The following is a 139,907-nucleotide window of genomic DNA, read 5'->3' on the forward strand; positions in this document are numbered from 1 at the left end:
ATTTTGTTCAGCACACGGATACTTGCAAAGTATCTCTCTGTAAAGTTAGCCAAGGAACATAAATACAGATTAAAATTTGAGCTTAATGGGAATACAAAGAGAGGATGTAATTCTGTGTAACTTGGGAATATTTATCAAGCATTGTAGTTTCCAGGTAAATGATCTGTGGATGACCCGATTTTGTTTATGGGTAAACTTGTGGCTATAGGGTCCCATACTGCCGAGCAAAACAAAGAATGCATTACAAACGCTGCTCTTTCTTATCTGCACGCAGTTCCAAGATGCACTATGATTTATTTCACTTTCTATCATGATGTGAACAGTATAGGAGTGCTTCACGACTGACTATTGTGATGTGGAATATGTGGACAAAGACGTTATTTTGGTTTTGTTTCCTCGCCATCTTCCCTCCTAAATTTGTGGAGTTTCTATGGCCTATTGGTTCCCAAGTTTCCTCTTCAGTGCTGTTTCTTACCAGGGAGTACACAGGATGCTTGCAGGACTTACAACATATACTGTTTTCTGCCTTCTTTCTCTGTATCCCCTCATTCAATTTTCCACTCAGCAGTCAGAATTCTTTGTTTCATTTCTTAAAAACAAACTTCAGAAAGGATGATTAAAAGTCCACCTTTACAAACACGATGTGGCTGAAGGCTTATTTGGAACCTTCTGACTTCCCATTTGCTTCTTGCTTTGGGCAAATAATTTGATCGGAAATCTGAACGTTTTAGTGAAGTGTATTATGCTGAGAGAACATTAACTCTTCATTTTAAATATTTTCTAAATACGGGTAGAATGTGGGAGTTGTTTAACGTAATATTCCAGCTTAGTTACTGTGTGATGGAATAAGAAATCCCAGAGGAGTTTTGTTAGCAAGGTAAGATAGAATCGCACACGTCCCTTATTATTGCAGAAGTTTCTTTAATCATATTGTTCAAACTTTTCAATACACTGGAATGCTGATTAGTGGTTTTTCATTCTCAGCTGTCAGGTAATTCCTTTTGCTAACTCTGGATAAAAAGGACTCCCAACACTTTTGGTTTTAGTTACGGGTGATGTAGATATGACCAGACAGATGATATAATAAAGAAGTATTGTGTTTTCCACTGCGTTGAACTTAGGGGTTCAAATGTGTTAATGCAATTGATTTGATTGTAATATTTTATAAAAGTTTCTTGCACTAAAATGCTGTTAGTGATTCTTGTTGTCACTGGTTATGAAAGGAAATGGAATGTACTTTGTGCCACAATGACAACAGATGCTCACGATATCAAACAGAGAGAATAGAAATGGTCTTGTGGTTTCTTTTTCTTCCCATTTTCCAATAAAGGCAGTATGTTCACAAAAATCCTTATAATGAGAGGCACCGAAATACATTTTCTTCAAAAATCGCACGTGTAAGATCTGAGGAAATAAATAAAAATTTTCCAAGATCTGAAGTATCAGTTTGTTATGCAGTTTCCAGCAGCTGCTTCCCCTTGGGGCAATGTTTTCCTCCTATTTCTTTTGTTTGTCAGTTTGAAATTTGATTTGGTTCTGAGTCAGAAGTATTCTAAGAGAGAAGTGACTAAGGACCTTGAACAGGCTTCGGCAAAATTGCTACAATTTTATTTTATTTCTTTAAATCTTATTAGCTCTTTTTTGGTGAGAGGGAAGTATTGAGCTTGATCTCTGTCCTTTGGTATCAAAAAGTCTCATGGCATTCATAGGGGAAGATAATAAAGGAAGAGTGTGCTGTTCAAACCTGTAAGTGCATAACGACGTATTTCATCAGGAATCTTCAAGTGCAGCATGAGTTCTTAAGATTTGAACTGTATTGATTACTTTTTTTTCTTGGAAATGAAGCAAAGGAGATGGAAGGCATTAGCTGGCTATTGAGGTGTCGTGGTCAGGCTGAGTGGTATTGGATACAGGTTAATAGAATTTAAGGTCAGAACAGAGCCTACTAAAAACTTAAGTTCTAATAACACATTAGGAGACTTAAAAATGGAGAATAATGGCAATGGACATCTTAGTACTGTATTACAACTGTTAATTCTTTCTTGAATCCATTAGTGTTTCTAAAAGCACAATGCACTTGGCTTTGTTTCTCTGGAGACACAAACCATTGAAGGTGTCATGAGACCATGGGCAACCCTGTTGGAACAGGATCATCTCTGCTGTGAAAAAGTGCTGTTCCAGAATGTTGGGCTGCTTTTTTTCAAATAATATTTGACTTTTTCTCTTCATGAAGATCCATATACCTGTGGACAACCCCTCTGTGATCTTCTGTTGCTGTGCCTTGAGTCCCCTTTCCACATCCACTTTTTTTTTCCATCTGGTTGTATTAGAGTAGAATAGGATCTGTTAGAATGCAATAGGAAGAATTAAAAATCCACAGCACCTTCTATGCCTGAGCAAATCCCATTGTTAATAAGCTTACCAGTCAGAAGAAAGGACAGAGAGAGGATTGAAGCTCACTTGGGGTTGTTTGTGTCTAAATAGGTCTGTGCATAAGACTTTTCCAAAAGCAGAAGCTCCTGATGAAAAACTGAAAATGTCTGATTTTATATTAAGTGTTTGGAGCCTCTTGGCTCTACCCAATTGAAAGTACTGAAGGCATTGTGGCTGTTTTAATTAAATATTACGGGCGATATAATAAATGCTCTTCATCAGTCTGGGGATGCTGCTCTGGGTTTGGCCATGCAGGATTCCATAGGGGCAGAGAACAGATCTGGTTTTGCTGCAGCAGTACGCTTTGTTAATTGATTCTTCTCATTAGCAAGCATGGCCAATGGTGTTGCATGGAATTACGAGTACCTGTATGAAAATTCCAAGTTAGAAAACCCAGGCAAGCAGAAATCAGAAATCACGGCTGGTAATTTTCTGGCTTATGCAAAAGGGCATTGCGATCCCTTGTGTTGGTTCTGCTGCCTTAACCTCACTACATGTCCTAAAAAGGACATTTTACTAAAAGAAACCGCCTCTCTTCAGAATTAGTTTTACGAGATAATTAACGTAGCGAACGTACGAGGGGCAGCCGGACACGCGCCGGTTACTTTGCACGCATTCGGAGTCCATCATTGCTCCTCGGTGGAAGTTCAGCAGCCGTACCTCCACGCTCCTCTGCCTGCACAGTGGGCACGGTGAGCAGAGCGTGCCCTTCTCAGCATCCTCCATGCGCACGGAGCTCCCGGCACGGCACACTGACCTGCCGGAGCTCCGCGTGCCGCGAGATGGAAGGTTTGGTCTGCCCGTCTCTGAGGTGGCGGCGCGGATCAAATCGCAGAGGATCAGGCAGTGAGATGTTGCCTTGCTCTGAGTGACAGAAGTTAATAATTAGTGACAATGATTGACAGATACACTCCATCTGCCGCTCTGACGCCTAGGAGCGCTTCTCTCGCCGCTGTCTGCCGGCACAATGAACTCCTTGGGGAGTGCTGTGCCATGACTGACAGCTGCCGTGCAGAGAGACGGGCGCTGACAGGAGAGGCCCTGTCAGCAGAGTGCTGACGTCCCCCCGCTCCCTGGAAGCCTCACTAGCTGTATACATTTATTCTCTTTCATTTCTCGTGTCAGGTGCGGTTTTAAATACATTACTTCCCAGCCATATTCTTAACTACGGGTTTTTTCCCCCCCCCCCCGCTGGTGGAGATGTGCGGTGAGATGCTCCACCCGCTCAGACCAAGCGAAGCTCTGTCTCATTAGTCCGTCTGTCTGTCAGCGCAGAGCTTTGCTTTCTCTCTGTACGGGTGTTTTGAGTGCTACCCTAGTAAATTTAAAAAATTTGCGAGCGTGGAACAAATATTGGGAATGGATTTGTAATTTAGCATAAGTCGTGTGGTGTCATCCCTTCATATCTGCAATGTTAGAGCAGAAATAAAGGTGTTTTCTTAACTGGGATGGTAAGCTGTAGCTCCTGGGTCTCAGTAATGCTGGATAACTGTGATTTGTAATGTAAAATTGTGCTTAAACGATAGACAAGCCGAAGTAATTCTGAATTCCATAAGACAGAAACACATAAGAAAAAGTATCAGAGGATGTTTAGCTGATGGCTCATTGCTTTACCTCATTATAGGTCACTTTCCTATGGAAATAAGTGCTAACGGCTCAACACATCAGTGGGTCTCATCCCCAAGCACTGAACTACTTGCAGTCCACAACTGAAGAGATCTGGGAATGTGATTTTGCAGAGTGACAGAGATATATTCAGTTACATCAGCAGAAAAGGTTTTTACCAACCCGTGGATAGAATGGCAGTTGCTGAGCATTAGTATCCAACCATTATTGTTCTGTAGGAAGCGTTGCTCTGCCTCCTATTTAGAAAGAAATCCCCTGATCCATTCACAATTGCCTGCATTTGCCTCCTAGTTGCTGAGACCTCAGAGAAGAACAGTTTCTTCTACAGATTCCCAAAGTCCTCCAAAGATGTTCTGTTCTTTACTCTCTCTATTTCTCGTGTCACTCAACCCTGCTCCCAGTGGCACTTTCTTAGATAAGCTGTGCTGGCTTTCCTACCGTAAACCTGAAGAAAGGGTTAAATCTGCAGCCTACACTTGTAGGCAACTTCCATGATTGCATTTGCTTTGGTACGTGCTGTTTGGTTTAAATAGTGGTAGGTAGAAGCATGCAGTCACCGTTATCCTCCCAGATCTGAGAAGAAGTCCTTTACTGTTTCTTGCCTTCCAGGTCATCAATTAGATAGATTAACTAGGAAGCTTCTTGTTCCTACAAATGAAACAAGTTTGACACACACTTTCACTTACGCATTTATTCCAATTTCATTTATTCCAGTGTCCACATGACAAAGCTTTTGCACGATATAACAGTAGGATGTTGGAAATCCGCAGCAAATCGGTTGTCCTCATCATAAGGGGGACTCAAATTAGCTTTCTGCTAAGCAGGGAACTATGCTGGTTTTCCAGAATGTTATGTTTTTGACTGTCAACATTCAAGTCTTGTCTTTTTCTATTTAGAGTCTTTTCTTAATTCACAATTTGAATTAAAGATCTGGAAAGAACAAGGCCAACTGAGAGAGCTGCTTCGATCAAGCTAAGAGGCAGAGACTGCAACTTGGAGTCTGAAGCTCTGGGCTTTTTGGACACATTCTTTCAGTCTGAGGCTTCATTTGCAAAGTTCAATGTCCATGCCTGTTAGCAGTGAAAGTCAAGTCTTGTTGAGTGTCTGTTTGCTAGCACAGCAGGAGGTACATCATCTGTCTTTGAATAGGGCTGCTGTCGTTTCAGCTGACATGTACAAGAAGCAGCATGCCTTGCAGAAATGAGTGTGTGATAACTATACAGTGAACAAAATATTCTTAAGGCATTAGGAAACCGAACAGATCTCACTGTGTTGTACTTCATCTCTGCAATTCAAAATGACACATTTTTTATAGGTTCAGCAGTCGTAACTGAACGCATGTTTCTGGCCCTGTGAACATGACCCTTTTAAAAAGCCTTAAGTTTTGTGGACTGCTTTGGAACACAGATCTCTGTAGAGACAGTCTTTAAGGGAGGAAAAAAGCCCTCATCTGTTGAAGTGTGATTAGAAAGGAGTAATCCCTGCGTATGGTCAGCTCACGGAACTTAAAATAATTAGAAGAATGAACAAGAATTGAACGAGAGCACGTGTTTTGTTTATTAATTTATTAACCCATCCTCTTCATTTTCTTCTCCTTCTTGGTACACATCATCCGTTCTAACGTGCTCTACCTCAGCACTATTATTGCTGAGCTGATGGGCTTGCCAGCAAGACATGCCTAGCTGTAATCTTTGTCTCATCATTAGCAGCCTGCTGTGAATCTGTTCTTCAGTTGCTGGCCATTGATTCAGTAATATACGTTTCCTCAGTGACATTTTCCCCTTCGGTGTTCTTTTCTTTTTTTTCCTACTTACCACTGTAGAATAATTAACCCTTTTGACCAGTATACCGAGATCACTTCAAGTGCTACATGTAAGCCCCGCAGGGATGTGAGGAAACAGATGCTACCAGCACTTTATGGTTTAATTACGATTACGGATATTTCTGTACTCAGGAGACCTGCCAGTCTTGGTGGTGCCATGCATTTCTGGGTTACTTTTCAAGTATAATACCTCCTTACCTCCCAGCAGAAAAAGTAAGGTGAAAGAAGAAGAAATTCTATTGGTATTTGCAACGCCAAAATGTATTGCACAAATTTTTGGAATGGATATGCATTTTTAACGTGATGAATAAAGCTTGCCAATAGTACTGCATGGAGAATCCAACTGCAGAATTTATTACGTGGGAACGCTGTGCCTACTTGTAGTTCTGCAGGCACTTGGGTTGCTAGTAGGGAATTTGGGTACGTGGAGAATTCCTAAACATGCAACAAATTCCTAGGAAATTCTGAATATTTAGGAGAGCTAAATCACATCCAGATGGTTTTAAAGCACATTCAGTGACTGTGACTCAACCACCTCCCCGAGGAGCCTATCCTAGTGCTTCGCAGCCCTTTCTGTAAAGAAGTTTTTCCTGATATCCAACCTAAACCTCTCCTGGTGCAACTTGAGAGGTGACAGGACGAGGGGAAACAGCCTCAACTATTTAAGCAAGGGAAATAAAGAACGCTTTCAGAATGACATATTTTATTTGATCAGTGTATGGGAACTGCTGAATCAGGGCCTGAGTCTCTGATTGACCACCTGAGGTGAGCAATGAGTCAGCCCTGGGAGCACAGGTGAAGGCAATTCTCCTGTGCTATCAGAAGGGGTGGAGCCTGGCTGCACCTCTCCTAGACCCCATTTAAGAGCTGACTAGGAGTGGGGAAGGGTCTCTTCCTGGGGATTTCTCCTTTGGAGTTTTCCGGTGAGCTTAGGATGAGGGTAAGCACTCTATCTATTCTTTTTTTTGGTGTGATAACTTGCTTGGCTAAACTCTTTTGTATGTTTCATGATTATAACGTCTGTATGTTCATTGGTTATACAATCAGGGTGACTAAAAGCAGAGCCTTTGTTTATTGACTTTGTTTATTGAAGTTGATGAATAAGTAATGCAAAGTGAAGCCCCACCTTTGCAGGTACATGAGCTGGATGTCCTCACGGATGGAAGCAGTAGGGCCTGGATTTAGGCTGCTCCAGCTGAAAATAGTGTTTCCTATGAATGATATCAAAGACACTTCTATTGATAGCTGCTTCTGTGCGGGGGAAAACTATCTCATTAAAGGCAAGAAGAGTGCCCTGTTGCCTGAGCTGGGGCTGATTTACAGTGTGTGCTGCTGCCATGTTTCTACCACTGTGAGCTCATCCATCCTTGGGCTCTTGCCATGTGTCCTTTGAGTTCCTTGGAAAAGAATGCCTGCATTTCCCTTGCTCAGGTCCTGCTGTTTTCTTTGCTAATTAGGTTGTTGCACGTAGAGCAGTATCTACTAAGTTGAGATGTAAAACAACACAACTGTCTGCAAAATTAGCTTTGCAATGATGCTGATTGAGCTGTTCCGTGCTAGGAGCGTTGTCATGCCATGCTATGAAATCCTTGTTCTTGCAGGACCTTGGTACTCTCGTGCTCATGTTTGCCAAACCACTAGGAATATCTTTACTGAAACCATGTCAGAAGGACTAAGGTACAATTATTACAGAGCACAGTCATTACTGTGAGGCTTCCTGAGATGGCAGGATGTTAATATGTGACAAATATTCCTGGTCTGGGAAATACAAATCTAAATTATGTCTCATGTCGTGTGGTTTGTTGTCTTTTTCCTGAAGACTGTTGTTGTGTTTCTGGTTGGTTGGTTTTGTCCCTTAAACTCTTCTGGGTGCAGCTGTCAAAGGGAAGTGCACAGCTCTGTTGTTCTTCATTAGTGTGTCAGTGCTGGCTGGAAACTTGGAGCTCGACAGCCAAACTGCTTCTGCATGTTTCTCATGAGAAGTGATCAGAACTGAAAGCTCAAGTACTGCAGCCATAGTTATGAGTACTTGCTGCTATGTAAGTACAGCAGCACAATGGTTGTGTATTGAATACATTGAGTACGTGAGAAATAACTGAGCTGAGATGGATTGCTTCCCGGACAGAGCTGATCCCCAGTTCTGCTGCTGCTGTTCACGTACTTCTGTGCAGCCGTTCTGGTGTGCTTCACAAGGGGATGAAATCTGACTTAGCTGGAATTAAATTCTGCTGTGCTGATGAGTCGTACCATCAACAGCAATGTTCCCAACTAGAATTGTTTAGCTATGGGAATTAACCAGTTAACGAGCTCACAACCCTCCTGAAGACACAGCTGTCACCACTCTGATATTTGCAATACATGTGTCCCGTGGTCTTTGGCAGAAAAGATTTCAAGTTCAAGATAGGCTTTCGCATTGGGTTTAGGAAATAAACCTATCAACCTTTTCTCTCTTGGGGGATTTTCTAAAGATGCTGGTCCTTCATAGATGTTGTGGCTGTGTAAGTTTAATGAACTTGATGTTTTCAAACAGTCCAGGCTGCAGTTCTCTCTTACCAATTTTCTTTCTTGTTTCTTGTGGTCCTCCTCCTTAATGTGTGTGCTATGGCTGTGTTTATTGGTGCAGCACAAACCCAACCCACATCTCTGGCTGGTGAGGGGCTTCCAGCCAGCCAGATAATGGATCCCACTGCCAGCCTCTTATTTTTGAGGCATTTGTCTCTATTTCAAACTTCTTAAAGAATTAAAATACTTGAAATGTTCTGTGCCTATACTTTAGTGTTCCTCCTCTTACTTCAGGAAGTTTTAGTTCTATTTAAACAATTTAAACCCATAAAAGTAGGCTTTACAACTTAAAAGATTATTTTTCCCCCTAGCCTTTCTAATAATGAAGAGCCATCAGAATTGGTGAGTGATGGATTCTGTTTAACTTGCAGATTGTTGGTCCGGCTTCAGTCAGTATAAACTATAATGCAAAGGTCATGGAGATTAAATAACGTATTTAAAAATGATAATGATGCAGATAAATGGGTAGGGTTATTTCACATTCTTACAATCTAAAAATTTTGACTAATGCAATGAATCAAGAGCTGTTTGTTGGATGATAGAGGTCTCTGACCTTCCTTTGACTTGATTAGCTGTAAGCGGGATGGTAATATTAAAAATGATGGGACTGGTATTTAATTTTTTCTTCTAATATTTTATTTATAATCAAACAGTAACATTTTTAATGGCCGCTTAGTCAGCCCAATCAAAAATCTTACTGTACTTTTTTCAACTCTCAATTTTAGCATTTCAAATCTTGCAAGAAAATGGACAGTTTGCCTTATGGCCTCTGGTAATGTTTTATGTTGATTCAACTCGGGTTTTGTCTAAGACCAGCGCTCCAGAAAGTGGAGATGTAAGGGAAGAAGGTTTGAAGCTTGCTTAGAAGGGCTTCATTTTGGCAGGATATTCAAAGGCAGCATTTGCTGAAGCGTTGTCTGCAGGGCTGGCTGCTTTGTAATTGCAGCCAACTTTTTAGAATCCTGCATTGCATTACTGCAGTTAGTTGGAATGCATCTATATCATGCAAGTTGTATTTATAGCTCCAGTGCTCAAAGCACACAGACACCAAGGGCTGCGTTCAGTGTCCTAACAACAGCCTCCAGCAGCCCCATGAGGACCAGTTCTCTGCATTGTATTTGGGAATGATGGACAGCTATCTGGGGAGTATGAAGAGCTCAGAGCTTAGGCTGTGTGGCATGAAAAGCCCATTACTTCTGAACAGCCATCTTATATTTTATGCTGTTGACTGCCAAATCTGATGTACCATGGTGTTGTGTCTTGATGAAGGCACAAATTTTTCTGGAGGTGCCTAAGGGACCTGCTGCACTTTGTGCTTGGAATGGAGCACTGTGACAGCCTCATGTTGAGGACAGCCCTGTGTTGCACTGGGTGCTGCTGCTTTTGATGTGGTCCCATCACCTTGGCTGCAGCTCTCACAGACTGAAGGCCTGCTTTAGTGGCTTGGGTATGTGATGCTGCATGACTGTAACTTGGGGAAGGGTCTCTGTGTACAGCCAGGCGGGCTCCTTCCACTCCAGGTCTCGCTGCTTTGCTCATAAGCATGCAGCACTGAGGGCAGCCTGCTCTGTGCTCCTGAGCATCGGCCTCACCTCTGCCCTTGCCTGCTCATCCCCCTGGCTGGGGGGAAAGTCTGGGTAAAAAGAACACTTCTCCCTCTGCTCTAGCAATCAGCTGAGTGACACAAGAAATGTCACTCAGGATGATTAACATTTTAAAGCAGTAAATCTTGAAGGTCAGCGTGAAGCAGAGGACGGGGAACGCTCGTGGCTCTCTTTCCCCTCTGCTCTCCCACGAGGGAACACGATGCATGTGAGCTGGGTTGGCAGAGCAGCAACAGCCCGCTGCTTTCCAGTAATGCAAAGGAGAGAAATTATTTTATAAAGGTAAAAAAACATAAGCAGTTACAATCATGCTTTAGAAACTGCACCGCTTTGTCTCACTCCTGTGTTCTTCCAGCTGCTGCTTAACCCAACGCACCTCACCTTAACGCAGTGCCACGCTGCTGTGTGGGGCTCCAAGATTGCACGAGGCACACAAAAACCTTCCAAAAAGAGCAGCAAGGTCAACAGCAACAACAAAAAGCAAAGGCCCCACCAAACTCAGTGCTGTTGGGATTTCCATTATAGTGAGGCCCCCTCTAAACCCAGGAGCCCCTTCCTCAAACACGCTGCTCCCCCCCTCCCCTTTTCTTGTTAAGTGCATCGTGATGCCACACTGAAACATAAAATAGGTAGAATCAAGCAGCTACCGCCGGCTATTTATATGCTAATATCCATCCCCAAGCTGAAGTAGGCACCTGAAGCCTATTGCAGCTACTAATGATGGCTATGCTTTAACCTCTATGGAAGAAAGAAAAGTATTTTTCCTTAAGAAAACAACTCGGTTTCTTTAAGATGAAATGTAATTATCTATTATCAGATGTCCTTTAAAAATGCAAGGCCTATTTAAGCTGCTAAAAATATTGAAGCCCTAATTCCACCATAATAGCATTTTAATTTCAGCAAATCACAGTTCCATTGTTATAGGACATTTCGCTGTAGGAATGTGGTAAGAGGTCCATCTTAGCTTTTTAAAGAAACATTTCCCTTTCTTTTAGACATTCAATTAAATCTTGGCAATCATCTAACCTTCCATGACACAATTTTACTTACCAAGTGAGAAAACAATGGCCATTAGCATTTAAAAGAATTTGTTTTAAAAGTAGTTAAAGTTTAATTGCTTTACATATTCTCACTGGAATATTTTCAGCTGTTGGCTTACCGTTTGCCTTAGCTAGCTTGTGTTTAATTCATTACTGCATGCCATTTAAAAGACTTATTTTAATACTGGGACAAAGTTGGTGTAAAAACTGCTGTATCTGGGTCTGTGAATCGATGCTGAAGATTATTTGAAGAACAATGCAAGTGGCAGCTGAATGCAGAGGTCATCCTTTTCTGTTGTCATTAAATAAATTTACTTTTTGACTTGAAATTGCTTATTTATCAACATTTCTACTGTTACAGCACACGTATGTAGGTGATACAATTACAGAAATCCCATTTGTGTTGGTGATTTGTGCTGTTGTAGCAATAGGTGGAACGCCCTGCCAACAGATAATTCAGGCATCTTAAGAAGTTCCTAGAAAATATCTAATTTTGGACGTGGATGAGGTAATTTGCTGGTTGTTTGTTGGTTTTCCTTCTTACCTTTACATGCTCAGAGTCAGCTATAGGACTACAGCATTCTGAGTTAGAACTTCTGATTGATGATGCGAATGCCATTCCATCATGGCTGTATCTGGCCTGGCAGAGTAATGCTATATAAGTAATGCTGCCTGCAGTTCTCTGCATTATGCAGGAAAACCCAAACTGCAAGCTGCCGACCCATCAAAAAACCCAATGCCAAAACCAGGAGAGGAATAAAGTGAAAAATCAGTGTTAGATTTAGGAAACAAACCTGTGGTGGGGAAACAGCACTGAGGACTGGCCTGACTTTCAACCTGTGGCTGTTGCTGGAGTGTTTCAACCTTATGAATGTTAGGAACATAATGTTAAAATGGGCCTGACTGGTTGGTTCCATTTTCAGGGGGGAATTTTTTCTTCTGAGCACCAATTATTTTTAACCTTCCATTCACTCTTTGCTAAATTTTGTAATCTCAGTTGCAGTATGAAACACTTTCTGTGCATTAAACTTGATGCTTTCAGAAAGTGAACAGCCTTGCTTGCATTTGGGCTTCAACGCCTGCCGTACTGATGCAAACTGAACTAAGATGGTGTAAGATATGCTCTCAATTAATGTGCTTACAAAAACCCAGCAGTGGGAAAGACAAGGGCCGAGCCCTACGAGGGTTTCAGTCTGCTCTGCCAAATTCATACCTGCCCTCCTATATCCAGGCAGTGCTGTGCAGCAGTTGGGCACTGCACTTCGCATGCCTTGGGGTACCTGGGTGAAGGATGTGTGCTTTTCTTGCAGAAGCAGCAGATTGGTGCCACTTGCAAATCGTCCTCTATAGAGTCGTCTCTTGAGAGAGATGATCTTTTTAATCACTTGAAAATTGAAGGATTAAAAAAAAAAAGTATCTAAACAGAATAAAAAGATTCTTGCTCTGCAACGTGTGGAATTAATCAGCACTGTCATATTTTACAAGATATAATGAAGAGGATACAGTGTAATACATGCACAAAACAGTTATAATTCAATTAAATCCTAGTTATTCCAGAGCTGAAACGAATAGCAGTGGCAGGCCCCTATAGCTGGGGCATATAGCTATATGAAACAACCTATTTAAGCTAAATCAACTCCTACTTAAATGACTGTAATAAGCATTCGTAGAGCAGCTCTACCCCTGGGAGTGTCATTTATCACAGCATAATAGAAAATTGTAATGAATAATAACACCTAGCTATTCAGCAGGAGCTTGCATGTATTAAGGGAAATGCAAATAATGCCACCAAGTGAAAAGATGAGAGTTGTAATGTTGGTTTTTTTCCCTCTCCCCGCCCCTCTCAAGACTATCTATAGCTGCTGTGTGCAGAATGAGTTCTCCTTGCCTGGAAGGTTTACATTTGAGAGGCGAAGAGTGCCACTCTATCATTCTAATCTATGCCTGTGTTCTCTGCACTGTGCTGTATAATTCTGCCTTGTGTCGTATTTGCTAAACAGGAAAGTGAAGCGGAGAGAAGGCTGTTATTCTGTAGGAGGTGTGGGCTTTGGCCTGGATCTTAGTAAATGTGTGGGAATGCAAAATTACACCACGCTTGTTGGAGCTCTAGCCAAGATTGCGCAGTTGCTGTTTTGCCTTTGAGTTGATGGCTGATTTCCAGCTTTCCTGACCAGAAATCTTTCCTGTCCCAGCACTGCTGGGGCATGATCCTCTCTTCCTCTGGTTTGTGTGCCAGCTTCCCTGAATTAGCATTTAACTCATCTCTCAGTGAGTTTATCCATGTACTTCTATGACCACCACTTATATAGAACCGTAAATGTGGGAAAAATCCAGCAGCTACAAACTCTCAGCAGGTGCAGTGACATTCATTTGCATGGACTTTTCTTGTGGCAGGTCTGTAAAGACCTGTCTTAGGCTTCACTCGTGCAGCAACATAGCAAAGTATGGGGCATGTATCTCAGAATATCTTAAGCATGGCATAGACAATCTTTCAAAAGCTCTGAACCATAGCAGAACGTTTTTTTTCCCCCACTTTTTCTGTGCTATTTGTAGTGCAGGAATCCATTCTGGACTTGTTTGTGTTTTCTCTTAGTTTTTCCCCATTACTTCAGTGCTGGGGGAGGATGAGCAAAGGAGAGGGAGGGTGGTGCTGGTTGTGCTAGTTGAGTTGGGTCTCCTGGATGCAGCAATGAAACAACGTGTAATAATGGTCTTACATTAGGATGTAATCCTGGGCAGTGCCAGTGTACGAGTTGTTGGGAGTTTGTGAGCAGAGCCCTGTCTCTGTGTGATTAAAAACATGGAAACTCTCCTGCTAGAACATCCCAAGTGGTTCTTCTAGATTCTGTTTTGGTGCATTCAGGCTGAAATAAGGTACCTGCCTTGTAGGTTTTTAAGAATCCACATCCACGTGATGGAACATCCAGTAGTATGTTGGATGACCTTCCAGCTTTGTGGTGAGTGTAATGGACAAGTCATCATCTAAGCAGTGCTCGTAATGTTCACACAGTTATTATTCCATTAATAGGACCATTACAACCACCGAATAGCAGGAATTTATTGTAAGGAGCAAATATCACTCGCAAGTGAGCTCTTACAGCTGAACAAGCATATTTCTTAAGTTCATAAAACACATTTATTAGTAATACTTTAATTTTGATGATGACTGAAAAGAGTAAGCCATTAACAAACCATTTAAAAGCTACTGAGTACAGTAATACCTTCTGTAAATGGGAACAGCACTTTTTAATCAAGTATTTAAGGTTATATACTCACTAGTAAGTGCTGCTTTGTCCATTAATAGTGAATCTAACTCTGTGCTATAACAAAAGATAAAAGCAAGAAGATAATTTCAAGTGGCAAATTAAGCTGTTTGGCAGGCCAAGTTATTAAATTTAAATCAATGTGAAGCTACAGGGTTTTTTTTTTAATTGATTTTGATCAAAAATGGGGGTCACTGTAATTAAAGGCTCGCTAATGCGATGTTATGAGGAGGAAGAGTGGGGAATAAAATGGTGAGGAAATCTTTTGCTGTCTTGCTCAGAGGAGCTGGGAGAAGTTTTGGGGGTGGGAAGGACAGGGCTGCTGAGTTGGGTAGTGAAAGTGACTGTGTGGGTGCTGGAAAGTTGCTCCTGTTCTGATATGCCTAATGCTAATTGATATAAAATCACCTAATAAAACAGACTTGGGATTATGTATGCAGAATTATGCAGTCAAATGGTTTTTGTAGAGTTTAAGGTTGAGAGGATGGGGGAAAACTCTGGCAAACTGCAGTCTGTTAGAGCAAATGGCAAATCCATCAGCACTCACCCACCCTGAAACCTGCACTGGAAGGGCTGCTGTTGTGTTTGCTATTTTTATTTTATTTAAATTGTTGCTTTGAGTTTATTTTTAACATTATTATTTAAACAGGTCTCTGAGCAGTGTTTCTATTTCAGTATTAAAATCCAAAAGCTTTGCATACATGGGGGTATTGGGTTTTGAGTGCTGCTCTTTGTGCGAGTAGTATCTAGTAGAACGTAGTAGACTTCTATGGTAGACCATAGAAGACTTTTCTTCTTCATACATGAGCATCATCTACAGCCAACTGAAGCCAGAGAAGCTCAGGTTAATGACTGGAGGTTTAAATCTTGCTGTTAAGAGATGAGGTTGGTCGCTGTGCGATGCTGCAGCATTCAAGCAGCAAACAGTTTGGTGTAAGAGGCGTGGTGTAGAGCCACGTAAGGAGTGAAACAAGAAGATGCTCTGTTAAGAGGTGACATCTGGCACTCATGGTGCACTGAGACACACACAGCAGAAAGTTAGCTCTGAAAAGATGCCCTCCCTGGTGTTCATATCAACCAGAGCCTTTCTGTGGTGATCTGTTCCTTACCCTGCATTTACTGAAAGAAGTGTATGGATGTAAGCACTTTGGGAAGCTTTCTTATATTCCTGTCACTCGTATTCAACTTTTTCCCTATTTTTTTTTTCTGAAAAGGAGAGAATGCTATTTCAGCTTGTAGCAACTGCAGCCATAGAAGAATGAAAGAGTTAAAAGCATGAAATTAATGACACAAACTTCCAGCCCTACTGAACCTGTAGGGTTGCGAGCGGAGGGAAAGGCTTGAAGGCAGGCAGAATAAATATTTAGGCGTAAATGAGTTAAATACAACAGGAGATTGGAGCAGACAGAGTTAGAAGTGCCAAAATGATATGTCATTATCACAGCGTGGTGATAATGACAATTCAGAAGTCGTATTATCTTCGTGATCGGGGCCATTTGTTCCCAGAAGTTCAGAAAAGAAACGGCCTTGTTTGATGCTGTTGCTGATAATAAATAATTGATTTTTGAGAGTTAGACTAATTTGGCAGGGAGGCAGGTGACTTAAAGCTGTAGTCCTCTGTATCCCTCAGATTTAGTGGGAACGTGACAGTTTATTACAGAGATGTTTTAAGAAAGAAAACAATATTTTCCAGCATTTCCAGGAAGCCAAAATCTGCCTATAGAACTGATTTTCTCCAGTTCTGGTTCCTAACCTGTACTCTGTGATGGAGGTCAGTTTGTAATGGTGGCAGAGGAGCATTTGTCCTGTTTAAAAGAGTTGGAAAGGGAAAAGTAAATGAACCCATGACCTCTGACAAGATGCTACCAGGAGATGAGAAAAGCTGACTGTAATTTGTCTGGAAGCTCAACTGAGCATCATGTGGTACCCAGTGATGTGAAGGTTTGCTTGGCACATGAGGTTGGCTTGATATTCTGATGCAACAATTCTGAAAACTAGAATGTTTATCAATTTCTCCAAATAAAATTGTCAATTACGCAGTTATGGATTTCTTCAATGTAATGGTGCTTAATCTGATAATTCAGCATACGGTTCACCTGTATGAGAACATGTAAATGTGTAATCCAAAAACCTGTCTGTAGTTTTAATAGAAAATAAGCATTATATTAAAGTAATAATAAATAATGAAGTAGTTTTTTATATGTAACATTCTGTTCTAAAATAAATGTTATCATAAAATGCCTGTAATAATGGGAACTGTGGCTCGAACGATGCAAACCAGTTTCAATTTGACATCTTAATTGCAGAACAAATGAGATTGAAAGCAAACAGGCTCAGGGGAGGTATGATGATACCAGCGGTTAAATTTAACAAATTTGGACAAATGGTGAGTGGTGTTCTCTGTGAAATTAATCAAAACTCTGTTTTCATAGGAAGCAGTTTTCAAATGGCAGAAGTACATTTGAGCCACGATGATGTTATCAAATAATCCAAGAGAGATGAGAGTTCCTTGGGTGTTTTCCCTTTCTTACACAAGATGATAGGCAAACTTTTTCTCACGTATTTCTTTTGATAGAGGTTAGTGTGAAACGTGGTGGCCAGGAGCTTTCCAGCAGAAGAGGTTGCAATCCTTGACCTGGCCCAATGCTTGGTCATCGTTTGTTGATGTAAATGGAAGGGTGGAAGATGGAGCTTGTCCTGCCAGTGCAGACAAATGTCCTGTCTTTGTGTTAGCAGACCTTTAAGATTTGTTATCAGACCAGTAAGTCTAATGAACGGTTATCTCGTAACTTTATTTCTAAACAATAAAGTGCAGGTTTGATAAATTATTGCCTACATTCAAGTGCCCCTCCTAACTTAAACCTTTTCCTTTCTTTCTCCCTACCAGATGCACGAGCTCTTGGGCCCATATATTATTCATTACAATCAAATAAGACACAGTGGTGGCTCAGTAAACTTGCTTTTCATATCAGAATTGCTTTTATTGAGTAACACACACTGCAGACCCTAGCTTCCAGCAGCCAGGGCTGAAATGAGCAATTCTCTCATTGTAATAATGTGCCTCTGTCATCTCCTTATTATCAGCATGATAAAAGATGAAATATTCACAGATGCTGCCCTCCTAACCTGATCACAGCTTGATATTTGAGCTTTGGAAATGAGTTTTATAAGCTTTAATATACTCCTTGGCGGAGTGACCCCTGAAATTAAACATTATTACAGAGCGGATATTTAAAAAGCTGGGGCCGTAAATTACATCAAAATGAAAATATTAAGGAGTATTACGACTACACCAAGTGGGAACTCGCTGCTTTTGAAACTGTGAATGCCATAAAATTCAGCACGTTGGTGTCAAAAACATCAGAAAAAATAATAACAGCGTAGGCACCTTGACTTCAGTTATTTTATACTTAGGGATAAACTGAATTACTGGAATGTTGTTTTTTTTTTTCCTATGGGTTGGTTCTCTGGGAAGCAGAGGCGCATTATTCTCAACTCTGTCTATAGCGGCCTTTGCGGCTCTTTTAAAATGCACATGGCTTCCTTTCTGTGCAAACACCAATAGAAAATACTTCAGGATAATAAAGCCAAAGATTGCACTTAGAAAAAATAATAAGGCGACATCTCCAGATGAAACATCTTGGTTCAATTTCCATTGCTCTGGCTGCTGTGATAGACAGGTCTGCACAAAAGCCTGGGATGTGAAGAGGGGATTGAAGCAAGGGGATGTTCCTAGTTGTGTAAGAAGGGGAATGTACAGCACACACTGCACATCTTCCAGCCCGAATGGTTTTCTTCAAGTTGTAAATAGCAAATGCTCCAATTTAACACTCTGTAGTGTGCGTGGAAATGTAAACTTTCTGCGGAGGTCAGAGTTGACTTTCCCTCGTGTAGGATATATACCAGTGATTTACAAACAAGTTTCTCTTTTTCTGTAGTTTATTATTTCAAAATTCCTTTACGTTGGTTTATGGAATGCAGCTGTCTTTTTTTTTCAGGAAGATGACATAATGCATTTTAAGAGGGGGGGGAAAAAGTACCTTTTGATGCCTCCAGCGCTAACTTTGCTAATGAACAAATTCCTACACTAGCTATTGCTCAGGTTTAAATCTATGCTATTTCACAGCACCTTCCTTGTACTGAATTTCCCTTTTCTCCCGCTTTCTGCCCTCACTGTTTCTCTGTAGATATTGACAGAACTATCTTCAGTTCTGTCACACCCATTTTAACCATTAGTTCACGCAAAGACATTTCAGAGAGATCTTTCATTCACCATCCTCAGTCCTGCAGTTCTGCCCTGTGCTCCCCTGGGTTCAGGCACTCTCCACATTGCTAACACTGCATGAAAATAAGCTGTAGTGGTTAATGCTTGTCAGGGGAGTATTCCAGCCACAGAGCTGCCCTGTGCAGTTTATTTGGAGCGCAGCCTCTATCCTTAGGATACGTCATAGAAATAGTTTGGATTGCTGGGCTCTCAAGAAGGAGCTTGGACCATGTTTTACAGATTGCTGCTCTTCTAAGGATGCAGTACCTTGGTGCATGCTTTGGGTGTGTATTCCATTTCTCAAAACTGTACAAGATAACAAATTAGTTGTCAGTACGGAGACTGGCTCTGTGCTAAAGCAAGGGATTGGATCCAATCCGGATTCTTATGTGGGATTTTATTGTAATTATTTTATGCTGTATGAAACTGAAGGACGAGATGTGCTTTCATGACTTCCTGTGCCTTGCAGCTGAGCTGTCACTGCCCCACGTAACACAAAGCTGGTCAGCTGGGAGAGCTGCAAGCGTGCTGCAAACAGCATGAAATAGAAGACTGATGGGAGAGAGGAAGCATTCCTCCTCTAATCGTTCTGGGAGTCAAATGTGCTGTGGGAAGCTGCCTTGTTTTCCAAGGAGCCAGGCAGGTAGATAAATACATTTTGCTGCAGACTGCAAGTCACAGTGCAAAGTGAGATTCTGTTTCAGGAGTTTCTTTCCTTTTGAGGCTCTGTTTCTGCACGATGATTCAAAATTCCTAAAGCTATTTGGGTGCTGTGGTTTACACTCATCAATGAGAGAGCAACAAGTAGGAAGAGCAGTGGCAAGCTGCTCAGAGATTGCTGAATCACCACCTGTAGAGGTTTCTCAAAGGTACCAGGCAGAGCCCTGTCTCTATGCATGGAAGCTTCACTCTCTGTATGTTATCCTGTGTGTTCTAACATTTTCTTTCGGATCTTTTGGACTTATATTTATATTATTGTCTTCGCAGTAAAAATTGTGGAGTGCAATTTCAATTTTATTAGTATTTGGACTATTATCTTACTGCTGTCAAGGAGCTGTGAAAACAAAAAGTAGAATGCTGATGTTTATCAATTACGAGTTATGCATGAAGTTTAAGATAGCTGAAATGTTTTTATGTACTACATCCCTTTTCTAGTTTTGATAGTCTCCAAAATAGTGCGTGCAAGTGTGATTGCTGTGGACTTCCCTGAAGTCCATTTGCAAATCTGAACTTTGTGCTGGTTGAGAAGCGTGTTCTTAATCTTAGATTACACTGTAGATTTCTTCTAATATTATAGAACAAGATCCAGTGCTGTAATGCATCTGAAATCAACTTTCCTTGTTGGCATGGCTGCTCTTGTTAGCTCCTTATGCCTACCTTAGTGCAAGAGAGAGATCCTCTTTATCCTTGGCTTGGAATTAATGATGGCTTTAAGCCTATAATTAATTTTGTATGGTGCTGCTCCATACAAAATCTTGTTTCAAACCAAGAACATCCACACTTACGTCTTAGGTTATAAAACCTGACTGTCTGCTGATTTGCCTCTAGCATTCAGCCTATGGATGTTTTTGAGTTCCGTATCTGTGGCAGTTTGGCCATCACCAAGTCAATGTGATTGTAATATTCTCTGCACTGATCTAGCCAAAGCTCTTGCTAAATTGAGCTCAGCAGGAGCAAGTCCAGTGACCTCATAAATAGTGGAAATGATTGCAAATCGGAATTCATGTATGTTCCTGTCTCAGTGGGTAACCGTATCCCCCACAAAGGAAGCAATCATCTCTTTCAAATTTCTGTTTGCCCTTTCACTCAGATGTGTTTGAAGATAATATGGAGAGGGAGATCTTGCAGCCTCTGCCTGACGGGGCTGTTTCCTGAAATCTAAAATAAATGTCTCGTATCTGACGCTCCTACTTAGTGATGTGTGTTTCAAATATTATCCCTCGTGCCAAGAATCTGGGGCACGGCGTGTTGCAGTTCTGCACCTGGTCTGGCAGATTTGCCCACTGTATTTAACTTCTGATATGACCTTTTTATTTTTTTCCTCTTGCTGTTCTGTGATCTGAACTCCTGTTAGCGTTTATACTTCGGTATCAAACCAATGGAGATTCACCTGCAGTCTTTTTCCTGTGATATTCTGTAGTTATCACTCAAATGGGTGCTAAATCTTAGTTCGTTCATATTTCAAAATTAATTTTTTTCTTTGCAGTCATGGCCACGAATGGCTGATTTTCTGCTTTGCTTTTCTTTTGTTGTTGGTACAATGTGCTTCAGATTCCCATTGGGGTGGAGATGGAAGATGTGTAACTCATTACGTGATGCCCCAAAATGTTTAGCAGTAGGGAACTTTCTTGCTTTACGTTCCTTTAGAAATGAAAGAAGTTTGTGTCCATCATCCCTATGCTGCATTTTCATGCAGTGAAGTGGGATCTTTTTAGACAAGAAGAGTAAGGATGGATTGATTTAGAGATTCCCAGCTCTCAAATTTTAATTGGGAATGTTTGTGGTCGTTTAACCTAAATCTATGCATAAGGAGTACTTAAGCTTTTGTACTGGTTGTTTTCAAGGCATAATGTGGGAGGATGGGAATTTTGTGTGCTCGGCAGTGGTTTTAAAATTTCTATGAGTCATTTTCCCAAAGCCTAAATGCTCAGAAGCCAACATTGACTACTGCAACCAGCCTGTGCTTGGGTATACAGCAGCTCCTGTTGCTTGAACTACTGCTTATCTATTGGCCAGAACTCTGGGGAATACCAGATGCTGTAATAAAATGATTTGTTTGGGGCTGAGGTGTGTGTTGGACCTTTCTCTTCTCTTGCTCCAGAAGATGGTGACCTCCAGTGGCAGTGGTTCCTTGACATACAACTTTCTGATATCAAACTCTGTACAAGAAGACATCCTACGGATGTTTTTCTTTTGCTCAAGCACAGCTTTGCACTACAATAGAAGAATTGGGAATGAATGAAATATGGCTGTAAATAAGTGTAAGTTACAGTGCGAACCTGCAGTATTGTTTGAAGCACATGATCAGATTTGCAGTTCATTCCTTCATAGAAATAAACCTGCCCCTGCTTCACAGTGCTCTACTGTCTCTCCTCTGTCTTTTCTCCTCTATTTAGTTATGCTCAGACGTGTTTGGCCAACAACATTTATTTTATGGTTCTTTTTTTTTGTATTTCAGGTAAGTGGTCTGCCTCCACGTTTGCAAAGTGACTTGTAAATGGCATGTTTAATTGGGATTTATTTTACATTGCCTTTAAATTTATTTAATTGCGTCTGTACAAAGGTTGAAAAAAAAAAATTTACAACCGTGTAATGGAAATAGTAAGAAAGATTTAATTAGGTTCTGAATTTGTTTGCATTTCTAATCGCGAGGTAGTCAATTAATGGCTTATTTCCAAGGTGTCCTTATCTGTCAGTTCTTCTCTTTTGCTCATCCAAGCCTGCTTTTCTTCTTTCTTTCCTGCTACCAAAGAAGTTAGAGCGTGGCTGAATCCATTTGTACCTTGGGGCTCTGAGGTTTATGCTGCAGACCCTATGACATCCAGCACAACGTGGCACTCCTGACATGTTTTATGATAGTCTGCAAAGTGCAGTGATGGCTCTTAATGAGAGAGAGAGAGATCCATAATCTGGTGGGGATGACTGATACATCGGGCAGTACATTTATTGAAATATACATACTGTTCTGTACTGTTAGGGCAGGACAGAGAAGTCTTATGCTTAAATCATTTTGTTTGCTCTCTGGTTATAAATAATGATGCAGTAGAACCAAGAAACTGTGTTTGAGGTCGTGGGATGAAATCTCACTCTCTCCTCTTCTGTGTTGGTTTATAGTACTTCACTTCTGAGGAAGTCTTGCAGCATTGGATCTCTTTAGGACTTGAAGGATTCGGGTGACCTCCCCTGGCCTGGGTCCATAGCTCTGACCACCAAAAAAATCCCTGCCCTCAGCTCTCCCTTTCTTATTTCAGAACCCAGGTGCACCCAGGGGAGACATCAGCAATTCAAAGATCTGCTGGTTCCTCACCTCTTGGCTTTGTTTCCAAGAGATTCACATTTATTTCACTCAGAGGTCAATGCTTTCCTCAAACTCTTCAGTGATGGGGACTCACCTCAGCCTCCTTCCTCTGCTCTTGAGCAAAGCCACAGCTTAGGGATGCTGAGCAGTTCCTCCCAGCAGAGCAGCAGCACTGCTACAATGAGGGGTTTGAAACTGGCTGATGACACAGGGACCTCTGATATGGGAGTGAGTTCCAGCCACTCAGATGAACACATTAAGATCTCCCATCCTGCAATAGCATGCAGTTATATCACCTACGTCCTGCACCTGTTGCTCCCTAGATGCTTTCAGAAATCTTATTGGATTTTTATTTTGAAAACAGCGCTGTTTTTTAACATAGATCAATTTATCCTGGAAGGTATTAGCTTTCTTCCCCTTTTTGCCCACGTATTTACAAGGAGAGGCCCCTTCCCTCCCAGTCTTTGTGCAGGTTGCAAGGCCAGCTTCCTTCCATCCCTTTCTCATGGCAGAGCGTTGGTTTATTTCTTTCCCTTGGGAGCACCTTCTGTATCCATCTGTAGTTCAAACACAGCTAAACTTCAGCTATCTTTCATGGTGAAATGAAGTTAGCCTGACAACACGCATCTACTTGCAGGTAGTTTTTAAATGTTCACGTAAATCGCTTTCAAAAGAGCAAAGATAGGCAGATAGAATGAGGATTTTAATATGACTGATAGAAGCGGGCTACTTATTTTCTACCTGCCTGTCTTCATCTCTTCTGTTGGACCTGACAAGTAACCAGTGACTCCGAAATGACCGACTTCTACACAAAGCAGCCTCTGATCAAACTGAGTTTAAATAGTTGCACAGAGCAATCTCTCTGGCTCTTGTTTGAAATCCAGGCCTTTCTTTAATGTTGCTCACAGAAAGCGTGGTTTAAATTCATTGTGTTAAATTCATTAATTGCATTGTGTTCCTGAAATAGTTCCTAAAGTAAAAGAAACACAAATGTGCTTTTACCCAACAGGTTTTAGTCATCTAATTGGCTTAGAGCAGTGTGCTGACAAGTGATGCTGACAAAGCCAGGCTTAAATAAGAAAGCTCAGTGGAACTTAATTTCTCCCCTGTGGCAATGGGGAACATTCTCTCATTTTTTCTTAATTTCTTTCTGAGGCTGTTTTTCAAGGTACTTCATTGGATGTTTACTCACTGCCTCCGTATGGATAACTCCCACTAGCAGTTTCTGTTGTTATTACTAATAGTTATAACAGGTGCTTATTGGGGGTTATATTATCAGACTGGGTTGTGGTTTTATCTCGGTGTTCCTCGATATTTTCATTCTCTGGTGCTTGTAAGCTGTTGTATGAAGCAGGAGTAGGCAAAATTCCAGCTCTGGAATGTCACAGCGATGCCTTGTTTGCAGTGTTACCTGCAGGCTGTGGCTGTGTGCAGGTGTATCCCTATCACACTACTCTGCTCCTTCCAGTTGGAAGTGAAACTTCAAACTCAAATCCCTACTGAGAAGCAGAAATGGTTTAATTGAAAGCAATGCACATGCATTAATCACTAAAGCAGCTCGGGGATGTTTTACTCAGAGACAGCTTACCAGCTCCTGAAATATCACACAAGTAGCTGAGGATGCTTTGTTCAAAAAAACTTACTGAAGCGTGGTGTTTCAAATGATGGAATCAGATTATTGACAGCTCACACTAGAGGGAGCCAGGCTGCAGATCACCGTGCAGTAATGAAATGTGGGTACATGGGAGCTGAAAGAGGCATCCAGGTGCATAGGATGTTTCTTTCTGGCTCACTGCCTTCCTGCAAGCAGTTGTGGAGCAAGCAGTGTGTGATGCCCTGGCAGCAGAATGACTCCTACTGCGGCTGCAAGCATCTGTCAGCATGGGGAACCAGCTGTTCTGCATCCACCTGGAAGTGTTTGTGGGTAGCACCATGCAAGGGGTGGTCACAGCAACGTGGTCTGGTCCTGCAGCTCATATTACAGAGAAACATAGGGCAGGATAGAGAGCAAAACATTGGAATAGTGTGCTTCTGAGCAGACCAAAAGCAAGAAAACTGACTGTGGAGGAATCTCTCAACTTAAGAAACGGAGAGCACTCAGAAACCTGCTTTGTATTGAAGTCATATTTTTTGAGTTCTAAGGTGAAAGGTTAATGTGTTTGCATAAAGCACGTCCATTCTTACAGTGCTGCGAGCTGGTTCACCGCAGTTCGGGATTGTAATTGGCATATTTGGTCCTTTGGCTGGTGGGGACTTAATGCAGAAGTGACAGTGACAGCTCTCAGGGAGGATGGAGCCACGGGATGCACACAGCTGTCAGCGCTGGGTCGGGCAGGAGCTTTGCTCTGGAGGCAGTCCTTGCACATCTTTGCAGCTAACGGGGAAATAACCAAGGGCAGGAGCAAGCCTCCGTGCTGCAGGAGAGCTATTACTAATTCAGGCCTTCTAGTGATGCAGAATCATCAGAGGAAAAGAGAAGAATGCAAAATGTTTGCAACTTTTTTTTGGTGTACGTATGCGTGCAGAGATGCATGGGAAGTGGTTTTTATCCATAGGCTGAATTAATTACCTGGAAAATTTTGATTGTGTATCCCCCTATTGTTGCATGTGGCTGTACAGCAGAGTGCACCAAATAAACATGCACAGATGTGGGGTTGGATTCTAAACCTTTGCAGCTGTGAAGCAGGGGACGTGGCAGTCAGCTTGTGTGAGGAGCAGACCTGGTGGGAGGGAAGGTCACTTGATCATCTGTATTGGTGATAAGGTTAATGGGCTTACTAAGACAGCTTGTGAAAATAGGGAAATACTGTCATGGGTGTCCCAGAAAAAGAAATTGGAACAGGGGGAGAAGTGGCAGGATGAAGGATGTCCAGTGAAATGGGATTGGGTGTGAAGCTGGTGCTGGTGCACTGCCTGGAATGTCTGCATTGGGGGAGCAAGGGAAAAGAAAAAGGAATAAAATTGCAGTTTGTACACCAGTAATGGTTTTAAAGCCTGTAATACAATGAGCATGTCAGAAGTGTGCTGGAAATATTTTGTTTTGGTCAAAATAATGTTGTTAAAATGAAAAATCACATACTCACGCATAATGGTATTTCAGTGAAAATGAAAAAGCTTTTCTGTCCTTTTCTTTCTGGCTTTGAGCCTTGCCTCTTAGCGTTCACCAAGGCAGGTGGAAAAGGGGAAAAGAAAACTCTAGCATGGCTTCAGTCTTCTGAGTGAAAAACAAACAGACAAAGACTTGCAAGGACATGTGAATGAATAAAAGAATGATTTGTAAATGCACAGAGAGTCAGTGCTATAATTAAAGCAGAGGTCCTGCTGACCTGGTCTCCTCTGACATTCACTGCAGTGCCGCCGTGAGTTTTGGCTGAGCTTTGTATAGAAAGGGACGTTTCTTCAGCAGCATCCTGCAATAGGAACTTGGAGGAGAATGGAGGGTTAACAGCCGTTTGGGTGCTGTTTCATTACAGATGCACTGTGTGTCCTTGTGGGGTCTGCCTGGAGCAGCTCGAGCCCTGCCAGCCATCGTTCGCATCCCGCGTCAGGCTCCTGATTTATAGGTCTGCTTAAGCGAAGGCCGTGCTTTCTCCCAGCACAGCCATTTGTTTTCTCATTTTTTAACCACTTTGGAAGGATGTGGCTCTGGAGGAGCAGAAAGCTTGCTGCTGCTGAGAGTTGTGTGTTTCCCTTTGTAAATGAGCACTGCTTTCTCACTCATCAGATCCGGAGAAGTATTTGGTGCACCAATCAGCGGTATAGATTCAAACGGTGATCATGTCTTCATTTCCCTAATCATTTCTCTTCCTGCTGCATTCCCTTCTTGTTGAGCAAAAAATATTGAACACCTCTGACTTTCTTTGAGAAGCTGGCCACGAGTACCTTGGTTACACCTTGAAGCAAAACGGGAGAGCTAATAGTGATGCTATGGGTGGCTGTGTATGCGTGCTTGCAGCTGCTGTGCTGGCATCTTGATCTGACTTTGCCTTTTAGCTATAGTCCAGGTTTCTGTGTGGGCTTTGTCAGATCTAATACTGCCCACACGGAGAACTGAATTTATTATGCTACTTGTCCCCTGTTCTCATTCCTACCTGTGGGGACCTCTCTATCCTCCACGTCAGGTGGGTGAATTCTTTAAGGTCTTTTATCTCTATCTGTGGACTTCAAGATATTTGGAGGTTTCTGTACTTCCTTGCTATTGAAAAGCAGAAAATGCTCATCTGGCTGCAGGAGGAACTGGAAAGTGTACAGGTCTAACATAGTTTTGATGTTGCCAGTCAGGATGGCCTAGAGGTGTGCCTCTGCACCACTTTGTTTCAGCATCCTGGGAGATATTGGCAGTAATAAAACAGGCTCTTACATAAATGATGTATGATCAGTACTCTGATCAGTGCTTTCAAAGGCTGTAAGTCAAAAAAAGTTGTATGACTGCAGTGTCTGTTCTTTGGATTTCTGCCTTCAATTAAATGCCATGGAAGACAAACTGTTGCAAAGGGTGCTGCTAATTCACATCAGCTCTGAGCACCAGGCACCAGGCTTTTGAGTACTGAGTCACAGAATGACTGAAATTTTGCTGCAATCTAACTGCAAAACGTTTATTGAACATTTTATTGAACATATCAAAGATATTTTGGGGGCTCGAGTTTGAACAGCAGATGTTTGACAGAGGCTGAGATGAGAACTAAAAATCTGCAGAGACAGCAGGGCTGTGGGTTATGGAAGCAGGGCTGCTGTGTGTGCAACTGCACTGTGTACAGTTCTTGCTGTTGTTATTGCTTTCACACTATCAAGACCGGAGACGTTCAGAACACTGTGCCCTTTTCTTGGGATTGGTTGCTTGTAAAATAGTAGAGATCCATGCCCTGTTGGTAATTTCAAGTAGATAACGACACTTTTCAAGAGATTGTTATGAAGATGAGGGATAGAGGTAGAGAGAACTTGGTGATTAAATGAGTGACATCTGGTCATTTCTGCTCTTAGATGTTTAGTACTCTTCAGTACAGTTTGCCAAACGTGGCACTGCTAGCAGGACTATGCTGGGAAACAGGCTTAGAAGATGCTTTCTCTGTAAATAAATAGCGTTGAACACTTCTATTGGAAATAAAGTAGCTTCTCTCCATTTCAGAAAGATCCATTCCCACAAGCAGAGCGATGCACAATACAGTCTGAATTAAGCTTGGGGCAAATGTCTGGCACTTCTGCAGCTCACAAGAACACTTGGAAAATGAAGAATGTCAAGTGCTGAAGAATGCAAGAGAGGGGCTGCGTTAACATCTCAGAGCATTATGAAAGAATAAATAAGCAAACTAATTAGGCATTTGGAGGTTTTATCTACAATTATCTTATGTCACTGTTTGTCATTTCAATGCAATCTGTTGAAGATTGCAGTGGAATATATTAATCAGGCATTAAGGTCTACGTTTAAAACATCACGAAGTAAACTCTCTTGTGTTCTAACAATGGTAGTGTTCTTTTTCCAAGTTCAGGCTGCCAGAGCTGTTGCCTGCCTGTCTGCTGCCATCTTCACCATCCTCTGTCATCTGCCAAGTCCGTTGTTTCATGGTCTCTACGCCTGCATAATGTGACCCTCAGAATTATATACCTTCTGTCTGTTTCTGTGCATGGACTGAATCCTTTCTGACATCATTAAAAGAGAAAGTTCCAGTTGGTGAAGCTAAAATTGGGAAGTTAGGAAAGCAGGCACATACTGATTGGACTTCTCATGTGATAGAAAATTATTGACAGTGATAGAAAATTATTGACAGTGATAGAAAATTATTACTTTCTATCACAAAGTTAGAGTAAAATATTCCAGTTGTTGTCACCACTGTAAAGAGTCTTGTGCTGGTCTGTTATCCCAGAAGTTCAATTACACAAGAACTTGCTTCATAGCAAGCAGGACAGCAGTTTTGAGCTTTCATCAGGGTGCTCAGGACTCCAAACGTACCACCCATATCCAGCTGGGTATTCATGGCCACAGCTTTAATTTCTTCCAGAAGTCCATCTTTGCTTTTGATGCCTTGTCTAAGGATGAGGCAGTCAATTGCTTGGCCATGTGCACAGCTGTCAGTGCTTGGTCTGGTCTTCTCCCATATGCTGCTTCTTTCTGCCCTTGGTTTGTATTCAGCATTGAATTCCCTCATTTCTCTGCGCTGTATTTACTGACCTTGTGCCCTCGCTTTTTCTGCTGTGAAGTATTATAAGCCATCTCGAAGTCCAAATACATTATGTCTGTTAGTCTGTTCCATCAGTTCTTATTGCGACTTTTTTCATGGAACTTAATCAGATTTGTTCAGCATGACCTACTATCTCGTGATTTCCCAATGTACCTCTCCCTCTGTATGTGTCCCTTTATCATTTATGTCACTTATTTCCCTGTTGTAATGACTGCATTCAGTGTACAAACCCATTTTTTGTTTCCCTTCTGTTTTCTGTAGCACTGCCAGTGCTCTTCCCTCTCTTTCACTAATTTCTGTATTCACCAATGCTCCATTTGCATTCCATATTCCAGTCCAAGCCCAGCGTATGCAAAATGAATTGGACAAGAATTGGCCCTGAACGTCTTAGCGCCCCATTTCTTTCTAAGGGAGGAGGAATTCAATCTTGAAAGATTGAATCAGGTGAATGTTGCAGAAGTATATAACACGCATCTGATCTATCTGGATATTTCACCCATCTAGCAGTCAGTGACTCTACAGAAACCCAAATCCTGCTATTAATTCAAACACAGAAGATTTCCTAAGGAGCTTTTATGGATCCATTTCTTCTGTGTTGTCATCTGGCAGCATATCAGTTCTTTCCTCTTCCCATTGGGAGCTCAGTTCTCATCACTGGGCCATAGATGTTGCTGCTGAGGTTGGCAGTGGAAGGAATGGATTCCTTCCAGCAGTTCATTGCTGGTTTGAACTTGTAATGGTTATACTGGCACAAGTCACACTGCCACTGCACAAACATTTAAATAGGTGGCTGTATGTAACTCATCGGATGTCCATAAGCAGACAGTTTCTCCTGAGGTTTATCGGTCTTATTTCCTCAATTTAATCAGTCTAATTGCCTCAGTTTTAAGTCTGAAGTTTAAATGTGAGCTTGTGTTACTTAACTGTCATAAAAGGGCATCACTTGGAATTGTCTGCTCCCCCTGTATAAATGCAAACTGCTCAATTTATCGATATTAGCCTGCTTAACTAAATTTAATTTTGTCTAATCGTTAATTATCACTTGTTGTCATACTAATGGTACAATGAAGAGTTGAACACAGCTCAAGCAACCATGCTTCTCTTGATTCGAATGAGTATTTGTGGTATTGCTTTTCCATTGTCCTTATCCTGCTGTGCTTGACTACTTAGGAAATACTTTGGTGAATCGTTAGATATGAAGGAGCAGGTTTGTTTAGGAGTTCTTCAGGAAATAAAAAAAAAAAACTCCAGACAACTGGGTAGGAAACTTATTTCTCTGCAGTCATTTTACCCCCAAATTTGCTGCTTATCTTATGCTCATGCAGTTTTCTGTACGCTCCCTTCCTGGCATACCGCAAATAAGAAATAAGCCAAAAGGTGCAGCTGTGGTAGTGACCATTACAAAGAAAGTCTTCATCATTTCTTCCACTACCTGCACCAGTGCTTGCTAGTCAACGTAATTGGGAATTGAAGAGTTGCTATTTTTGGCTACTGAGTGCAAAATGCAGATATGACTTGACAGCAATTGCCTATTCCTTTCTGCCATCGCTTGTGATGCTCTGCTGCTCATTTATAATGATTTGGCTTGTAAGAAGATGCATTTAACAAAATATTCATCCCTCTGCTCTTGGAGCTTATTTGTAGTATGTTTGTCAACAATTGCTGTTGAGGGGAGAGATTACAGAGAGATGAGAAACACAGTACAAATCAAAGATTCTTATCTTTTTCAGTCAAAGCATCTGGTACAATTCCTACACGTGTAGCAGTGTTGTCCCTTCTGGTCTAGAATGGTAAACAGACAATGAGCATTGGGAATCCTGTTATCTCACCTGGGCGTGACAGCATCTTGCTGAAATCTGTAATCAGCCCACCTTCCTACATAGGCTTTAGTGCACCATTTGCTCTGGGTTATTGGCAAATATTAACAAGTTATTCTGAGAGCTCAAGTTGTCTTTTGAGTATTCTTATTTTTGGTCTACTTATACATGCAATTATCTCCATTTAGAAATTCTTCTGGCAAGATCTTTGCATACAGCTCATACAGCCTCACATGGTCTCATAGGCTTCCTATTTATTTTTTTTTCATGCTTTACATGTTAAGCTAGCAAGACACTTCTCTAGCTTTCTCAGTCAATCTGATTTGGAATACATTTTTCCTCCTAAAGAAGCCCCAGGAGGAATGGAGTTATAGGACAATTCCATTCAGAAGAATTCATTTAGTTCTTCCAAAAATAAATGATGACCCTAATGACTCTTCTTATTAAAACTGACCATCCTTTGATTGGTCAGTGAAGTCTGCTAATAGAGAGATCTGCATATTCATTTCTTCCTCCTCTGTTTGTTAGAGGGGGCATCCTCAGAGTGAAGAAAATACTCTCCCTATGTTTCTGTACCACAGCTGCTGGTGGAGCAGAGACAAATGGTGGAAATACTTGAAGCACAGCAATCTAGAATGTGCTGTAGTGCATCCCATGGTTGGAATAGTTCGGACTTTCAAGCCAGCAGAATAAATACAGTTTGTAGACTGAGATTATAAATGTAGAAGGATAAGTTGAGTTGTTTGTTTGTTATCCTCTCAATACAGGACGAGCAATGCTACAGGACAAGTCCAATTGAAGTTGACAGATCAGAGGAGGTGATGGGAAATGGTTTAGAGGAGGTTCCTTTGGCCACGGATTCTATAGGAATACGTGCAGAACTGGGGAGATAACTGCAAAAGATTTTGCCTCAAAAAAACATGTCTAATTTCATTTTTAAAACCCTTCTAGTGGAGGTGAAACTGTCTTGTATCTGTGTATTATTTAACCCCAGGAGGGTTTCATAACGGACATCAAAATAGATGAGTTGTGACAGACACTTCCTGAAGTCTGCAGCAGCGGTCGGCGCTCAGCGATCCAGTGCTGACTGCGGAGGGCTCTGCCACGGCTCCAGGTGTCCACTGGGGAGATGCCCTGTGCTGGTGCTAAGGATGCATCACGATGCAAACTTCTTGCTTTTAAAATAACCTGTTTATAAGCTAATGTCAAGTCATCTTTCTCCTTAAATTTCCCTTAAACTGGAATCTATTTCAAGTAAGGGCGATGTTTTTGCGGGATGCCAGGGGCGGTCTGTCCCTGCGTCACTCGGAGCTCTTTCTCCTGCAGTAACAGCACATATCCTGCCGTGTTGGCAGTGGTTTCTTTACTTCTTGCATATTCTTTTCCCTGATTTTCTGCTCTTCCTTTTTCTCCCACCTTTCAGTGCCTGCTTTCAGACTCTTGAGTGCTGGCTCTTCTAAGAATCACAGAATGGCCAGGGTTGGAAGGGACCCCAAGGATCACGAAGCTCCAACCCCCTGCCACATGCAGGGCCATCAACCTCCACATTTAACAGCAGCCCAGGCTGCTCAGGCCCCATCCAACCTGTCCTTGAACACCTCCAGGGATGGACAGGGCATCCACAGCCTCTCCGGGCAGCTGTTCCAGCACCTCACCACTCTCATAGCAAAGAACTTCCCCCTGATGTCCAACCTCAATCTTCCCTCCCTCAACTTCAAACCATTTCCCCTTGTCCTGCTATTATCAACCCTTTCCAAGAGTTGATTCCCTTCCCGTTTGTAGGCTCCCTTTAGGTACTGAAAGGCTGCAGTCAGTGGGTAGTGTAGGTACAAAGGAGTTGTGCCTGTGATGTTCTCCGGATCTTTTTCAGTTTATGTCAACAAGGCACTTTGCCAATCAGCTACATTTCAGTGTGTTTTTAGGGTCAGGCTTCACAGAAGACTTCCCAGTGTGCCAGCATTGGCACACAGTACTCAGATTGCACAGTGGTTGGTGGGAGGCTGATAAATTGATCAATTATTTTGTTTCCTTCTCCTTTTAGTGAGAACTATTGGTGATTGGTGGATGGTTGAACGGAATGATCTTGTAGGTCTTTTCCAACCTTGGTGATTCTATGATTCCAGAACTTGAAGAAAAATGGGTAATGTGGCCTAAATTATCCCACTAAACAGGGCCTTGGTTCTATGGGGGGATCCTTCTGGATTAGTGACAAGTCTTTCCCCTCTTGCAGAGTTAACACAGCATTAGTTTCATGTGATGAGGTCCACTTAATATGCAGAGGAGAAACAACTACAAAGAGGATGAGATAAGGTGGGAATGTTGAATATTCATTTTTCATGGTTGGAGGGTATTTTTCCCGTGATTCAGTTATTCAGATTAGCTTTGAATGGTAGCTCCTATTTAGGCAACAAAGACTTAAAGGAACACAACAAATTGTGCCAGTCCTGTGAACTTTCCAAGGGGAAAAATGACTTTTTAGGTGTCTTAGAACTGTGTTTAGCAGAGATGCTTAAGAATATTCATTTACGGGTTGTTCTTTTGTTATTGAATGATACACAATGATGTACTGTAGACTTTTTTTTTAATTATGCAGAGGGGAAGTTTGATTAAATTAGCAAGCCCCCTATTTTCAGAAGATCAGCACATAACTTTGCATTTCCTCCAGGCTTTCATTTGTCACAGCTCTCCAATGCATTCAAACTCTGACAGGGTGCACATCAATGCATCTTCGCTTTAAATTTTGGGTTGGATTAAAATCTTCCTTTTTCACAGTTCCAATTATCTCCTTAAACATCTCCAGGCCCAAGCTGTATTTTCCTGAGGATTTCTATGCTGAATTCACCACCTGTCGAGAGACGCCTGTCACAGTGAGACCTCCTCAGACTTAATTCCCACTTCCCAAATTATCCATCCCCCCATTGATTATTTCTCTGTGTGGTAATGTGCTGCCTGATATGAGCGATACTGCTCAGTGTATCCAAATCCTAAAGGCTTTGCAGGTAGGTTTGCTTGGTTCTTTTAATATGTAGCTATATAGTCTTACCACTTGTACCCACAGGACTCAAAAACCAAGTAGTATTTACAAAACACCATCCTTGAGGTCAAACTGTGCTTTTGGTTTTGTAATGTTTCCAGAGGATGTTTTGCATCTCTTTTCAACAAGCATTCATTTTTCCTCTTTTGTTTCATGTTCTCATTTCTGCTGTGTAGGAACGTGGTGGCTCAGACTGGTGGATTCTTTGTGCTGATGGTGATGGAAGTTTGATTTGTGCAACTTCTAACTCCCCCTTCTTTTACTAAAATGAGAAATTCCCTGAAAACCATAGTAAGAAACAGCTCCTTGTGCATTTGGTAACCAAAGGGCTCGCTGTCTCGTAGAGAAAGGCTTTTTCATGACTGTTTTCACATCCATGTATGCTCTTCCACCCCGGATTACTCGCTGCCTGCTCTGCTCCCAGTGCTCAGTATGCTGTGACAGAACCCTTTTCACTGGTTCAGCGTGAGATTGATGACTCTGCATGTTCCTGGGACTGCTTGTGTCTCCAGGCATCCATCCTGCCCTGCGTTTCCTTGTGCTGTGGCTCTGGCACTGCAGTGCAGCATTAGTAGTGCAGGGCAGGACTCGGCATGTCACGCGTGCCACCATATGTCACAACAAATGGCTTTACAGAAACCACTGAAATGATCCACAAGGCAGAATTTTTGCTCTGTGGGCTATCTTCCTTGGATAGGAAGGAAGTCTGACCCTCGTGTCTGGGCTGGGAAGTAAAGCTACTGGCTGTCATATCTCCTATGGAGTCAGTGGAAAGGGAAGTCGAGCTTCAGTCTCTCTTTAACAATAGACACCTATTATTTTGTTCTGATCTCACTGTTGTGATGATATAACTGTAAGGAAGCAAGATACAGTAATCAGGGCAAAAAACAGAGGAAAAGCTTTAAAAATGTTGTTATCATTGGGTTTGCAAAAGCTTATGAGGGAGTTGCTTTATGTAAGTTTGGGCATTGCAGTTTTTTTTTTCTTATCTGGGGCTCATCAGTACATCTTTGTCTCTGAAAGAGGCTCCAGATTGGATTTGGTGTATGGAAAGTGTATGCTTCCCCAGAAAACTTGTGCAGCACAGAGAGCTTGGTGCAATGGCATGGAAAGGGATGAGTTCCAGCATCTGGGACCTTTGACTTTTCTCTCAAGAGTTGCAGTTGGGATGACAGTCCCACGTAGTTCTGGCATGAGGTGCACTCTTTCCTGATCACATCCCGGTTTCAAATGTCTTCCTTAATTCTGCCCTGGGAAGAGTTGTTCTGCTGAAAGGTGCTACTGATATTTCAGACTCTTAAGACACGTTTTCAACTTGTTTTGCTGCCAGCCTGATGGCTCTAAGGCTTCTTTCCATTAAAAGAGTGCCTGCTTGCTTTGCCTGTTTGCAGCAGAAGTCTGAGGTGGTCAGACAAGAAAGTCAGGGAGCTGTGATCTCTTTGGTGCCTGTGTGTTCATTTTAATGTGCTTAAGTGTAGAAGGAAACCTGCTGTTGGCAGGGAACTGAGCTGGGACACCAGGCTGTTATGAAAACAACGTGCGTGACAGCATGTGATGTGATTGCCAAGTCTGCTTCTTTGTCCATGCTGAAATGTCTTCTGAATCCATGCTGAAATGCATCAAGTGAAAGAGAGAAAATAAAAGAAATCTCTTTCTGTTGTTTTTTCTTTTTTCCTATCTTTTCCTTTTGGTCTGCTTATAGGCTCAGTTGGACTCCACTAAAGTAAGGGTGCATTTCAGAATCAAAAGCTGCTGTTTTCTTTCAGAAACCTTCCCAATCACATTTATTTCTTTCTCATCAAAGGGGTTTTTTCACCGTCTGATTGGGTTTGAAGTTTCTGTGAAGATTGCTTGGGAAGAGACAGAACACTATAAATTGTTGCTAAAAATACAATTTTTCTGCAACTGTCATAACAACATTTGGGCTAATTGATTCTCAGTAGAATAATGACATCCAGTATGTAGTGAGAAATATTCATGAAGGAATCTGTGAAAACCTAGATCTGCCTTACTCCCCCAATATCTCAGGAAAATTCATTAGAGTCCTCTATTTAAGAAGAATTAAAAATAAGCCGTCATTAGAGATTCTTTTCAGTCTGATTTGAGGAGTTCCTTTAAGTGTCAGGGAATTTAGGTTTGACAGAGCTCCCGTTCCAACAGGTTTTTTGCTGCATATGCTCTGGGAAAAGGCCAGGGAAGCTTAGGGAATGGAGATGAAAGGGAGATGTGCAGTAGGAGGGGAAGGAGGAAGAGGGAAGCCTGTGGGATGTGTGGGTATAATCACTGCCCGAGTTGTTATCCACGTAGGAGATGGGATGAGTGAGATAATGGTAGGTCAGCTTCCAGAATGTGGACTTAAGACATGACACACAGTGATGTGTATGGAGATGTCAGTGTGGCTGTAGACTCAGCAAATGGATGGTGGTTTGGCAGCTGTGATGAGCTGGGAAAAAAAGTCATCCACCACGTGAAGGTGAAACACAAGGAGTTTGCTGGGGGGTTTCAGCTTCAGACAGCATTGAAGTGTTTTGTCTGAACCACAGCAGGCAGAGATGTCCCTTCCTGCAGAAAGAGAGCTTCTGTGTTAGGCAGTAGGGAAGCTTTCTAGCATCACAGATAGTCAAGAGCTGGAAAAGATCTGTGAAGTTTGAGCCCTTGTAGTTCTTTATAGCGTGAGAGGCAAACTTGCATTATGAATGGCATAACAATAGCTTATTCTGCCTTGAGCCACAAAAAAGGACTTTGCATTCTTTACAGTGGTGTTTCAACCCTGTTTAGTCAGGAGATAGGCAACATCTGCATTGTCTGTGTTCATTCCAGCAGTTCTGTGAGCTCCACTGTTTGGCAAGATGCTGTGAAGCTGCTCACTGTCCAGAGCTCAGTGTTCCTGCCCACTGTCTCCTAATGCTCACCAGAATGCTGTGGCACACTAGGAATACTTTACAGATGGGAAGAGGGGAGGTGTTATGAATATACATCACAAATCCAATCTCGTTTTGTTGCCTTGCTTGCCAAGCTGGTGCCATCATCTCCCTCTGTGCATCCCAAACCCAGCTGGGATTGAAGCAGTGCCGCCTCGGAGCTGACCCTTCCTGCCAACCAGTGGCTCTGTATGGCATTTACATCATTCTGAAATGAAATAGCTGAGTTTATTGATGCTGTGTCCATCAAAATCTGTGTGGACACCAAGCCCTGCTGCTGCTTTGTAATTATGAGGGACATGAATCCGAATCAGAGGTGAACACACAGGCAGCAAGCGCACCCACAAACCAAGGGGCTGGGCTCAGTGGCTGTCCCACTGCTGCCCATCTGTGCACCCGCTGTTTGTATTCTGTCTGTGTGCTGAGAGCAGGTATTAGGAAGGCAAAGGCTGTTCCTGAAGACTGATTTGCTGCTATTGAGACTCATTTATCACTGTTTTTCCCCAAGAAAATCTCACGCAGGCGCTTGTGGGTCGTTGTGGGAGGGATGGTGAGCGTGTAGCCAGTCATCAGAGCAAAGGAAAACATGGCCATAAGTCTTCCTGGTGGCAGGAATCTGCATGTCCCTGCTGTGGCTGGCATTATTCAGGAGTATAACATTAAAGCTGAGCTTAGCTGAGCATCACGTCTCCAGCAGAGTCCAACTGTGGAAGCCTTCACTCTTTTGCAGACTATCAGAATCTTGAACAATACAAACACCAATTCAAATCCTTTAGAACTCAGTAGTGACCGTTCTGTGAGGCTGGTTAGTTTGTGTGAGAGGTTCCAATTTGAGAGCTTGCTGAAACGTGTTTTGAAGTTTGTCTGTTGGATTTCTCTTCTCTGTATGCTTTTTGGCTTCCCGAAAAACCGTCTACGTTTTTCTATTAGAATGTATTCTATTGTATTCTATATATCTCTTCCTTGGTCTGTGCAGGAAGGACTCTGGCAGAGTTGTGAAGAGCAGAAAGCAAAGTGATTTTCTTGTATCACACGGGAGCGTTGAGCTATTGAATTTGGTGAGGTCTGTCAGATCCTCCTTTGGTTTACTGAGAACTTTCTTTGGATCCCAGTTCCATTCAACTTGATTTCCAAGCATGGGAAATGCATTGCAGTAACCTCCTCATTACCATGTTTTGCTTTCATCTTAGTGCTCGAGAAGGAAAACTTGAATTACCACTTGGTCATGAATGTAGAGCAGTGTGTCATAAATGATCCTCTCCCAGCAAAGCTAGATCTCTTAAAACAAAAAAAAAAGCCAAAACTTTTCTAGGTGGAAGAAGCAGATAATACTGAAGTTGGATTGCTGTTGAGTCTTTAATTAACGTTTGTGGAAAAACTTTGAACTTACACAAGGCCTTTTATGTAAAGTTGTTTTATCATTACTTATTGTCTCTGCTCGCACAGGTGAAATAAACTCTTGATTGTAATACCCATCTAATTTGAAGGCATAATAAACTACTGTACCTCAGTATTTTAGCATCCTTAGCCCAGGGAAAGCAGATCAAGGATAAAGGTCTTCATAAGATTCCAATTAATCCATTCATTGTGGATAGCTATGAAGGGTCAGAGCTATTATGTTTTCAAAGTGCGTGCCCTGCTCCTACCAGGCAGGTCCTGGGTTGCTTGTGAGTGATCAAACCATCCCTCAGCTGTGATATTTAAGCAGTTCTACCCAACAGGACAGACAAAACGAAGGCACAGCTCTTTGTAGACTATTTAGCATCAATTTGTCCGAATGCCTGTGATCTTTCCTCACTTTGATGCCTGTGATAGCAGTGAGACAATTAGCTTTGAGCAGAAATAATGTCACGCTTGCAGCTTTTGTCTTTGCTATCCCACTCTGTTGTAAGCAGGTAAAGACACGATCATCAACAATTTGGAGAATGCACAGGGCATGGTTTTGTCTTTCATGCCTCTGATACCAAATTAAGTCTTCTGAAACTTATCAGATCGCCTGATTGTGGCTGGGTCTTTAGAATTCATGTATTAATTACCATTCTAACAGAACTCTAGAAGGGCTACCAGCATTTTCTTCATTCGCAGTGTGTTCTGTCTTCATTTTAAAGCACGGTTGGGATGTCTGTAAATTAGACCTGACTCTGGTTTGAGATATATGTTAGATATAGCTATGCAGGATTCTACCTCTGTAAGGGAACTGGTGTCTCAATTAGAGTGGAATGTTAGCTGTTAAGTGGGAACATTGGTTGGAAAGTTAGGCCATGCATGGTGCTGAATAATGTGCTACAGCCACGCACCTTGCTTAAAGCAGCGTGGAGGTGTTAATTGCATTCAAGAGTTCCCACCCCACCCACCAAAATGAAAGAATTAGATATACTGTCAAAGAAAAACGCAAAATGAATGATGAGTTGTTTGTGCCAGAGCTTTTAATTATGTATTACAGTGTTTTTTATATGGTCAAAATTACTCTCAGAGGTAGTTTCTCAGTTTACTAAGGGGCAAAGGCAATGTCACAATAGCTCCTCCATGAAGGGACTCACGTGGCTCACCATGCTCTGGGTTTAATTTCGTGATCCCATTGCTTTCAGGTGATGGCACTTTGATCCATCTATTGAGTTAAAGATGGCAGATGAATTGAGCACCATTATTCTGAATCACATAGAGCAAACCTTGGGGCAGGTTTATCACCTCGGGGCGGCTGCCCCAGTACAGAATATCAAAACAAAAGTGGTGAACTTGCCTTCACAAAGCAACCTCCTTTATGTGAAGTGCAGTCAGCCCTTGGTCTGGAGAGCTGCTCCGTTGGGCTGTGGGTGCCACTGCTCCCAAAGGGCTTCGTTAAAGCCTAGGGAAAAGGCTGGCAGCAGCATCAGCAAATGTTTTACTCTTGATCATTGGGTTATATTAATAACAGTTCTGAGAGGAGGAACTTAGGATGGCTTGAGCATCATCAGCCCTCTTGAGTGAGAGAACGGTGGCAGCTCATGTGCTGAGCTGATGTGAGAGGCGTGGGGTTCATCCACCTGCAGCCAGTTCTAAATGGATGAACCACTGCAAATATTTTGCTTCATCCTTGCATTTGAGTGAAAGTGCATGAAAAGATCTCAAAGAAAGAGGTAAATAAACTGATTAGAGGTGACAAGCTCCCACATTAGTCTTTGATATGTAACACAAACTTCTGCAGTCTGCCTGGAGGTGGACTTTTGCTGGAGTGCTCCTATAGCAGGTTGCTTGTGGATTCCAGAATGCAAGCTGAACTCCTTTCCAGAGCACTATACATCCCAGTTTAGCAGACTTCCTAAGTTGCTAAAAATTATTGAAGAATAAAGTAAGCCTGTCTTCAAAATGGAAGCCACAGCCTGATATTTAATGTGAAGTCTAGGCAGGTTTGCAGTAGAGTATTTTCTCTTTAACCATGCAGTGATCTGGGCACTGAGAAGCTGCCACTCTGATTCAAGGCTGAAACAGAATTTATGTCTTTTATTAAAATTCTTGATCTTCTGGAAGGGAACTTTACTGCGACTCCAGTACATATGTCTGTGGGGATTTATGGTTTTATTTAATACACATAAAGAGAAAAGAGGGAGGGAGAATTCATAATGGGCTTCCTGCAGATTAGAAGTAGTTGCAGCCCTGGCGAAAGGATGGTCTATGCCTGCATCCCACATCCATTCCAGGATCTCAGGTGGGTGACTGTTGTGACCACGATTAAAGAATCAAGCCAATGGACATTCTCAGCTTGTGTTGACCAGATGACTGTGATTTGGAATAGAAATCTCATTGAATGCAGTGCTAGTGGGCAGTGCTCCACCTGAACTCCTCCAATGTGGACCAAAGGTGCCCTGGAGCTGCCAGCATCACCATGCCGTGGTACCGCCTGCTGTCAGTGCTGAGGCTCACAGCTTCCACATCACTGCCTCTGGTCCCCATGTATGCTCAGCTCAAGGGGCAGCGAAGGCTTCGTGCATTGAGCAGAACTCTGAAACACACCATAAGGATGTGTCCTTGTTGCATTAGTGGGAATGCAATGTGTTTGGCACCACGGCATGCGGGAGGGCAGCCTGCATGGTTCAGCCCTGCTGCTCTTGGCAAGGTGCACAGAGCTGGGAGTTGTCCTTGCTGTGGTTGAGTTGCTGTCCCTGGGGGTGTTCAAGAAACGTGTAGATGTTGTACTAAAGGGGAAAATTTAGTAGGGAAATAGTGGTGGCAGGTGGGCAGTTGGACTGGATGATCTCGGAGGTCTTTTCCAACATCGGTGATTCTGTGTCAACACTGGTGAGCTAGCAGTCATTTTAATTATGTTGCATCAAGGTGCTTATTATGAGTAAACAGCAAACGTCTCCAGTAACTATAATTAGCTTTTGCACTATTATGAGTAAAGAAGGCCTTTAATTTCCAAAGCATGCAATAATTTTATTTTATGCATGCAAATCACGCTTTCTGGAGCCAACTCAATTTGCTTGATTTGCCTTGTGACTGCTTCCTTCACCCGCTGTGGACATGGCTACACACCCAGTGCTGTACCTGCTCTCTTTGGAGGGCAGTGCTGCAGGCTTCAGTTCATGTTGCATTCCCATTGGCAAGTGGAAGCACCGTGGGAACACAGAGTTCTTCTGCTCTGGGAGGTGTAAATGCAGCACCAAATCCAGATTTGGTCTGAATGCTGCACAATGGAGGTGTGCTCAGGGCCTGCTGCATGGCCATCAGCTTCTGCTGAGTGCAGGGCTGTATTTATTTACTCCATCTCCTTATAAAACTGCCTCCAAGCCTTGCTCAACTTATCCGTGTAAAATATATTGACTTTTCATGGGATGGATAATGTATGTGCCCTATGTTTGCATTAATTCTTGCCAGTTAGCAGAGAGCAGTCAGCAAAAAGCAGTGGTGCTGTGGGAGGGGTTGGCTGGAGAGCTCCCCTGGATGCAGAATTTAAGCAAAAAGTGCAGCAGAGCGCTTCCTTGTCTGGCTCAGTTCCTAGCCAGGCTTTCCAGGAAGCACAAGGAGGAACTGGGTAACTGATGGGCAAATAACTTTTGTCTCTTACCTCAGAATGGGAGCACTTGCAGGAGGCTGCTGTACAACTGGTCACTGGGTGTCAGTGTTACCCTGCGGGAGCTGGGGGGTGAAAGAGTTTCTGGGGCCTGGGATTAAAGGGGTATGGGATACACCAGGCAGATGGAGCCAGGGCAGCAGCACTTGGTGCTGGGATGCCAGTGGAACCTATAGTATGAAAAGAGTACAGCAAAAGGTATTTGCTAACAGCATAAGTGAACTTTGCAGTGTTTCCTGAGCAGCCCACGGTGGAGCTCTGGGAATGAGCAGAATTGGGATTTTCCTCTGCACTTTGCAGAGCAGTTGAGGTGGTGGAGAGCTGCTCCTCTGTGTTGTACAGATGGGCACCGTGCTCCAGTTGCACAAAGTGAGATTGAAAAGTATTGTTAGAGGATGTTTCATCTGTTCATTTAGGATGACTATGTCTTAAGCTACTCCTGATGAATGGGTTTTTGAAAACAACACTGATTTTCTGTGTTCCTGGTGATCTCTTCCAGAACTTAACTCATCTCGTGGATTTCTCTTAATGTCAAACCTTGGGGTTTTTCTCCTTTAAGTGAATTGTTGTATCTTGTTCCACCTTGCAGGAACCAAGATCCAAACCTTCCCTTCCTCTTTGTTACAGACTTGTTAGGGCTTGATTTTTGGGTATTTTTTTTTAATGAAAAACAAAGGAATATGCACAGTAATAACATATGGGAGTTTACCAGACTTGCCCCTTACGGTTTGAAGTGATTTGCAAATGACTTAAGTTATGCTCTGTTCCTTTACCGAAGTTATTCATGCAATATAAAAACCAGCAGGTTGCCAATGGCTTCCTATACTGCATCACTGATTTTGTTCCACCCTGTGCAAAGTTTGGTCATAGATGGTGCTCAGAAGTTCCTTGTCCTTTCCTGCTTTGCGTTCTGTCAGGAAAATGCTTTGCCATCCAAATATCTGTTGGAGAGCTTCTCTAACCCTGCAGGTTGTTTTCTATATCATCCCTTGATGCTCACATTGGGCTCCTATAGGTTCCATGTGCACAACTCTGGCTCCTGGGGCTCGGCACAGGTTTGTCAGTAGCTTCCACTTGAGCTCACAGAGACAAGTTAGACCAATATTTAGTTCTTTCCAAATTCATATGGCTCTTCATCTCCGACCTTTGATCATTTCAGAGCCCTTTTCTGATGTTTGGCTTCGTTCCTCTCAAAATTAATTATACCTTTTTAGTGTCAATCAATTCATGTCTTTGTCATCCTGACTGACCAGATCCTCAGTTCCTACCTCACAGACGACTTCCCAAACTTTGCTTCTGCTAAGAGAGCCAGCTGTCACTCACAGCTCTCCAGATCCCAGCAGCTGGGACATCAGCTTCAGCCTGGAGCTCAGCCGTTGTGTGACCACTTGCTGTAACCTGCTAGGAGAAGATCAGGCCATCCAAGCATAAGGTTAAATGCAAGCTTCCAACTGACTGCCGAGCAGTAATTTCACCAAAGTGTTTATTGCCTGAGGAAAGGACCCAGATTTACAACTCTTCTTGTTGAGGGAATTGGGGCAGATGAATAGCGGCAGGCAGATTTCTCTTGCGAGAGGGTAGAAAAGCTGGAAAACTTAAACTTCCAAAGGGTGATGATAAATACCCCCCAGATAGGGCATAGTGAACTACAGAAGGCTGGCAGGCTGTTTTCTGCCTTGCTGCTCTCAGCTGCCACAAGCACAACTTCTGCCCAAAGCTCTGACTGGGACTGGGAGGAGGATGGGAATGGGTCCATTCTGCCTTCTTCCTGTCCTGTAAGAGAATGTTCAGTTCTATTCTACAGGTTTCACTATACCCCCTATGTAGTGACTGCAAACAAAGGTCTAAAGGAATGTTTACAACACCAATAAGTAATTTTTAAAATTATTTTCTATGTGTCTTACATGGAAGCAAACCTTTCTTTCTGCAAAGGACAGGAATGGGGATTTGAGACGACTGATGTCTGGGGGGATTTTACCCATTAGAAAAGAAACCCTTAAACATTCAGCAGCTTCTTCTCAGTGACTTGTGCTGAGGTCAAACCTTCTTAGCTTAATTGCTGATTTCATAATCAATTTAGTTACGTTTTACCTTTTTCTTAAGGTTAGTGGATGTTTGCAGGTCACCTGCTGGCACTGCGTTTCGGATAGGATGGATGAGGCTGGTGTTGTGATAGTAAGCTAATTGCCCATAACACTTGTTGAAAACCTTCTAGTTAATTAAATGCCATGTTTATTGTGTTGCTGTAATCGGACACAAGCTTTTATTTCTTCCTTATTAATCATCTCACATTTATCAAAGCTGCTTGACTCCGTGCTCTTGTGGTTTCCTAGTTTATCAAGGAGAATTTTGCTGTACGTATATCTGCTTTTTAAATTATTCTCTGGGAAAAGAGGCTTAGCATAGGCATCCTCATCAGCTGCATTGACAGCTGATGCTTCCTTCACAAGCATATTAACTTGACCTCATTAGTTTCTGCATCCAACTCCCTTAAACACAGAAGATTGTATTTCAGTAGGAGCCAATCATGTTAATTACATCTGATCAGTTTGCATATTCATAAGCCACCGCCTGTTTTATGGACAGCAAAAAATAAACGCCGTATCTTTTTTAATAATTTTAAGTGGGTCACTTTCCGGGCTGTATCTGTTTTAAATAAATTATCATATTGTTAAGGTCTATTGGCAAAAGCTTTTTATTAGTTACGTGCTGGGGGTGGTCTTTGTTTTAAGGACAGCAATATTTGTTTGTAAAATATCCAAAAATTCCCATGGCAGATCTCCCCCACTTTGTGGGAATCTGATGTCCCGTGCTTAGGAAGGTGCCATTTTTCACATGGAAAAGCTGTTTGCACAGAAAGCAAATCATAATAAGGGCTGTAATTCCTCACCGTTTAAAACGGTTGTAATGGAAATCAATAGATTCCAGCTTTGGAAGTCTCTGCTGATGTCCCTTAGAATTTCTGTTGGTGTTTCTTGCACACGTGAGCGTTCATCTCTGGTGCTGTGATGGAATGTGGGGAAGTGGAGCGGAGATGTCCTGGGAACACTGTGTCACCCAGCACCGTGCAGGGAGATAACAGCTCAGCTTTCCAACACGCTGCCCGTGTTGCTCCCTGCAGCTCCTCCTGCTGTGGCCTAGGGAAGGAATTGGGGAACACAATAGAAAAAAAAAAAAAAAAGCAGCTCCTAAGCAGAGCCCGAATAGAAGTGTTTTCTTGAAAGGAATGGATGGAATCTCTTGAAAGAGATGGAATAAGTCTCAGTGAATATCTTGGCTGGGATTGCTCTGTCAGTGATCACAGCAGGCATCTGGCTATATAAATAACAATACGAAATGAATGAAATAAAAACATATTTATGCTCAGCTTAACCGAAAACAAATGTGTCATCAGATGAGCATCAATAAAAGAAATGAACTCTGCAAAGAGAACGGAGCCTGTTTCCCTGCAGCTCGTGCTTATGGCACAGAGTGCTGAGCACAGCAGTGCTCCATAGGCAGCTCCAGATCCTCTGCTCCCAGCACTGCTTATGGGGAACCTCTCAGAGTTGGTTTTCCTTTCCTTCTGTCTCACTTGAGGTACATTTTCCACCTGTTCTGGCCATTTATCAAAAGGTAAGGGAACTTATTTTTATGGTTTTTTTTATTTTCATTTATGATTTTAGTGACGTTTTCATTCATTTTCTGCATTCAGGCTGATTTTTGTAAGGCTTCCTCAGGCATTTGAAGGACGTTCATAAAAGGGTTTGGGGCTGTTTGTCTTTCTCTGAGTTGTCATAAGGATGTGTATTTCCTCTCACAGGCGTGTGCTGAGATTAAATGTATTTACACATACACAAAATGCTTTTATTACATACCTTGCATGCATACAAAATGTTATTCCTCCCACAACACTTTTGTTGGGATTGGGGCACTCTGGGCTCCTGGTTTTGATACCAGGTCTGACATCACTCAGGCCTCGTTGATTTAAATGCAGCAGAGCTTAAATGGGGCTCCTTGGGAGCTCACTGTTGGTGTGCTCTTGTTTTGGGGCTGCAGGTGTGCTCACTTGTCATCATCTGCACATTGCAAGGTTTTGCTCTATGCTGCAAAGATCCTTGGCATCATGACCATGCTGGAGTTCTGCACAGGTTTCTGAGGGTTTCCAAAACACATCTGACAATGGATGGGGTCTGATTTATAAACTGAAAATAGGTCTTGCAGTACAGTGTTCCAAGTTCCTTTACCTCTGGGAGATGCACAGTGATCATTTCTGTGTGTTTTCTCAATCTGTTTCAGAATATGGAGTGGGACTGATTGACAAATTAATGCTTTTATCTTCTGCTCCAAGCCTGTGAATTACAAGTACAAAAGGCACGTTATAAACTGTAACGATTTCAACTCAATTCCATTGCCAAAATCCACTACTAGTGAAAACAAATCAAAATAGTAATGTAGCCTAACTCATGGAAGAGGAAACAAAAAGACTGAGGAATAGAAGATCATAGAATCATAGAATGGTTTGGGTTGGAAGGGACCTTAAGATCATCTAGTTCCAAACCCCTCCTATATATAAACCAAATAATTGGTTTAATTAAGAATCAAGGAAGAGTAAGGACGTTGCCCCATTTTTGGTGGATTTGATTCTGCAGGGACATCTCAGGAATCATTTTTACACCCATCTCCTGTTACAAACACACAATGCTAAATAGTTTGGCCTGCAAGTGTGTGCTGATGGAAAGCTATTTCTGAGGCTGCTTTGCAGAGTCCCATGGTTCACTGTGACCAGCGTGGCTGTGGGGTGAGTCATTCATGCACAGGATCAAGTTTGGAAAAATTGCTTTGCAAGCATGAGCAAAAGTGGCTTACATTCTGAAGAGCTATTTTTCAATATTTGACTGATTGTAATATTAGTAAGATTTTGTTGGATTTCTTGTTGTCCCACTTGGTTGTTGGTTTTTTTTTGTGTTCCTCTCATAAGATATGCAGCAAACCCATAAAGCGTTTTAAAATCTCTAGGATTCTTACTTCATAAGCTTTTAAAATAGATGTAGGTGTTCCTGGTGGTAAACTTCTTTGCCTGGAGAAAGCCCTTGCCTCTTATGGGTGCTGTGCATTGCAGCTGTGTGCTTCCTCAGGCAGCTGTAGATGGGCTGTGGGCTCTGTGAAGGATTCTGTGGTTTTTGTGGTAGTGCTGCTAAGTTTTACCTTCCCATTTTGGCACATATTTTCTCACTGCCCAGACTGTCACTGCATAGAGTGTTTCAGTAAATGTGATGCCATCAGCTTCACGTAATTCTGCTTGTTACACTTCCCTCCAAGATGCCCTAAAAAGGCTGATGTGTCAGAAGCAAACCTCTAAGCCAGGGCCAGATGCACCAAGTCTTGGAGTTCTATTACATCAAATGACATAACTAAAAAGAAAGGAAAAAAAAAAAGTTATTCATTGGTTTTGGTTCTAATTTTTGTGTAGAAAATGAATTTCCTTTAAAAGGTAAAATGAATCCTCTGCAAACCATAGTTGCTTTTTGGTTATGTAGCATGGACAAGAAAACTTGTTGGCTTTCTGGATGTGTGTGCCTTGTGTGCTCTGTGAGAAAGGTGGGCAAACAGAATGAGTGCAGGTGTGATGGGATGTGATAGGATGGCACATGCAGTGCATGGCCCTGTGCAGCAGTGTGGGTTCCTGTTTGGAACGAAGCACAGATGCAAAATGCCTTGCAGACCAGAGTAGCTTTCACCACAGTCTTTAAGATCTACGCTAAAATGAGATAACAGGAGATGATGAAGCCGTTAAGGACAAGCCAGCATGGCAAGGATGGGGTGTGATTATTGGGAAGGTTAAGCCATCATCTCTGGACTTCCCATTATGCTGTAATGAGCTCCATAGCTGATCATTTAGGCACAGCACCCATAAAGGACTGAGGAAGCTTCCTATAATCGTAGTGCAGCTCTGAATTCTGAGCCATCTCCATGTGCTCAATTCACATTCTGCATGTTTTAGCACTGTGAGTTTATTGTTCCTTACCCTGTCTCAAAAACAGAACAAATTCATTCACATGCAGATAATTAGGAGGTAATGTAAATTGAAAGGAACATTGTCACGGGCTTACTGGTTTCCTGCTGCTAGATTAATGCCTCAAATAAATCAGAGGTTTTACCCTAAAATGGAGCACCTTCCTTCTGCGACAGCACTCTGCCACAATCTCTTTGCTCCCATTAAATAATGGGGTGTGATCATTTTGCCTAATGGATCAGGTGAGTGGCATTCTTCAGTACTGAGAAGCCATGCTGTGGGTTAAAGACAGATCATTTCCATCCAGCTATGTCAGATGAGCTCTCAATAGCAGATCACTGAGATTTTGGAGCAGATCCTCAAAATTTACACGTCGGAGGATTTCTGTTCATTGGCTGAACTTCAGCTGATGCTGAAGTGAATGCATGCAGGTGTTCAAAATAAGCCACTCACTCAGTTTCACCATTCGCTTTTCTTGTGACAAGCTCAAAACTTGATCGTGTTCAGATGCTGCCCACAGAGAATGTCATTGGAGGAATGCCCATGCACAGCATTCTAGTGACCACAGCTGCCAGATGCCAACCCCAGGGGCACTGTGTGGTTCTATCAGCTGCCTTCCAGTGGCGTCAGCAGTGGCTTCCATTTAATGCTCAGGTTATAACGTTACGTTCTCGACTGTGCCATTAATTCTTTTGGTGTGAATTGTGGGCAGGTTTGATGCTTTTCTTTGATTCCTAGCTCCACCTTCTTAATTAGCTCCTCTTAATGTTTTACTGTTGGAATTTCATATTGATTGTATAGAATCTCCAAGAGTAAAGACAGTATCGTTCCTATTAATTTATTGTGCTCCGCATAAAGACATAAACATTTTCTTTTACATAAGTCAATACTCAATTACAGCAGAGAAGCATGCGGAAATGGCTGAATGCAGCTGTCATCCAGAATTAGGCAATTTTACCCTGAACATTACTTACCATATAATAGAAAAATTATTCAGTGATGATATGTTAGTATAGAACGGATTGTTGTTATTCACACAGCAAGGAATATTGCTCGCAGAGAAGAGCATTTACGATGATTCAGTATTAGTGATAGTTGCTGCGTACTTTTCCCGATGGTTTGTTGCATTCCATCGGCGGTGCTGAAGCTTTGCTTCGTGCTGGGCAGCTCTCCTCTTCCCAACCCATCAGAGAACACCCTACGCCCCTAGGATGGAGTGTGGCCACGTCTGCTTGCTGCTGCAGCGTGCATCTTTGGGAGGCTGTATGGTTTGCTGGTTTGGTTTGGAGTTGCAGTGTTGCGCTGTGTGAGGATTGGAGTTGGATGAAGGCTGGGGATGCAGCTCCAGCACGGAGCCTTGCTGGCCGGGTGGGGAATGTTTACATAACTGCTCAAAAGAGCCTTTTTCCACAGACCTGTTTACGTTCCTTACTTTTGAAATTCTTTAAGCAATCAGCCTGTGGAGAGCCCTTACCCAGCGCTTAGTGCCCTTGATTGCCAAGGAGAAAATCCCTGTTGGTGAATCATTGGGAAAACATTCCACAACAAACCCGGCTTTTAATGAGGGTCACTGCTGTCTTTGCAGTGCCTGGAAGGAAGGGGAAGGGGGAGAGATGCTGCTGCATTGTAGGACTGCTCCGGACACACAATGGTGGGGAGAAGCACCAGACACCGGGCCTTTGTGTGTAAATTTCCCACCAGAGCCAAGCAACTTTTTTTTTTTTTTTTTTTTTCCCTCCTACAATTTAATTAAGTGGGTTTGGAGGCTGGTGCTGGCCTAACAAGCACTTCTTCATGAATGAAAGATTTGTCTCTGGCAGTGAGGCAAAGCTCTGAACAATGTCAACAGCAATTACTGCCGACTGCGGCCGCTCGCACAGCCCGCGTGAGCAGCAGGCTGCGGGGAGGGCAGCGTAGCGTGTAGGGCTGGAGAAGTGTTGGGGGATTGTCTTCAGCTATTTTACAGCAAACTTGTCACTCCCACACCCTAGCCTGTAACCAAAGCCTGGCGCCTCCTTGGGAAGTTGTTTGCTCAAGGATGTGGTTTAGCGGAGGGTTGTTAAAGTTAGGGTAGTATGGTTTGGTTGTGGTTGGGCTTGATGATTTTTAAGTTCTTCTCCAACCTGAGCGATTCTATGATTCTAAGCGCTTGTCTGAGGATGTTGGTGCAGCTGGGGATTTCTGGAAACCTGTAGCACCAGCAGAGGTGCTGTTTGTTGGGTTATGGGAGCTATGAAGCATCCCAGAGGTGAAGGAACTTTAATATGACTTCAATATAACTTGAATGGGATACATCTCAAAGTCATGTTGATCTGCTGAATGGATTGACTAAAGTTTCTTAATCCTTAGGCCCATCTGAATGGAGTTTAGTGGGAACTAATGGTGCATTTTCTCTATATGTTGCTTTCGTAGCATCCCCAATTCTATGCTCCCAAACCTGAAGTTCTTATGAGGTTGCTGTTGAGTTTTTGATTGGAACCAGAGTGTGTTTGTAGCAGTGCCATCAGGTTTCCTACTTCCCTGCTCTCCTGATCTGCTCTCTGGAGCAAATGGGAGTGCCCAGAGACTGCTTGCCTGGATAGAGCAGCACTCTGTGATCCAGGTTTGCCCTGTGCTTTTGTGTTCTCTGAGAAACCCGGTACTGCTCAAAATGGGCTCTTCTTGCTCTGGTTGAGGACTGCAGCTTCTGAGTGGAGAGGATTCCCATCAGCCCCAAACCCGCACAGTGCCATTGAGCTTCCAGGATCTGGGCTGAACTGCCTGTAAAGCAGCGTGAAGCAGCCAAGAAGTTTCTTTGGTGCATTTCTGCAGCAGATCTGGGGGAGAAGTCCAGCTGTGCACATTCATGCAGTGCTTTATCTGTATGATGCATTGAAATATATCCAATCATACTATCGCCACAACACTCTCACAGTGTCAGTCAGGGTTTTCACCCTAGAGGACAGTTTCATTAATGGGGTTTTGTAAGATTTTTGTTGCAATATTTTTCTTGGCTTGATGGTCATCTAGCAGGACAGAATCTCAATTCCATGTTAAAGAAGTGTAGTTTAATACTAATATGTTTCAGTAAATAGATGTGGTTCGGTTTGTTAGATTTTGAATTATTTAAAAGTTCTTTCAGATTTCCAGACTTCTTTTTTCTCTCTGCTCAGTCCTTCTGAAGGAATTTACCTTGAGAGGCTGAGCCGAGTCCCTGTGCAGAAGTGGCAGAGGAATGCAAGCAAACACCCAGCAAGGGCTGAAAGAGGCTGTGAAGAGCCTGTGTGAACAACATCTGGAAATGGAATTCCAAATTTAAGCACTTAATCATTAGATGAATAGGATGGGGGAGGAACCAATGCGATCAACTGGTTTTGTTAAGTCTGACTTAAAGAGTGGTGCCCATGTGAACAGGCTTGGGATGTTTCAGCTTAAATCTGCAAGGGTCTGGGATCCGTGCATGCCTGGCTGGAGAGGAGAAGGGCTTCTGCCCCCTGTGCTGATTGTGGTATCACTCTGTCCCATCTGAGAGACAGTTTATGGCCTGTGTGGGAGCGGGACAGGACTCCTCTGAATGTCCAAAAGATGCTCCAAATTCATTTTGGCAGATGCTTAAGGAGGCCAGAGCCAATCTAGCATGTAATTAATGCTGGTGATTCCACTCCGATCCTTTTACTATAATGTGCATCTCTGACTGAGAAGGAAATAATGGACAATCACGTAAGAAAATCCTTGATTATGCCTTGATTGAGCTTGTGTGAGCTCCAGACAGCCAGTGTTGTCATGGTTTCCGAGCCATTTAACATATGATGTTTTTGCACTGACAAGGTGTTAGATGGCCCACCAAAAATTTGTAATCTGGATTATGTCTGTCCCCTCTTTGAATACCAAATCCCCTTTATTTTCACATCAACTCGATGAATCTAGTTTTCATATTACAAGCTATACTAAATACATTCGCTTTCATAACGTTTGCAAAATAGAGAACTTCTCTGCCTCTTTTCTTCATTTTACACCTTCTGGAGTCTCCATCTGCAGAATTCCACTCGTGGAGGTTACAGGTGCCAGTGGGCATCCATCCATCCAACCTCTGTGCAGCCTTTTTCCCCACCAGCTGGCAGTGCTTTCCTGGGCAGCACTTTGCTCTCGGGTCTCTCTTTGGAAAAACCCAGAAGTCTCTTCCTCTGAAACTTAAGCTGAGATCTGGGGCTTTTGCAGTCTCCAGCTTTTTGTGTGGGTGAGCACAGGTGTTGGCACAGCTCTGCAGACCATTTCTTTTGCCAGCAGTGATTTCTTTAGGACCAGCAGAGGGAGCGCATTAATAGGAGTGATCACACGTGTCTTGCTGCTGAAGTCTGAGAATGGAAAAGCATTCCTTGGTCACAGTAATGCTGCAGCTCCCGTGTCCCTCACCCATGGGGTGTGTGGTGAGGTGGAAGCAGAGGTGCAGGAAGTCTTCCAGTGGTACACACATCTCAGTGAAGAATTTGTATCTGAGAGTTTCTTAATGTCTATGGGAAACAACAGTAGCTGTACTCTGCTCCTCTGGAACCACCGTTTTCCAGGTCACTTTGTTATGCATTTGAGTGACTCAATGAAATGTGCACTACTGCCATATGTAGCAATAACAATAATGAGGAAATAATTAGCAAGGCAGTTGGTCATCTTCTGTTTCAATTTAGCTCTTCATCAGCGTTAATCTCTTATATTCAAGGCCTGGTTTTGGCTCCTTGTGCAATCCCTGGCTAACCGTGGATAGTGTTGTGTTGTTCATATGCCATCCAGCAATGAGACAGACATCAGTTTTGATTGCTGAGCACTCCTGATGTTTCCTTAATCCCCTGCCTAGCTGTGTCTGCTGCTTCAGCTTTAGCTGATGGGGGCCCTGGTTCTTTACGTGCCATTTGGACTGGGTTATGCTGGTGCAAAGGGAATTTCAAAGTGGAAATCAGAAGGCAGTCTACTGCCTGTTGCTTCGTTTTCACATCCGAATCCAAACTTTACTCAGTGAACAGAGGATCCACAGCTGTAACAGCTCACAATCCCCAAACCACAGCGCTGGGTTGGCTCAGCACTTTGAAATGCTGCACGGCTGCTGCTGCTCCCCTTGGGAACGTGCCCACTGCCATCCCCCTGTGTGCACCGTAAGGCCTTCGGTTGTGATTAATGGTCAACGTGCTGATTGCTTTAATCCAGCGTGTCAGCTGCGTGAGTGTGCAGCACCTCCTTTCCTCTGTCAGGAGAGGATCCGTGTGCTGGATGGAGCCTGAGGCATCGGGCTTTTTAGCTGCGAAGACAGGATTTGCAAATTAAAAGAGGAATGCTAATCACTTAGTGTCCTTGTTTGTTCCTTTTTAAACTTTGTGGGCTAGACAGTTAATCAATTGTTTGGAACGATGATTCCTGCATTGCTCACATATTAACAGCAGCACGCTAAGGAAAGTCGGTGGGTAATCTTGTATTAAGATTGGGAAGTGGGTAATAATTTAATTTCTTACACAGTCTTGCCAGCTGTAATACACAGGTAGTCTGAGTGCTGATGCTTATTTTAATATAATCAAGGTTCATAACAAATATATATTTGTAACTGGAGGATGTGGAGTTTATTCACACGTTAATGAATGAAACTGAAAGTTGAAAGCAATCCCCTCCCCCACCGCAGGGGATTTTCCCTGAACAAAACCCATCCATAGCCCTCCAGGGGACGGTAGCTATTATGTACACCCTTTACTTTTTCTGGTTTTCTGAAAGTAACTCTTTTCCCTTCATTAGCTCTGGTTGCTTTTCCATTTGGCTTTCTATCCAGGCTGGGAGGGCACGAGTGATGCAGAACCTCAACCCGGCTTTGGATTTTTTCTTTTTCAAACCTACACATATGCAGCAAACGGACTTCAGGAACTGTTTGAAGGCTGTGTGTTTTGCAATTGCTCACACTGCTCTGCAGTGCAACTCTAAATGTCCTGTGCTGCCAAAACATTCCCTGTCTGTGGCACGAGGAGCTGTGTGCATACCAAGATGCTGACACCTGTCCCACTTATCCTTCCTCTGTTTTTTTCTAAGCTACCCATCACAGGTGATTCTAAGAGTAGAATTAATTAGATGGGTATGATCTTCTTTAAATGACCTGGCTCCCCCAGGCCAAGGCAGTGCAGGATGGGGTATTTTGGTATGTGCTGCAGTGATGTGGCTGCTGAGACCCAGGAGCTGGAAATCAGGAATGTCTGGATGAAAAAAACGCCTCCAGGCTTTTCTACCCCAGTGAGAGCTGCACAGAGGAGTTTTCCCACTCTCTCTGGATCGGGTGCAGCTTCTTTTGCCATGTGCCCAGGTGAGGTTGTTGGGATCCCACCTCCCCCTGTCTTTACAGTGAGAGAGCCTGAAGCCTGTTAGCACATGAAGGCATAACAAGCACTGTAAAAAAAAAAAAAAAAAAAAAAAAAAAAAAAAACCAACGACGCTCTCTGCTACTTGTACACCCAGTCCACAGCTCGGTGTTTTTGTAGCAGACTGTCTTGGACAAAGGCACTAAATTCCTATTATCAGCTCTTGGCTGAAGGAGCCACCAGCAGCGGCAGTCGCCGTGCGCCTCACACCAGATGCATATTCCCTTATCAAACAGCCTCTTAAGAAAGCCAGCAGTGATTACACACAAGCTGGGTGCAGCAGGGATTGAGGGGGACCGAGTGGCAGATGTGGGCTGCTCAGAGCCCTGTCAGCAAGGAATGATTAATGAACAGCGGCTCCAGCTGAGGCTAACCTTTGGAGAGCTGAGCAGGACATCTGCAGAACTGTCACCGCTCTGACAAGGACAGAGCTGAACAACCAATTATTCCACCATCACTAAGGTGGGCTGTCAGTTTAATCCCAGCCATTCACTTAGGCAAGGACAGGGAAATTTCTCCTTTACATAGGACCGCTGTGTTTTGACCTTAACCATTTCAGTGCTGCTGTGGGGCTGTGGCACCGAGCTCAGCACGCAGGAGATGCTGTGGGGCTGCTGAGGGTGGGATGCTCAGCCCTGTGCCTCCAGAACAGGGTCAGCTGGGTCAGGGAGCTCACTGCAAGGACACGTGGGGGCATCATGATTTTGAAAAATGGGGTGTAAGTAGGATATTACTGCAACAAGCCCAGAAAGAGTTCTGGGAGACTTGGAACCCAAAGCAGGGGGATGGAACCAGGTGTTCTTGAAGGTTCCTTCCCACTCAAACTGAGATTCTACGTCTAGCTCACCATGCATGCGCCTGGCCATGTGCTGGGTTGTTTCCTGCCCAACAGGATGCTGCTTGAACTCTGAGGGTTTTCTGAAGTTTTTCAGGGATTTGACATCAGAATGGCTTTCTCTTTACTGTACATCTTTCTTTTGTAATGTGAGGAACAAAAGTCAAGCATCCTATAGCACGCTTTTTTTGCAGTAGTCTCTTTAGGGAGCGCAGCACCTCTGTAACTGAAAGCAATGGAGACTTAGGTATTACTCTCATTCATAATTTCACTGAGCTGTATATAGCTGGTACTATATGGGATGTGCAGGTGAATGATCTCTTTCACCAAAGGTGAATCTTAAACAAGTAAACGTTTTACATGGTTATGTAAACATGTAAGAATGGACTTAATGAGAGTGGTGCGAGTCGCAGAGCTGAGAAGCAGAAGTTAAGTCCCATCCTCTGGTTGTATGTGTGTGTGACACGCTGCATGCATTGCTTTGGGTGCCCTCATTTGTGATCTGTACATCCTCAAAGGCCTGGAAGTGCTTTTATAACTAAAACTGTGCGAGGAGCTGAGATACAGATATCTGACAGATACCAGAGTGGCTTTGGCTCTGCTCTGCTCATGCCTTATTAGGCTCTAGGTTTATTTTCTTCTTTTTTCTTTAGTCTTAGAGCTGATCACACAGCGTATGTTTCACTGTTTAAATCTGTAGCATAGTTCAGAGGGCTCTCACAGGTACTTTCAATCTCACCAGAGAAACTTTGGTGAGTGGGAAATACGCAGCATGGTCTGAGTTGTGATGGAAGGCACAGCACAACCATGGCAGGTTGGCTTCCCAAAGTTCTTTCTGGGCTCAGTAACAACAGGAGATGGATTTGCCACCACAAATCCATTTCCAGATTCTCGCTGTAAGCCTGGAATTTGTTCTTCTTAATTAGAACATCCAGTCTGTAATTGCTTTTAAATGTCCTCATGTCACAAATTAAGGGCGTGAGATGAATAGAAAGGTTTTTATGTTAGGGTTTTGCAGTAAAGCAGAATAAATCTTATTCCTTCCAGGCTATATCCTGTGTGTGCTTGAAAAGTTCTGTACTGGAAATACAGAGCTGATGGTTTGTCTGGTTTACACCTGTCTAAATATATTTTCAGGTGTGTTCCTGTTAAGTAGGGATGTTGCTCATGATTTCTCACTTGAGGCTCAGGCATTATGGCGGTGCTACTAATAGCAAAGAGCTCATCTGAATGAAGACAAAGTAGTTTCTCACAGAACTACATCTGCAGATTGCAGTGTGTAAAACGATGGCGTATCCATTGCTATGATAGAAGCTGGTGTTAAAACTGCAGAAAATCATTGGATCTCTGCACTGAAGTTTGAGGAAATCTTCTAAAAATCCTGCTTTATGTCCATTTATCACCATCCAAATTTTGACGTGTTTGCAACTCTTTCACTGCAACACCCCTGTTCCTGTTTGAGGAATGCGGGAAGCAGTTGCAGCAGTGGAAGGAATGCAGAGATCAGACAGTGCACACGTGCCAGCAACCTGCAGAAGTTTGCAATGTCTGATCTGTACACACAGGAGTGTTCTTTAATACATGGAGATGCTTTCATCCTCTAAGGCTGCTGGAAATGCGTTCCTCAATTGCAAATAGTGTCAGCGCTCTGCTGGGGGGTGGGATTGGGTCTGTGTGTCAGAGGCTGCAAGGGGAACAGGCTGAATATTGATTATTTGATGCTGAATTGCAACCCAGAAATGTTGAAACAGCATGTATGCAAAACAGGGTTTTCAAAGCTAAGGTTAAGGCCAAAGTGATTGCTCTTCCTGCTCAAGAATGGATTAAATCTGAAATTCCAACATTAACTTCCTTTGCCCTTTGAGTCTCATCTTGGGGAAGGAGTCTGTTGGTTATCTTTCATTTGATGCTGTTGGTTCTGGTTGTTTTTCTCTTTTATCCCTCCCTGCCCTTCCCTTTGGGTTTGCAGAGCACTCAGTGATGGCTGTGGTCCTGATGGGGTCTTTAGTTCCAGAAAGCAATAGGAAAAATAGCATGAAATAAGATGCAAGATTTTTGTTTTCATTTTATTTTTAGCCAAAGTTATCTCATATCTAAGGCCATGAGATAGGGACGTGCTACTTTTGCCTATATGTGTGTGTATGTGTATATATGTGTATGTATGTATATATATATATATATATATATATATATATATATATATATATGCATTAAAGAGCATCGTGGTGGCCCTGCCTGTGGAAGGGGATTGGAACTTGATGATCCTTGGGGTCCCTTCCAACCAAAGCTATTCTATGATTCTATGTAGGGTTTAAAGGACAGAAGTGATCTGTATGATTAGAAACATCTGATTCAAACTCAAAACTGAATGTGAAAACACTGCTAGAGTACAAAATGTATGGCCGATTGAATGAAAACAGTTTGCAACCATTTTGAAGTAGTAGCTACCAAGAATACTATGGGCTGTGGTCTCCAACGTAGAGCCAAGTACGAAGGAAAATATTTTTCTCAAAATGGTGGGATATAGGCTAATTTAAACCCATGCAAAGCAGCGCATCGTTATTTTTTCTGTGGATGAGCTCAGGGATGTTGTTGGGAAAAGATGCTGCTTGTGTTCCATAGGATGCTGCAGGAGGATTGGGTGAAGCAGCTGGGCTGCATGTTGCTGAACGGGGACGTCGCACATTCACAGAGGAGAAGTGAGTGTTTAGGATTCAGCACATCCCATCATCTGACATGTTATTAATACCTTCAAGTAAAAGTCATGCCAGCCCAGCGGGCTGTGCTTTCATCCTCCTTATGGGAAATGGCAGCCTCCATCTTGCACTTGAAACCCAGCTCAGAGCTGCCGCAGTGTGAGCAATGGCAGCCACAGTGATCAGAACACAAAGTGTGGCAATTAGGCCCAATGAGTCCTAAAGATACAGAGAGTGAATCCAGAGCAGGTCTGCAGCAAGGCAATGTTCTGTCTATTGGCTGAAACAGCAAATGCAAAGCTGTCTGTTTATCAGTGAAGTGGCAAATGCAAGTGGAGTTTGGAGCATTGCTATGGAAATTTAAATAAACCGTTCAAAAATCATTCAGAATTCCCTTTCCTTTGGCCTGCTCTATCTAAATTGCTACAAGATTCTCCCTTTGAGGCTGGGGAATAGAAGCAAGACAGAAGGAGCTTTCTCCATCTCTCATAGCGAAAATTATTGAGAAGTCCTTGATGTTTCTCTGCATAAAAGTTGATAAAACTTTGGAGAACAGATCCTTAAAGTCTGCTGCTCTGTAACGTTTATTCAGGGCACAAAAGCCACATTAAAATGAGACCAACTGGTGTGAGGGACCAGTGACCGTGTGGCACTGCTCAGTGGCAGTGCTGTGCAGCCGTATTGGATGCAGTTTCCTGCAGCAAGGTTCCCTTCCAGTCAGATCTGATTTATCTTGGTGGGATAATTGATGTTACAGCTTCATTTTAACATACGTTAATAGGAAAATGGCATCTTAGCATGATATCTTACCTGGTGTTCTAAAATCCTGATGTTGCACATGTGTTTATACACGTTAACATAAATCTACCATTAAGTTCCATTTGTTTTCCCTCTTTAATGCATGCTGTATATGTTTATATTCTTTTTCAGCACTGACTCATTTATTAAGGTTATCGAAGTCCAATACACGCGAGATTCTCATGTAGTGACAGCATATGAAGCTGTCTGCTCTGTTTTACTCTGAGAAATATTATAAAATTGAGAAGCTCTGGCTTTGATTTTGTCTCAGGAGAGTGGAACACGTGTTGAGTCGACTTCCTCCATGGAAGAGCTGGGTGAGGAGGTTAAGTGCATTTTCTTTGTGCAGTACCCATTAAACTTCAATCAGAGATACAGAAAGAAATTTCCTTTAGGCTGATATGGAAACAGGTATTGGTTTGACTTTAATAAAAGTCATAACTGATCTCTGCGAGGTCTCCTGTGAAATGAGCTCGGCAAAATTCAGGCAAGTCTTTGGAGGGCAAAAGAGTCCCTGTTAAACGCCGTGTTATCCCGTAATTCCATTATGGAGCAGGATGTCTGATACCTGAAAGGTCTTAACGTTGTGATGTTTGTTATTGGAGGAGGGAGAGCCGTTCTTGTATGCAAAAATATTCTATTTATGGAAACGGCGTTGTTCACAAATAAAAATTTAATATCTCATGGAATGATTTAAAACAACGCTGTGAATTCTCCTGATGCGATTGGTGTCTGTACATTGCTGATGTTCAGTGCTGAGGCCGAATCCCATACATTATTTAATGAGCACCAAAAAAATGAAGGGATGCTCTTTCACTTCTGAAGTGGACTCTGGACTGAATTTGGGGGAAGAGTAACGGGTGAAGGGGGTGAGAGCCCCAACCTTGGGAAGTGCTGAAAGACAGTGAAGCCTGGTCTAGTGGTTGGAGAATGTGTTGGAACCATGGCAGGGGGGTTGGAACAAGGAGACCTTTGAGGTCCTTTTCAACCCAGGCCTTTCTGTGGTTCTATGATTGCTGCCATGGATTTGCTTTGAAAGGTCGATAGATAATTCTAGAACTGTTTCTATTGTATAGAATGTTGTCCTTCAGCATGTTGTGCACATCTCAGTTTCTGTTTAGTTCTCCTAGCCAAAGAGCAGCCCCGTGCTCCAGGACATTGGAGATACTTCTCAGTGCATGCGAGGATGTCTGTTCCAAAGCATTTTTCACTGCACCAGTCCTTCCTAGATAACATTGCTTAGAACTCCTTAAAAGAAAATGAAATTAAACTGGATGTTCCATATTAAGAAACTACTCCAGTTTTGCATTATGACTTCCAGCTTGCTTTCATCCCATTTGCTTTTTTGCACAGGACCTTTTATTTGAGTCACTGCCATGGATGCATTACCAAGCCCACGTTGTAGGATGTGGTCTTCAGAGTGCAGGGACCATTTCAGAATATTAATTTTGCCCTTTAAGTGTGACTTTTGCATTGCACAGCCCCCGTGACATAGCAGCAGTCTTAATGACGTTCAGGCTGATGGATAAATTGGAATCTGAGCTGCTGGATGCTATGTGTTGGGGCTGTGCCCATGGCTCCTGCTCTTGTTGGGCTCTGCAGGTGCTGCACGGTGATGCACTTGGGCATCAGTACTTCGTTAACTTGAGTCCTGCCTTCACAATATAGATGAAGTATCCACTAAATGAAACAAAATAATTAATTACTGAACACAATGACACCATTTAGCCTTAAATTTTTGCAACTAGAAGGTTTAACTAAGTATGTAATACATCACGGAATGATTTAACGGAGCATCATAACTCTTTTCTTCTCACCATAAATTGTAACCTGGAATTGTTTTTGTAATGCTAATTGCCTTATCTTCATAAATTCTACAGTCTTACATAATTTAACTAGTATTGTAGCAGGATTTCCCAAGAATAAAAAAAAAAAAGCAGGTGCCGTCAACAGCAATTTAAATAAGAAAAGACACGTTAAGTGGTTCTTCTTTCACTAGTAATAGAAATTAATTAGCTTTGAGCTGCTTTGGAGGTTTTACATTTTTTTGCTGTAGCCTGTTATGTTTTATAATTGTATGGAAAGTAGTTTTGATTTGATCACATTATCTGGTGTGAGGGTTCTGCTGGAAGGCAGAGCTACATACATCAAATGTCAGCCTGGTGCTGCAGAGGATCAAGAGTGTAAATTCAGATCTTCCAAGTCAGGAGTTGCAGTGCAGTGACGTTGTGCCACTGCCTGAAATCTGCTGCCCAGTGCTTCCCACAGAGCTGGGAGCATTGCAAACCCACGTGCAGTTGCTTGGACTGGCTCGAACCTGCTGTAAAATGGGGGAAATAGAATTGATTTGTTTGATTAAATCAGAGCAAAATTAGAGAGAGCAGCCCTGCATCTGAAATTTAGGCTCTGTGTCTGTGTGTATGCTTGGTATGTCACTCAAACAAATTCTTTGATCAAAGAGCTCTGCTCTATGTATGCACTGGGTCCAATGGAGCCCAATGAGTGTGGATTTGTGCAGTAGAATCATTGAATGGCTTGGGTTGGAAGGGTCCCCAAGGATCATCATGCTCCGACCCCCTGCCACAGGCAGGGCCACCAACCTCCAGATCTGGTACTGCATTAATAGGATGTGGCCATTAGGAAACACAAGCCAGTTCTGCTCTGTGTCCCTTGTGCCAGCCTTACTTCTCATGTGTGAATTACAAGTAATAATTAGCTCCTTAATGTGAATTATTCTTGGAGCTTGGTCTGACTTTGTAATAATCATTTAGGTTCTCTTACTACTAGGTAGTTTTTATAAAGAGATAATTGCCAGATCCTGTTCGTATTACTGATGGTTACAGACGATTTTTTTCTTTGCACCGGATGTATAAATTTGGAAAAAAAAAACACATTTTCAGTTAAAATGCAGGTTGCTATTTCTTTCCTCAATTTTTACCTTTAATGTCAAGAGTGAATGATCCAACTGTTCCAAGGTGTGCCAAGACTCGAGCAGCATGAGCTGTGCATGTGCTTCCTACGTTCATGGAATATACCATTCAGTGTGGTAACAGGCAGTGTCAGGTCTGTGTCCTGTTTCCAGGTGTGAGGAGGCGTAGCAAGGCTCTCTGCTTTCTGTATCTCAGTTAATGGGATGGGATTCTGAACGTGGCTCAGTGTCAGGTTGGAGGTAACCATCAGCAGCAGAAACTGACGATGAAATTTGCTGTCCTCTGTTGGCTCCTGAGGGGAATTGTTGGCTGCCATGTTGTTGTCCAAAAGAATCTGAGAGAGCTGTGACCTGAGAAGAACCAGCAAGATCTATTAAAGGGGGTACGAGTGAGATTGTATGTCAGATGAGCCACTGCAAGGCTGGAAAGGTAGCCTAGAGGTGGGCAAGGAAAGCCTGGAGAAGCAGGTTTTATTCTTCCTTCCAGGGACCATTGTGGAGAAACAGAAGATGGTATCAGACCATTGTGATGCTGGACACAGCAGGGAGAGCTTCAGGAGGTGATTCCCCATTCTCTTTGATCTCAGTGCTGGCTGTGCAGCCATGCAGACCCCGCTTACAGACTGTGGCTGAAATCCTGGGAGCTTCTTCCCACTGAAAGCTCTGGCACCTCCTGAACGTGAGCCTCATAATGCCAGCTATGTCAGAAGAAGGAAAACACTCAGAATAATCCAACAAGCAATTAATGGGCAGCAATCCAGGGGGAAAAAAAAATTGTATGTTCAACATATTTGTGATGATATTTAATTACTGTAACGAGAGCTTGGAAAATCTGAATGCAGGTATGCTTTAATTTGGCATAAGTGAATGTTTTTATTTATGACGAAAAGGGTTCTCTTGCCTGTTGTTGGCTGTGCTGGCAGAAGGCAGGTGACAGAAACAAGGGGTCAACCCTCCCCTGCAGCAAAGCCTCCGCTCCCTCCCAGCATGATTTGGAGGCCTCTTAACTCTTTTGCCAGAAGAAATTTCGGTTGACTCATGTCGCGACTACAGGAAAGTTGTGAATAGTGTGATGTGGGGGAAATGAGGCATTCCCAGCCCAGGCACACATCTCAAGATCTTGCAGTGGATCTGATACAATTCACGAGGGGACTCTTCAGCAGGGAAAAGTCAAACCTGGCAGTAAGCATCCCTTGGTTTCTCTTCTGTACCTTATTTACATGGAATAGAATTTGTTCCTGCACCTGGATGAAGTGCACTTGGCAAGCAAAATGGCTTTTGGGCTGTGGCCGGCCTGGCGTGGAGCCTCAGTGTAATCACTGGGGCACAGCACTTGCTGTTCTTCTTTAGTTTGAGCTTAAGAAGAGACAAAGGGAAATACTTGTTGGTTGACCTCTGGCCCCCGTACAAAATATAGAGAGAATAGTGATGAATCTCCAAAGCCTGCTGGCATAGCAAAGTGCTTGGGATTCCACGAGAAAACCATCATGTATTCCCTAAATAGTTCATTTTGTTTTCTAAAGTTCGGAAAAACTCGCTTTATTGAAATGCATGTTGTTGCATCGATTTTTCTAAAATACACCTTGTTATCTTTTCTTTGGTAATTGGTGACTGGTAATGACTTTGGCAATTTAACATGTTCTTGCAGACACTTTTCCCATTCCCCCAGATAACTGAAGTCAAGAGAGAGGGCCTGTCTGTCAATTCGTGATGCCTGTCAACTCGCTTGATTGACAGGTTTTGGTCCCACAATAGAGACCATTTCTGCAGCCCCCGTTCTGTTATTTTCTTCTTCCTTAATACTTGTGGGGGATGGTGTTTGCTTTATAATCTGTGTTTAAAATCCAACTTGGAATGAGGCCAGTTTCTAAGAAATTATCACAAAGTCTTGTTAGCTTTGCATCAAGAATATTCTCCGGAGAGTTTCTTAAGCTGTGATTCCACCTTCAGAAATTACCTTTGCTCAAAACCTAAGCTTCAGTCTTCAGCCAGAATCCCCTTCAAAATCCAACAAAGAGGCAGTGTAGTTTGCCCCGTATTTTTTGAGACAAGAAAGGTCATTTGTTCATGCTTTATTTTATTTGGGATGTTCTCTGCTCGTGGGAGAACCAGCACAGAAATTTTTACATGTAATGAATGTAGGCAAAATCTGTGAGCCTGAGAGTGGGGAAGGAATAATTGTCGTGAAGAGGAAGAAGGTGGGAAATCAAAAAACAAGGAAAAATTCTAGAGGAAATGTTGTTTAATATTTACTACCTAATGAGGAAAGTAACCCATAATTGCTAATCCCCAAAATTGGGTGTTTTTACAAGCATCCGAATTACTTTGCATTAATTCACTTAATTGTAAATTAAGGCTGTGCTGTGAGATTGTCGCCTGTATGAACTGTACTTAAAATTTACTGCAGTTCTCTATGAGGAAAGGAGAGGAATAAGAATCTGTTCTGTATTTATAAAAAATCAAAAAGTTGCAAACAGTTCAGATTCAATTCAAAAGTTAAATCTTCAAATTCTTCAACTCTTCTTCAAACCCAAAAGGATCCCTATGCTAAAAAGAAGAGACCTCTCTGGTAGCTCTGTGCCCACGACATCTGGGTTGGATTATAGAGAATATACAACAGTGACATTTGAGTTTGTTGTTGCACGTCTTAAGGAATAGAGTGAACAAATCAGTCCCCAGGTAGAATGCAGTAAGCTGGTGGGGAAAATAAATGGTTGCCATAATCTTGTTTTGTATTTGCTGTCTCCATTGTATCACGGGGACTTTGGCTATCTGCAAAGATTACTGATAGAAAGCAATCCTTATTGCAGGGAAATCGGTACCGATGGAAATAGATTGTGTGTGTGTGTGGATGTGTATGAATGTCCTTCTGTTACACATTGGACCTTGAGGTCTTGCCTCCTGGTTTTCTTGCACAGTTTGCTGACCCTACCTTATTCTGATGCGTGGAGCACTTCAGTCATTGAAAGAAATTGCCTTGAATATTCAGAGTCAAAATGCTGGTAGCTGTGCTGCAGTGTGCTCACATCCATCCTCTGTGGCTGCATGAAGTGGTGGTGGTGGGCAGAGGAAAAGGAGGAACAAGGAGGACAGCAGAGGTACTGGTGTGTATATCAAGGGTGGGGGAACATAGAAGCTTTGGACTTCTGGGTTCTCTTTGCTTGAGTGACTGAGTAATATATTCTGTGCGTCAGGAAAATACCCCAACAAATAGAGTGTTTGGGTGACATGCCTTCTGCATCTTGGGTCTGTTTTGGTGGTTATATTTGGGTGCTGTTAATCACAGAATGCATTGAAAAGGACCTCAAAGATCATCATGTTCCAACCCCCTGCTATGTGCAGGGTCACCAACCCGCAGACCAGGCTGCCCAGAGCCACATCCAGCCTGGCCTTGAATGCCTGCAGGGATGGGGCATCCACAGCCTCCTTGGGCAACGTGTTCCTCTGTATCACCACCCTCTGGGTGAAAAACTTCCTCCTAACATCCAACCTAAACCTCCCCCGTCTTAGTTTAAAACCACTCCCCCTTGTCCTATCACTATCAACCCATGTAAACTGTCACTCCCATTGAGTATTGGAAGGCCACAATGAGTTCTCCCTTAATCTGGTTTTCTAAGAGTTATTAAGAGTAGTTCTGGGTGAAAACAAGCTCTTTCTTTGCAGTGCTTTCTGCATTCAGTGGCCACACACAAGCAGTGCATAGGAGTGGTAAGTGCCATGGAACCAACAGAAATCCATCTCCAATCAGTGCCTGCCAGAGGAAGGCTTTCCTGTTCTCTGTCAGCTGCTTTGTGGAAAGCTGTAATTTTCTATGCTTTGGAATAGGGGGCAGTAAGGTCACAGTATTCCTTGAATGCTTTTTGTTCTGTTACTGCAGGAATATATGGTGTTAATACTGTTTATAATGGCAGCATGGTGAGCAGCTCCGTCTGGACGAGGTGTGGAAATGGTCTGCAGTCACCTTCAGTAACACTGCTCTGAAACATGGTGATTCACATCGTGGCATTAACATTTGCATTGTTGTTTCCATCTCTGTCCATGTGCACCCCCGCCACGTTCCGCTCTGCTGTTGAGCTGCACTTCTGCAGAAGACTTTGCAGAGTTCTCCTGCAGTGATGTGCAAAGCTGTTGAAAGGGGAGTGTGGAAAGGGAATTGTTGAAAGGAGCAGATATACAGAAAAGAGCTAATGACAGCCTTTATTGGAAATGGTACCAAGGCTGCAGCAGATCTGGAGAAGCTGGGAGAAGGAAGAGTGAAAAATAGCTGGTTAGTGGTGAGATGCATCCATGCAGCTGTCTGTCTCTACTCTGAACACAATTAGTGTTGAGCATCTCAGTTCAGAAGGAACAGGGCACCTTCAGCAGTGTGCAGCATCACCGTGCTTAGTGCTGGGGTGGCTGTGTCACATCGCTGTACCTCCTGACAGCCCTGCTGGGTTTTGTATAGGCAACCAGAACCTTCACTGCATCGACAGATCTGAATCTGAGAACCTGCATCTCGTTTCTAAAATAGCTGAAAATTTGAACAGCTTTGTAAAAACTCAACATTTTAAGCAACCGGGTTTTTTTTCTACAATTTAGCCTTGACTGAGCAACTGTGATGGCACATAGCAAACCAAACCTGCATTGTACATTTAGATAAGCTGCTGTGCTGATGGTGTAGGCTTTGCACATGCTGTGCTTGGACCAGGTCTCAGTCAGTGTTCATTTCTGCAGGAGTTGTATTTGACCTCCTGGTCGTCACCTTGCGCAGTCTGATGGAGGAAGCCCTGATTTTGTAACAATGAATATATTGATAGCTTTATCTTGTTTGTTATACTTATCTGTCATGTCTGAGGACACTAATGAGTTGTTTTCAGGGCCTAATGAGAACCGTAATGGCTAATGGATGTTTACAGCATCGCTGCATTTTGCCATGTGATAATGTGAGCGCCAACTTCAGCCCCTTCAAATCTATAATTGGCACCATTGGAGTCTTTAATTACATTTCATCAGATGATACAAATCTCAGAGAAATCAATGAGGAGAAGCTGACGATCGTGCTGGAGTGCCCAGTTGCTCTGATGGACGCTTCCAATGGATGCTGCAATCTTCAGCAGTAAATTCCTGTAAAAATCCAGTGAGAGCTATGTTTAAAATGGACCATGCTCGAGCCAAGCCTGTTCCTCTTTTCTCCACGTTTCCCACTGATTGAACTGTGTGTTTATTTCACAACCACAGCTTTGGGGGAAAAAAAAATGTCCCAGTGTTTGTGTTCATCTGATTCATGGGATGGACTCATCATTGGGGAGCCGTTCCAGAGAGGGAATGTGGCCCTCCGAAGGGGATTCTGGACAAAGGAGATCCATCAGAGCCACTCAGTTCACTCTGTGTGTTTACTTTTGAAGATTATTTATTAAGGAAAATGTACCAGTAGATTTTTAGAAGCTGTAAGGCACTGATTTCCAGTCCCAGTTGGCCTATGCTTTGGACTTGGCAGTTTATTCTCTTTAGCTCAGATGTGTATGTATGTTAATAAGCATCAGAGAGGTTATCCTATTTATTCACTTTATTTTAATTAGATATTAATTTGAATTTAAGTAACGAGTGATCTTTTTTCTTTTTAAATTTGCCAGAAGTTTTGATCAAGCTGCATTTGGATGGAAAATAACATTTGAGATAAAGCAAATTGCCATTCCTGTCCCTGTTATTGTGGCTTTTGTGGCAGAGCACGAGACCAAGCCTAAGTCTGTATTTCCTGCTGTTTTTAATTTTAATTAATTACAATTTTTAGTGGAAGGAAGCGTTTGATTTAATTTCAATAGACATATAGATTGAATCTGGAGGAACTTTTTATTCCTTCTGTTCCTGGTATATTGTCATCATATCTTTAGTGGGTCATAAACGGTAAAGAATGGTGTAGATCACACTCAACAGAAGCGATTGCTTTTGGGGGAACCAGATGGGGTTATTTCCTAAGAGCTCATTTTTGTTCCTTTAGGGATTTCACTAAATCTGTGGCAAAGTTTTTCTGAATTGCAATGCTTGGAATAATCTACATGGCACGTGAAATCCATGTAGGTTTTGCAGCCACACGAGCATTTTGCTGACAACGAAGAATAGTTTATAGTTAAATTAAAACGAATTTCTTCCCATTTGGAAGTCAGAACTACCACTTTTATAGCAAAATAGCTGAATTTATGCTGAGTTATCTAAAACACATTTATTTTTGCCTGTGGCCTAAAATCACACTGGCTGATAAGGCAGGAATTTGGGGAGGGGGTGTTGGATGGAGACCACGTAAAGTGTTTGAACCACAGCAGCAGACATGAAGGTTGGATCCTGGAGGCTGAGCAAGAATCCCTCTTTGCTCCATAAGGAGAGAAGCGTGGTGGGCTGCTCTTCTTGATCTGGATAGACTTGATCTGAGGGTGAAGATAAACGTGTGAGCTGGAAGGGATGGAAGTGTCAGCAGAGTGCAGCTGGTGCAATCAGGGAGCTGAGTGGCAAAGGCAGAGTGAGTCGGGAGTTCTGCTGCAGATTGGTGCCTTCTAGATTACTTTTTCAATAGCTGTAACATCTGCTTGTGATTTGGGGCTGCACATTTGCAATATATTGAAAGATATTGGCAAACACCATTTCTTGCCTCAGAGAAACTGCGTAAGTTCTGCGTGCTGCTTACTCTGGTTTGGACGTTCAGATGAGAAAGGAATACCAACAGTTGTGTTCCATTGCTTTCTTGCTGTAGTGCCACCTCATTTCAGAATCCTGCTATTGATGGGCTGCTCAGTCACTCCACTGCTGCTTCATTCTTTCATTTCTGCCTTTCCTCATGCAAAAAGAACTTGACTGGGGAGCAGCTGTGCATGCTCTGTCCCCCAGTGAGCACAAAGAGCACAATGAGGTGCTGGTGCTGCACTGACCCTTTTTCAGTCCTCTATTGCATGGATCCTGCTGGCACCTCCAGCACTGCATGGTGGGCCAATGCTCTGCTCTGCTCTCTGCTGGGGAAGGCATGCAGGGAATCGACAGCTGCAATGCCTCATGTGTCGCTGCTCACCTTATTCTTCATCCCATGTTTTTGAGTGTGCAGATGTTTCCTGGTTAGTTATTATTTAAGTGAGCAGCTTCTCGCTAACATGTTAATTAAAACTCGCTGTCCGGAATCTCTTGGTACAATTTGCAGTGTAATCTGTAGCCTCTAGTGCATCATTGTATCTCTATTAAAAGGAATTCTGTGTAATGATGCTGGGATTTAATTAGTTTCTTTGCTGGTGTTGTAAAACATAGTGATAAATGAGCTAACAGGTCCATGGATCATTATTCTACTAGAGATGAGCTTATTAGCTGATTATGAATCATTAACAAAGTCTACATGGGATTTGCTTATCTAATTCAACACAATTTTGAACATTCAATACTCTACATTCATTTCTTTCAACTAGCAACATTGTATTTAGATTGTAATCTTTGCATCCTTTCTTCTGGACATTTTTTTTTTCCTTAGTATTGAATTCTAATTACATTGCAAGTGCTGCACGAAGGCCTCGCGTCCATACGTGGTGAATGGAAAGCCATTGGAAGGCTTCACACAACAGCATGCAGCTGTTTGGTGTGGGCTGTGCTCGTTGTAACCCACCTGGTGATGCAGGGGAGGAGGAAATGAAGGCTCTTCTCCGATTAGCTTTCTTGTAGTGCAATGGGAGCAAAGAGAAACAAGCTGGAAGTGCACGTGGGGCACAGCAGCACTGCAGTTTTCCATTTCGGGTGTGTGGCCCTCATGGCATTGATGGTGGTGTCAGAAATAGTGCAAGTTTGGTACACAAGGAGTAATACATTGCATGGAGAATACTTGCTTGAGAGCAAAATATTCATGGATGTGGTGCTGGGAGTTTATCTGCAAATAAGTGGAATTTCAGTTCTACTTCTCTTAGAATATCTGCAAGTGTTTGATAAAGGATTCCAGCCTTGCCCTCACTGCTGCTTGCCTTTAGCTGACCCCGATGCGTTACACAAACCAAGGAGGTTGGTTCCCAACCACTTCTGTGTACCCACACTCCTCTACTGGGATGTTCCTGCCCTTGCCTTGTCTCACAGCTGCAGAGAAATTGGGAAGTGTTTCATTCAAGGGAAGGTTTAGATTGGACGTCAGGGGGAAGCTCTTCATAGAGAGAGTGGTGAGGTGCTGAACAGGCTGCCAAAAGAGGCTGTGGATGCCCCATTCCTGGAGATGTTCAAGGCCAGGTTGGATGGGCAGCCTGCTCTGGTACCAGATCTGGAGGTTGGTGGCTCTACCTGTGGCAGGGGGTTGGAACTTAATGATCCTTGGGTCCCTTCCAACCCTGGCCATTCTATGGTCCTATGATCCTGTGTGTCTGAAGTCCCTGTGGCTTGAGTGCCCGAATGTCCCTTTTGGAAGGCAGGCTCTTTTTCTGGATATGCTTTGGCTCTCAGAAACATGGCTGTCATTGACAGTGACCTCTGTGGAACCTGCCATTGTTACTTCTGTGCAGAAGACTGTTAATAATTCTTCAGGAAAAATCCTGGCAATAACGTAAAAAGAAGATGAGGGCGATGGTGATAGCAGAGCTGTAGCCATCATCCACCGTTCCATAAATACAGAGTTAAGAAATCAGGATGTTCCTCCGAAATTGGCAGCCAAAAGTGGGTACAATTTCCTTGCGATTCTGGCAGGATCCCTCTCTGATGAATACACTATTTACAGAGCCATTAGTTCTAATCCTTTTTGATCTTTTGTTTATCGTGTCACAGTTAAACATTACTTGGTTTGTCCCCGTGGGAGCAAAGAGCGTACTATTTTTGTTTCTGTGCTATTTCCTCTCTCTGAGACAACCTGTTATTTCTCCCTTTGAAAGAGACTTGTAAAATGACAGATGAATTTCCAGCAACAATGACATTTCCTAATAGTAAAGTGGGTTGGTATTGCAAAGATGCTGCCGTGAAGATGAATAGGGGAATCAGAAAGGCGTGGATTAAAACAAAATAGGGTCGTAACGTTGAGAGAAATGCTTAAACTGTTCAGCATCCTCCATGGCACAGCCAGAAAGCTCTGGGTGAACACAAGCCTTTATTTTAGCTGCTGCTTACATGAGCAGAGGACCTTTTCATCCTCACGTCATCAGTGACGGTGAATTACAGCATTATTAGCTGCATTCAAATCTCGATATAGCCGCACTTTGCCACTGAACACCAGTTTATTAATTTTAAACCACTTAATTTCCGAGTGGAGGTGATTATAAAATAGCGTAATCTGTTTTATTTGAGATTTTATAAGCCATAAATCGGGTATAATGCCAGCATCAAAACAACAAATTGTATTCTTTTGCCACTGGGATAAACTTCACGCTCTCGAAAGTAGTTCTATTTTTTTTTTTTAACAAAGCAATTTCGTTTTTGTTTTGAGCATGAAGTGTCCAAATCCTGGAATCCTGAGAATCATAGTGAATAATGTGTTCTGTGTCAGTCTCTACGCTGGTGTTACGATGCACTTGGGAAGGGATGGGGCTGCTTGCCGCATGGCACACGCTCAGATTTCATAAGCAGTGGGATACAGACATTGAAATGAATTGAAACAAAGCAGGTTAATTATTCAGGGACCTCAGACTAAAAGAAGTTAAGACTCAAATAATGCATCGTGGGCTCTCATTATAACCTGAATGTTGCTGAATTACTGCGAGCGTTGCCCCTGCTCTCAGAGCAGCGTTTTCTGTCTGATTAGAGGTTTGTTTTCCTTTTCAGTATCTATTTGGCTATTTTCAAAAACAAGGTCCTTTTCAGATACACATTCGTACCTTGATGGGGATAAAGTGGTATTTCTCCTTAATGACCACTGATTTCTGGGGTCTGTACAGCTTGCATGAAATGGAGTAACGCAGCAACGTGCTTTGGAGATCATTATTAATCCCACTCTAAATAGGCAGAATAGGCAATAGCAGAGAGCAATATTCACAAAGCTTCACGTTCTGAAGGTGATGCCCTTCAGCAGAGGACAACGTGTGGTTCTTAGTTCAGCACTTCTGTCAAGTCTGTGGCAGTCATTTGATTTCACTTTTATACATATGCTTAGGTGTTCAGAAAATTACTGTATGTAGAAGAGAAGTCCTGAATACTATGAGGCTTAGGTCAACAACAAGGAGGTGGATTTCCTCATTCTGATTGCTGATGTTTCCTGGGATCTGACTTTATTCTGACTTTGACTTGCTTTGGAGTGAGCAGCAACACCCACAAATGTACTTGCCTTCATATGCTCAGTTTCCACTCTAACAGATCTCATACTTGCTCACAGTGTCTCACGTGCTGCAGGTGGAGCAGCAGAGGCAAAATGTTGGTAATTTCATTCCAAAAACAGGAGGGAAAGGCAGAATATTTGTTTTTGTTTGAATTTTATGAACAGTCAACACTGTTGGTAGGGTTGGAAGCAAACCCCAGGTGTGATTTGTCCTCCCTCATGCTTGGAAGTTCCCTGTATCCCTCTGGAATCGTCCTGATCACACAGAAGCAGGCATTTTGGGCTTAGCAGAAGGCAGCAATGTAGGTATTGGGGATTTAGGGGACCAACTGTGACCAAATCATTGCAAATTCCAAATAAACTCGTCAGAATGACATGTGAAAAAGTTTTTGAGCCTCGGGTGCCTCAATATGAGTGATGGGTGTTGAGAGGAACCAAATCCCCATGTCAACTTCTTGCCTCTCCTGATGCCTTTGTACAAGTGTGTAAGGAAGACATGATGGTTCACATTGGGTCCAGACAGTTTTGGAGCATTTCATTGCTTTTCATTCACGTTCTCCATGTCACGTTTCATATAAGGTGCACAGAGCCATCCTTACCATAAACCAGAGTGACTTGTGCCATGAGAAATCAGAGAGCAGCTCAGCTCCAGGCTTTTCTTATTGAGCTATAATGATGTTTCCCCTGGAACTGTGGAATCCTACATATGGGTTTTAATTACCTTCAATAGTTATTTAATGGAGATTTAATAAGACAGTTATTGTATGTTAATTAAATGTCAACAGATTGCTAAGAGGATTTTGCAATTATTGAAGTTTACTAATTATTTGATAGATAAATCAATTTCCCATGTAAATAATTCACATCTATGTAAGCAATAAATATGCTGGTAGATAATGTCTATTGTCATATTGAAATGAGAGAATGTGCAGTGTCAGTAGGTTTCCTGCACATGTCCAGTGCAGGTGGGAAGAAAACATTTCAATCCTCCTGTGCCCAACTCGTGCTCCTGGTGAGTGCCTCCCTACAATTAGCACCAAAGGTCTGGGATGCTATAAATGAAGATATGTCCTGCAGGATCTGCTGAGACTGGCAGCTCCTTCTCTTCCTTTTGGAGCAAAGATCACATCCTGATGTGCATTTTTGTCCTTTGTGTTGAGACGGAGCACTTTAGTTTTGTTTTTGTAAACATTTCTGGCATGCGCTGTGCATTCAGCACCGCACAAATGCAGCAGAACATTCCCAATTATTAATCAGTACTTGGTGTATTAATGAGGAAAGTAATCGTAATCACCTCTGATTTATGCAAATTAAATACAGCCTTCAGACTTCTGGTCACTTGCCAGGGCAGCGTGCAGGTGGGAAAGGCACAGAGAATGGGAGAACACCGCCAGAAAGTTATTTCTCTGCAGAAGGTCCTTACTGCTACTTAATTACTGTAGAGTTCTATGAGCTTCCCACTGAGTCTAGCTCAGCAATCAGAATAAACCTGATATGCAGCTTTTACAGGTGGGTCAGACACTGAGAGCCCCAGTAATTGTGCTTGGACACAGACATTGGGATGATGGCATCCTGGGTGGGAAGGTGAGTGGTCTGGCAATGAGTCTCGCTGGATCTGGAAATATTTTGTGACCCTTTGGGAAAGGGCTATGCTGGTAATGTTAAGTTTTTGTTTTGTAATGCTTTTCGTGATGCATTCAGAGGTTCAGTGTTGAGTGTAGGTGGCTCAGCACTTATAAGTTGGAATGGTTGATTTGCTTTTAATTTCTGCAGTTAAGCAGCGAGCCTGCAGAGGATGCAAGCAGAGAAGCCAGAGGGGCTTGAAAGGACCTGGAACATAGTTCAGCTCAGAAAATGCTAACAAATACTGAATGGTTTAATTGAGTTGGGGCACCAGAACGTGGAATTTTGCCCTTTGCTGGGTGGGACAGAGCCTCTTGAAGTTGGTGCAACTGGAGCTAATTTTTTTCTCCTTTTCTCGTTACTTGCAGAATAAAACATTAATTATGGACTCATTTTTCAGAAAATTCTCTATGTGATAGGAGGGAGCTCACGATTTCCGAAACAAAATAGAAATTAGATGGGAAAGACATACGTAAACAGTATGGGAGTGAGTACCTGAGCACAGTGAATGAAAGACAATCATAATTCTGTATTTTCCTTTAAGGCTTGTGACATGAGTGTTTTAACTCATGTGCATGCTTTACCTTCTGCTCCTCTAAAAATATTTTAAGAGTCTGTCTGTTCAGTTCCATTGCAGAACTGAGGCTCTACATCCACAAATGCTCACGTACACATTTAGTCAGAAAGTCTGCCTTCTAGCAGGCTCTCTGTGAAGACTTGATACCCCACTAAAATATTATTCACAGTTCTAAGGGATGACGTAGGGAAAATGCCCACGTTAGATCAAAATGCCTGCAGATGCAATGGTAAATTTGTTTGAAAGCACAGCACAGAGCAGGGCAGGTGCTGCACAGTCAGTGCTTCCTTCTCATCCTTTACTGCTCGCTCCAGTGTCATCTCCATTGTTCACCATGCAGGCATTCTGTAGGCTGAAAACAAAACAGCTGAATCAAGAACCTTAGGCTAAAGCGAGAGGATGAATTCCAGCTCCTCCATCCCAGCCAGCCCCCAGTGATTGGTGAACCGACTCTTTGATTCTGCTATATCATAGCTTTCTTTTCTTTTGACTGGGCCATTGTCATATTGCTGTTGACCTCTAACCCCACATATACAAACCTGAACTCTGGATTAGGCTTCCCAGGGAATAAACTATGGGCAATGTTGAACTACTAGCTAGAATGAGGGGAAATGGTTCATGCTGCCATAGTAACGTGACCTTGTACTGTCTGTCTGGAACAAAGACGGTTTTCTTGTCCTTTTTTCTGCCCCTGTGAGTGCTGAAGACCCCCGCTGTTACTCCACTTAGGGAGGGGGTGAGCGCTGCGCACCACGCAGTGAAATAAGAGCTTGCTCTCTCCTCTTTAAAGTAGGGCAGTCATTTAGAAAACGGGGAAATGGGGTGACCAGAACAAAACAAAAGAAAACGACAACCAAACCAAACAAAAAACAAGAGGTGGAGGCATCTAGGTCAATAATTCGAGTTTGGATTTTGTGAATTTCACATCACCGTCTCATCACGTGCTAGATACTGCTAGATACACAGCTCTTAACTGCTTGTCTTTATTCCTCCCCCAGCTCTTCCCATGTTGGATAGAGGGATGCAACTCTGAGAAGAAATGCGGTGGTCTGGATTCTCTTCCAGCTGCTGCCACTGCTCTGCCACGTGGCAGCAGGCATTTTTCTTCCCTCCTACAAAACACCATTGTTCGGGCATGGGAGTGCTGCTGTCTGATGGTCTGGAATGTGCACGTGAAAAACATCAGTGAATTTGATGGGGTGTTGTTAAGTTCTGCATCAGAGGCTTCTGGATGGTGTTACTGCTGGTCATGGGGTTGTTTCCTTTCTTTGGGGATAAAGCATAGATTGGTGTAAGGTTTAAGGGAATATGTTTAAGGAAACATTGAGGACGTTGACGTGTTCATCTCTGTTCTGATGCTGGATGAGGCATTTTAGGGGGTAGAGTTTAAGGGCAGACCAGAGAAGTCAGAGAAAGTGACTGAAAGGACTGTGAAAGGTGGCAGAAGTTCTGCCCTTGGCTTCAAGATTCCTCTGAACCACTCCTGGAACCATTCCTTTCACCTTCCAAGTGAAAGTGGTATAGAGAAGTGAAATAACCATGAGGGACTGCAAACAAACAGACCTTGTGAGACTGAGGAGGCATTAAATAGCAAACACAATTCAATGTAAATTAATGTGAAGTGACTCATAAGAGGGGAAAAAATTAAAAATGTCTTAGTGCCACATATAAAATGTTGTACTTCCAACTGCTTGCTGTTGCTGAGGGTTGAGATGTTGAAGCTATCATAGATACATCTGTGAAAATGTCAAACTGGCACTCAACAGTAGCCAAAAAAGGAATCCAAATACTAGAAACTGATGGGAAAGGAACAGGCAGCAAAGTGGAAATGTGGTGTTGTGACAGTGTGCAAGTCTGAGGCCTCCTGCACAGAAAATACCATGCAGCTCTGCTGTCTGAAAAGGACATAACGGAACTGGAAACAAACCAGCAAATGACACCAGCGATAGATAGAGTTTCTATATGAGAAATGACAGAGTAGGTTAAGACATGGAAAAGACAAATGGGCAAATGCATGATAGAACGACACAGATAACCTTAAAAAAAAAAGAAAAAGAAAGAAAAAAAAAGAAAATTAGTGAGTATTGTTTCTTTTAGTGTACTATCTGGAAGCCATCAACCAAAGCTGTTATTTCCTATGTACAAAATTAACAGAAGGAGGTGGCTGTAGAAGTTCTTATATCAGGACATGCAATTTTGGCCTCAAAAAGTCCCCAGGCTACAAAGTACTGGGACATAGGGAAAGAATCTGTGGAAAAGAATGAAATATCATTGTGTACTTTGCCTGTTTTTAGGCTGTACTTGTATGTAAGTTATTGGCTCCTGCTGGGGGCGGGCTGTTAGGCTAGTTGGGTCTTCATCTGGAAGGTGCTGCAGAGCCCAAGGGTGGTTCAGAAGGAACTATTGGAATTTAGGAAACCCTGTGCAGGTTCCTAGAATCATAGAACTGTTCAGGTTGGGAAAGACCTTAAAGATCACCAAGTTCCTAGCTCTGTCTGGCTCCATTGCCAGGTGTAGCCCCTGCAGTGCAGTGGCAAGCTGTTGCCATCTCTGGCATTGGTTCCTTGGTCTAGAGGCAGGGATGAGCAGGTAGAAACCAGTAATGCCTGCTTCAGCATATGGCAATGTGTCTAATTGATTGTTATGCACTTAATTTGCATATGTCATTTCATGAGGGGAAGGGTCGGGGATGAGGGCTGAGTTGTGTGTTTCGTATCAGTGATTATTAAATACTCTTCTAGCACCAAATCAGGGCTTTTCTGGTCATGCAAGAAACCTTTATGATTGCCATCCTGCAGCTTTTCCTTTAAATCTCTGAAGGTAAACCTTAAAAATAGCAACACAAGTAAAATAGATGCTGGCTGGAGATGGGCAGTTTTGCACGAGCACTGGTACAGTTGTAGGCAGGCTTCTACTTGAGTGTCCCTTGTCCTTGGCTGGATCCCCACCCCAGCCATGCCTTGGTCCTGGAGCAGCACAGCTGGCCGTGCTGCCTCAGATCAGCTGGTGAGAGCAGAACCCACTGCTATCTCTGTGTGCCCATCTGTCCTGCAGAGCAAGGAATTGCTCACTAAGGAGGTGCTGCTTTAGAGAGCACAAAGCCTTTTGATCAGGAGAAAAACTCATTGGAATTCTGTAAAAAAAAAAAAAAAAAAAAAAAACTTTCATAATAGAATGTGTGGGAAATCACTGATTCTGTGGACTCGAACAGCTTTTCACATAAAGAAATGTGTGGAAAATGATCAGGTCTCTGGTCTTTCTCTTTCTTAATTCTTGCACAATAAGAGCGTCTGTGTTTCTCTCTAAATTGTACATGGCAAACCCCATCTTATGCAGTTTGCAAGCCATATGTGAGCTAGAAGCAAACTTATCACATATATCCAGAAATCCTGGTAGATACTCATGTTTCTTACGAAACCCTTAGAATTTTTTTTTTATTATTTCACAATTACTCTGTCTTCACATACTGCTTATTTTATTCTGCAAGACAAACCTCAGAAATACACCCTTCCCTTCTCCTTTATGTGTGGGCCTGCAACGTTGAAGTTGCATCAAACTGGCAGCAGTCAGGATGTGCAAAGTTAAAGATTTTGCTGTGCTCTGCTATCTTGTGGGCTTTTGGTGGTCAGTGGGTGCAACGAAGAGCAGAGAGGGGTGATTGATTTGCACCAAGACCTGCTTTGGGGATGAAAGAAGGGCAGCCCTTCTAGGGACTCTCCAAATGCCCATCTCCATCCCATCTTTTGTTCTGTCTCTGAGTAATTTTGTCACTTCCCATTCCTCTTGAAAGCATGCAATAAGATGGAGAATTGCATTCTTTGCCATCCTACAGCATTAGAAAGTCTCCTCTGGGGTTCTAGAAGAGCAGCTTCAAATTATCCTCTCATTAGTGGTGATACATCCCTTTTGAACGCCGTGCCATTCCACAGTACTGTTCAGTATTGAACATTAGGAGATAACTGCCTTCACAACATATGTCATTACTCATTAAGGGACCCTTCCTGGATTATGGCTGAGGTTTAATGTCTTGTTAAAGATGTTTAACACTTACAGTTTTGCTTTTAATTTAGGAAGCTGCATGATCAAAGTGTACCCTGAGAATCTCTCCCCGATTCTGTGAAATTTGCAGGTTGTCCTGTTCAGAGGAGGTGATCCTTAAGTTGAATTGCAGCCCTCCAAGGCGTGTTTGGATGTCAAGCACTGCCATGATCTGACATGTTAATGGCTTTGAGGAAACAATGTGTTTCAGAGGTAATTGCAGAAGCAATGAGTTCCCAGCAATATTTTACTTAAAAGAAATGTGTTGCTTCTCCACTGTGAAGACTGGAACAATGACACTGAGCAACCAAGTGATACAAATCTCTGCTTGCCTCTCCATGGTCATTAAATTCTTCTAATAGACTGGAGAAGGACCTCTATCCCGTCTGCTGTTAGGAGCTGAGCACAGCCTTAGAATCAGTCATGTTGCTGTTACATGGACTTCAAAATGTAGTTTATTAAAACAAGAAGTACTTTAAAACTCACGGCATAAGACTAAAATGAGATCCCTAAATAAAAACCCCAATGTTTGTCTTTTCCATCAAGAGTCAAACTTGTCCTCACTAACTCAGCTCAGCCAGGGCAAGGATTCACAGCAATCCTGTTGCCACACGTTCAGTGCTTGTCTTTCGGTTAGCATGCAGAAGAGAGGATGAAGAAGAGGGGAGGTAAAAGAGAACAGGCTAGTTAGCGTGAAGGGAAGATGGTTAACAGACAGATTCTCTAGACTTGCCTATTTGAAAAGTTTCAATGTCTCTTTGGAAAGTACTTTTCAAAAGAAAGAAGTTGATTATGCAGAGATTTCATGTGGGCACAATTTGCAGGGACCTACTTAAGCTGTTAGATGTAGCCCTTGATTCTGTGCGTTTTATTCAGTGCTCTTTCTACATCTCAGTTAACAGTCACAGTGAGTTTCTAGGCAAAACACATTCCTCGTGCCTGATACTCAGCCACAGAGGCTACAGGTTGGAGAAGACTCCCACCTGATGACCCAAGGTTGTCTTCAGAAAGTTCAGGGCCTAATGATGTGTTTAAGACTGTGGCCTCTAATATCCCCGAGGAAAAGTGGAAGGTATTTCTTTCCTCTCCCGTGGCCTTCAGTTTTGCAATAGGATAGAAAGCCTGGCAAAGCTGTTCTGGATGGGTAATATCCTTGGCTAGGTTGGCATGATGACAAGGCAACAGTTACAAGTCTTGTGTAGGCATAAGAGCTTATTAAAAGACATTTTGCATACGAGTCAATAATAGAATCAACAATAGTGATTATAACTGATGAAATCTATCGTCAGTAACAGGGGGCTGTTCAGTGGTGCCTTCCTGGCTCAGGAAGGGACCTCTCTCTGCAGTGTGGAACTTCAGGTACACTGTAGATTGCAAACCTATGTGTGTCAGATGTAATCTGTCATTAAAAGCTTAGGGCACTGAAATAGACAGGGATGGGATTCCTTCTGTCCTAAACATTATTTTAACAGCAAATGGAAAAACATAGATCTTTTGAGATGACACAAGAATGTAAAGTCTTGCGCTGGGTGGGTTTTGATACCCTGCAGAGGGATGTGACTTCATCTGGGTTGGAAGAAAGGCCATGGGGAATAACCCTCTGATGCTGATTTATCTCACCTGGACCATCTCACCTGCCAGCAGTCTTCCCAGTGACAAAGTAAACTGTATCTGCACATGGGCTCATCTGCAAGTGGTATTTTATCATGTGATGCTCTGGCATGGCATGAACATTTAATTCCCTCCTCTCCCAGGATCACCTCCAAGGGCTTTCCTTGCTTTCCTACCTGACAGTGCCAACCTGACTCCATTCACTTCCTGGCTACTGCCAAAGGAGTAATGAGATTGGGTTCAGAACTCTGTCTTTGCCATCTGAGTTGTTTCAAGATTATGTCCTTTCTCTGTAGCTTCTCTGCTTGTGTATAGGAATGCTCATTATCTGTATTGCTAGAGAATGTGGGTATCTTTAAGTACTGCTTGCTGTCTTAGAGGTTCCTAGACTTACTGCATCCTGAAATCAGTTTGTCAAGGGATTTGTATAGTCTTAGTATAGATTTGTATAGCTATATCTATAATCTATAGCATTACATATCTATAATCTATAGTATAGATTTGTATAGTTATGTAAAACCGTGTCCTTCTGCTGAACCCTTCTTGACTCTGAGATCTGCTACCTCTGTTCTCAAGCCCTTTGCTTCACGCTGACCAAATGTTATGCTGTTAATGCTACAGCAACCAGTATTGCCTCGTTCCGTCTGCTTTTGACATTGCTGGTCCTCTGCTGAGCTCTCTTGCAGTGTTGGTCAAATTTACTATTAATGTCTAAAACCTCACCTCTCAGTTCATTTGTTTGAGAGAAGCACGACCTCTGACACCTTAATCACCAGAGGAGCTGGAAAGATATTTATGTTCTTCCCAACAGAGACATCTCTTCTGCTTTACTCAGTGCTATGGCCTGGAGGGGCTGAACGTTACCAACTGGAGCACCAGGGAGAACTCTTTCCTTACCCTTTCTTCACACTTCTGTAGTGACCTTCCCACTTTTAAAAACACCTTCATGCCATTTGTGCTTCAAAACATTAGAGATTTTAGAAGGGAAAGGAGGGTTTGATTTGTAGGACTTTAGCTGGCTTTGTGCGCTTACGTGTCAATTTTACTACATTTTGGGATAAAAAATGCAAAAGCAGCTGCTCCTCATTCGTAGTGCTGTGTCTGAGGACTGCAGGCTGTGTTCTCCTGAGCTGCAATTTACATTCGCTAAAGAAAAACCTGAACCACTGTTTTCAGAAAGGCTATTACATGTTGAAGTCGTTGTGAAGGCCAAGTGGTAAATTAGTAAATGGGCTTCTCCTATGGAATATTGTTTTTTCATGACTTTTAATGCTTTGATATGTAAATCTACTGAAATTTGGCTTTTCACATTTTTTCCCCTAAGTTGCAGCAATTGGGTAGGAATTCAGCTAGCTACCGTTGCTTTTTGGAAAGCTGTTTTTCTCCTTCTGGTATTCCCACCTGAGTATATTGCTGAAAAATAACACTGCCTAAATTCTTCCATGACATCTCTTCCCAAATAAGTGGTTACATGTTCGGATTCACATCACAGATAGTTTGCTTTTATCTAGCACGGAATAGTGGGTAGTGCTGAGTGATCGCATGGGCTGCAATTAAGCATGTACCAATCTGATCAGAATGTTCCCCCCCAGGGCCCAGTTCTGGATTGTGGAGCGTGGTTTCCATGGAATCTTGCTGGGTGACTCAAGCTGTGGATTCTCCAAATGATTTATTTTAAAAGGCCCCATTTATACACACGCATTGATGCAGAAGCAAATTTATGGCTCGAGGAAAATTTTTTTGTGGATTCAGTTGTATGCGTGTGGGGAATTCCTGTTTGCAACCTGATGAGTGCATGGTGCATATAGGGTGTATATAGCAGTGGTTACATGACAGCATAAAGCTTCTCTTTTTTGGTCGCCATACAGTACAGTAGCATCTCTATATTGAAGCAAAGCTTCTAACCTTCCTGAGTTCCAGTCTTCCACTTTTTTTCTGGTGTGGGTATGCTTTATAAAATTCCCTCCATCCTCCTTCTGCTCCAGGTTCATTGTAAATGTCTGTACTGGTTGGTAGCTGTGTAGGAAATCACAGGTCCGATCCTTTCCGTGAGAATTCAAAGTACCTATAAAGATTTTTATTTTAGCATCTTCAGGATGATGACTTGAAAAAGGGTTAAACGGCAGCCAAAACATTCATTGCAAGATCTTCAAAGCAAATCAGATTTTTTAATTATATCAAATTAAGGTTATTAAAAGTTAAGTTCTAAACTGAGAGCATTTTGCAATGAAAGGTGCTGCAACATCATTATTTCTCCCCAAAACACACTTACTGTACATTTCTCAAAGCCATCAGCCTTGATTGAAAGCTAATGAAAAAGCTGTCCTGCGTCAGTTTATTCCTTGTATCCATTAAGAATAATTACGGCTGAACAATTTTTGATGCCTGTAACCTTCGCAAGTGTTGCTAATGGCATTATAAATTGCTCCTTGTCCAATGACTACAGTCTGAAGCTTAATTCAAAAGCGCTCTGTCAACAGGGCTGATTTGTGTGGTTAATGAGTGCGTTTAAAACAACAGCCTCGGCTCATGCATCCTAATGTCGATAAGAGGATGTGGTTCAATAAAGAGGCTTGTCCGTAATAATTAGCAGCGACAAATGCTCTGGATTAGACCGATCGCAGCATTAATGACTGTGCTTTCAGCTCGTTACAGGAAAAAAAAAAAAGTTTCCAGCTCTAACTTTATGGGGCTGAGATACAACTCAAAAGGGATGGACTTCACTCAGCCAGAGCTGTGGCTATAACTGTGCACAGATCCTTACCCACGCTGCGGTAACGGAGTCACTGCATGGCCTGGGGACTCTGTGAGACTCTGATGGCCAAAGTCAGATTTCCTGAATATATAGATTTGCCAAATGCTTAGCAATGAGTTAGTGGGGCAAACCGAGATTGAGGAGAGGAGAAGAGGAAATGAGCACGTCAAAGACAACAGATCTAAAAGCAGAGAAAAATGGGATAGAAAGAATCATTCAGAAAGGAGTGAGGCAGCTAGATTAAAAAACATGAAGAACTTGTTTTAGTGGCTGTTACAAGTGCCTGAGTAATCAGAACATCCTTTAACTATTGAAGGATATTAATATGTGTATACTTATGTCTCTTGTACCGAATAATCTGTATCTGCTGACTTTGGACATGTCGTTCATGATCTTACACTTATGATAATGTTGTAGTTTTTCCTGTGTTGTCTCCATTCTCAGTTGAAGTTGTCAGTTTGATCCCCCCATTACACGAAATGTGGCCAGCGTCTCCAAAGATTGCTTTGTCTTTCTTAGCTTTACTTAATTCTGCTAAGCTTTGGACAGTTGAGAACTTCTTGAATCTGTCACCCAAATTAATTTCTATCCATCCATTATATCAACTTTGGAACGAAGTTCCAGAAGTTCATAGTGGCTGAGCACCTCTGACTGTGTTTCCCTCTGGCACCTTGCACGCTTTCACAAAATACGAAGTAATGAATGGAAGGATAAATGCTAAATTCAAGCAATGATTTACTTTGAGTCTCGATTTACTTTGAGCCTTGTCTATTGGAGCTGAGTAGTGTGCACTGTTGTTATTTTAGCCCAGCATGGACTCCATGCTACCTGCACAGTTTAGAATGTATTCAATGTGGAGGTTGGTGGCCCTTCATGTGGTTGAGAAGGGGGGTGAGGGGGGGTGGAGATTCATGATCTTTGATGTCCCTTCCAACCCTGGCCATTCTGTGATTCTGTGAATGCTTTGAGTATTTCACTTTCCTTATAGTTCTAACTGGGAACTACCAGATGTTTTCCTTGCTGCTGTTGTAATGTTACACCAGGCCTGGTCCTGTAGGCTTTTTAAAGAGTTTGCCTTGAACGCGAGGTGTGATGTGGCCGAATTGGAACGAAGATGCATGTGTTATTTCTGGCAGGCAGTGGGGCCTTTTGCATGCAGTGCATTAAAAGAAGCCCCATTCCTTACAGCTGTGACCCAACGGTGCTGCAGGTTCTGTGGTCATCGCAGGCCGCGATGCTGAGGCCTTGGCACAAGCTCAGCCTCTCCTCCCACTCCTCGTGGTCGTGTTGTTGTTGTTGTTGTTGAGCCTTTTTTCCTCTCTTAGCAAACACGTCGACTGAATAAAAGGAAGTTTTAAAAGAATGGCTTCCTGCCTATAAAATCATTTTGACGTGATTAACTGAGCATCACGGATAGTAACCCATTCATTGAGTGCTCTCTTCTCAAAGTTAGCACTTTGGAGTGGCGTGCTGTGGCTAATACCATACAAATTGCTGGAATGGACAGTTAAACGCTGAGGTCAGAGGTTAAATGAACATGGTTGTTTATGAGGACACAGCCCGAATCCATTTGCATTTTAATATTCTTTCTGTGAGACGAAAAACCATTTTGAGGACAGCTTGTTTGGAAATCCCATTAACAGGTTATTTATGGGACTCATGACTGCATGACCCTTAGCCTTGTTTTGTTAAACATGAACTAGACATGAATCAGATGGGCGGCTGGGCTGCTGCTATTGTTTTCCATAGCATTAAATGTCATTGAATTCAATTATTCTGAATCTGACACTTTCTAAGTTATTACCCTCATAATGCTCAATTTTCCTTTTTCCTTTGTCAACCTTATTATTTCTATCTGCTTTAAAAAGCAGAGACACTCTAAAAAGGCCATTTTCTCTCTTATCTCTGATCTAGGTGAGAATGGAGAGCTTATCTACATAGCTTTTAAATAAATAATTGGGAAGACACAGTTTGAAGAAATTAGAAGATTCTGGTCAATATCATGGCTCAATTGAAAGAATGGAGAAATCTAAAAATTCTGCCAGAGGAATAAAATCAGCTGTGTAAAGGTCAGGTACTAAATGTTTTCAAAGAGAAAGGGCTTTTAACCCTTTTTGGCAGGAGTATAAAATGTTGAGCTGTAAATTAGACTAAAACGATGGTGCTGCTATCAATCAAAGTGTGAACAAACTCTATAATTCCAAATAATAGAAGTGTTATAAAACTAGCTTAGTTTTTATGCCTTCCGACATGAACTGAAAAGAGATGGCATACTGGATGGCAGAGGATGGCAGACTACCAGAAATTAAGGAACAAAAACATCGATGCTTCTAACACAAAAGCTGTGTTGTGGGTAGCTGTATTATCTTTGCTAAATACCATGGGAAGTCCTAGCAATGAATCTCTCATGCTTTTTCCTCGCTGTTGCAATGTTTATGGAACCAAACAAAAATCTGTAGGTCTTCCAGCTGTTTGGAGGCAAAAAACGCTCCTCCAGAGTGCACCAGCTGTCAGCACATAACTTCAGTTCAACCCAGGGTGTCTTTTGAGCAAGAGGAGCTTCTATAGAGCATATGAACTGAGAGCTGGAGTGGGGCTATGAGGATTTATAAAGTATGAGAACACGATGACCTGCTGTGACCACGCAGCCAATATCTTACTCACAAGCCTAAGCATGACACTTGTTTGGCACAGTCATGAACTGTGACAAACCTTCGCTTAATTGCAGAAGAAAAATGGTGAGAAATTCTTTTAAGCCTTAGAAGGTGTTAAAGCTGAAATTTTTACTGTAGGAATTCAGATGGTAAATGCAGCTTTTTTGCCATTTGCCTTCAGGATAGCTGATGGAGTGCACACACGTGCACTCACTTCTCCTCCATATGGAGTCTGGCTGAACATGAAGTATTTTATTTTGAAGAAGAAGAGAGCAATGAAAGTATATACAGAAAATAGCCCAGGTTTGACTTCAGAGTTGACAGAGAAACAAGATTGCTTCAAAGAGATCAGGGTTCAAACGCAATTTTTATTTGCTTTTATGGGTGTTTAGGGGGTAAAAGTCATAAGCAACATCTAGATCTCCAGATACATCTGGTCAGCCTTCTGCTCATCACTGCAGGGTTACAGAGCAGGAGCAAGCCTGTCATGTGAGATCTCCATGCTTAGGATTCCCATACCTCAGACAAGAAGGCAGCTTTCTTCCATCATAGCTAGGTGTGTTTATGCATGCATGCGTAGTTCTCTGTATGTCACAGTGCAGACTGTGTGTACTCTGAAGCTCTCTCTGTTAGTGGAGCTGCTGACATCCTCTGAGTTTGCAGCCACGGGGCTGCGTGCAGCAGTGCTGCGTTCTGCATGCTTCTTTCTATCTGCATGCCTCCCTTTCTTCCTCCTCCTTTTCCAACTTTAACAGAGGTTCCCAGTACGAATTGACCTCCAGTGGAATTTTTCTTTAGTGGTTAATTTATTCTTAATAGAAACGGATTTTCTTTTTTTTTATCTGAAGAAGAAGGAACAATACATCTTTAGAACAGGTTTGTAAGTGTCAAGATTTTTCTACTAATTCATACTATATACTTCCCTTTTAAAATGTTAAATTACCTCATTGTATCTCTGAATATCATATATACTTGGGCCTGAAATTAAGCTTGCTGTATAGTTGTCAAAATGACCACAATTTGCTGTATGAAATGTCCTGATTGCATGTGTAATTCAAAGCAATCCTAATCTCTGTATAAACCAGTACAGACTGCTCAGGGGCAGAGTTTATGTATGCTGATTGGGCCTTCAGTTTAGCTGAGAGTGAATACACCTGCGCGTGGAAAAAGATGCATTGCAGATTTTCAAACTCCTAAATGCTGAGGAGAAGGGAGAAAAGGAGTTCAAGAAGGAAAGCTGCTCCCCTGGCAGGCAAGGCTGCAAGAGAGGCCAACGCTTGATTTTTCATATACGTGATGTTAGTTCCAGGCTCAGCTGAAAGCTGCCTCGCTGTCTGACTCCTGGCTATAACTGGCTCTGCCCCATTTCTTACTGAAGGGTGTGATTTCAACACTGAAGATGCATCACGTTAAGGAAACTCCTTCACTGAAAGCAGTCCCATCCTGAAACTTCGTTGCCGTGCATCTTAGAGATGCCTTCTGAAGTGTTTGGGAGCTCTTGCCCAGGAGGTGCTGGCCATGTAGGGTGGTTGCTGTTAAGATCTCAGAGATAACGAGCAATTTCCTCCAGGAATTTAGGCCTTCCTTCTGCCTGCATCCTACCTCAAAATGACATATAAGTAACACTCCTCCTTGAATATATTTTGCCAGTATTTTTTTATCACCCTTGACAATCAACCATCGGATTTGTCCTGTGAAGTTTAGCTGTGACTGAAGTTATTATCTGTCATGAAATTAATGCTGTGTTTTACTGAAGGAGCACAAAATAGTTTCCATTCAGTGTTTCTTGCTCACGGAACTCCTGAGTTATTTTCATAGGCGGATTGCAGTTTGTTTTACAGATCTTTTCTTTGTATTTATTGTTAATGAAGGGTAGCACTTCTACTCCTCACGCCAATTATAGTTAATTATAATTAGGCCCGGATGCGTGGCTGGGCAGCGTCTGAAGATTCCCGTGTGGATTTGTTTCCAGTTGTAGTTCTCTTCTAGTGAGAACTTGTTCTCCACCTGATACCTGTAGACAACCCAAGACAATATTTTAAAGGATATTGGCAGCTCTGCTGCAAATTCTGTCATCTTTTTCATGTTCTGATTTCACACCCTTTAGGTATTGCATGAATAAACAAGCCAAACAGGAGTATTCAGAGATGCACAAAGTGTTTGGAAAGGAAGCATTTAGCCCTGGAGTTCGTATGCATTGCTTTAGATATCTAGGCTCTTAATAGCAAATAGCTCTGGACTATTATTAGGGATGTTTCTCAGAGATCAAAATTCACCACAAACACATACAAAAACCGTTCAGCATTGATCACAGTTTTGATATCTTGTTCTGGAAGAACCGTTTTATTTTACTCCATTAAATCTGCTTTAGATATTTGGCATTAGCAGTTGATTTTGGTTTGGTTGACACAACAAAGAGTTTGGCCAACCATCTGAGCAGGAGCCGGAACGCAACCTGACAATTCTTTCCCAGAGCTTTTTTTGTTACTTGCTGGAAATTCAGCATTTCTTCCCCAAGCTTCTGAAAGTTCACAGGAAATTATTCCCAATTTCTTCAGCTTCAGTCATACGGTGGGCACTTCTGGTTAAATATGTGTGCTTAGGAACAGTAAATAGGATCTGACATTTTATTTTTACTCTGAATAAAAATGCTCATCGTGTTGGTGAAAATAAGCAATCACATTCCATCTAATGGCGAAAAAGAATTGTACGTATCGCCCTGTAGGAGCTGAGGAATCTATTTTCATTATAACAAACATTGATTTTGCATTAAAAAGTCTCATTATTTGAGATAATGACCGTTGGGTTTCTTAGTTAGTCTTTCGGTTCCTAAATCATTAAAACTAAAGCAGTTAAAGAGCAAATGAGAACGCAAAAGACCCCAAACTATATTAAAATTCACCCTCGCTTTGGGTCCTTAATCAAAACCGCAATCATCTTTGAGGTGGATACGCACTATCAGAAAATTATTTATTTGAGCTCATTTGAATGGCAACTGTATTTGTGCCTATAGAAAGACCGCCGTATCCGAATGTATTGATTCAAGGATTAACGTCAGTGGAATTAATACGGGACTCCCAGGGTCAGCGTGTTGTGCTGGGTTCCCAGCAGCCCCATTCCTCCTGCACTGAGCAAAGGGAGCAAAGCCTCATCCGTGGCAATTAGGGGATGCAAAACAAATCTCGGCAGCGCGTGCATGCGTGACAAGGTGCGCAGCGTACGCTGCGTCCTGCAAATGAGCCTGATGATGGACTGCCCGAGGAGGGAGCTTGTTTGTTTTGCGTTTTGCAGAGCGAATGCTTCGTCGAATAATTTCGAATTTCTTTAAACTGATGGGAATCTGTCCGTCCGTCCGTCCTTCCTGCACTCACCCCTTCCCCCTCTTCCTTCCCGGGAGCTGTGGCTGTGTGGGCATTAATGTATTCTGTATAATGTTAGGGGCGAGCTGAATGCACCTTCCCACCACCAGCACGATGAATTATTGACATGAGGGATGGTCCCTGGTGTATACTTTTCCAAGGTTATACTCTCTGATATTAGATATTTATTCGGCATAAGGTAGGGATAAGAACCTCATTGCCACATTATGTCTGACACAATCAAGTTTTGGGGAATTTCAACAACATTAGAAGATTTGTATAATGTATTCTTTTAGAGGCAGAGGCTCAGCTTTAAACAAAGCATAATCCCCACTGCATATCATTTCCAACCTAATGCAAGGAGAAGAAGCGGGACCATAATGCTATCTGCATCATTTCCCTTTTGTGTTCAGTTGCAAGGACTATTCACCTAATATTCAAAATCCGTGTATTCATTAAATGGAACAGAATGATGGAAAAGCTAAAAAACGTAAGAAAAGAATGAAATAGATTTCCATGCAAGTGGCATAAAATTGAGTTATTACATCTAGATATATGATAAACTATTTGGAAATAATTAAATAGTTGATATCCACAACCTTTCCCCATTCTCCCATGCTGCAATTTTAATATTTTTTGATGCTAATGTTATTTGTAATTCCTTTGAATCGAATATTGGTTGTTTTTACATTTCCTCTATCTGTAGCAGCAGGATCTTGGGAACACTTCATCCATTGTGTCACCCAGTCTCTCCCCGTCAGCTGCTTTGTTAGCTGGAGCCTCTGGGGCTGTGTCCTGGCCAGGGGACCTTTTGTGCTCTTGCACTGCACTCGTAGACAATGAGGGAAAAAATAAATCTTCTGTGACAAGTTTACTTAAAGGGACACTATCACATTAAATAAGTGTATGGATATACCTATAAATAATATTACTCTTCTTGAAATTTTGGAGGAAAAAAAGAAATGTTTTCCTTGCTGCCATTAGTTAACGCCGTCATCTGCTCGCAGCGCGGTAATTGGGGAAGTCGTGTCATTTTTCACACTTCAGGCTCTTCTTTACATAGCGCTTTTCGAGAGCCAGGAAAACAGGTCTGTCATTTTGCTGTTTGTTTTTAAGTCAGCGTTCAGGGTCTGAATACCGTGTGCTGCCCCACTGGGAGACGGGCATGCAAATATCGTGGGGGAGCGATCAGGCTTAGAACAATTCTATTTCTAGCGAACTGCAGATGGAAAGCAGCCAAAAAAGCATATTTTCTAAGGATCAGTATTGTAAGTTAAGGAATACAAACAGATCTAAAGACTTGAATGTGATTGACCTGGTATTTTCCATCAGCAGTTCTTCTATATATAGGAGATCCTCAGCTTCACCTCATTCTTCCTCTCCTTTTTGTTTTACGAAGCTTCACGAATTTGCTTAATGTAATTAACTTTGTTGTATAATTTAGCTGATTTTAGAGAGATAATAGAACTGGAGTGTTGTTGTAGTCATTCTCATAACCGCTGCTATCAAAACTGGTGGTTTGTAAGTGATTGCAGTTGTTCATGAAATTCTTAGACCTGCATCTCAATACAAAGACTGAAGCGAACATCACAGAGCTGCGTATTCAGCAGTGATGAAGCTGGCTGAGGGAGAGAAAGCACTGCCTCATGTGTCAGCAGAGTTTGCTGAGTGCACATCCTTCGTGCTATGCTTGCAACAAGTGATTTTTTTCCAGCTCTTTGACCTCCAGCAAATGAAGAAGCCACCCTGAAGCGGGGCTGTTTTTGCTCTGTAGCACCATGACTTTCAGGCTGTGCAACACTCCTTTTGTTTCTCACCAGAACTGTGTTCAGGTTGGATATTTTGTGCACCATTTGCAGCAAACAAACGTGCCACCAGGCAGCTGCCCTGCTGTCAGATCAATGGCGTTAGGTGCAGCTTGAGAAATATCTCAGTTCATCTGAAGTTGTTCTTCCTTCTGGCCAAGTCCAATGGAAAGAGAGATCTATGTGGTCTGCGAGAGATGCTGAAAGCAACTCAGGATGGAAACTGAAGGTGCACTGGAGGATGCCTGACTAATAGGAATGTCCAGTGTTGGCTCCGTGATCTTCTTGTGGGCAATTCAGGAAGGGGGATGAGAATGTTCAGGTTGCCCAGAGAGGCTGTAGATGCTGTGGATGCCCCATCCCTGGAGGTGTTCAAAAGCAGGTTGGATGGGGCCCTGGGGAACCTGCTCTAGTACCAGACCTGGAGGTTGGTAGCCCTGTGGCAGGGTGTTTAGATCTTGATGATTATTGGGTTCCTTTCCAGCCTGAGCCATTCTGTGATTCTGTGATACAGAAATGTTACCATGTAGGTAAGAGTCAGAGCTCGAAGCAGGAAGAAATATTTGTGTTGTCAAGGGAAAAGGGGACAGTTATTCATTTCACTTCCAGGAAAATATGGAGAGAAAAAAAAAAAAAAAGTAAAAAATTGCCTTGAGAAATACCAAAACAATTCTGTATATTACAGTAATATAAACCCGTGTGAAAAAGCAGTGGAGAGGCTCCAGGCACCAGGAGACACCTGGCAGGAGCAGCCCAAGGAGTCAGGTGGTGGCTATTGAGTGCAGTCATGTTCCCAGCCTGAAAGTGAGTGGGAAATTAATAAATCACTTCTTGAGCTCTCAGCAATCAGCAGCTGATGATATTTCTCTGGGCCCGGGGAAAAGAAGTTCTCTACTTGAAAAGAAAACGTGGGACAACAGGCAGGGTAGCTTTTCCTTGGGCTGGCAGGAGCCTGGGAGTGCTTGTCATCACTGTGACCCCCCCAGCGGGATCCACTCTGCCTGTCCCATCGAGTGGAGGGGAGGTGGGGCAGCTGCCTATGGTTTGGGGATGTTGGTCTTTGTTTTTGGCTGTGGCCATATTTGGACCAGAAGATTTCAGTTATCATTGCAGTGGATGTTGGTCACTTGTGGGGGCCGTTCAGAGTGTGACATTTTTACACTGTAATTCCGTTTTTTTTCTGTGCTGAAAATACGTTTGGTACTATTGAACTATTTTTTTAATATACAAATCTACATTGCAGATTTAATTAATTAATTCTGCATTTTCCCTCTCGTCAAAACAAATGTAAGGAATTGAGGGGATCTGCAGAGACACGAGCGCTGCTCCGCGTGTTGGAGCTGTATGGAAGCACAGCAGTTCACCACCTCCTGCCTCAGCCCCCACCTGTCTGCTCCACAAACACATCTCTGCTCACTGCCCCTTGTCTGGGGGGCTGGTAAGGAGGAAATATCAGAAGGTTTAAACAAGAAAAAAAATTAAAACTAGAGTTAAAAGATTTGATCAAAGCGTAAATTACAAAGACAAATTGATTTAAAGTAGGCATGAACAGACACAGCCCTGAGCAAATACCTACAGACGAGCCCACTCATCATGCTTTATGCTAAGAGGGAAGGCCGGCAGCCCTTTTAAGTCACTTACTTTAAAATTAAGTTATTAAATTATTGTTATTAAATCATTATTAAATTATTTCAAATTTAAAACGTTGGGCGTGAGGAGCAAGCGTGATTTTAGCACCGCATTCTCTCCATTTGTCATTTTCTGTCACAACATGAAGGTTATTTAAGTATAACTTCATCGGAGGATATTAAGCAGAATGTTTTTCTCCATGGAAACTCCTTTTGTTTCTTTATTTTTTTAGGGAGCTATAGCTGATAATTTGGAATTATGTGTCTTTTTTTTTTTTTTGGCATTGTGTAACTGATCTCTTGTTTCTGGAGCGCCATGTTTGTTCGAGGTGTAGTTTGGAGGAATTAGGCTGAGCTCCAATTTACACTTGTTTAACTACAGATGCATCCCCACTGCTATTTGTTTATCTCACATTTATTACACTCCTCTAAATTCAAGTTAAGCACTCAGGGGCTTTTTCTAGTAACACTAATGGAGGAGAATAGATGCATTATATGTGAATAATGTATTATGATGATACAATTTGGGTCTCTTAGCTCTAACCGAGACCAGTCCTGCCTTACATTATTTATAATTTACACACACCTTCCTGAACATTTTTATGTAAATATTTAATCCAGGAAGTGAGTTAACTCTTTCATTTTGGAGGTTTCCAGTCCAAAACCAGAAGGGAATGTGAGAGGGCACACAGATATATCTCATCCAAAGTAGGCAGAAGGCCAGTCTTGTTTATTTACAGAAATTAAAAGAGAAACGTGACAGATTACAGAGGGAAAATGTGTGCTGGCATAGCACCAACCCCCTTCTACCTCTACTGCTCCCACCTAGTCTTATTAAATTGGATGAATGTTGACTGCAGGTATTTGCGGATGTTGTGCTGGTAGCATTTGAGGTGCAGTGTTTTTGTTCTTTTTTTTCAGACACACGTTGCTTTTTGGTGTTTTGCTCATTTTGTAACCATTCATCTATTTGAGAGATGCAGCACTGGGACCTTTCGGATGATGCAGCAGGCTCTCTTTCTTTCAGCCTTTTCAATACCTGAATCTACCAACAAACCCAGCATCGTTTCTGGGAGGTCCCATGTCCAAGTGTGAGTGGAATGGCAGCAGAATCCCAATAGCACATGGCAGCACTTAGAATCTGAAGTCTTGTTACGCATCTCTTCATTTTTCCCATCGTTTTCCCCATCAATAGGGCTGAGTTATCCTCACACTGGCTGAGGAGCTGCAAGTTTCCTCATGCTTGGGCTCACCAGGCATGTAAACTGTTGGGGATGACAAAGTGCCAGTGAGAAATATGAAAAGTCTTTGGAACAACGATGGGCAAGACCGTTCAGGTGGCGCCCTGAAATTATTACCAAGCAAGGATTCATCTTCTTGTCCTCAAAGCATGCAATTTGTGGTATTAGATTATGAGATATTGCCTCGCATTCCTGCTGTTAATTAGCAGGGCACCGGGATGCAGCGGGGCTGTGTTCTGACACATGGACCTGCAGTGGGCAGGCTGCCCATGCTGCTCCCTGGCCTGGGCTCTGACTGCAGCTGCTGGGGGAAGGAATAGAGGTGGATATTCCTTTTCCCCAAATGATCTCTCTGAGCATTTCTGGGGGGGGGTTCAAGGAGAGGAGAGGGTGAAGACACCTGGATAACTTGTCACGATAATGCTCATTTTCCCCCAAAGTGATCTAGTTAATCCAGTTAATTTCATACTGAAGGGAGCTGTTGTTCAGTCCTGCTGGATGTAGCTGAGGGTGTCCCTGTTTATTGCAGGGGATTTGGACTAGATGGCCTTTAATGGCCCCTTCCAACTCAAACTGTTTTGTGATTTGATTCTGTGACGTCACAGACACTTTGCTGATCTTCTCTGGGTCTGCTTAGGCCTTTTGGCAGGAGGTAACTGGGGCAACATTGTGCTGCTGATGCACACGGTGGCATAATGCTGGTAGAGTTGCTTCATTTTGCTCTTTCTCTTTTTGTTAAATTAAAGCATCATCATCCACCGAAAGTCGCTAGCAATGTAAATCTTCACTAACTGCTTTTTGCACTGTCAGAGGGGGCTGCCAAGTCTTAAGAGCTCACCTCATCACCTCTTGAATGCAGTTTGTATCTGCTCTAGCATTCTGCTGCTGAGGCACCTCTGAGCCTCGTGCTTTTTAGATTTCTTTTCCTCCTACTCTTTTAAGCTGCTTTGTAATTCATGATTACTCAGAATCTGACTCTGAAACGATGAGGATAAAGTGCCCTGTGTATTGAAATCCTCTGGCATAAACATTGCCATCAAGAAATACAAGAATGGTGAAGAATGTCTTTTATACTGTATTACGTATTCCTGTTCACAGGGCTGTTAAAATGCCACAGCTGCATTTAGGACTCAGCTCAATCCATGTCCTAAAAAAAACCACCCAGCCAACAACTTGTTTCTCATAGCTACACAGAGGCTTTATAATGCTGTACAGAAGAGGAAGGGTTGTTTAGCAGCATGGCAGCTTGGCTCCACTTTAGCATTAAGCACATGGTCTCTTTGACCTTCCTTATGCTGATTCAGAGTTGGATGGGAAGGAGAGAACAACTGATTTTGAGTGATCCTGGATGAGGATCGTGACTGTAGGCAGAAGGCAGACAGTCGTAGGGTTTGCAGCAAACCATCCTTCACAGGTTGCACTGCTTACAACTTTCTGGAGCCCCACATGCACTCCACTTCCCCCTACCTTAGCCCTAGGAAAATCTGTCCTCTGAGAAGGGGAGGATGTAGCAAGAATACAAACAGTCCCTGGTCCTCCTCAGCATCCTTCTCTGGAGAAACATCTTGGGGCACAACCTCTCCCAGTAGATTTAAAGCAAGTAATTTATTTATGCAGATCTGATCTTTTATTTTTCTTGGGGGGGGGGGGATAATGAGTGCACTTTTAGGTATTCACAATCTCACACGTGATGGAGAGTATTTTCAAACTGTAGATCTGAACTCTTTTCCACTGCTCCCTGTGTTTCAGTAAGAGAAGTTGGCTTGTCTGAGTTGCTGCCTTTGTCAGATCCAAAAAAATAGGAAAATTAGCTTCAGGTCTTTTGAAAAATAACATCCTATAATTTGAGTCCATGTTCCTACAAATTCCCAACAGGCTCTGAGCCAAAGAAATACACAGATGAAATAAACATTTGAAAAGACGACTGCATTTTGCAATCTAAGAATTGAGTTATATACCTTTTTGACAGCTTCCTGAATCACAGCCCACATCTAAGATGAGTAAATAGGTATCTGGCCCTTTAACTGGCTTCCATTTCATATAATTAAAGACTCCCAGAATTAAATGGCCTATATGGAAAGTGGCTTTCAGTGGTCTAAATGCCTGAAGCAATCTCCTTGCCTGAGCGCAGAAGTGACACTGGCTTGCGGATCAATATCATCTCTGTTATTAATATCAAAAGCACATTACTTTGTTTTTTTGCCTGGCTGTGCTCCAAGCTCTGGGCCCGGCGTGGGCTCAGCCATTTGCCTGGACCATAATTTACTTTCGTGAGTTTTTAAGGTATTGTTTTGTCAGGGCCAATCACCATGAAGTTATAAATGATTCTGAGGACTTGCACTCTCTGTTAGTGGCATATGCGGTGAAATTAATTTTTAAAAGTTTCACGTCAATTACTCCTGTCCTTGAGTTATGCAAGGGGACAAAAGAGCAGGGACTTAAAGACATGAGTGATATCAAACAGATGAGGTAACGACAAACAGAAACAGCAGCTTGGGACCAAATCAGACATTACACTATCTTTAATTGATGCATTGAATTAAACAATGCTAAAGCTAAATAAATATTGACCACTTAGCAAAAGACCCATTGATTTTTATGATGGACAACATTTACATCATATCCCACTCTGTGCGATGGATTTCAGGCTGCTGCCCTATCAGCTCCAGCACTGCTGTTCCATGGCACTGCTTTCGTGCTGCTGGGCCCCTTTCTGGTGTTGTTGAGGTAAATCATCATCGTTTTCCCTCCTTCTTTTTCTCAAAGAGCATTTATTTTTTGAAGGCTTGAACTCTGCCGAGTCCTTTTCTCTTTTCTTTCCAGCACCTGCTGCATTAACCAATGGACTGCCCAGGAAATATGTGTAATTTTGGTCACTTGGCTGCAGGCAGCTGCCACGAGGAAGCACATGGGTGTGCACGTTCCTTCAGCAGGTATTTATTTCCCTGCTGCTGGGCTCCTTGCTCAGAGCACTTTGTGAGGTGATACAAACATTCCCTGCACTGCAGCCATCCCTCCATATCAGCTCCTCCTGTGTAACAAACCAGAGGGGGCTGCTGCTGGTGGGCATCCTCAGAAGAGTTGACCTTCCCAAGCCCTCCCTGCAGCTGCTTTGCTGAAGCTGACGTGTTAATATTCGCTCCATTAATATTGATTAAGTTACTTAAACGTGCCATATCCTAATGATGTGATATCTACCTACCTCGGAAACAAACTCAGACAACAAAATAATTTGTTTACAGAGGGAGAGTTCGCATCTCTGACTGCTGATGGTACAGAGCTAAGCTGGGTTTGTAGTTCTTTAGCGTGAAACGTTCTCCTAATTGTGGGACTTAACTAAATGCCAGCAATTAGCATTTAATACTTTCATATGCACTAAGGAAGTCCTCATTACTATGCATATTCTCACTGAAAGGGAAAGTGTGAGGTCTCCTCCTGGCAAGAGAAGGGTTTCATTACCAAGGACGAGTCCCTGTGCTTAGCAATGCCAACTTCAGTTACGTATTTCTTCCTGCATCTGCAAGGACCGCCAAGACACCAGTTAATAGGCTATTGTTTCAATTAGTCCATGATTACAGCTGCTAATCTCTAATTCCTCATTGTTGTGGTTCCTTTTGACTTCACTCCAGTTATTAAGAAGCATTTGGATTTTATTACAATTGACAGGAACTCCAGCCTTCTCATAGATAAAACGCTGCCTGTTGCAAAAGAAATTCAGAATTAATGAAAAGAGCCTTTTGAGTTTGTTTTTAGTGATTCTTAAAATTACATTATAAACACAATGTAGAATTCAATTAAGCAGGGAAATTATAATGCTCAAGGGGAGAGGCTGGATTTCCTACTAAGATAAACCAAAATATCTTTAATTAGTTTTCAGTTACAAACAGAAAGCTAGCTTTGTAAAGTATAAGACGAAGAGAATGAAAAGAAAAAGAACAAAATATAAGGGAATAACTGCTATCAGTGGGGTAGGCAGATAGGTGAGGCATCCCCACACTCCACTGCACAGCTCTCAGCTTGGAGATGTGCACACTGTGCTGGTCAGACCTCAGAAATCTCAGCAGCACAGTTTTGATGAGCATGTGGTGCAGATGTGTGTTGGAACCTGAGCTGTTAGCAAGCTGTAACCTGCACAGAGTGCAGCCAGGGTGCCTGGGTGGTGATCAAGTCTTGTGTCCAACCTCAGGGCTCTGAATGGCTCAGTTTGCCACTGGCGGAGAGAGTTCTAAAGAGATGATAGACATCTCCATACATTTTCCTTGTCAATTTCATTTGAAATGATGGGCAACTGACTGTAAGCTGACGATGGTGGAAGGATTCCTCTCCTGAGCAGTCTGTAGTGTGGGTGAGAGCCACAGTGCAGGGTGATGTCTTCTGTTTTGGTGCAGAGTTCACTGTCTTGGGTCTGCCAGACAGAAACTCCACTGCAGGAACGGGCTGACACAACACTTCCCACTGTGTTAACGTGGCAGGTCAGTGTCCTTGCGTGTAGGAAGTCCAACCCTGGACCTGCAGCCGAGGTGCTTACGTGCCTGATTAATTATATTGTACTCAGAAGAGTGCAAGAGAGAGAGAGGAAGACATGAGCTTTGAAGTGCTGGCGCTCAGCACATGGCCCATAGTCCTGTGAGGAGCAACACAACCTGCTTCACGTGCAGAGCAGGGAATGAGGAGAGGCTGTTCCCACTTCCCTGCATGCATCCAGTTACAAACACGGCCATTTAAAAACATGTAAAAATCATAAGTGAGAAAGCAGCTGTGCACGGCTTTCAGCAAAATGCTGAATTGCTGCATCACTGTGGACTCTAAATGACAATAAACCTTCCACCTCTCGTAAATTAAGCAGACGTTAAAAAAAAAAAAAAAAAAAAGATATCTACTGCTGCAACTTTTTATGGATGTTTGGTAACTTTAATCATTTTGCAAAGTGCAATTCTTGGTCATAAATTCTCTCCCAAGCACAGATTTAGGGAGAGCTAAAGCACTGCAGTGAGTTGATAGGTAAGTTTTAATCTGACAGAGGCAAAAAGTCTATTAGATTTATCTGGAGGCAGCGGCTGCCCGGTAATTACAGCAGGGCAGACTGAGCAGAGGCTCTGAGGACCAGAAGGTGACTTTATAGTGTGTCCCCGGGTCCAGGTGAAGAACTCTGACACCCTGGATCTGAAAAAGTGATTCTTGAGCTCACTTATTTTGTAAGGCCTCTGAGTTCAGTGAAAGGCAAGGGCATGTCAGGGGTAGCTGTGACCCTGTGACCAGCACCTCGCAGCCATGCAAGAGAAGTAGCATAGCCCTCCTTTCTTCCTTTTGTTTTTAATACAAAAAAAAAATGTCATGCTTGTATCCATCTGGTTATGATTTTCCACTCTGCAGCAGTATGCTTTATTCTTTCATAGTGCTGGCATTCAGGGATCTGAAAACACTTTACTTGTTCGACTTTGTCAATGGTAGTTTAATTATTCCTGTTATAAGGATGGGCTGTTTGCGTCAGGCAGTGCTTTGCCTGGTGGTGTAGCAAACTCAGGAATGAAATGGAGATTTTCTGTCTCTCTCTTTCGCAAACCATTGACCAGCATTTGGCTCTAAACATGGAGTGGATACACACTTACTAACACACAATGGAGCACAGAATGGGGATGAAGAGGTAAGTGCAAAAGCTGTTGTCTAGCACGTTGTTCCTTTGTTAAGTTGTTGATTAGCTGTGAATTAATTCAGAACAAATTATTTCAGTGGAAATGTAGGAGTGAGAATGGAAAGGGAAAGGAATTTTTCTGTGTTCCTGGATTGGGGCCGATGTCTTTGATCAGCAGTTGGTGGAGATGGACTCAGGTACGCGTGGTGGAACATCTGGTCTACATTGAGCTCTGCTTGCTCTGCATGAGCTCTTCTGTAGGTTTACTCATGGGATAATGGGGAAAAATGACCCAGTTCCTGAAGGATGCTTTTTATGCGTTGTCAACGTTGCTCATTTGCAAATGAAGTGCAAAAACAACGCTTTGTCTTCTGTGCGGAGGGTCGGAGCACTTGGGGTCTTACCATGGGATTAGATGTGAGGGGGAAAGAAATCCGAGGCTTCCTGAATCTGTATTCCTGATACAAGCTGTTCTGGAAAGGTCAGCCCAACTCCTTTGTTTTGAATATGTCCACCAGAGAAATGAATTCAAATCACATTGTAGCTCCTCTTGGATGCTGGGCGGCTGTTCGCGTTAAGGGCAATTATCTGACTTCCTACTCAAGCAAGTAGGAGGTGCTGTGAGGATTTGAGTAAAATTCCTCCAGAGGTGAAGAAAGAACTTCAAACTTTTAAATTTGGCTGCAAGTCCTCATTGGCAGGACTGGGATGTGAGCACAGGGGGCCGAAGCGGTGCTGCCGAACAGTGCCGAACCTCTCCTGCCAAATCAATTAGAGATGGCATTTGAGATTAATTTTCTTGTTGGAAACCTGATTGCGGTTATTGCTGCTGACCATCTCTGCAAATGTATTCGAAATAATATATTTTTTTCAGTTTGTGAAATGATTTCTATTGGTAACTGCATTTGTTTTTTTCCGTGGTTGTGTTTTGTTGCGAAGCAGCAGCTCGGTGGTATCGCAGGGCGCAGCTAACCATGCTGCTTTCCTCTGAGTAAGTCTGTTCTGTAGACTTTAGTTAATAAGCTTAACATAAACTGAACAGCAGCAGACTGTTCGTTTAACAGAAAAAGCTTGAGCAGTCAGTATTAGAGATGAGAAATGCAAATGAACCGTCAGCACTATTGGAACGCTGACTTCTCTCATTGATTTTGGACTTTTTGATATGTAACCATTTCCAAATTGTGGTTTGTTTTATTTTGTTTTGTTTTGTTTTGTTTTTCCCCCAAAGTGCTTAGGAACGTTCTTTAACGATGCTGTAGCAGGGGGTTAACAGCACAGCTGAATGCAGCTTGCTGGCAGGACTGCATCCCTTCCCACGGAGAGGAGTCTCACGGCACAGCTACGTGCAGAGGGAGCATTGAAGAGGCTTCCCAGCATCAACATCTATATTTAGACAAAGACCTTTTTGCTTCCTTTTATCATTGTGTGGGTATGGATCATGTTAATATCAAGTTACATGTGCATATGGATAGGAGAGCATACACTCAACACGGGCTTTCTGTTCAGCTCCAGAGGCAAAGCCACATCTCTGAACGCTTACAAAACAGGAAACCATAGCTCCTAAACTCACCTGGGGGAGACGATGTTTGCAGTTATATACAGTATCATTTGGCTCAGGAGCAATTCTACCTTCCAGTGACAATTTAAGGTGACATTTCCAATGCTGCGGAAGAAAAATCGCCTCTCCGGATAAAAAAAAAAGAAATAACGCTTTATAAAACAAAGGTAGAGAGGCACAGTATCAGCATTAGACAAATGAAATTAATGCTTCCAATATATATTTTTTTTAAAGCTTACTCATATGCATCAACCATTTATGAAACGGTATCTCATCAAGTATGAATATTGTAGTTATATATTAGCAAGCTGTCTGATGGCCGTTCCGGCGCCTTATTGCACTATGCACAAGGGTAGCATTTTTGGGATAAAGTTAACCTTGTGAAATGTATTATGGCTCACTAATGTATCCTCAACTGCCTGATAAAAGGCCTTGCCCCCAACAACATATGAATATTTAAATTATTGTTAATTATTTATAGTATATTTTTATTAACACTGACTTGCTGCGTGGCTTTGTAGCAGACAAAGCTCATTACGTTCCAAGTTTGAACATGCATCTCACACAACGTTATTGCAGCTGAATGGAAAGCAATGCTGAAACTTCCATGGTTTCATTCTGTGTTGATTTTGGTGGGACTGAATCTGGAAGAAATTTGCTGGAAGGGCACTTGTCAACTTGATCATTCTGGGGAGACATTCGAATATTTGGGTGCGTGTTAAACTAAAAATTGCTGCTTCTAGTAGAAGCACGCAGAAAACAAACCTGGTCTGTCCTCATTCCATGGCACTGAGAACCTCAGTTCCTCTCTATAGTGCTTGTACAGGTAGGCAAGATTTCACGTAGTACAGAACCTGGTTGGGGATAATTTAAAACAACAATAATTATATTTCTGTATCTTGTCATTAAAGGTCCAAGTGATGGATCTTACGGCCCTCTTATCTAAGACCCAGCTCCACAGTCTCATGTTTTTCATTACATTTAACCTAGGTTACCTTGTTTTCTTTTTATCTCCTTATTCATGGTGTGAAAATGCATTTCTCCTCCCTGATAATCAGATATGTTCTATATTTGCCACATTTTTGTGAGCTCTTTAACCACTTCCTGACCGAGCTAAGAGTTCTATTCTGCATTTTCCATCAGTTTTCCTTTCTGCTTGTATTTTACTGACCCTCTTTGCCTTCCCTTGTCATTTCTACAGTGAGTGCTGGGACTTGGTCCATATACCTACCTGGATAGACAGGTTTATTGCTCAGGCAGCACGTCACGCACAAACTAATGCAGTCTTCCATATGAGCTAACAAGAAATCCTATAAGGTGGGATTTAAGTCTATCTGGTCTGTAACACAAGGTGATGCCTCTGCATCTGTTGACAAGATTTCATTAGCCTTTTCTGTAGCCGTATCTTCTTGCAGAACCATATCTAATCTTCACTTTGCTGTCTTGGCTAGATCTCTTTCAGCTCTGCAGCTTCTTTGGATCTCCTCTCTCTCGCTGAGTGTCTGCATTGTGGATTATTTTCCCTGGAGGTATTAGTGTATATTTTTCCATATATGAAGATAATAAATGGAAGAAGCGGAGATGAAAAAGAAAAACAATTACTTGAGGGCAGAAATAGAAAGAGATACAAAGAAAAGACTGACAGGGAGATAAGCAAAAAAAAAAAAAAAAAAAATCAGGGAAGAAGAATATGGAAAAATGAAAAAGGAGTTAAATAATCAGAATAAATTAATTAATCAAAGTGCAGATCATGTGGACTAGAATAGCAAAGCAGCAATGCGGAGAGCTAAAAGGAGACAGGGATAAGGATAATGAAGGATAAGTTGAAATGTAATATATATTTTCAAAATAATGCATTTGAAAGCACTGTGTGACTTGTTAGACCTGACAAGGTCTAACTCAGACTCTGGGGATTGTAAAGCTCGTGACGAGGGGTTATGAGAAACATCATTTTTTTCCCTCAACAAAAGCAGTGATTCCTACTAAGATCGTATTTTTGTTTGCAATTTAGACCTCCCAGATTTCTATGAGGGTGACTCAAGATTTTTATCCCTGTATTACAGATAAGAAAATGTGGTTTAGAAAGGTTAAGTGGACTGGCAAAGGTTACAGGGGAGTCATTACCAGGAAACACGTATTTCTGATCTCAGGGTCAATGAGCTAATCCCAAAGTTTCTGCAATGCTGCATTTAAAGAAAAGGAATTCTCGTCAATTCCCAAGCCTTTTCTCCACAGTATGGATGCTCTTTTATCATCAGAATTAATCATAATTTGCTGACCTCTACTTTGACCAATTTCCTTCTGATTTGTGATCAGATAATATCCGTATCATCCAATCAAATCCACCGCCTGAACGGAAGATAGTTGCTAGAAAAAAGCAACTAACGAAATGCTTTTTTTCCTCCTGTGAGCACTCAGCAGGCAATGCAGCCAGCTTTCTGGAGAGATGGGACTGCAGACCACACGTTGGGAACCCAGAGCCTGGAGCAGGTGCTGTGTTGGGGGGAATGAGTCCATCAGCAAACAGAGCCGGCTGGGGGGAGCGCGGGGAGGGCTTGGTTCAGTAACCGAGTTGCCTACATTCAAAGAGCTAACGTACAAGATATTACTGCTGAAGGCATTCTCACTATTGCCAAGGGCTTAATATGATTTGCATAGTGCATATGGGTATTCCTAGGGGAGAGTGACAGAGATCATTAAATGAAAACAAATAATAAACAAGCTCCTTACAGCCCCCACAGGTACATAAATATGACTCTACGCGGGGCACGCAGGCGAAGATGAATGGCTCGGTGCGCGTGGGGTGAGGAATCCGTAAAGCAGACTTCATTTTCCCCTCTGTCCGCAGACAATGCGTTCGCTCACTGCTAAGGAGGGTCAAGTGACTGTCACCAGCTCTGCACCAAGGAGGTGTAACCTGTGTCGCAGCTGCCAGCATCGCCTGGCTTGAAAAGGTCAGCTCCCCAGGCACAGGTGGCAATGTCATCAGCTGAGTGCACGGGGGGCCTCTGGAGTGCATGGGCAGCAGGAGGTGAGCGCAGGGCCTGGGAAGAAGGAGGTGTCTGCACGGAGCTGCATGTTCCTTCCTCGTCAGGAGGTGTTCAGATCCTGTGATGTTGCACGGGAAGATCGAGGGCGCCAGGAGCTTTCCTGGGTGTGATGCTGTGGCCCTGGTGCCGTGGTTCAAATCAGACTAAAGCTTAGGAAATTCTTTTAACTGTGACCTTTCCCGTGATCAGATCACAAAGATTTCCTGTCACTTTGGTCTGGGCTAGATTTGAAATTATGTCTTAGAAGTGAAAGACACAGTGAATGAATCAAGAAGATTAACGCCAGTTATTGGCTCCAGCCTTGTAGTACTCTCTTTTCTACAGGAAATTACAAATGAACATAGAAGATGTGTTTATCATATCCCACCAAACAGTTAGATATTTGTTTAATTACAAATATTAGCAAACAAACTGAGCTTTCAGGCTGATTTGGTGAATGAAAGATGCAACCCACAGGAACTCAGGCCAGCACTAAACAGCTGTGTATCAGAGTAATGCAAGCTCTCTGTTATATACTTACTGCTTAGTTAAATAAATGCCTATAAATAAAGTTGAAATAAGGCAACATTTATTTTATTTTATTTTCCAAAGAGAAAGGGTAATATTTATTCTTACCCTCTCATACGAAACGCTCATACATTGGGTAGAAGGAGAAATCTTCAACATCAGAGAGAGAGCTTATAAGATATTAAGTTCACTGATGACAAAACTTAATTGCCACGCTAAGTGTAAACGGAGATTAGAATGCAGCTTCCCAGCGCCCAGCACGATGACATGATGCTTCTGGGGGACCCACTGCTGTCATCTCAGGCTGTCTCTTCCAAGTCAACATGAAGGAGTCACTCATTTCACAGTTTAAAAAGTAGCTTTGTGCTGAATTCCACATCCCCTGGTAGGGATCAGTTTTGTTTTGTTTTTTATGTGTCTACGAGGCTGCAATGAGGATGGCAATGGCAGGGGGGAGCCTGGTGCATGGTGACCATGGCACTGCCCTGGGCTTGGAACTACGCCTGGGCCTGGGGCTGTGCCTGGGTGGGGGTCTGGGCCTGAGCCTGGGCTGCCCGTGTCCGTCTGTCTGTCAGAGCCACAGCCTGAGGCTCTGCAGGTGTCGTGGCAGGATGGGGCTTGATCAGTTCTGAAGATACTCAAACAGTAACTGCTAAAGCTGTCAGGAACTGTGCTTGCTGGGGGTTTGGATTTTTCCTTCGTGCTTCTAAATTCAGACAGCAAAGTGGACTTTTTTTGGGTTGTAAGTGATTTATTACAGCAGTTTATTCTGAAAGATTTTCCCCATTTCTTTCTGATGCTGCTTCCCCAACTGAAAGCTCAGTTTGGGTTGCGTAGATATACCCAAATCATACCCTGGTACCTGAACTGCAGAGCTAAAACCTGTCTGAAAGCTCATTTAAGTACAGACAGGACGCTCTAAAATTTCTTAGGTGCTCAGAAAGGGAAAATCTAAACCCTACAGAGCTGCTTCCCCAGTCCCAGTGCCTGCACTGAGGTCATTGGGTGCATCTGGGAGTGCCTCAAAATGGATTTTTTGCAGTGGTTTTTTTTTTTGTATTGAAGTGCTGTGCATATAATGTCTAACAAATAAAGAGCATCTGAAAAAGAGTATCAGGACATGAAGACAAAAGTTAATGTTTAGAGCATGTTAAGAATCTGAGGCCATTTTTTGGAAACCATAATGGTTAACCTGGTCACCTTTGGACTGGTTTTAATGTATAGGTTAGGTTACATCAAGGGAAAAATCCAGAGCACTGAAGAGGTTTCATATACTTTCTAAGAGGGACTGAAATAAAGCTGGAATCTGCTAATTGACAGGTAGAAGACACAACAGTGACCGGACTGAGGAACTTTCTGCCATGTTTTCATTTCTTTCATATTTGTGGTATTTTCTGAAGGCTTGAAGAGTTGAGGCCATTCAAACTGGAAAGCTGGGAACGAAAGTTCATTTGAGCAGAGGATGCACCACAAAGGCGAACCAAGCATTAAGTGCAGCAGTCTGCTGTGTTTAATTGCCCCTGCAACTTTTATTTTTCTGTCTACTCATTTTTCCTAGGTTGGCATTTTTGTGGATGAATACCACTGGGAGTTGAGGACTTGCTGTGACTCTCACTCTTACTTATAGGAGTTTTGCCTGCAGCAGTCACATAGTTGAAAAATATGGATCCATGTGACTGCTAAGAGACCACTGAGAAGCCAAGTAAGTAGGACTCATGGCCATTTTGCAATTCCACCTCATTAGACATGTTTTGGGGCTTATGATTGTGCTGTGAGGATAAATAAGTATAAATATTATATTTGCCTCCAGGTTATCTTTAAAAATGTATTTCTCTCTCTCTGTCACCCTCCCCCTCTTTCTTTCTTTTTTTCCCTTTTTTTTTTTTTTTCTTCCCAATTTTCAGTGTAGTCTGTCAGCCCCTGCTTAGGTGAGTTATCAGCTCCGTGGCCTCACGCTGTGGTGGCCCAGCAGAAGGCATTCTGTTGTAGAGGGTTGCCTTCTGTTGCCAATTACCCAAGGTTCTAGAAAGCAAAATATACAGCAGTATGATTAAGCCCATGCTTGAGTAGAAATACACGCAACCTCAAAGGAAAGCGTTACAAAAATTATTTGACTTGTCCAGATTCTACATTTTCAATAAAAGGCAGTAATAATTACCTTTGTGTCATCTGAACAGCTCTTGTAAACTGCCTCTGAGGTACAGAGGAGTGAGAAAGTGCAACACAACTTGGCTAAATGTGCACCAAAACGGACATTGTTGCACTGCTGTTGGTTTTAAGACATGAAGTGGAAACTCTCTTTGTTTAACACACACCTGTATATCTCCAGTAGGATCAATGTGATTGGGCCAATCCACCCCAGCTGAGCACCTGCCCTCTCTTTACCTCAATTCAGTGTCCAAGTGTTTTCAAAACTGGACAAATTCGTGGAGGAAGAAACCATGGGATGCTACTGAGAAAAAGGCACTGCTGCTGATTTAGGATATTCTTGCACTGGTTGCTGGAGACTGGGAAGTATCTGAGTGATGCAATGCTTCTGTGGTTTGTGCAGGCTTTCTTGAGTGGGTGCTGTTAGTCTCTGTTAGACATGTAATACATGTAGCTGTAGTTTGGCTTGGTGTGCTCACTCTCAGATGTTTCTCGATTTCGCTATTATGGCTGCTGGCACTGGGACAGACCTCTTTGTATCCTGCTCTTCTTTTGTTGTTGTTGTTGTTGTTCTTGCAAGCCTTGCATGCATTTCACCTTCACTCCAGTGAGAAGATCTCAATGTCTTGTGCAACTGTTACCACTCATCTCCATTTTTTTTCCCATTTCTATGCATCTGGGGGTTTGGAATAGTCATTTGACTGCCTTGCCTTAATTTAGCTTTGACTGAGACAGCATTTTACATGGTGGTCTACCCTTCAGCATACAGCCCTCATAATGAGTCTGCTGTGAATGGTGCTGTAGGAATTCACAGGCCCTCAGTGTAACAGATGCTGTGTATTGGAAAAGCCAGAAATTCATGAGTTGGTCTTTTGAGCCAACTGCTAGGATGCAACAGGAGCAGCTCCTTTAAAGGAGAAAGCAGCACAGGGTTTTGTATAACTTCCATGTTTATTTTGGCTCATTGATGTTTCCAGGAGATGATGCCAAGAAATATTGTTGGCTTTTTGTATTCAAATTTTAATAGGATGTTTAGTGTTTGGAGCTCTATAATGTGGTCCTGCATTACCACGAGGTGGCACTGTGCAAGGTCCTAAGGATGTGTTGCTTATAGCACTTTTGTTACCACGTTGTCCAGAAAATACACGTTAAAAGGTCATGCAAATGTGCCAAAGGATTTCTGTTTTCACAAAGGCTACTTCGTGCTCCCATGTACTGGTGGGCAGTGCGTGCTCAAAAGTGTTGATGCACAAAGTTTGAATTCTGTCCATTGGAAAGGCTGCAATCCTACCTTTAAGGATCAGGAAAAGGTTCTAGAAATGGCAGCTCCACTGGTCTCCATTTCTGCCTCTTCTAAATAAAGCCCCAACCATGAAAAGAGCCAAGTTTGTTTCTTAATGAAAGCTGTCATCCAGAAGGCTTTGCACATCTTTTTTCCACTAGCGCACAGAGCTGCTGTACATAATGTCCACCTATGAGATGCTGGATGTAACCTTGGAAGGATCCAAGTCCCTTCTTTAGCTCAGAGCCACACGCATACAGGGTTTGTACCCAGTCCTGTGGGATGCATACAGTGGTATTCTGTCTGTGTTTGGGCTGGGCTTTAGCTTTCTAATCCCAGAAAGTTTCCTCACAACGTTAGCAATGCTTTTGACTCCGTTAAGGACCCTGTAGGTAAATAAAATCAAGATGCAGCTTGTAGCATTTCTGCAGCGTGGGACAGGTTTTGGTTGTAGTTTCTGTTACTGCCTGTTTGCTCCTGTTCCAAAGTCTAGTTTCAGGTTTTTAAACCTCTAAGAAGATTAGTGTCTTTTTTGGTTCTTGGAGTGAAACAGGTAACATCAGGCTGCACGGATAATGAAAGTGACAGTGTTTGGGGGAGCTTTGTGGCATTCTACTGTAATACATTTGCATGTATCAGCTCAGATTATTTCAAATCTTTGTCTTTAGGAAGTCAGATCCCCTGCCCTGGGAGTTTATGTGACCGAATCCCAGTTGCTGCCCACAGATCTCTCAGAAAAAGACCATTTGGCTGCTTGTGTGGTGGCTCTTTGGTTCATGCTGCTGAAGAGAGACAGCCTTGCTAAGCATCTGGGCATTGCATCATCTCTGAATGCCTTTTTCTTACCAAGTACAATATTTATCAAAACCAAGCAAAATTCTGCTCAGTTTCATGTATTTTTCTTCAGCCCTGGAGCTCTTTTTATAGATTTTTCCGAGTCTCTTCCCCTTTCTTCAAGAGCCCTCAGTGCTCTTCCATTGCACCCTTTTCCTCTTTGTCCCCTAAACTCTCTTGGCTGATTTACCATTCAACTCGCTCTCTGCTGCTTTGATGCTCCTGCCATTGAGGTTCAGTAAAACTTCACATCTTCTCACTGCTCTGGATAGAGGCATGAACTGATTTCTTTCTCATTTCCTGAAATCACAGGAGGAGAATTTTGCAAAATAATTAAAATTGCAAATTGCTTGTTTGCTCAAGATCAAGATTTATTCAAAAGGGCGCCTGCTCTTTGAGACTGGAAGAAATTCTTGAGACATATTTGGAACAGGGTAAGCATTTTTTCAGATTATTCCCAACATAATATGCCAAGGGGAATATGGTGCATTTATTTTTTCCTTAAAAAAAAAAAAAAAAAAATCAATGGACTGAAACATTCCCTCTAGACCTATAATATTTATTTCAATGTTCTGTCAATAAATATAACAAGGTTAGTTTTCTATCAGGTTAGCTGGAAGAATCATTTGAGGGAAGCTCTATTTGGTAAGCTCGATTGCAAAAAGCAATCAATAAGAAAAAATTCCCTTGTTGTTATTGAAGAGAAAAATGGAGCTCGGAGGAGTTGTCCCAGGACAAGTATTTATGTCTCCTCCCCACAATCCTTTTGCAGGCACCTGAAGGCCAATCTGCCTTCTTAGCTCCTGCTTCCCAGTGCCAAAAGTGGGGACAAAAAGGCACGGCAAAACCCAGACAGTGCTTGAAGCAGCATCGTATTCTGACTGCTGCAGCCTTGTTCCTGTTCAAGAGGACATCCCTGTTGGCTTCTTTTGTGCGTTACCCAAATCATAATCCCCAGTGACAGAGAACCTCGTGTAAAATCCTGATGGCAGCGTTTCTCAGTGTCATTGGCCTCTTGCAGAGAGTTCCTTAAGAGTAATGCAAAACTCAGAATGCAGTCTCACCATTTTATTTATAATACTGAAGAGAGCCAGACCAGCCTGTCCTGCTAGAATCATCCTTCCTTGGCGTTACTGCTGGATGTGCCAGAGGCAACGTCCTGCTCAAGCCCTGTGCTGAGGGCTCTCCTCTGCTCTTCTCAGAGATGAGACAGCAGGGAGGTGTGACAGCTTGTATACTTCTGAAAGTACTCTCATGTCTTCTGTGCAGCTGTAATATCCACTTGGCCCAGAAGTGATGAGATTTGTCATCGCTTGGCACGCAGGAATGGAGAAAGCAGAGCCAGAATGGAAACAAACCCTAAGCATTTTTAAATGAAAATGAGAAACAAAACTCTGAGGTTTCTGCACCCAATCATGATAATGCACTCTAAGGCTACCTCCCATGTAAGTACATTTTCAGCTCAAAATAGTTTGGGGGACAAACAAGGATCCATGCAACACTTCCCATATGAGGATAATATCCCCTGATTGTTATCAATGACTTCTGCAATGTCTGTTGTAAGCTACTGCAATGCATATAACTGCATACTAAGCTGAATGTTTCTAACCTGTCTGCATTACATTTTACAGTCTAGTTCTGATAGGAGCCTGCTTTTTTATGCAGTCTGTTATTATGGCACTGAGGAATATGAGGAAGGTACTTGGTCTCTTGCAGGTGAAAGTAGTGGCATTTAGGCCCCCATCTGCATTATCAGCATTAGAAAGCTGTTGTTCTGTGTGCAACAGTGAGCAAAGCAAACTCAGCTGGCGTCATCCTCATCTATTTGATGCATGATGATGCCAGCTGAGTTTGCTTTGCTCATCATTTGAGCATGGATGAGCCCAACTGGTTGGAAGTTGTGCAAAAGTGTTAGGGTTCTGGTGTGTTGTGTGTGCTGTGCTGGAAGAGCTCGTGCATGGTGCATTTAGGAGGGCCAGCTGGAGCTGCTCTACGCATTAGGAGAGCTGTGATGGCACAGTGAATGCATGCTGATTTAAAGCAGTCCTCACCAGATCACCTGAGAGTCAGTTCTGCTCAGTTCTTTCAGACTTCGTCTTTTAATCTTCCAGAGGAAATTTTGCAATAATTTTGCAAGGCGAACGAAACAACGAAAGCAAAAAAGTTGTGTTGCTGTGGTCAAAATAAAGCATTTGAAAGTAATTTCTCAGAGGTGGCATCGTGCAGCAGGAGGGAGGGAGGCGTGAGCAGAGTCCCCTTCCCTCGTTCTGTTGGATCAATGCATTGACAAGAGCCCACTCTTGTGGGAGCAGTTGGCCAGAATTGCTTCTGTAATATATTCTGCTTCAGCAAGTGGGGAGATAGCAGAGGCAGCCCGAAGGGATGGCCAGGGAACAATATAAAGGATGAACGTAAAATAAATTTCTGTGATTATATGTAGCCACTCAAGTGGAGCTGGGGAGAAAAACAACAACAACAATAACAAAAATAAGTATAGAGCTAATAAAGAAAAATAAAAAAAGCTAATAAGAATAAAGGCAGCACTTGACGATACAAGTTTTTCCCTTCAAAATACAGCCAGTGATTTTGGGGAGAATCCTGTTAATGTAGCTTCATTAATGGAAGATCCTATGGTTTTGGTTTGTTTAGTTTGTTTTTTTTTTCTAAGAACTTTTGAGCGTAAGACATTATTGTTGTGGTGATGATGATGATGATTATTATTATTATTATCAGATTTCTACTGATAGGAGAAGAGAAAGCAGTGGGACCCACAGCCACACAGTTTGATCATTGCAGGATTCAGTGCCAGGAGGCCCCCAGGAAAGTGGCTGACACTGGGCAGGTGCTGATAGCCCCAAGTTTCCTACTTGCTAAAAACACCTTTTTTCCAATGATTTCATCTTCTGTGTTAGCAACAGTCTTCTGAATGCTGCATGCAAAGCTGCTGCTGGCTCTCCTCTGTCACCTCTTGCTGTGTGAGGTGCTGTACAGAAATGTCCTGCAAGGCACGCTGCTATTTAGCCCTTCTCTTCAGTTTGCCAGCTAGAGCAGAAGATCTTGACAATATACACACACAAGCTAATGCTAGGCAAATTGCTGCTCCTGTTATGATCTGATAGCTGAATTGTTTTTCCAAAAATAGTGATCGCTCTCTTTCAAATCTCTTCTCCCTTAACCTAAGAAAATGATTCACAGTGACAGAGGAAAGAGAAACAGTTTTCCTAAGGTCGTGATCTCGTGGCCTGCAGAGAGCAGGGAGGTCAGAGCCCACACAGAGTGCCATGGCTGGGCTGTGCAGGGGGACATCGCAGGGACATCACAGGACAAAAATGCATGGTGTAACTCTCTGCTTTAGCTTAACCTTGGTGTTTGACACAGACCACCAAGGAGCCAGTGTGACAGTGAATACTTCACATTGTTCTTTGTGATTCCTGTACAGGCAGCTAAAAATGGGTATTAAATAATTCAGTCTCCTTCATCAGTGATGAGGGTGGTTTTATTTTTTTTTTAGTTTATGCGCAGTTTCACATTCTGCAAAGGAGTGAAAATAAAGCTTAAAGACAAAGTAGAAACAAAATTTTAATAGCACTTATTAGCTTTTCGGATGTCAGCATCTTCCAGCAAGTGAGGGATTGCATGGTGCTGTTCTTGGGTGAGGGCAGGGGGTCCTCCCATATGCCTCCAAGTGCAGTGGGAGCAATGAAGTGACATCATCCTCCAATATTCTACTGCTCCGTTAATTAAATTGTAACTTGGGTTTAACTGAATACTTAAGCTTGTGATTTTCTTAGAAGCCTGGTGTTCCAACAGCTGCAGAAATGTGTTAACTGTGTATTTGCCAATGCCATTAAAGATAAGAAGAAATAAATCTATGCAGATGCCCTGTGCTACAGTGGATAAGTGATTTTCCACTACAACAAAAGATAAAAGCCTATTCATTGAAGTGCAGCTAGAAATGATTTCTAATTGGTATGAAAGAATCCTTAAATCTGTACACCACTTTTAACATTTGTGGCTTAAATTACAGTTAATAGTTCCCATAAAAGAGGCAACAGGAGAAATACTAAAATTCAGACTCCTGTCCCTCCTGCCTATCTACTCTGCATCAGACTTCCCTCTTCACACATTTTGCATACTGCTTGCAGGTTTAGCCAAAACTGAGGAAGTTCTAATGTTAAGATAAGCATTCATTCAGGAATCAGAAGTGGATGAATATGCAGAGTCATATTCTTCAGATCCCTTTCTCCTAACCTGTTCTGCACAAAGCATGGAAATAGGAACATCTTTGCAGTTCGTGCTGCTGTCTGGAGGTAAGGCTTGGATCTCAGGAAGGCTCTTCCTTTCTGGGGCATCGTGCTGGTCCCAAAGGTACCAGCATTGCGCTTCACTGCTTTATTTTTGAGGTTGTTGGAGCTAATGGAGCCATCCTGAGTGAAACATAAACCAGCAACAAACTAGCACATGCCTTGGGCAACGAGCAGCGCTTTCTATTTTTTTATATATCATTCATCTCTGGAGTATCTCTCAGCGATGCATGATATGACAAAAGATTCCTCCTTAGATACCGAGTTTGTAGCCCAGCATAAATTAACGAGAGCAGAAAGTTCCCCCTGAACTCCCCCAGCATGCAGCTCCCTCAGCTTTCCTGCAGCCATTGGCTGCATTGTGCCTGCTGTGGCCGAGCCCCGAGGTTCCCCTGGCCCACAAGGAATGTATGACCCGTATGTGCAGAGAGGACCCACCACTAGCATGCTAGGATTGCCTCTCTGCCTTCTGTTTTTACAGGTGAATATTAAGGAGCAGCGACACCTGGGCTTCTGGGCGCTTTAATTACAGGTGAGATGCTCAGAGTTAATGTTGTCACTCCGGTGTGGTTTCAGCCGTACTGTCAGGTTTCTCTCTAGGTCATTCAATTCCCTTTTGCATCAGTGCTTTATTTCTGCACAACCTTTTCCTTGTAACTTAAAAGTCAGCCCAGTTACCGCAGAGCAAAGGCTGGGTGGCACCCAGCTGAGCGTGGATGAAACCTGCTCTTGTGTGAGGCATCCGTAGGAGCACCAGTAGTCCTGTTTCATTCCTAAAGATTTACATGAAGCCGGTATCTGAAGCATTCTGTCAGCACAGCAAAATTGCCTTTGGATTTTTGCACTTGTTTTTTTTTTTTTCCTCCCCAGCATTTCTCACAAAAAGGTACCCAGTGTTACCCATCCTGATGCAAGCAAAACATCATATTGTATGCCAAACCCATAAGAAAACCAGTGGTAATCCACTTGCTGTGAGATTTTCCTCTTCACCCTAAAGATTCTTTTCATTAAGAGGGAATTCTAAGTGGAATCCTTTGTATTTAAGAGTTTCTGTGATTCTTGAGTTTTTCTCATCAGCACAAGCTAATGTGCACATGCAGCGTGTGCATGCTGTGTTGTTTGTACTCACAGAGCTGGTTTTAAGCAAATGCATCTTTTATCCACAGAAGTCAATAATAAAGACTGGCCACTGCGTGAAAGCAATCTCAGAAGTCGAGCAAGAAGAAAACTTCCCATCATTCCAGACCTGTATTTTTGTGGCTTTACAAGAATGCTGTTGAATCTGCACTGGGAACAGAGTAGCTGCATCTTATTTATAGCTCTGTTCCGTCTGGTTCATTTCCTCTAACTTCCCCACAGAATGATATGAATGAAAATGACACTATTGACTATGTGGATGACAATAAAAGACCTTATAGAAATAAGGGTTTTATAGTTTCAGGACTAAGGGAATCAAAAGCGTAAGAGTTATGATTTCAGAGACCAGGAGGAGAGCCGGGCTGTGCTAGCTGAAGAGGTCCCAGTGGTGGATACATTCTGGGTTTTGGTGTGGGTTTTTCTTTCTTTGTTTTTAAACACAACTTCACAGACTACAAACTCATATAAATGATGTGAACTTTGAGAAAGACTTACGAGGGCATAGAAACTCCGTGTCATAACTGCAGTCCTTGTTTTCATTTCAGCCAGGTAGCAAGGAAGAATTAATTTATACATCTCCATCAAAAGAAAGAAAGAATGAATATTATTTTATTTTTAGCTGTTCTTATTTTTAATCTTTGGGAATGATTTCAGAGGATTTCAGAGAATGATTTCCCACATTTGGAAGCTTACAGATAAGCATCCTGAATGCAGCAGAGGGTGGTGAGGCACTGGAACAGGTTGCCCAAGGAGGCTGTGGATGCCCCATCCCTGCAGGCATTCAAGGCCAGGCTGGATGTGGCTCTGGGCAGCCTGGTCTGCTGGTTGGTGACCCTGCACATAGCAGGGGGTTGGAACTGGATGAGCATTGTGCTCCTTTGCAACCCAGGCCATTCTCTGATTCAACTAAAATATGTTTTAGGGAATCTTCTTTATGCAGACAGATGTTTTCTGGACTAGACACCACTGATGGCAGTGACAGACTTATAATGGAACTGAGCAAGTACTGTGACATCTTCAGGGTAATTTGAAGTGAAAATATTCAGACCATTTGTAATAACTTAGAGGCAAAGTTACACTCAATTTTATTATGAACGTGATTCTATTGGGTATTAATGACACAAAGTACACACATCTCTCTTGTTACACCCGCCCTGGTGTTCAATGACATTTTGATATACGTATAACAATCAAATTCATAAAAGAAAATCGGGGTGTATAGAAGAGGAATTACCACCGTGATGTGGTAATAAAGAAGGAAACTTGAATTTGCTGAAAACAAACTATGTGCTGTCAGGTAAAGGACTGTAAAACAAGAGGAACGTTCTAGCTAGATGGCTTATAAGGAAGAAAAGTTTTTTGGATGCTACAAAATTCTATCAGACAAGCTTTGTTCGTGGTGCCCTTGAGTCAGGTGAGGAGCAACGAAAGCAGAGAGCTTTGCCTGGCTTTGCAGCTCTTTGGCCTTGCAGATTTAACCCATCCACTTCATATTTTACCGAAATTGAATGGAAATGGCTTACGTTTAAGCGAATGCTTCACTACTTCGTGCTGATGTGAAGGAAATGAAACTAAGAAATGAACTAGAAGTATGAATCAATAGACACACGGCCTGAAATCAGCACTGCGGAGCGCGGCCGTCCTGCAGCCCGGAGGTTGGGTGGTGATTGCGCCCAGCGGGGCACCTGTCCTCCGTGATGAGGGAAGAAATATCCTGAGGTCTGTCTCTTCATCACACTGTTACTGCAGAGGCTAGATCTTGCATATTTTTCTTCCCTAAGTAAGAAAACTTGGCTTGCAGCATTCATATCTTTCACTTCTTTTTGTTCCGGGTCGTATTGCGTGTATAATTTTGGGTACTTGCACTGGTTACAGCTGGGAAGCACGTTTGATTTACAACCCTCTACTTAGATGTGTGTGTGTGTGTGATTAACTTCGCTTGCTCCCAGATCAGAGATGATTTTAAGGCAGATCCATTTGTGTATTTACACCCAGGAACTTACAGTGGAGATCTGCATTAGGATCTTTTACAGGTGATTTCATACTGCTAGCTAACAATTGGTTAACTTCATTGTTCAGTTGTTCAAGTTGGAACAGGTGCCCAGAGGGGCTGTGGATGCCCCTTCCATCCCTGGAGGTGTTCAAGGCCAGGTTGGATGGGACCATGGGCAGCCTTTTCTGTTATTAAATGTGGAGGTTGGTGGCCCTGACTGTGGCAGAGGGGTTGGAGCTTCACGATCCTTGAGGTCCCTTCCAACCTGGGTCATTGTGTGTGATTCTGTGTGATTCATGGCTGGCATGTTGTTAGTTTGCAGTGAGAAATAATCACTTTCCTAACCACAAACCAACCAAATGAGGAGCGCTCTGTTGGACAGCAGGCAGTGTTCTGATCTTCACATGCATTTGCATAAAAAAAAAGTAGTGCAGCAATACCAGCCATCCCCTTACTGAACTAAATCATTATCTGCAAGGTAAACTGATTTACTGTCTGTAAATGACCTTGCATTCGGATAAATTTGGTGCTGCATTTATTTAAGTTAGAAGACGTTTGTTTTCACTTTGCTTTTTCAAAAACAGAACATTAAGTGGCATTTACATTACTGCATGAATTTCATCAATTTTAGAGCATGTGTTTGTCAGAGCAAAATTCTGACCGCTATCATACTTTGCTGAAACACTAAGTGAAAGTTTCATCATGCAGGTAGAAAGAAAAGAGATCTGTTAAGTGATTCATCTCATTCCACACGGACCAGCCCAGGGTCACAGTTCACAGTGCAGAGCTTTGTCCAGTCTCATTTTTGTGCCTCTTGGGTTGAGCTCCTGCTTTGTAACATCATGATGGTAGAAGGTTAATGCAGTGAATCTCACCTAATCCTTGGGCTCGTGCCACAACGTGTACATATGGTTGAATTCAGCAGCAATAAATGAAGCTGGGATCTCAGTGTTCACACTGACTCAAGTTGCAGGTTTATGGATCTTGATTACAACCAGCAGGGATCCTTCAGTGATGAGGGAAGAAATATTCAACAGCCTGTCTTTGTGCTGCATCTGTTGGCCACACTTTCCTGGTTTCGAGTTAGACACGTGCAAGGTCTGGGAGCCAGGCTCCTTGTGAGGATCTTGGAGAAGTAAAAAAAGCAAAGTGGTGATAACAGTGGTGACTGCATCCTCACTTTCTCTGATGGCTTCTTCCCTCCCTGTCCTCTGTGCCCTGAGTGAATTGGTACTGGGGCTGCACTGCTGATATCGTGAACATCTATCGTGAACATCCCATCTTCATGCTGATGCTTGTCAGAGTCAGAGTCTTATTTTTGTCAGGATATAAAACTTACAGAGAGCGGGACCGATCTATCATGTGCTCTGTCCATCATAACTTCCAAAATTCTGGCTTTTAGATCATCAGATCACAGCAGCTATGCTAGCACTGCTGTGACCCCCACTGAAGTCAGCTTTCTGTGAATGACCACAACTCAGTTGTCAGGCCATACAGTAGTGTTGTATTTCTACACCTATCGGACCTGCGTACCACAGATGGAAATGACAGGGAATATTCTTACTGAAGGAATACCTGGCTGAATGTGTCATTAAGTTATTTGATCAAGCATAGCAATTACAATAGAAATACAATGGCAAGTTTCACAAAACCATTCCACAAGCGGGATCCTCAGAAAACCACTTCTTCAGGTCTTCTGCTGTTCCTGTGGATGTCTGTTTTGTTCTCATCCCTGCTTCCACCCAGGTCTGCTCTGACCCTTCCCACCCGCCTGCTCTTGGGCATACCCTGCACTGCTGCCTTCTGCGTGGAGAATCAGAACAGGATGCTTTCCATGCCATGCACAGCCCAGGACCCAGCAGGAGCTCTACCACCTGCCCGGCTCTTCTTCACACATCTCCCAGGCACTAAGTGGGAAGAACTGGAGGTAACACATTAAATGAAGCGTCTCATATGTATATTTCAGTTTGATCTAAAAAGGGAATTGAAGTCTGTTGTCTGATGCTGTTGCTTAACAAAGTGTGTTGTTGGAGGCTAAGGATAAGCTGTGTTGCACCCAGGCTTGGATACTCAGCTCGTTTGCAAAGCTCCTAACAGGAGGTTGGCTGTGCGTCTGAAAGTTGTGCTGCTAAAGGTGGTTCTGGGTGTAAATGACATTGACAGTACACAGAACTGTGAGGACTTCCTCATCTTGTTTTGGATATGACATAAAATAACGTTTTAAGGATTTTGTATGCCTTTCCTGCATCGAACAATGCCTTAGTTTGCAGCTGACAGATGCGAATGTCCGTCAGATGAGGTGGATGTTTGGGCTGATGCAAACTTCAGTTTTCACAAGCAGGACAGATGGAAAGTTCTCCTATTTGCAGATCTGAGAGTTCTCTGCGTATAATATGTTAAAGAAAGAGTCACTACAGGCCAGAAATGCAACACAGCAACACATAGTTCAGTGCTTCATTGAAGAAAGTGGAATTCAGTTTTTTCCCTTGTTCCTACCAGCCTGGTTGTGAGTGTGAGTGCATGTGTGCACCTCTGTGCACAGAATATTTAAGGCTGGAAAAGATGGGTGTGTGTATGCATGTTCATGTGCTCCATATCACTGATGCTCAGACAACCTCTATCCTATTTCATTCCTAAGCTTGGGACGGAATCCTGAAACTCTGAGTGACGGAGCTGTCTGACTTTGGCTGTGTTGTTATGAGCTCCTGTGATGTTATTTATGCAAAGTGTTCTTCTCAGGCTCCCTGGAAGCAGCAAGTGCCCTAAAATCTCCCCACCACACCCAACCCCCAGTCCCATCTGGACTCCAGCCACTCCTCCCATTTTCTCTGTGAGCCTAAAAAGCTCTGCTGCATTCTTTTGTTCTTCTGCCTGTGCTCAGCCAGTCCATACAATAGCGTCCTTTCTCTCAGCCCTTCCAAACCTGGCTAGAATTGCTGTAATGAATGTATAAGTGACATAAAGAAAAGCAGAGTGTAAAAGATGCTAATCAGCCTTTGTTCTTTTCAGACATGACATGCAGGACCTGAAGTATAGATTTTGTATGGAGAGAGATAGATTTTAATTAAGCATCTTAATAGAGAAATCCTTCTTGTTTTTTTCAGAATAAATTAAGGAAGTAACTTTGATGCAATATCATTTTCATCTAATCAGTAACATTCTGAAATTACCATGTTGTTTTCCATTAGAAATACCATCATCCAACAAATCAGATAAAATTATTTAACATAGCTGTATTGCAGCCTCAGCTAACATTAGCCTGGGCATGTGTATACATAGAGCAGCAGATGGGGAGTGAACTGACAAATGTTTATGGGGAGAAAAGGGCAGACAGTACCAACAATTTTATACACTTCTTTGAATGAGATGCCCATACGCAATCTAGATTTACTAACAATCAAATAAAGGCTTATCAGGTTTTTGCCATCTGCATACAGAGAGCGCAGATCACTGACACCAGTAAAAGGCAAAATGGCATTAGCTTTTACTTCTATTCACAGGTTATGAATATCTCCATTAAGACACTTGACTTCATATTTGGCATGAATTCAGAGCTCTTTGTTTGGCATAAACTGATACGTTGACAGAGACATTCCCATCAGCTTTTACACCATAGTTTTTTAACAAACAAAACACAGCGCGTGCGGAGGAAATCACCTTGCAGAGCGGGCCCAGCAGCTGCGAGTACAGAAAGGCAATGCTGCTGCCTGGGCTGCACGTCTGCAGTCAATGCCTGTCGTGGTTATGATGGCTTTACAGGACTGCTGTTTCTGTGGACAGATTTGCAAAGCTCACCTTCATGACAGCCAGAGGCGGGCCACAGTTAACCTTGCATTTCCAAGCGCTCTTAATTGTTATTAATGTTTATTTTTTATTACAGCAGTGCCTTCAGGCAAAGGCAAGTGGGTTCTATGTTTGCCTAAAGTGAGGGCTTGATGTGGGGAGCGAAGAATGGGAAGTGATACACCTGAAGTTCAAGTGACTTATTTGACATTGTGTATGTGAGCTGGAAACAAACACGGATCATCACAGTCCACCTCTTGACTCACATCACACGCTTTTCTCTCTAATTGCAGTGAGTTTTCCTAACAATAAGGCATTCCCAGTTGAGGGATAAGGAGCGTTACCTCCTGACCATCTCATTCAGTTCTGTCAACAAATCACAAGGGTCTGACTTAACCAAAGGCAAGGAAAGCAGAGCCCATCACATGCCCTGTTTTCTTTGCCTGCTGTGGAAGCTGAATGGAGGGTTTGGGGCACATGAACGGGCATTACAAGAGCATACAGCTTGCCCTCTGAGAACAGACTTTCAGGATTACTGCAGTTGTCATCATTGTTCCTTCAGTTTGGTTAGATTTTTGCCAGTTCAAGCAATAGGAACATCCAAGACCGACAGTATTTTGTAACGTGACTTGAAGTCCTGTGTAATAGCCCCCATCAAAGAAACAGTCGCTTTTTTGCCATCACAGCTGTAATGCAATTTCATGTGCTGTCCTTAAGATTGGTACACACACTGTGATTTCTCATATACAGCTGTCAGCAATAACCTTTTGTGGCAGCAGAGAGAAAAATTCCCTGAAATACATATTTCACTAACATACACTTGTAGACCTTAAATCCTGTCTAACCACATACAGCTGTGTTTCTCTGATCTCTGGTGTAGTGGAGAATTGTGCTTTTTGCTTTCAGGTAGACCAGAAGCAGGCAGTGCACTTTGAGAAAAGGAGCTCTGAGGGACTTTGCAGCTCAGCTTCCATTCTGCTCACCTGGTGCACCCTCTGCTCTCCTACGTATGGCAGAGAAACATATTTTGAATTCTGATTGTTGAAAGAAGGAAAACTTTCTGAAATTTAGTTCACAGAGCTTGCTGGAATAATGTCCAACACAGCTGAAGGAAGACAGAGAAGGATAGCCAGGGAGACATCCCCAAGAGCTTGCCATTCCCAGGAAGAAAACGACATCTCAGTACCTGGGCATCCCTGACCACAGCACACTCATCTCTAGTTGAAGTGAAGCTCCACACAGTTGGGTTGGATGCTCCAAGGTGAGATGCAAGCAGCTTTCTGAATGCACTGTTAGTGGCACGGATGGGATGAAGGCTCTGTGGCTGAGGAGCAGGTCCTGGTGCTCTGTGTGAGGGTGGTTCCCTGCTGGCACTGTGGTTGGCAGTGCAGGACGTGTGGCTTCAGCACACATCTGAGCGTGTTCCTTGAGGCAGAGGGAAGGGGTTTTGCAATTCAGTCCTGCAGTCAATTGATGCTGAGTGCGAGGGCAGCAGTGGGGGTGGTTTGGAGAAGATGGTATAATATGGGAGCAGCAGAGGTCACATGTTAGTCACACATCTAATCGCCTCGGTTCAATTATTTAATTGCATTAATGATCAAATCCCCTTTGGCTTTACGTTGAAAATTAGCTTGGGAAACTGCCCCTTGAGTAGGGAGCAAGCTGGCATCTCAGGGTGATGTGTCCCTTCGTACAGAGCATCTGTTCAGCCACCTTGCAGCTCTGGAACACCAGCTTCATTGCACTTGGGGGGACCTCCAGAAGCATTTGGCTTAACCCTCACTCAGAGCAAGCTGAAGGCTGCAGGTTGCTCACAGCAGAGCAGAAGGATGCCAGGGCAGTGCAGCTGACCGTGATTCTGATGCAGAGACCAGGCGTGGAGCTGTGAGAAGATGAACTTAAATGAAGCTCTGTAGCCTGAGGTAGATAGTGCTCATCCTGGATAACAATCTCCCAGTCTTTCTCATGCTACGTTAGTGGGATTAGCTGATTAGTGTGCCAAGTTTTCAGTAAGAGGAAGACTTCTAGCTGAGATAAGATCAGCTTCAGAGAGACTCAGTCGACAGAACTGAGTCTTGCTTCAGTTTGCTCTCTAGCTGATATCATACGTGTTGCCTACACTGAGCTCCCTGCAGAGAGACCTGGCTGAGTTTCTGAATCTCACATGCCTTCCCGATTCTCTACATCCCTTGCTTGCAAGTTTAGTCCATTTCCATCCCTTGACTGTTTTTCTGGCACTGCCTGTAGTGGGCTGCTCTTATGGTTCCTTTGTACGAGTGCAGTGCTGCAGCAGCCCATGGCTGGCCAGCATTTGGCTCCCAGGGGCCATAGAGTTTATTTGGTAGATGTGGCTCATTTAGAGGCACTTCAAGGGAACACCTTCCTGCACATTGCTCGTGGAAGGAGACTGTGTTGGTTAGCTTTATATTCAGTTTATCTTGACTTTTACTTGAAGTGCAGCTGGATATAGATCATATGAGAAAACGGTCAAAAGGAGAAACTAAAACTGAAAAGTAATGGTGTGAATTTGACCTCGCTTTGCTAATCTTCTCTCCTGAAGTCAGGTCTGCTGGCAGGAGTGGGGTGGCTGCAGTTGTCAGAATGCTTTTCCTGGCCGCTCTCTGAGGGGGCAAAATAAATTTGGGATTTTATGCATCATCAGTAGGTTTTTTTTTTCAACTGCAAATTCTAATTGAAGGAATACCTCAAGTTCTCCCGTGCCTTCAGGATATGGCTGACAGCACTGCACAAATGTGACTGAGATCCTGATAAGCGAGAGAAATGATATGGATGCATAAGTTTACCAAAACCAGAAATAACAGAATTTTGCTGGAATGACAGATGGAACAAAACTTTCGTGAATATGGATGGAGGATGTTTTGGCACCTATTACAGGTAAGAATGCTGTGTTATTTCTTATGTATCTGAATGCACAGTGCACATACACCTCCTGTTTTTTTCTGATCCCATGAAGAATAATCCCAGGGGCATGCCTTAGGCCACATTTCTGCCTTATTTTTAAAATTTTGGGCATGAGTTGGAATGTGCAAATTCAGGCTTACAAAGATGAGATTTGTCTTTTTACCAAGTCGGAGACGAGCAGAGAAACTTCCTTTTCCCCTCAAAAACTGCCCTCAGCTACCCTGGCGTGGCTCTTGGCTGGGACACTCACGACTAGAATCCTTAATTAGCGTTCAGCTTTGCACATGAAAAGCAGATATTCTGTACCTCTCTGGAGGAAGGGAGGCCAACGACCATTTCAAAACCAGTCCATTGACAATCTGCTCTACTTCCACCACCGATTCTCCTATCTTGCATGTGAAATGAACCAGCTGTTCCTCGATTTCACAAAAGAAAGAGCGGACTCGGTGATGGAGTGTCAGAAGATGGTGCGCACGTATTCAGATTTGTGGAGGCTCCTCCTTCATTTCAGCCTAAGGAAACCAAACCGTGTGAATGTGGAATCACCATGGTAGCACTATTCCTCCCCTGCGTGTAATATATACCCTTCTTTTCACTGAACCAGAAGTACACGATCAAAAAATCCAGTTTTCTTTCGGTCATTTTGGCTTTCTCTAAGCATAACACGCAGCTAAGGGTTGTTATTACATAATAAACACTAACTATTATCAATGCTTAGATGGGGAATGCTAGAACACAGCTGCCTTTGCACAGAAACCAACTCTAAAGTGATAAAAAGGACTGAGGAAGTGGATGGTATCAGCGTGGGATGTGCCAGACAAAAAGCCACACCGTTTATTACTGCTCCTATCTGTTAAGAAAATAAATTTTTGTTAGCCCTTCTGCACGTATTAGATTTTAAATCTTTCCATTGAAATCTTGCTGTGGAAATAAACCTGTTAAAAAGAATTGACTGCTGTGGCACAGCACGCCTGAAAATTTAACCAAGAGTCAACACGATAAAAAAATTGATCAGTTCAGTGAATGCTTTCCTGTGCCTCAAACTGAAATGTGCATTCTGCAGGAGCGTGGCCTGTGAATTGGAGATCTGTGGAAGGAGCAGACCTGCTAAAAGAATAACATTTTGGCGCAACACGCTTATTTGCTTAACAGCTTTCTGCTGCAATTAACATACGCGGCAAATGCATGTATTTAATGTGACAGTCTGCTTGAATAACCCTCTGCAAGGGTGGGATTATATAATCTGGAAATAGCAGAGTTACCCTGAGATTAAAATTATTGAATATCTTGTTTGTCCAAAACGCCGGCAGCACTGCCTCCTCCTTTCCTCTGTGCTTTATGCTGATGTGTAAGTGATCTGCATGGGCTCTGCTTTCCTTAAATTAAGGCACTGCCTGAGAGTGGCTCAGCACAGGACTGCTGTTTGGAACAAAAGCAATTGAGAAATTGCCAGGAAAGGATCTCGTGCAGCATCAGTGCTGAAAGTGTGAGACCTCCTCAGCTTTGTGAGTTGGTTCCACTGGGACCACCATTTCTGGGAGACGATGGGGGGCTTTTGGGTGGAGAACTGGCTCAGGTTGAAGGACTATACAAATTGTTTTTACCTCAGATTGGAGATAAACACATAACCTAATATCTGTTAGCTAATGGGTAAACAGACGTGACTGGCCCAGCAGGTGTTAAGAGTTGGGAATTTGCATGGCCAGGGACCATATGGGGGCAGGGAGCTGCAAGGAGATGTACAGGCATCTGGGAGAAGGCAGTGGAGGAGCCACTCCCTCACCTGCTAATTGGGTGACTTTCATTTCTGCTTGATTTAATTGACTTGACCTGCACGTGGGCCAGTCATTGAGTTGATACCACGCTGTTTGTCCCTAGAAGGATGTGGAAAAGAGGGGAGAAGGGTGCTGTGTGCTCCTCCATTAGCTGCTTTGAGATGCAGGAGCCCTGAAATAAAGTCAAAATGCAACCTTCCAGTAGGAATTTGTGAAAACAGCCTCTTCCTGCAAGCTGCTTAGTGAAGATGGTGAAGGCCTTACCCTGCACAGCTGGGAGTGCTCAGCCACAGGGCTTGGGGGCACCCTGCTGCAAAGCTGAGAGAGAAACTTCAGCTTTGGCTAATTTGAGAGGTGTGCCAAATCCTTCCTCACAATACTTCCATATGCAGGGATTGATAAAGAAAAGCCTTTGTGACTTCTGAGGCTGCTACAGAGGGTCATTCCCCTCCTGCCTCCCTGGCACTGTTGGAAAACTGGCAAACAGAGCTGTGGCAGGAGCTCTGACCAACAGCCAAACCAGGACTTGCAGTTATCCCAAAGATTTTCTGCAGCTGGGACAGTTACTACCTTGTTCTAAGGGTCTATTTGATGCCCTTTTCCAACTACAGAAGGAACTTTCCAGCAACTTTCCCTCCTTAGGCAGCGCTCTGTGTGGCTCCATCTGTTCAGGGCTCACAGCAGTGCCAAAGTTCTTGGTTACCCCTTAGGATCTGCACCTGTAGAAGTGGTTGTACTTGAGGATGGCAAAGTAGGACTTCCTACAGCCACTGCTCAGGAGCACGCTGCATAAACACTTGTAACATTAGGAGGAACAAGGAACCAGATCCTTTCTTTGATCTGCCAAAGCAATCCCTCTCTGCTGGGCAGCACCATGCTGGCAGAAGCACAGTTTTCAGCACCTTCCAACAGTGACTGTGAAACTTTTAGAGGCTTCGGTATCTGTAATTTCTTTCGTATTATTTCTTTTTTTTTTTCTTTTTCTTTTTTTTCTGAGAGTCCAGGGAGCTCCTCAAGACGTCCCCAACCCTGGAAGACTTCCAGCTCCCCCTAAGAGCTGTATAATGAGGCTTTGAGACATTGCGTTTTCAAACGGAGAAGGCAGTTTCCATTGCTGCCAGAGGAATTGGCAGTCAGTGCATCTCGATGGGGCTACCACCCATTTCAGCTCGACGGTACAAAGGCTGCTTTCAGCAAAGGCTTTGTACTATGGGATGTGCAGATGGGTGTCTGGGCAGAGCGGAAAAAAAAGCTTTCGCTGAGGGCTGGGGGGAACGAAGAGAAAGATTCTCAAGCAAAGATTCATTTTTAGCCCCCGTTTTCCCGGAGTTTTAAAAATGACTGCATTGCTGCCTGCTGTTGCCTGTTGCCCAGAGAACGGCGGGTCACCTCGAAGGCAGAAATGTTGTCTCCTCTACATGCTAACCTTGCAGACTCTTCGGGCTGCAGCACCCGCATTTCCCTCAGGTGTACTGAACATTTCAGGTGATGATTGACCGCTCTCCCTGATATTTGTATGATTATTAGTCTCTTCTCTGCGTGCTATTCAGCGGACAGCACTGCTCATAAAAAGCAGATAGGAGCAAGTTGGGCTGCTGCCCCCGGTGGGTAGGAGAGAGGATGGGCTGATTGATGACCCTTGGCTGTTTTCTGATGTTGCAGTTGTTTTTTATGATGTCATTAGGAGGCTATAGTCACATTAAGGAATCCCTCATGACATCATAAAGGACTTGATATTTCGCTAATGTTATTTCAGCAGAGTGAAGCTCTGGCATTTTATAGTCTTTGCTTTCCCCATAGAATTAGGAGTTGTCTAACTACAACCTGGAAGAAATGCAAAAATAGTCAAATGCCGACTTCAAAAGTTATGGTTGAAGAATGCTAATGTATTTGGCTCTTTCTGAGCACACAGCACCTTTAGGTGGAATACATGATGTGTTTATAAAAGATGCCGTCGGTGAATACAGATCCTCATGCAAAGGAAGAATCATGCCTTCCACTTTCTTTGATGCACAGACACAAAATCATATTCTTCTGGAGAGTTTTTGCAACGGTACAAGAGGTGAATGGGAGTAAGTGCATCAGGGTGGCACGTCAGGGCCTATGGCATAAGGACACCGAGCTGAGGTGTAACAATGAGATTGGAGAGCATTGGCAGCAGAGCCAGAAGCTCTCCTTTCCCAGCACACAGATAAGAGAAGAAACACAGGGTTTGAAGAGTTTGGTACAGGTTGAACAAGTGCTGAGTGCTGCCAGCAACTGCCCATAGCGGGGAGGTGGGTGAGGGATGATGCTGGTCAGGTTTACACTGAGCTGCTCATCCTCCTGGCAGCAGCACAGGCACTCCCAGCTAAGCCTGCTCCTAAGGCCAGGGAACAGAGGAGGGGACGATTCGAGCACCAAGGGACAAACCAAATTGCAGTTTGGTTTATGGCAGTATTAAGGGATGTGCAGCACGGCTTTGTGCTGGCCTCTCCTGCTTTCTTTCCCCAATGCATTTTGGAGTATGTAAATCTGGAGGTGATGCCTCAGTCTGTCTCTTTGTCACAGGTAAAACACAGCTCTGGTTTTATACTAATTCTTTTGGTGAAATCTTTCAGACCATTCCCAAAGCAAAGGGCCTTGCTTTTCAGCTCCATTTCTGTGAATGTGGTTCTTTGGCTACCCCAGGATTTGTATACACAGCAGCAGGAATAATATTTCCTGTATTGTGTGCAGTGTTGGCATCCAGATTCCAGAACTGATCTGCAGGAATGCTCGGTGCTGCTGCTCTGCAGATATTAGAAAAAGAAAGAAAGAAAGAAAAAAAACCAACAACAACAAAATCCCCAAACTGCCTAAATGGATTTATATCTAAGGCTGGTTATTTACCCATGCTGTATACGCTCTTCTTTAGAGCTTTAATTGTAGTTTTCCTAGCTGACAGTACATTTAAAATTTTGAGAAAATATATAAAGTTGTCAGTTTCTCTGTTGCTTACTGAAGCAGTATGTTCCTTTTTGCCTTTTCTTTCCAAACCTTCCTTTTCCTAGCATATGTCTGTACAGGAGGAGAATAACCAAGGTTCTTGGGGTAGGGGGGAGAGAACATTAAATGACATTAAATCAAAGATAATTATCAGCTGTCAGTCAGGGAATGGCACAGAGCCAGAGCAGCACTCAGCAGGGGTCTGCCTGTCCAGCCCCTCTTCCTTTCCCTTCCCAGTTTGCAGAAGGTGTAATACTTGTCTTTAAATGACAGAATTTATTACCAGGTGAATCTGGAATTTTAATACACCTCTCCATTCTGGAGAACGAAGGCACTGTTTGATAGAGCAGTAGTATCTCTGATGATGCACTGTGTTCTCACTATTCCAGCCCCCCAACCTCAGCTCTGGGTTTTGTGGCAGTTTCTGTCTCCTGCTTGGCAAGCAAAATGTTCCCATCGTTTGGAAAGGGTTACTGTCTGTGGCATTATTAATACAGCTGTGTTGTTGAATGACTTCACATACACCATGTACAGTGTCTGACCCTTTTCAACATGTTCCACGTATGATTCTCAGTCAGAGACCCTCATCTCTGAGTAGCATCTGCACATATGGGAGACTTTGGGGAAAACTGTGCAGAGATCTCAGTCTGTTCTGGGTGTTGTGGGATAGGAATGAGAACTTGTGTGTGTTCAGTGAATTTGTCCCTGTGGATGAGGCCGTTTGCAGGGTCTGTGTGCAAGTGAACTTCAGATCAGGAGACTCTTCATAACCTGGAGTGCTGCAGGGACTGTTTGGTGCCCTGTGTCTCTTGGGCTGCAGCTGTTTCCTCTGTGCCTGCAGAACTGTGCACGCACTTGTACAAACTGCTTACACTGCCCACCACGCAAGGTGAGGACAAGACTGCTCTGTGGAAGGACTGGAAAGAGGCTACTGGGATACCTGGGCTATGGGAGGACAGCATTAACTAACACCATCGTTAACTCAGCCTATTGTTTTGCATAGAGACATTTTACTTTCTATTTTCCCCTTGAGCTCTCTCTTTGAGTTCCGTCCTTAGATGTGAAGGAGGGAGGAGAGGAGAGGCAGGCAAGGTGTGTGCACCTGATGCACGCGACCCTGGGCTGTGCTGAGCTGCTTCCCCAGCATTATCCTGGAGCCTCAGCGTTCTGCTCACAGCAATGCTCAGACCAGGCCCCTTGACTCCCCAAGGGCAGCAGAGGACCTCCTGGCACTCAGTGTTTCCCAGTGCCACCGCTGGCTTTGTGATTCTCTTCTTTTTCAGTTGTGTGCATCACTGACTGCAGGTCTGCTTGCCAGGCTGCACCACCCTGGACATGCCTGGAGATGTCCTAAAGGAGGAGGTGGGAAAGGGGAGGGGGGAGTTGCCTGCAGCCTGGGATAGTTATCTGCTCGCTTTGAACAGAGCAACTGATGTACCTTTGGGGTTTTGCTTTCACACAAGTTCATCCAGTTCACCTACACACGCTGCTCGTTATTAATAGAATTGTTAGCAGGTTCACTCCACAGCTTGTAGGGAAGGTGTGCACATGGGTGGCAGCTGAAGACAGAAAATATCTGATTATATCTAATACTTCTTTGGCTCATCTTCCCAGGTGTGCTGCTTTGCAGATAATGAAGCAGGCAGCTTCGCAGAGGGAGGTACAGGCACACCCTAGCTGTGGGCTCCGGCTGTATTCCAGCATCAGCTCCAAGTGAGGTACCTGTGCTCCTGAGGAGTTTGGGCTGTGTCTGCAGAGGAGCATAGATGTGGATGCTGTGATTTGCAGAGGTGTGAACAGCTTTGTCACTGAGCACCTGGTCTCCAGAGGCACCTGTGTTCTCAGCACTGACACGGAGCTGCTTTGTGGTCCGTGAACACACCCTTCCCTTCTTGAGTCCTCTCTGGTTTCTGCCCATTTAATGGATGATGCTAACTGCCATGCCAGCAGCTGCTCTGCCCATAGCATGAAGCAGGAGGAGTCTGTCACAGAGCTGAGGGCTCCAGGTGAGATCAGGCTTGGGCTTCAGCTGGAGGCAGCTGAGGAGCAGCAAAACAAAGGAAGGAACACCTCCAGAAATGATCCACCAGCCTCCATGTGATGCACAGTGGTGCAGACTCCTCTTCCAACCTGCTCCACCACATCTAGACAGGAGCACACAGGGGTGAGCAGTTCATTATTACTGAGCACTCCGTTCTGCCCTCACACGCAGATACTGATCTCAATTTAGCTGTTCAGCCACGGATGCCTTTGAACTCAGACCTAGCAGAGAGAGGGCTGAATCTTTTCCATCTGATTCATATCCAGAGCTTCTGCTATTTACTCAAGCCTCTCGGGTGGAGACATTGGGCTGGAGAGCTTGTGGGAACAACTCCCTTCAAGTTCTAGCTGCAATCTGAAAGCTGTGGTGTAGGAAGAAAAACAGGGTAACCAGCCTGTCTTCAAAGTGAGCCTTTCTTCTCCCCAGAGCAAGTGTAGTTCTGACCCGATTTAACACCGGTGCTCTCACACAGAATGAGAGATTGGTACACACAGCATTTCAAGCTCGTGGAACAGCTTTGCAAGTCCTTCTTCCCTGCCTCAGTGGAGCAGGTACATGTCTTTAATAAGCACTTTCTCCAGCACAATTACTTTATGGGGTGGCAAGTGACTTTTTATTTTTCTTTCATCTGGATGGCCAACTTTTCATGGCAGTCTTGGCAGCTTTGCAATGCTAGCTTTAGCAGTAACATGTGCTCCATGCACCGAGTGACCCTCCTGCAAGGTAATGCTTCCCCATCTGCCTTAGAGGAGCTGGCTGGGGACCTCTGGCCTGCAGAGCGCTGTTTTAGCTTGTCAGGATGGCTTCATTAGAATTTTCATTGCAGATTTAGTGCGTGAAATAAGTTTGGCTTCCAGCCTGGTGACTTGTCTCAGTCACCTCTGCTTTTAGCCTGTGTTCAGGATGAGCAAGAATGTCTTACTCAGTGGTAATCGTGTCATCTCGGATTTTTAAACCTCGCCTTTATTCCTGGCAAACCAACACCTAATTAGCTTGATAGTATTAAATGCACTGAATATTTTATGTGTTATCAGTTATTAATGTATGTTGCTGATATAGGATTCTATTTGACTCGAACAAAGCGCCTTTCACACCCCAGATGAAGCAAGCCTTACCTTGGTTGACTGCTGGGCAGAGATGGTGGCCTGATAGCCTTCATGCTGCCCCTAGAAAGCATTGTATGAGTGGACTGGTTTCTTGGGCAGTTTGCCTGGTCACTGAGGGCTGTGAGCTGCTGGGATCTCCCTTCTCACACATCTTAGCCATGAGTTAGAAGGCGCTGTGGGAGCTCTTCAGACACAATTGCATTGTGTATATATTTGAGGAGCGGGGTTGCAATGCTTCTAAACAGGAAGAAAAGACAAAAGAGGTGGTATGCACCAATGGTGCACCTGCCATGCAGTTTGAACCTGCTCGGAGCAGGTGCAGTGCTGTGGCTGTTTGCTGAATGCTTATGGGTGACCAGCTTGGCCGAGCTACGTTGTGGTGCTGCAGGAGTTCTTTGGGGCATAAAGCAAGTCTCCTTTCCCAAGGAATTTTTTAATGCACCCAGATGCATAATAGTAATAGGAGCATTCTGCAAAAGGCAGGAGCTCAACCAGATTTACTTTAGAATAAAACAAATATTAAAGCTTATTTATAGCGCTGTGCTCTCCTTTCTATTTATGAAGCCCTGACATATTTATCTTTTATTTAGAAATTATTAGTCCCAAACTGGGCTCAGATGCTTCGTCTCCTTCCTGAATTATGAGCGAGGAAAAATAGCGGAGCAATGATGCCCCTGGACTGATGGCTTTACATCTTTAATCTAATTAATTTATGAGCATTTCCAAGGGACTCCCTCCTACAGCACCCGAAAGCCTGGAAATCCCACATTGTAAGGGATTTCTATTGGACATTTTGTCCCTTCCTGCTAACATGTTTCGAAACCTGTAGCGTTCAGGATGTAAAAGAGTAATACTAATGTGATACGGGCTATTAGGCCAAATAGAATAATTTCTCCTGAGTTTTTGTTGGTTTTGACTGTCTCATTCTGATAAGATGCACACTGACACCGGGGTGAGAGGTCTCTATGTATTCTCCTATTGTGTGTGGCCTCACCCTCCCACTGTTTTCTGTAACAGCAGAAGCGACATACTGATGTGCTTTCCCAAAACCCTGCCTTGTAGAGGCTGGGGTTTTCTTGAGCTCCCTTTAGTTTCTATAAGCTTGCTGAAGTAGATGTGCTGCATCAGAGCTATCCGAATCCACTCCATTTCAAATCTGAATTGCAATCCTCTTTTCCACTGACAAGTGTGAACAAATACGGGAAACTCCTGAATTAGCATTTGCTGTTTGTCAGTTCTTTGCTCTCTGACAGAATCAGACTCATATTGGCTCTTTCTCTCCCTCCCTCTTAATTAATTTTGCCTGTGCTGAGCAAGCGGGCTCCAGTGGCTTTTCTGCCGTGTGCTGATTTCCCCGTCCCCCTTTGATGTGTCTCCTGAGAGGGGCAGGGCACGCTGGAAAAGCTCATCAGAAAGACCTGCTATGGCTTATTTTCATGCTGCCTTGGGCAGAGCTCTTCTCCATCCCCTCCTCTCGCATTATTTCTCCTTTAGCCGCGACTCCATTGCCGTAATACAGCACAAGTTTGTAAGCATGGAGCCTAGGGCCAGCGTGCTGCATTGCTGCAGCAGTCAGTGCAAGCATAGCACCTGTGTCCTGAGAGCCATCAGAAATGACAGAACTGCTGCCTTCCAAAGGCACTGAGCACCCTTGTGCCCTCTGAGAACCTGCAGCTATCCCTTAGGCACCAAGCAAACCCATGATAGGGGCTGGCATGGGGATGGGGACACAGCAAAGTCCTCCTCAGTGCATGCATTTCCCCTTTGCTATCAGGGGATCTGCTGGAGAGAGAGCTGGCTGCTGACACCAGGGAATTAATGAGCTTTGAAAAATGTTGATGCCTGCCTCTACGTGTATGAGTGCGTGTGTGCAGAGCAGGCGCCGGGCTGCAGCAGTGTGCAGTGCTCCTGTCGCCTTCCCTGCTCCAAAGCAACCCATCACAGCTCGTCACTTTTTGCCATATTTTCTGTCTCACTCTTTTTTTTTTTTTCCCAAGTATAAAGCCAAGTAAATGTTGGATTTCAAATGCCTTCATTATTTAGATTTATTCATGAGATTCCCACTTGATATTTCTGTATTGTAAAAGCAGTTTTGTGAATGCTTTGTAGTAAAAATTTTATGTGAAGGTTGGAGATTTACTTTGTATTAATTAATTATTGAATTTCTGTGGGATGTTCCTGTTCCACGGCGGGACAGAGACACTCAAGTTGGCAGCACAGTGTGAAGCAGAAATGCCAAATCTTTGCCCAATACTCAACTGGGAACCTGGTGACAGTATATGAATCAATTCTCTTATTCCCACATCCTGTGAAAATCCAGTTGTGCAAATCTTGGCTCAGAGATCTGCAATATACCCAACAGTTTATATGCAATATAAACTACAGACTTAGCCTTGTGAAACTGATCATCAAATTCAAGCAGACAGCGGGCAGATAACGCTGCGCTATGTGTTTAGCACGAGTGCTGAATGGAAAATCCTTAGAAATAGAAAATTATGGAGATCGTACTCCAGAGTGGCTGGAGAGAAAGTGAAAATGAATGACAAAACTGTATTCCTCCGTTGTTGGAGGAAAAAAATAAAAACACCACCAAATTGCTGATTTCAGATTTGTTTGGCAGGAGCATCCTACCATTACCGCAGTGCTTTCTCAGGCCCGACTCACCAGCTCCACACAGGTTATCTGTCACCTTAATGACAACACTCCAAGGCACTCCCCAGGGCCTTCAGCTTTCTCAGTGCTAAAAGCAGTGTTTTTTGGGCACGGTTCTCTGTTCTCAGCTGAGTTTGTGGGTATATGTGTTGTGGGTGGGGTCTGGGGTCCCTGAACACCTCTTTCTTTACTGATAAAACAAGATTTGTGTGTTTTCCTACTGCCCGTTCATCAGCCTCGGACACAATCAGGATTTCTCTCCATCCCGTGTTTCCCACACTTGAGTTATGTGCTGCTTGTTTCAGCTGCTCTTTCACACTCTGTAATGGCACGAGGCCAAAACAAGCTTGTAGCATCCTGACTCTGGCACTCACCAAGGAAATTAGCAGGGTAACTCTGTGCTAGAGCTCCAAACGTTGCACTCCTTGGAGGTGAGCTGATCTGACGTCCCTTTCCTTGGAGGTCTGGCTGCAAAACGTGCTGCAGAGCTTCAGGAGGGATCATCTGCCCTTCTGAAGGGAAACACAGATGCTGGGCAAAGTGATGGGTCCTGGGGTGTGTGGAGGTTTCTTGCTCTATGCACAGGGGAGATGCTCCTAGAGCTCAGCAATGGAATATTGCTGTAGGAGCTGCAGGAGGAGCTGCTGGGGCCATTCCTGCTGCTGTCTGCCCTGGCAGCTGAAGGCATGCTGCTTTTCCACCCTGTCCTTTCTGTGCTGTAGGTGAGTGAGGATGCTCTGAAGGCAGTTTGGTGCTCGCTGCAGCTCTTCCTATGCACGTTTCTGAAAGCAGCCTTAGGTGAGTCTCGTGGCATGTTTGGTTTGGAGCAGAGCAGCCAACAGCACTGATATCAAAGTATCACTGAATGTCTCCTTCTCCCTGGCAGAAAGTGAAGAGAAAGTGCTGTTCTTTATTTGGGACGCGGTGTATCTGCCTCACCACAGACAGGCTGACCAGGGGCTGTTTGTTTTCCCAGCCCCATCAGCAGAAATATTTACTCTGCGCTAAGCAGAGCACTAAAAGGACATCAAAGCTTGGAAATCCTTTGTTTGGGGAATACTTCCACAGTTCCTTCGGAAAAGCCAAAGCTAAAAAGCTGGCAGGGCTCTGTAAGTGTCCCAGGGCACTGCCCTTTCCAAAATGGGAACTGGCAGATAGGTGAGGAAGAGAAAACTCCCCTGTGCAGCAAGCTGTGCGGTGCAGTGGAGCTGCCCCTCTGTTTTCCTCTGTTGAATAGCACAACAAATACGCTGGCTGACCTTGTTAGCGCACAGGCTGGGGTACCCCGAGGCTGTGCCACAGCGTACACTTTTCTTGTCTTTTTAATTGAACTGCCAATTATATATTTTAGTGAAAGAACTGGAGGTAAACAACCCGCAAATCTGGTGGAGGAAAACGGTCAGCAAAGCCACATTTGCTGAAGCGCGCATTACCTCGCCCTTTGTTATCTCCCTCTGGTGTGCACAGGCCTTTCTGTGGGTTTTCTGTACCTGCTGCAGCTGTGGGAATTCCCTCATCCTAATCCTGCCTTCAATTTGTTCCTCTCATCAGTCCAGGCCTTCTAATGCACCTCTTTAGTTGCTCTCTAAGGAATAATTGCAGAGTGCCTCTGCTCTGCGCTCTGCCCTGCTCTGCAGCCAGAGGAAAAGGGCTGTAGGGTTTGACCTGAGCTGGAAGAAAGAGCAAGAATTTGGGATTCTGACCAAGCTCTGTGGGAAAAAATCCACCCAAGCCCTCTGCTCTGAGCTGAGCTGACCAAGTAAACCAAGATGCATTTATCACCTTCTCTTTAAGGTAGGGATTTGGTCATGCTCTTCAATATTTCTCTCCTGACAAATGTCCTCTGAAAAATTTATGGCATCAACAATCCTAATATCTATTTCTCCGTAGCTTTCAGTAGTCACAGGAAGGCAGAACTTATACCTCACAGAAAGAATGAGCACTGAACGCTGTTGAATTACTGTTGTGTTGAAATGAAGGCAGCTTGACTGAACTGTCTCAGCAGCCGAGAGAGCAGGACGATTCCAAATGAAAGGGTCTTGGTTTCACTAATTGGTATGAAGCGTTCCTTTGACCCTAATTAGCTGTTTGTAATTTCCTTTTTTTTTTTTTTTTTTTTTTCCTGTGTGTGTATTAGAAACAAATTTGCATATCTGTAAGGGAGGAATGTGCCATTTAGAGCACCGTGCCAGGGAGCAGCAGTGTGGTCGGGGTGGTTGGTTGGCACTGGGGCCATCTGGATGGGTGCCATCCAGACAGCTGATGACAGCCCTGAGCCAGCACAGCGTCTGACCAGGCTGGAGCTCCAAAGACACCAAGGTCATCAAGACAGCACTAAGAATTAATTACAGCTTAGGCTTTCAGAAGATCCATCTTCACCTAACTGTTTTGATAATGTCTCTGTCCTGGCATGTAACTGCTGATCCACACTTCAGGGAATGGCTCTCCTAGAAGGAAATTCATCCTCTGGTGGTGACTTACCACACCACAATATTCTGTTGTCAGAACAGTGCTGCTGACAGCTCGTTTTGGGTGAGGGCATCTCTTCTGGGATGAATGCTTCCATTTTTTGCAGAAAGAAGGTGCAGGTCTTTCCCTGTCTGCAAAAATTGCCCCAGAGATAGCACTTTCAGAAGCCGTTTTCTGGACTGTGCTGAGGCAGAAGCAACCAGGAAAAAGCTCAGCTCCTCATCACTCACTCCTGCTGTCTGCCATCTATCCAGCTCTTCCAGGGAGCTCTTGGTCCCTGGGCCACAAGCATGCTGTGCTTCAGTTCAACACATGCAAACCTTCCAGCTTAACCACGCACGCTGCCCAGCTTTCATTTCAGAATGGACCAGCTGAGTGTTTGCACACGGGCTGTAACATTTGGCACAGCTCTTACTTGGGTAGCAAGGAAGAAAGAGAAAGGGCAACAAAGTCTGCCTGGTACAGATTGCTTCAATCATGAATATTCATCGCCAAAATGAGGAGACTGGAGTTTTCATCGCAGCTCCACCCACTCAACTGAAATAACTGTTACAGCCTTTGCCAATAAACCGCCAAGGGAAGTGAACAGAAGATGGAGCACCGCAGGTTTTGTGCCAAGCAGACACGAACAAGAGGTCTCCAGCAGCAGCAAAGAGACTCTGGGTTGTGTGATCTCATATCCTTCAGCAAACATTGAGCGTGGAGGGCACTGATGGCTGGGACTTCTATTCCCTTCGCTTGCTGCCATGTATCATCCTCCAGGGCACCACGTGGACCCTCCAGCATCACCCTTTCCTTCTGCCTTCTTTTGGATGGCTGCAGCAATCCCCTCCTGCCCGCTCTGCTTGGGTTCCATGTCACTTCTGTATCAAAACACCTCAGAATCCTTCGCTGCTGGTTTTAATTACAAGCATGTTAGCTGCTTCTCTCCATGTAATTACTAAAATGAATGGGGAAAGAAGAGATGAGAGGGTGTAAATGCTCTCCACACAGAAATGCAATTACGTCTGCGGGCATCTTTCCAACTGCTCCGTATGTTATGTAAAGTTTTGTGTATGTATGCGTGAGTTAATGAGGATATTTATGTTTTCCCTTCGTACCTTCACAATTTATTCATTTCAGGCATATTTTATAAGGTATTTGTGATTATTAGGTAGACAGATTGGTATCTTCTTTAGGCACAGTTGTATCTGCCTCAAAAACCAAAGAGAAGAGATTACACGATTATGTGCACTATCAGCTGCTATCTGATCTCACGTGCTGCTAATCTTTTGAACTCAGCCTGAGTGTGAAGAGCCTCTGAATGACCTGAGAGGTGTGACACTGGGGAAACACTCACACCTGTGCATCATTTCTCTGAGGATTTGTCCTCCCTGTGAAATCACATCAGGTTGCCCACACCTGAGATTCTCCTCTAGCATTGGCCTAGCTGGAATAAGAACAGAAGCATGTAGCAGCACTGTGCTTTGTCCTGAGATGGGTTGAGCTGTTCTGCAAACTCTACTCCTTTTGGGATATGTGATAGGGATCACAAGGAAAGCCTGGAATACAATGGTGAGTGAGTTGACCAAGCCTATATGTATGGGAGTAATGTTGCATAGTTCCTGGGATCTGGATGGCAGCTCTGTGGGACAGAAAGTAGATGTAACACCCATAGGGTGTCATAACATCACTAGAAGAACTGCTGGTTTGGTGGTGGATGTTTCTCAGCCTAAACACTATAAACACAAGTGAAGAAAAGTGCATGCACCAGATGCATCCTTCTAATCAGTTCTTAGAGAGCTGCCTGCTGTTGTTCTGTGCTTTTTGCCTTGGTTCAGGTTTCCTTGCAGTGGCAATGCTGAAATAAACACAAGATGCTATTAAATTCTGGAGACCGTCAACTCAGAAATCACTTCTATTGCTCAAGATAGAAAGTGAAATCCAACTTCTGTATAGCTGATAGGAAGTTTCTTTTTGCTATTCCACTCCTTGAGGAGGCTGTGAAATAGAAAATACCACTGGTTGTGCAGCCTGCCGCATGGGGGATGTTTTAGTGATACTGTGCTCATTAAAGTGGTCTAGAAGTTAAAATACAGTGTTATCCCTTGTGAAGAGTATGTGTTATGGAAATCAGATGGAAACTGGCTTCATTTAAGAGGTATGCTAAGATGGATGATAGCACATCAAAAATGGGCAAGGTGTGTTAAAGCAGATGGAAAGAGTTTCTACCTTAATGCAACTAAGATATTTTTGAACCTGCTATTTGTGCTGCTTCTGTTCTAAAAATCTTTGTTTCTTATTTCCAACCTAATTTTTGGGTTTTTTTTTTGCCATGATTCCTCAGGGGTATTGAGAGGAAGCTTTTATGCAAGGCAGTGGTTTCTGAGATTTGTGGGACAAGCCTGGGTAAAATTCAAATGCCTGTGTGATTTAATCCATTCGGAGCTGTTGCACTAAATCACAGTAGCTGTTGCTGACATCCAGCCCACAGAAACCTGGAAGCTGATGATATAAGTTTATCTGCGTATCTACAGGTGAGAACTCAGGCAGCCTTGAATTGCAGTGCAAAGCATTTGCCTCTCCTCTGAATATATTTGGGGAATGAGCAGGGTCTGCTTCTCTGAGAGCTCTGACAGAAGGCTTGCTGTGCTTTTTCCCCTTGAAATAAATTGTCCTCAAGGTCGTGCTGTATTCCAGAGTATCATACAGCAGGATCCTTCCCCCTTGTTCCCAGCAACCCAGGTTACACGGGAACACAGATCAGGGAGCATAAAGCATTCATACATTACTGGTGATAGCATCACGCTTACCAGTAGCTAAGTAAGGTCACTTTAGGTGCTGGATCTGTGCTCTCCCTTCTGCAGAAACCCTGAGCTGCTGGGCCATGGCTGAGCCCACAGTGGTGTGGGGAAGGAGGGAGGGCTGAGCTGTTTCTGTAGACCCCCATGAGATGCCTTTGGGGAGGCGAGTAGAAGCATCAACCTTTTGCCATTGTGGTGCCATGTTCATGTGTGCTGTTGCTTTATTTATGAACTTTGGGGTCTCAGCCATTCCTTTAAGCTGATGGAGCATGCTGTAGAACAAGAGCAGGACTGGAGGTGCCTAGGAATGCGAGGTGGGGTAGGAATTGTGAGAAATAGTACAGTGGAAAATAAGATCAGCTGAGGTATGTTCTAAGCGAAGAGAGAAAGGATAGCTTTCTTCATTCTTGTTTTTCCTCTTGAGAAAGCAATTTTGAAAGCTGTGGAAGTAAGGGGCACAGATCAGGGCCCTCAGCTTGGAACGTGCTGTCTGGAAATGGAATTATCTGTGGGTTATCTGTAAGTCACCAGGTACAGGTTCAGGAACTTGACTTGAAGCATTTACCTGCCACGTGGGATTACATGCAGGAAGCTTCTGACTGAAAGAAACAGGGTTCAACACTGAGGTTCTGCTCTGTTCCTGACTGTATTCCCTGTGGCAGCTGTACCAAAGCGCAGCATTGAGCTCCTGTTATCTGCCAGGACCTTGACACTCCTCCCAGAGCAGAGCATTGCGGCGGTGCTTCTCCTCCTTACATGCGTACTTCTCCTTAAATCCATTCTCCTAACTTTATTTTTGGATGAACTCCATAAATAAGAACCTCTATTATGATAAACTGAGTTCTTGCAGCAGCTCTAAATTGCAAATTAAAGTTGGAGCAGGAAGTTTGAAACGTTCCCATATTTCGTAAGGAAGCTGTAGTTGGCTCTGGCATTGCTGGGGAACTCCCTGCCATTCTGTGGGGCAGCAGGGGCCAGGGCAGGGCAGTTCCTGGTGGGGCAAACATTCCTGAGGCTGAGCTCAGGGTGCAGCCACCGTGCCCATGCAGTGGGCATTGCATCACGTCGAGGGAGGCTGGGGAAATGAAACTGGGGCTCAGGCTGGGAGAGTGTCCAAAACAACACTGAGCTCTTAGCTGTTGTCCTGTGCTCTACCACCTGTGTGCCTGGGAACAGCAGAGCTCGTGGAAAGGCTCCAGTAAATTGTAGGTGTGGAGTGAAATGCCTGGAGAGCACAGGGAGGGCAGGCGGTGCCAACCCTCGCCGCTGCCTTATTAAATTGAAGATGAAAGGATGAAAGGCCTCAACCCCTTTTCAGCCTCCCTGCAGACAGCCCTTAGATGAAACTTCTCGGAACCCTGCGAGCTGCTCTGCTTTGCTGAGGGGAGGGACACAATTTCACATTCCTGCAGCACAGTGCTAGAACTCAAACTGTGGCACGGAGTGGGAGTGGGGAACAGACAGGGAGTGATCTGAGCACAGCAGTGTGGGGCTCCCTTGGGTGCTAGGGGGAGCAGAGCCTGGCCTCTGCCTGGCCCCACTGTGCTGCCGGTGTCTGCTTCCATGTGCCCAAGCTCCCCCTCGTTGGGTTTCCTATGGAAAGCCAAATCGCTTTCTTAAGGATCTCTACTTTGCAGCTTCCCTAGAGATCTATGTGTTAGGAACGTTTTTGCTGTAATTCCCCCCTCAGACAAGCTCTGCTTTAAAGAGCCCACAATCCAAACAGACTTCCAAGGAAGAAAACTTCTTAAAAATATATATCTTTTTTTTCTCCCACTGTGATAGGAGCGTGTAGCAGAGCCACCTCTGTGCAGTGCATCTTTTGCAGTTGGTGGCATCATTCAGCCCTGCTCTGCTCGGTAACCAACACCATCTAACAGGGAAGGCAGCTGGTGTGCTTCTCCCAGGGAGCACAAGCAGATTCTCTGCTGTGTGTCAGCTGGGCAGAAAGTGGTGGTTTATCCTCCCCACGGTGGGAATGAGGTGAAGGGGGGGTTGGGGAACAACTGAACTGAGCTCACACACAGTTAGATGGAGGATTGTGTCATGGTTATGCTTTGCTTTCTCCACTCACTTCTACCCTGGCTTTGGTCTGTTGAAATTTGCTTGCTCCTCTTGCTGCGTGGAGATCTGATAGATATTTTTTATATTTTTTTAATTAAAAATGGAGTAAACTACATAGAAGAAGCCTCTGTCCTTC

General features: G+C 43.3%; 2 long non-coding RNA genes across 2 annotated transcripts; both read left to right on the forward strand.

Annotated features, from left to right (window-relative positions):
• The first annotated feature begins 6,782 nt into the window (after positions 1-6,782).
• Positions 6,783-113,472, forward strand: LOC149915132 (uncharacterized). Its single transcript, XR_016459782.1, has 4 exons — positions 6,783-6,821; positions 105,070-105,213; positions 112,561-112,611; positions 113,246-113,472. It is a non-coding gene; the product is annotated as an uncharacterized LOC149915132 (long non-coding RNA).
• LOC149915133 (uncharacterized) lies at positions 95,410-100,009 on the forward strand. Its single transcript, XR_016459815.1, has 4 exons — positions 95,410-95,491; positions 95,588-95,697; positions 98,338-98,408; positions 99,625-100,009. It is a non-coding gene; the product is annotated as an uncharacterized LOC149915133 (long non-coding RNA).
• Positions 113,473-139,907: the final 26,435 nt, after the last annotated feature.

This window comes from Phasianus colchicus, chromosome 24 (genome assembly GCF_987193195.1).
Source record: "Phasianus colchicus chromosome 24, bPhaCol1.hap1.1, whole genome shotgun sequence".
NCBI classification, from domain to species: Eukaryota; Metazoa; Chordata; class Aves; order Galliformes; family Phasianidae; genus Phasianus; species Phasianus colchicus.